This window comes from Phyllobates terribilis, unplaced genomic scaffold, assembly GCF_046119375.1.
Source record: "Phyllobates terribilis strain yellow unplaced genomic scaffold, ASM4611937v1 Scaffold_13__5_contigs__length_258822181, whole genome shotgun sequence".
NCBI classification, from domain to species: Eukaryota; Metazoa; Chordata; class Amphibia; order Anura; family Dendrobatidae; genus Phyllobates; species Phyllobates terribilis.
The window spans coordinates 228,218,085-228,362,263 of record NW_027362773.1 but is presented as its reverse complement, the minus strand read 5'-3'; the positions used below and the strand labels follow the sequence as shown (position 1 = coordinate 228,362,263).

General features: G+C 45.2%; 2 protein-coding genes across 4 annotated transcripts; one reads left to right on the top strand and one right to left on the bottom strand.

The window, feature by feature from the left end:
• The first annotated feature begins 61,571 nt into the window (after positions 1-61,571).
• LOC141174419 (C-signal-like) lies at positions 61,572-126,838 on the top strand. Of its 3 annotated transcripts, none has more exons than XM_073659334.1 (7): positions 61,572-61,623; positions 113,448-113,646; positions 114,375-114,426; positions 116,272-116,459; positions 120,213-120,350; positions 123,838-123,948; positions 126,647-126,838. In XM_073659334.1, the coding sequence occupies exons 1-7, from the start codon at positions 61,577-61,579 to the stop codon at positions 126,758-126,760; spliced, it is 849 nt and encodes a 282-aa protein (XP_073515435.1). In that variant the 5' UTR covers positions 61,572-61,576; the 3' UTR covers positions 126,761-126,838. The 3 variants fall into 3 exon arrangements, with proteins under 3 accessions (XP_073515435.1, XP_073515436.1, XP_073515434.1); XM_073659335.1 differs by lacking the exon at positions 61,572-61,623 and adding an exon at positions 62,160-62,292; XM_073659333.1 differs by lacking the exon at positions 61,572-61,623 and adding an exon at positions 103,910-103,986.
• A 5,827-nt stretch (positions 126,839-132,665) lies between these two features.
• TMEM170A (transmembrane protein 170A) lies at positions 132,666-138,861 on the bottom strand. Its single transcript, XM_073659332.1, has 3 exons — positions 138,591-138,861; positions 136,385-136,555; positions 132,666-134,661 (listed from the first exon to the last, which is right to left on the bottom strand). Exons 1-3 carry the CDS (start codon positions 138,715-138,717, stop codon positions 134,531-134,533), a joined length of 429 nt encoding a protein of 142 aa, XP_073515433.1. The 5' UTR covers positions 138,718-138,861; the 3' UTR covers positions 132,666-134,530.
• Positions 138,862-144,179: the final 5,318 nt, after the last annotated feature.

The following is a 144,179-nucleotide window of genomic DNA, read 5'->3' as shown; positions in this document are numbered from 1 at the left end:
ATGGCGCTGTCACTTATTACGTAGCATCCCCTCTATCTATGTATGGCGCTGTCACTTATTACGTAGCATCATCTCTAGCTATGTATGGCGCTGTCACTTATTACGTAGCATCCTCTCTAGCTATGTATTGTGCTGTCCCTTATTATGTAGCATCCTCTCTAGCTATATATGGCGCTGTCCCTTATTATGTAGCATCCTTTCTAGGTATGTATGGCGCTGTCCCTTATTAAGTAGCATCCTCTCTAGTTATGTATAGTGCTGTCCCTTATTATGTAGCATCCTCTCTAGCTATGTATGGTGTTGTCCCTTATTACATAGCATCCTCTCTAGCTATGTATGGCGCCATTCCTTATTACATACCATCCTCTCTAGCTATGTATGGCACTGTCACTTATTACGTAGCATCCTCTCTAGCTATGTATGGCGCTGTCACTTATTATGTAGCATCCTCTCTAGCTATGTATGGCACTGTCCCTTATTAAGTAGCATCCTCTCTAGCTATGTATGGTGCTGTCCCTTATAATGTACCATCCTCTCTAGCTATGTATGGCTCTGTCCCTTATTATGATGTTTGAGTGGTGACAATAAATGGCCGCTGTCTGTGCAGTCGAGTATATAAGATGCGTGAGTGGTGACAATAAATGGCCGCTGTATGTGCAGTCAGGTATATAAGATGCGTGAGTGGTGACAATAAATGGCCTCTGTCTGTGCAGTCAGGCATATAAGATGTATGAGTGGTGACAATAAATGGCCGCTGTCTGTGCAGTCAGGTATATAAGATGTGTGAGTGGTGACAATAAATGGCCGCTGTCTGTGCAGTCAGGCATATAAGATGTTTGAGTGGTGACAATAAATGGCCGCTGTCTGTGTAGTCAGGTATATAAGATGCCTGAGTGGTGACAATAAATGGCCGCTGTCTGTGCAGTCAGGTATATAAGATGCCTGAGTGGTGACAATAAAAATAAATGTCCGCTGTCTGTGCAGTCAGGTATATAAGATGCGTGAGTGGTGACAATAAATGGCCGCTGTCTGTGCAGTCACGCATATAAGATGCGTGAGTGGTGACAATAAATGGCCGCTGTCTGTGCAGTCAGGTATATAAGATGCCTGAGTGGTGACAATAAAAATAAATGGCCGCTGTCTGTGCAGTCAGGTATATAAGAAGCGTGAGTGGTGACAATAAATGGCTGCTGTCTGTGCTGTCAGGTATATATGATGTGTGAGTGGTGACAATAAATGGCTGCTGTCTGTGCTGTCAGGTATATATGATGTGTGAGTGGTGACAATAAATGGCCGCTGTCTGTGCAGTCAGGTATATAAGATGTGTGAGTGGTGACAATAAATGGCCACTGTCTGTGCAGTCAGGCATATAAGATGCCTGAGTGGTAACAATAAATGGCCGCTGTCTGTGCAGTCAGGTATATAAGATGCCTGAGTGGTGACAATAAATGGCCACTGTCTGTGCAGTCAGGTATATAGGATGTGTGAGTGGTGACAATAAATGGCCGCTGTCTGTGCAGTCAGGTATATAAGATGTGTGAGTGGTGACAATAAATGGCCGCTGTCTGTGCAGTCAGGTATATAAGATGTGTGAGTGGTGACAATAAATGGCCGCTGTCTGTGCAGTCAGGTATATAAGATGTGTGATTGGTGACAATAAATGGCCGCTGTCTGTGCAGTCAGGTATATAAGATGTGTGAGTGGTGACAATAAATGGCCGCTGTCTGTGCAGTCAGGCATATAAGATGTGTGAGTGGTGACAATAAATGGCCGCTGTCTGTGTAGTCAGTTATATAAGATGCGTGACTGGTGAAAATAAATGGCCGCTGTCTGTGCAGTCAGGTATATAAGATGCGTGAGAGGTGACAATAAATGGCCGCTGTCAATTCAGTCAGGTATATAAGATGCGTGAGTGGTGACAATAAATGGCCGCTGTCTGTTCAGTCAGGTATATAAGATGCGTGAGTGGTGACAATAAATGGCCGCTGTCTGTACAGTCAGGTATATAAGATGCCTGAGTGGTGACAATAAATGGCCGCTGTCTGTGCTGTCAGGTATATAAGATGTGTGAGTGGTGACAATAAATGGCCGCTGTCTGTGCAGTCAGGTATATAAGATGCCTGAGTGGTGACAATAAAAATAAATGGCCGCTGTCTGTGCAGTCAGGTATATAAGAAGCGTGAGTGGTGACAATAAATGGCTGCTGTCTGTGCTGTCAGGTATATATGATGTGTGAGTGGTGACAATAACTGGCCACTGTCTGTGCAGTCAGGCATATAAGATGCCTGAGTGGTAACAATAAATGGCCGCTGTCTGTGCAGTCAGGTATATAAGATGTGTGAGTGGTGACAATAAATGGCCGCTGTCTGTGCTGTCAGGTATATAAGATGTGTGAGTGGTGACAATAAATTGCCGCTGTCTGTGCAGTCAGGTATATAAGATGTGTGAGCGGTGATAATAAATGGCCGCTGTCTGTGCAGTCAGGTATATAAGATGTGTGAGTGGTGACAATAAATAGCCGCTGTCTGTGCAGTCAGGTATATAGGATGTGTAAGTGGTGACAATAAAGGGTCGCTGTCTGTGCAGTCAGGTATATAAGATGTGTCAGTGGTGACAATAAATGGCCGCTGTCTGTGCAGTCATGCATATAAGATGTGTGAGTGGTGACAATAAATGGCCGCTGTCTGTGCAGTCAGGTATATAAGATGCCTGAGTGGTGACAATAAATGGCCGCTGTCTGTGCAGTCAGGTATATAAGATGCCTGAGTGGTGACAATAAATGGCCGCTGTCTGTGCAGTCAGGTATATAGGATGTGTGAGTGGTGACAATAAATGGCCGCTGTCTGTGCTGTCAGGTATATAATATGCCTGAGTGGTGACAATAAATGGCCGCTGTCTGTGCAGTCAGGTATATAAGATGTGTGAGTGGTGACAATAAATGGCCGCTGTCTGTGTAGTCAGTTATATAAGATGCGTGACTGGTGAAAATAAATGGCCGCTGTCTGTGCAGTCAGGTATATAGGATGCGTGAGTGGTGACAATAAATGGCCGCTGTCTATTCAGTCAGGTATATAAGATGCGTGAGTGGTGACAATAAATGGCCGCTGTCTGTTCAGTCAGGCATATAAGATGTGTGAGTGGTGACAATAAATGGCCGCTGTCTGTGTAGTCAGTTATATAAGATGCGTGAGTGGTGACAATAAATGGCCGCTGTCTGTGCAGTCAGGTATATAAGATGCCTGAGTGGTGACAATAAATGGCCGCTGTCTGTGCAGTCAGGTATATAAGATGCGTGAGTGGTGACAATAAATGGCCGCTGTCTGTGCTGTCAGGTATATAAGATGTGTGAGTGGTGACAATAAATGTCCGCTGTCTGTGCAGTCAGGTATATAAGATGCGTGAGTGGTGACAATAAATGGCCGCTGTCTGTGCAGTCAGATATATAAGATGTGTGAGTGGTGACAATAAATGTCCGCTGTCTGTGCAGTCAGGTATATAAGATGTGTGAGCGGTGATAATAAATGGCCGCTGTCTGTGCAGTCAGGTATATAAGATGTGTGAGTGGTGACAATAAATAGCCGCTGTCTGTGCAGTCAGGTATATAGGATGTGTAAGTGGTGACAATAAAGGGTCGCTGTCTGTGCAGTCAGGTATATAAGATGTGTCAGTGGTGACAATAAATGGCCGCTGTCTGTGCAGTCATGCATATAAGATGTGTGAGTGGTGACAATAAATGGCCGCTGTCTGTGCAGTCAGGTATATAAGATGCCTGAGTGGTGACAATAAATGGCCGCTGTCTGTGCAGTCAGGTATATAGGATGCGTGAGTGGTGACAATAAATGGCCGCTGTCTATTCAGTCAGGTATATAAGATGCGTGAGTGGTGACAATAAATGGCCGCTGTCTGTTCAGTCAGGCATATAAGATGTGTGAGTGGTGACAATAAATGGCCGCTGTCTGTGTAGTCAGGTATATAAGATGCGTGAGTGGTGACAATAAATGGCCGCTGTCTGTGCAGTCAGGTATATAAGATGCCTGAGTGGTGACAATAAATGGCCGCTGTCTGTGCAGTCAGGTATATAAGATGCGTGAGTGGTGACAATAAATGGCCGCTGTCTGTGCAGTCAGGTATATAAGATGTGTGAGTGGTGACAATAAATGGCCGCTGTCTGTGCAGTCAGGTATATAAGATGTGTGAGTGGTGACAATAAATGGCCACTGTCTGTGCAGTCAGGTATATAAGATGTGTGAGTGGTGACAATAAATGGCCGCTGTCTGTGCAGTCAGGTATATAAGATGTGTGAGTGGTGACAATAAATGGCCGCTGTCTGTGCAGTCAGGTATATAAGATGCCTGAGTGGTGACAATAAATGGCCGCTGTCTGTGCAGTCAGGTATATAAGATGTGTGAGTGGTGACAATAAATGTCCGCTGTCTGTGCAGTCAGGCATATAAGATGTGTGAGTGGTGACAATAAATGGCCGCTGTCTGTGCAGTCAGGTATATAAGATTTGTGAGTGGTGACAATAAATGGCCACTGTCTGTGCAGTCAGGCATATAAGATGCCTGAGTGGTAACAATAAATGGCCGCTGTCTGTGCAGTCAGGTATATAAGATGCCTGAGTGGTGACAATAAATGGCCGCTGCCTGTGCAGTCAGGTATATAAGATGTGTGAGTGGTGACAATAAATGGCCACTGTCTGTGAAGTCAGGTATATAAGATGTGTGAGTGGTGACAATAAATGGCCGCTGTCTGTGCAGTCAGGTATATAAGATGTGTGAGTGGTGACAATAAATAGCCGCTGTCTGTGCAGTCAGGTATATTAGATGTGTGAGTGGTGACAATAAATGGCCGCTGTCTGTGCAGTCAGGTATATAAGATGTGTGAGTGGTGACAATAAATGGCCGCTGTCTGTGCACTCAGGTATATGAGATGTGTGAGTGGTAACAATAAATGGCCGCTGTCTGTGCAGTCAGGTATATAAAATGTGTGAGTGGTGACAATAAATGGCCGCTGTCTGTGCAGTCAGGTATATAAGATGTGTGAGTGGTAACAATAAATGGCCGCTGTCTGTGCAGTCAGATATATAAGATGTTTGAGTGGTGACAATAAATGGCCGCTGTATGTGCAGTCAGGTATATAAGATGCGTGAGTGGTGACAATAAATGGCCTCTGTCTGTGCAGTCAGGCATATAAGATGTATGAGTGGTGACAATAAATGGCCGCTGTCTGTGCAGTCAGGTATATAAGATGTGTGAGTGGTGACAATAAATGGCCGCTGTCTGTGCAGTCAGGTATATAAGATGCGTGAGTGGTGACAATAAATGGCCGCTGTCTGTGCAGTCACGCATATAAGATGCGTGAGTGGTGACAATAAATGGCCGCTGTCTGTGCAGTCAGGTATATAAGAAGCGTGAGTGGTGACAATAAATGGCTGCTGTCTGTGCTGTCAGGTATATATGATGTGTGAGTGGTGACAATAACTGGCCGCTGTCTGTGCAGTCAGGTATATAAGATGTGTGAGTGGTAACAATAAATGGCCGTTGTCTGTGCATTCAGGGATATAAGATGTGTGAGTGGTGACAATAAATGGCCGCTGTCTGTGCAGTCAGGTATATAAGATTTGTGAGTGGTGACAATAAATGGCCACTGTCTGTGCAGTCAGGCATATAAGATGCCTGAGTGGTAACAATAAATGGCCGCTGTCTGTGCAGTCAGGTATATAAGATGCCTGAGTGGTGACAATAAATGGCCACTGTCTGTGCAGTCAGGTATATAGGATGTGTGAGTGGTGACAATAAATGGCCGCTGTCTGTGCAGTCAGGTATATAAGATGTGTGAGTGGTGACAATAAATGGCCGCTGTCTGTGCAGTCAGGTATATAAGATGTGTGAGTGGTGACAATAAATGGCCGCTGTCTGTGCAGTCAGGTATATAAGGTGTGTGATTGGTGACAATAAATGGCCGCTGTCTGTGCAGTCAGGTATATAAGATGTGTGAGTGGTGACAATAAATGTCCGCTGTCTGTGCAGTCAGGCATATAAGATGTGTGAGTGGTGACAATAAATGGCCGCTGTCTGTGTAGTCAGTTATATAAGATGCGTGACTGGTGAAAATAAATGGCCGCTGTCTGTGCAGTCAAGTATATAAGATGCGTGACTGGTGACAATAAATGGCCGCTGTCTATTCAGTCAGGTATATAAGATGCGTGAGTGGTGACAATAAATGGCCGCTGTCTGTTCAGTCAGGTATATAAGATGCGTGAGTGGTGACAATAAATGGCCGCTGTCTGTGCAGTCAGGTATATAAGATGCCTGAGTGGTGACAATAAATGGCCGCTGTCTGTGCAGTCAGATATATAAGATGCGTGAGTGGTGACAATAAATGGTCGCTGCCTGTGCAGTCAGGTATATAAGATGTGTGAGTGGTGACAATAAATGGCCACTGTCTGTGCAGTCAGGTATATAAGATGTGTGAGTGGTGACAATTAATGGCCGCTGTCTGTGCAGTCAGGTTTATAAGATGTGTGAGTGGTGACAATCAATGGCCGCTGTCTGTGCTGTCAGGTATATAAGATGTGTGAGTGGTGACAATAAATGGCCGCTGTCTGTGCAGTCAGGTTTATAAGATGTGTGAGTGGTGACAATTAATGGCCGCTGTCTGTGCAGTCAGGTTTATAAGATGTGTGAGTGGTGACAATAAATGGCCGCTGTCTGTGCTGTCAGGTATATAAGATGTGTGAGTGGTGACAATAAATGGCCGCTGTCTGTGCAGTCAGGTATATAAGATGCGTGAGTGGTGACAATAAATGGCCGCTGTCTGTGCAGTCAGGTATATAAGATGCGTGACTGGTGACAATAAATGGCCGCTGTCTGTGCAGTCAGGTATATAAGATGTGTGAGTGGTGACAATAAATGGCCGCTGTCTGTGCAGTCAGGTATATAAGATGCGTGAGTGGTGACAATAAATGGCCGCTGTCTGTGCAGTCAGGTATATAAGATGTGTGAGTGGTGACAATAAATGGCCACTGTCTGTGCAGTCAGGTATATAAGATGTGTGAGTGGTGACAATAAATGGCCGCTGTCTGTGCAGTCAGGTATATAAGATGTGTGAGTGGTGACAATAAATGGCCGCTGTCTGTGCAGTCAGGTATATAAGATGTGTGAGTGGTGACAATAAATAGCCGCTGTCTGTGCAGTCAGGTATATTAGATGTGTGAGTGGTGACAATAAATGGCCGCTGTCTGTGCAGTCAGGTATATAAGATGTGTGAGTGGTGACAATAAAAGGTCGCTGTCTGTGCAGTCAGGTATATAAGATGCGTAAGTGGTGACAATAAATGGCCGCTGTCTGTGCAGTCAGGCATATAAGATGCGTGAGTGGTGACAATAAGTGGCCGCCGTCTGTGCAGTCAGGTATATAAGATGCCTGAGTGGTGACAATAAATGGCCGCTGTCTGTGCAGTCAGGCATATAAGATGCCTGAGTGGTGACAATAAATGGCCGCTGTCTGTGCAGTAAGGCATATAAGATGTGTGAGTGGTGACAATAAATGGCCGCTATCTGTGCTGTCAGGTATATAAGATGCCTGAGTGGTGACAATAAATGGCCGCTGTCTGTGCAGTCAGGTATATAATATGTGTGAGTGGTGACAATAAATGGCCGCCGTCTGTGCAGTCAGGTATATAAGATGCCTGAGTGGTGACAATAAATGGCCGCTGTCTGTGCTGTCAGGTATATAAGATGTGTGAGTGGTGACAATAAATGGCCGCTGTCTGTACAGTCAGGTATATAAGATGTGTGAGTGGTGACCATAAATGGCCGCTGTCTGTGCAGTCAGGTATCTAAAATGTGTGAGTGGTGACAATAAATGGCCGCTGTCTGTGCAGTCAGGTATATAAGATGTGTGAGTGGTGACAATAAATGGCCGCTGTCTGTGCAGTCAGGTATATAGGATGTGTGAGTGGTGACAATAAATGGCCGCTGTCTGTGCAGTCAGGTATATAAGATGTGTGAGTGGTGACAATAAATAGCCGCTTTCTGTGCAGTCAGGTACATAAGATGCGTGAGTGGTGACAATAAATGGCCGCTGTCTGTGCAGTCAGGTATATGAGATGTGTGAGTGGTGACAATAAATGGCCGCTGTCTGTGCAGTCAGGTATATAAGATGCCTGAGTGGTGACAATAAATGGCCGCTGTCTGTGCAGTCAGATATATAAGATGCGTGAGTGGTGACAATAAATGGTCGCTGCCTGTGCAGTCAGGTATATAAGATGTGTGAGTGGTGACAATAAATGGCCACTGTCTGTGCAGTCAGGTATATAAGATGTGTGAGTGGTGACAATTAATGGCCGCTGTCTGTGCAGTCAGGTTTATAAGATGTGTGAGTGGTGACAATCAATGGCCGCTGTCTGTGCTGTCAGGTATATAAGATGTGTGAGTGGTGACAATAAATGGCCGCTGTCTGTGCAGTCAGGTTTATAAGATGTGTGAGTGGTGACAATTAATGGCCGCTGTCTGTGCAGTCAGGTTTATAAGATGTGTGAGTGGTGACAATAAATGGCCGCTGTCTGTGCTGTCAGGTATATAAGATGTGTGAGTGGTGACAATAAATGGCCGCTGTCTGTGCAGTCAGGTATATAAGATGCGTGAGTGGTGACAATAAATGGCCGCTGTCTGTGCAGTCAGGTATATAAGATGCGTGACTGGTGACAATAAATGGCCGCTGTCTGTGCAGTCAGGTATATAAGATGTGTGAGTGGTGACAATAAATGGCCGCTGTCTGTGCAGTCAGGTATATAAGATGCGTGAGTGGTGACAATAAATGGCCGCTGTCTGTGCAGTCAGGTATATAAGATGTGTGAGTGGTGACAATAAATGGCCACTGTCTGTGCAGTCAGGTATATAAGATGTGTGAGTGGTGACAATAAATGGCCGCTGTCTGTGCAGTCAGGTATATAAGATGTGTGAGTGGTGACAATAAATGGCCGCTGTCTGTGCAGTCAGGTATATAAGATGTGTGAGTGGTGACAATAAATAGCCGCTGTCTGTGCAGTCAGGTATATTAGATGTGTGAGTGGTGACAATAAATGGCCGCTGTCTGTGCAGTCAGGTATATAAGATGTGTGAGTGGTGACAATAAAAGGTCGCTGTCTGTGCAGTCAGGTATATAAGATGCGTAAGTGGTGACAATAAATGGCCGCTGTCTGTGCAGTCAGGCATATAAGATGCGTGAGTGGTGACAATAAGTGGCCGCCGTCTGTGCAGTCAGGTATATAAGATGCCTGAGTGGTGACAATAAATGGCCGCTGTCTGTGCAGTCAGGCATATAAGATGCCTGAGTGGTGACAATAAATGGCCGCTGTCTGTGCAGTAAGGCATATAAGATGTGTGAGTGGTGACAATAAATGGCCGCTATCTGTGCTGTCAGGTATATAAGATGCCTGAGTGGTGACAATAAATGGCCGCTGTCTGTGCAGTCAGGTATATAATATGTGTGAGTGGTGACAATAAATGGCCGCCGTCTGTGCAGTCAGGTATATAAGATGCCTGAGTGGTGACAATAAATGGCCGCTGTCTGTGCTGTCAGGTATATAAGATGTGTGAGTGGTGACAATAAATGGCCGCTGTCTGTACAGTCAGGTATATAAGATGTGTGAGTGGTGACCATAAATGGCCGCTGTCTGTGCAGTCAGGTATCTAAAATGTGTGAGTGGTGACAATAAATGGCCGCTGTCTGTGCAGTCAGGTATATAAGATGTGTGAGTGGTGACAATAAATGGCCGCTGTCTGTGCAGTCAGGTATATAGGATGTGTGAGTGGTGACAATAAATGGCCGCTGTCTGTGCAGTCAGGTATATAAGATGTGTGAGTGGTGACAATAAATAGCCGCTTTCTGTGCAGTCAGGTACATAAGATGCGTGAGTGGTGACAATAAATGGCCGCTGTCTGTGCAGTCAGGTATATGAGATGTGTGAGTGGTGACAATAAATGGCCGCTGTCTGTGCAGTCAGGTATATGAGATGTGTGAGTGGTGACAATAAATGGCCGCTGTCTGTGCAGTCAGGTATATGAGATGTGTGAGTGGTGACAATAAATGGCCGCTGTCTGTGCAGTCAGGTATATCAGATGTGTGAGTGGTGACAATAAATGGCCGCTGTCTGTGCAGTCAGGTATATAAGATGAGTGAGTGGTGACAATAAATGACCGCTGTTTGTGCAGTCAGGCATATAAGATGTGTGAGTGGTGACAATAAATGGCCGCTGTCTGTGCAGTCAGGTATATAAGATGCGTGAGTGGTGACAATAAATGGCCGCTGTCTGTGCAGTCAGGTATATAAGATGTGTGAGTGGTGACAATAAATGTCCGCTGTCTGTGTAGTCAGGTATATAAGATGCGTGAGTGGTGACAATAAATGGCCGCTGTCTGTGCAGTCAGGTACATAAGATGCGTGAGTGGTGACAATAAAGGGCCGCTGTCTGTGAAGTCAGGTATATAATTTGCGTGAGTGGTGACAATAAATGGCCGCTGTCTGTGCAGTCAGGTATATAAGATGCGTGAGTGGTGACAATAAATGGCCGCTGTCTGTGCAGTCAGGTATATAAGATGCGTGACTGGTGACAATAAATGGCCGCTGTCTGTGCAGTCAGGTATATAAGATGTGTGAGTGGTGACAATAAATGGCCTCTGTCTGTGCAGTCAGGTATATAAGATGTGTGAGTGGTGACAATAAATGGCCGCTGTCTGTGCAGTCAGGTATATAAGATGTGTGAGTGGTGACAATAAATGGCCGCTGTCTGTGCAGTCAGGTATATAAGATGCGTGAGTGGTGACAATAAATGGCCGCTGTCTGTGCAGTCAGGTATATAAGATGCGTGACTGGTGACAATAAATGGCCGCTGTCTGTGCAGTCAGGTATATAAGATGTGTGAGTGGTGACAATAAATGGCCTCTGTCTGTGCAGTCAGGTATATAAGATGTGTGAGTGGTGACAATAAATGGCCGCTGTCTGTGCAGTCAGGCATATCAGATGTGTGAGTGGTGACAATAAATGGCCGCTGTCTGTGCAGTCAGGTATATAAGATGTGTGAGTGGTGACAATAAATGGCCTCTGTCAGTGCAGTCAGGTATATAAGATGTGTGAGTGGTGACAATAAATGGCCTCTGTCTGTGCAGTCAGGTATATAAGTTGCGTGAGTGGTGACAATAAATGGCCGCTGTCTGTGCAGTCAGGTATATAAGATGTGTGAGTGGTGACAATAAATGGCCGCTGTCTGTGCTGTCAGGTATATAAGATGCGTGAGTGGTGACAATAAATGGCCACTGTCTGTGCAGTCAGGTATATAAGATGTGTGAGTGGTGAAAATAAATGGCCGCTGTCTGTGCAGCCAGGTATATAAGATGCGTGAGTGGTGAGAATAAATGGCCGCTGTCTGTGCAGTCAGGTATATAAGATGCGTGAGTGGTGACAATAAATGTGCAGTCAGGTATATAACATGCGTGAGTGGTGAGAATAAATGGCCGCTGTCTGTGCAGTCAGGTATATAAGATGCGTGAGTGGTGACAATAAATGGCCGCTGTCTGTGCAGTCAGGTATATAAGATGCGTGAGTGGTGACAATAAATGGCCGCTGTCTGTGCAGTCAGGTATATAAGATGTTTGAGTGGTGACAATAAATGGCCGCTGTCTGTGCAGTCAGGTATATAAGATGCGTGAGTGGTGACAATAAATGGCCGCTGTATGTGCAGTCAGGTATATAAGATGCGTGAGTGGTGACAATAAATGGCCGCTGTCTGTGCAGTCAGGTATATAAGATGTGTGAGTGGTGACAATAAATGGCCGCTGTCTGTGCAGTCAGGCATATAAGATGCCTGAGTGGTATCAATAAATGGCCGCTGTCTGTGCAGTCAGGTACATAAGATGCCTGAGTGGTGACAATAAATGGCTGCTATCTGTGCAGTCAGGTATATAAGATGTGTGAGTGGTGACAATAAATGGCCGCTGTCTGTGCAGTCAGGTATATAAGATTTGTGAGTGGTGACAATAAATGGCCGCTGTCTGTGCAGTCATGCATATAAGATGTGTGAGTGGTGACAATAAATGGCCGCTGTCTGTGCAGTCAGGTATATAAGATGTCTGAGTGGTGACAATAAATGGCCGCTGTCTGTGCAGTCAAGTATATAAGATGTTTGAGTGGTAACAATAAATGGCCGCTGTCTGTGCAGTCAGGTATATAAGATGTGTGATTGGTGATAATAAATGGCCGCTGTCTGTGCACTCAGGTATATAAGATGTGTGAGTGGTAACAATAAATGGCCGCTGTCTGTGCAGTCAGGTATATAAGATGTCTGAGTGGTGACAATAAATGGCCGCTGTCTGTGCAGTCAGGTATATAAGATGCCTGAGTGGTGACAATAAATGGCCGCTGTCTGTGCAGTCAGGTATATAGGATGTGTGAGTGGTGACAATAAATGGCCGCTGTCTGTGCAGTCAGGTATATAAGATGTTTGAGTGGTGACAATAAATGGCCGCTGTCTGTGCAGTCAGGTATATAGGATGTGTGAGTGGTGACAATAAATGGCCGCTGTCTGTGCAGTCAGGTATATAAGATGTGTGAGTGGTGACAATAAATGGCCGCTGTCTGTGCAGTCAGGTATATAAGATGCGTGAGTGGTGACAATAAATGGCCGCTGTCTGTGCAGTCAGGAATATAAGATGTGTGAGTGGTGACAATAAATGGCCGCTGTCTGTGCAGTCAGGTATATAAGATGTGTGAGTGGTGACAATAAATAGCCGCTGTCTGTGCAGTCAGGCATATAAGATGTGTGAGTGGTGACAATAAATGGCCGCTGTCTGTGTAATCAGGTATATAAGATGCCTGAGTGGTGACAATAAATGGCCGCTGTCTGTGTAGTCAGGTATATAAGATGCCTGAGTGGTGATAATAAAAATAAATGGCCGCTGTCTGTGCAGTCAGGTATATAAGATGCGTGAGTGGTGACAATAAATGGCCGCTGTCTGTGCAGTCAGGTATATAAAATATGTGAGTGGTGACAATAAATGGCCGCTGTCTGTGCAGTCAGGTATATAAGATGTGTGAGTGGTGACAATTAATGGCCGCTGTCTGTGCAGTCAGGTATATAAGATGTGTGAGTGGTAACAATAAATGGCTGCTGTCTGTGCAGTCAGGCATATAAGATGCGTGAGTGGTGACAATAAAGGGCCGCTGTCTGTGCAGTCAGGTATATAAGATGTGTGATTGGTGACAATAAATGGCCGCTGTCTGTGCAGTCAGGTATATAAGATGCCTGAGTGCTGACAATAAATGGCCGCCGTCTGTGCAGTCAGGTATATAAGATGCCTGAGTGGTGACAATAAATGACCGCTGTCTGTGCTGTCAGGTATATAAGATGTGTGAGTGGTGACAATAAATGGCCGCTGTCTGTGCAGTCAGGTATATAAGATGTGTGAGTGGTGTCCATAAATGGCCGCTGTCTGTGCAGTCAGGTATCTAAAATGTGTGAGTGGTGACAATAAATGGCCGCTGTCTGTGCAGTCAGGTATATAAGATGTGTGAGTGGTGACAATAAATGGCCGCTGACTGTGCAGTCAGGTATATAAGATGCGTGAGTGGTGACAATAAATGGCTGCTGTCTGTGCAGTCAGGTATATAAGATGTGTGAGGGGTGGCAATTAATGGCCGCTGTCTGTGCAGTCAGGTATATAGGATGTGTGAGTGGTGACAATAAATGGCCGCTGTCTGTGCAGTCAGGTATATAAGATGTGTGAGTGGTGACAATAAATAGCCGCTTTCTGTGCAGTCAGGTACATAAGATGCGTGAGTGGTGACAATAAATGGCCGCTGTCTGTGCAGTCAGGTATATAAGATGTGTGAGTGGTGACAATAAATGGCCGCTGTCTGTGCAGTCAGGTATATAAGATGAGTGAGTGCTGACAATAAATGGCCGCTGTCTGTGCAGTCAGGTACATAAGATGCGTGAGTGGTGACAATAAATGGCCGCTGTCTGTGCAGTCAGGTATATAAGATGTGTGAGTGGTGACAATAAATGGCCGCTGTCTGTGCAGTCAGGTATATAAGATGTGTGAGTGGTGACAATAAATAGCCGCTTTCTGTGCAGTCAGGTACATAAGATGCGTGAGTGGTGACAATAAATGGCCGCTGTCTGTGCAGTCAGGTATATAAGATGCGTGAGTGGTGACAATAAATGGCCGCTGTCTGTGCAGTCAGGTATATAAGATGTGTGAGTGGTGACAATAAATGTCCGCTGTCTGTGTAGTCAGGTATATAAGATGCGTGAGTGGTGACAATAAATGGCCGCTGTCTGTGCAGTCAGGTACATAAGATGCGTGAGTGGTGACAATAAAGGGCCGCTGTCTGTGAAGTCAGGTATATAATTTGCGTGAGTGGTGACAATAAATGGCCGCTGTCTGTGCAGTCAGGTATATAAGATGCGTGAGTGGTGACAATAAATGGCCGCTGTCTGTGCAGTCAGGTATATAAGATGCGTGAGTGGTGACAATAAATGGCCTCTGTCTGTGCAGTCAGGTATATAAGATGTGTGAGTGGTGACAATAAATGGCCGCTGTCTGTGCAGTCAGGTATATAAGATGTGTGAGTGGTGACAATAAATGGCCTCTGTCAGTGCAGTCAGGTATATAAGATGTGTGAGTGGTGACAATAAATGGCCTCTGTCTGTGCAGTCAGGTATATAAGTTGCGTGAGTGGTGACAATAAATGGCCGCTGTCTGTGCAGTCAGGTATATAAGATGTGTGAGTGGTGACAATAAATGGCCGCTGTCTGTGCTGTCAGGTATATAAGATGCGTGAGTGGTGACAATAAATGGCCACTGTCTGTGCAGTCAGGTATATAAGATATGTGAGTGGTGAGAATAAATGGCCGCTGTCTGTGCAGTCAGGTATATAAGATGCGTGAGTGGTGAGAATAAATGGCCGCTGTCTGTGCAGTCAGGTATATAAGATGCGTGAGTGGTGACAATAAATGGCCACTGTCTGTGCAGTCAGGTATATAAGATGCGTGAGTGGTGACAATAAATGGCCGCTGTCTGTGCAGTCAGGTATATAAGATGTGTGAGTGGTAACAATAAATGGCGTTGTCTGTGCAGTCAGGCATATAAGATGTGTGAGTGGTGACAATAAATGGCCGCTGTCTGTGCAGTCAGGTATATAAGATGTGTGAGTGGTGACAATAAATGGCCGCTGTCTGTGCAGTCAGGCATATAAGATGTGTGAGTGGTGACAATAAATGGCTGCTGTCTGTGCAGTCAGGTATATAAGATGTGTGAGTGGTGACAATAAATGGCCGCTGTCTGTGCAGTCATGTATATAAGATGTGTGAGTGGTGACAATAAATGGCCGCTGTCTGTGCAGTCAGGCATATAAGATGCCTGAGTGGTAACAATAAATGGCTGCTGTCTGTGCAGTCAGGTACATAAGATGCCTGAGTGGTGACAATAAATGGCTGCTGTCTGTGCAGTCAGGTATATAAGATGTGTGAGTGGTGACAATAAATGGCCGCTGTCTGTGCAGTCAGGTATATAAGATTTGTGAGTGGTGACAATAAATGGCCGCTGTCTGTGTAATCAGGTATATAAGATGCCTGAGTGGTGACAATAAATGGCCGCTGTCTGTGTAGTCAGGTATATAAGATGCCTGAGTGGTGATAATAAAAATAAATGGCCGCTGTCTGTGCAGTCAGGTATATAAGATGCGTGAGTGGTGACAATAAATGGCCGCTGTCTGTGCAGTCAGGTATATAAAATATGAGAGTGGTGACAAAAAATGGCCGCTGTCTGTGCAGTCAGGTATATAAGATGTGTGAGTGGTGACAATTAATGGCCGCTGTCTGTGCAGTCAGGTATATAAGATGTGTGAGTGGTGACAATAAATGGCCGCTGTCTGTGCAGTCAGGTATATAAGATGTGTGAGTGGTGACAATAAATGGCCTCTGTCAGTGCAGTCAGGTATATAAGATGTGTGAGTGGTGACAATAAATGGCCTCTGTCTGTGCAGTCAGGTATATAAGTTGCGTGAGTGGTGACAATAAATGGCCTCTGTCAGTGCAGTCAGGTATATAAGATGTGTGAGTGGTGACAATAAATGGCCTCTGTCTGTGCTGTCAGGTATATAAGATGTGTGAGTGGTGAAAATAAATGGCCGCTGTCTGTGCAGTCAGGTATATAAGATGCGTGAGTGGTGAGAATAAATGGCCGCTGTCTGTGCAGTCAGGTATATAAGATGCGTGAGTGGTGACAATAAATGTGCAGTCAGGTATATAAGATGCGTGAGTGGTGAGAATAAATGGCCGCTGTCTGTGCAGTCAGGTATATAAGATGCGTGAGTGGTGACAATAAATGGCCGCTGTCTGTGCAGTCAGGTATATAAGATGTGTGAGTGGTGACAATAAATGGCCGCTGTCTGTGCACTCAGGTATATGAGATGTGTGAGTGGTAACAATAAAGGGCCGCTGTCTGTGCAGTCAGGTATATAAGATGTTTGAGTGGTGACAATAAATGGCCGCTGTCTGTGCAGTCAGGTATATAAGATGCGTGAGTGGTGACAATAAATGGCCGCTGTATGTGCAGTCAGGTATATAAGATGCGTGAGTGGTGACAATAAATGGCCGCTGTCTGTGCAGTCAGGCATATAAGATGTGTGAGTGGTGACAATAAATGGCCGCTGTCTGTGCAGTCAGGTATATAAGATGTGTGAGTGGTGACAATAAATGGCCGCTGTCTGTGCAGTCAGGCATATAAGATGCCTGAGTGGTAACAATAAATGGCCACTGTCTGTGCAGTCAGGTACATAAGATGCCTGAGTGGTGACAATAAATGGCTGCTGTCTGTGCAGTCAGGTATATAAGATTTGTGAGTGGTGACAATAAATGGCCGCTGTCTGTGCAGTCATGCATATAAGATGTGTGAGTGGTGACAATAAATGGCCGCTGTCTGTGCAGTCAGGTATATAAGATGTCTGAGTGGTGACAATAAATGGCCGCTGTCTGTGCAGTCAGGTATATAAGATGCCTGAGTGGTGACAATAAATGGCCGCTGTCTGTGCAGTCAGGTATATAGGATGTGTGAGTGGTGACAATAAATGGCCGCTGTCTGTGCAGTCAGGTATATAAGATGTTTGATTGGTGACAATAAATGGCCGCTGTCTGTGCAGTCAGGTATATAAGATGTGTGATTGGTGATAATAAATGGCCGCTGTCTGTGCACTCAGGTATATAAGATGTGTGAGTGGTAACAATAAATGGCCGCTGTCTGTGCAGTCAGGTATATAAGATGTTTGAGTGGTAACAATAAATGGCCGCTGTCTGTGCAGTCAGGTATATAAGATGTGTGATTGGTGATAATAAATGGCCGCTGTCTGTGCACTCAGGTATATAAGGTGTGTGAGTGGTAACAATAAATGGCCGCTGTCTGTGCAGTCAGGTATATAAGATGTCTGAGTGGTGACAATAAATGGCCGCTGTCTGTGCAGTCAGGTATGTAAGATGCCTGAGTGGTGACAATAAATGGCCGCTGTCTGTGCAGTCAGGTATATAGGATGTGTGAGTGGTGACAATAAATGGCCGCTGTCTGTGCAGTCAGGTATATAAGATGTGTGATTGGTGATAATAAATGGCCGCTGTCTGTGCACTCAGGTATATAAGATGAGTGAGTGGTGACAATAAATGACCGCTGTCTGTGCAGTCAGGCATATAAGATGCGTGAGTGGTGACAATAAAGGGAAGCTGTCTGTGCAGTCAGGTATATAAGATGTTTGAGTGGTGACAATAAATGGCCGCTGTCTGTGCAGTCAGGTATATAGGATGTGTGAGTGGTGACAATAAATGGCCGCTGTCTGTGCAGTCAGGTATATAAGATGCGTGAGTGGTGACAATAAATGGCCGCTGTCTGTGCAGTCAGGTATATAAGATGCGTGAGTGGTGACAATAAATGGCCGCTGTCTGTGCAGTCAGGTATATAAAATATGTGAGTGGTGACAATAAATGGCCGCTGTCTGTGCAGTCAGGTATATAAGATGTGTGAGTGGTGACAATTAATGGCCGCTGTCTGTGCAGTCAGGTATATAAGATGTGTGAGTGGTAACAATAAATGGCTGCTGTCTGTGCAGTCAGGCATATAAGATGCGTGAGTGGTGACAATAAAGGGAAGCTGTCTGTGCAGTCAGGTATATAAGATGTGTGATTGGTGACAATAAATGGCCGCTGTCTGTGCAGTCAGGTATATAAGATGCCTGAGTGCTGACAATAAATGGCCGCCGTCTGTGCAGTCAGGTATATAAGATGCCTGAGTGGTGACAATAAATGGCCGCTGTCTGTGCTGTCAGGTATATAAGATGTGTGAGTGGTGACAATAAATGGCCGCTGTCTGTGCAGTCAGGTATATAAGATGTGTGAGTGGTGACCATAAATGGCCGCTGTCTGTGCAGTCAGGTATCTAAAATGTGTGAGTGGTGACAATAAAAGGCCGCTGTCTGTGCAGTCAGGTATATAAGATGTGTGAGTGGTGACAATAAATGGCCGCTGACTGTGCAGTCAGGTATATAAGATGCGTGAGTGGTGACAATAAATGGCTGCTGTCTGTGCAGTCAGGCATATAAGATGTGTGAGGGGTGGCAATTAATGGCCGCTGTCTGTGCAGTCAGGTATATAGGATGTGTGAGTGGTGACAATAAATGGCCGCTGTCTGTGCAGTCAAGTATATAAGATGTGTGAGTGGTGACAATAAATAGCCGCTTTCTGTGCAGTCAGGTACATAAGATGTGTGAGTGGTGACAATAAATGGCCGCTGTCTGTGCAGTCAGGTATATAAGATGTGTGAGTGGTGACAATAAATGGCCGCTGTCTGTGCAGTCAGGTATATAAGATGAGTGAGTGGTGACAATAAATGACCGCTGTTTGTGCAGTCAGGCATATAAGATGTGTGAGTGGTGACAATAAATGGCCGCTGTCTGTGCAGTCAGGTATATAAGATGCGTGAGTGGTGACAATAAATGGCCGCTGTCTGTGCAGTCAGGTATATAAGATGTGTGAGTGGTGACAATAAATGTCCGCTGTCTGTGCAGTCAGGTATATAAGATGCGTGAGTGGTGACAATAAATGGCCGCTGTCTGTGCAGTCAGGTATATAAGATGCGTGAGTGGTGACAATAAATGGCCTCTGTCTGTGCAGTCAGGAATATAAGATGTGTGAGTGGTGACAATAAATGGCCGCTGTCTGTGCAGTCAGGTATATAAGATGTGTGAGTGGTGACAATAAATGGCCGCTGTCTGTGCAGTCAGGTATATAAGGTGCGTGAGTGGTGACAATAAATGGCCGCTGTCTGTGCAGTCAGGTATATAAGATGTGTGAGTGGTGACAATAAATGGCCTCTGTCAGTGCAGTCAGGTATATAAGATGTGTGAGTGGTGACAATAAATGGCCTCTGTCTGTGCAGTCAGGTATATAAGTTGCGTGAGTGGTGACAATAAATGGCCGCTGTCTGTGCAGTCAGGTATATAAGATGTGTGAGTGGTGACAATAAATGGCCGCTGTCTGTGCTGTCAGGTATATAAGATGCGTGAGTGGTGACAATAAATGGCCACTGTCTGTGCAGTCAGGTATATAAGATGCGTGAGTGGTGAGAATAAATGGCCGCTGTCTGTGCAGTCAGGTATATAAGATGCGTGAGTGGTGACAATAAATGTGCAGTCAGGTATATAAGATGCGTGAGTGGTGACAATAAATGGCCGCTGTCTGTGCAGTCAGGTATATAAGATGCGTGAGTGGTGACAATAAATGGCCGCTGTCTGTGCAGTCAGGTATATAAGATGTGTGAGTGGTGACAATAAATGGCCTCTGTCTGTGCAGTCAGGTATATAAGTTGCGTGAGTGGTGACAATAAATGGCCGCTGTCTGTGCAGTCAGGTATATAAGATGTGTGAGTGGTGACAATAAATGGCCGCTGTCTGTGCTGTCAGGTATATAAGATGCGTGAGTGGTGACAATAAATGGCCACTGTCTGTGCAGTCAGGTATATAAGATGTGTGAGTGGTGAGAATAAATGGCCGCTGTCTGTGCAGTCAGGTATATAAGATGCGTGAGTGGTGAGAATAAATGGCCGCTGTCTGTGCAGTCATGTATATAAGATGTGTGAGTGGTGACAATAAATGGCCGCTGTCTGTGCAGTCAGGCATATAAGATGCCTGAGTGGTAACAATAAATGGCTGCTGTCTGTGCAGTCAGGTACATAAGATGCCTGAGTGGTGACAATAAATGGCTGCTGTCTGTGCAGTCAGGTATATAAGATGTGTGAGTGGTGACAATAAATGGCCGCTGTCTGTGCAGTCAGGTATATAAGATTTGTGAGTGGTGACAATAAATGGCCGCTGTCTGTGCAGTCATGCATATAAGATGTGTGAGTGGTGACAATAAATGGCCGCTGTCTGTGCAGTCAGGTATATAAGATGTCTGAGTGGTGACAATAAATGGCCGCTGTCTGTGCAGTCAGGTATATAAGATGCCTGAGTGGTGACAATAAATGGCCGCTGTCTGTGCAGTCAGGTATATAGGATGTGTGAGTGGTGACAATAAATGGCCGCTGTCTGTGCAGTCAGGTATATAAGATGTTTGATTGGTGACAATAAATGGCCGCTGTCTGTGCAGTCAGGTATATAAGATGTGTGATTGGTGATAATAAATGGCCGCTGTCTGTGCACTCAGGTATATAAGATGTGTGAGTGGTAACAATAAATGGCCGCTGTCTGTGCAGTCAGGTATATAAGATGTTTGAGTGGTAACAATAAATGGCCGCTGTCTGTGCAGTCAGGTATATAAGATGCGTGAGTGGTGACAATAAATGGCCGCTGTATGTGCAGTCAGGTATATAAGATGCGTGAGTGGTGACAATAAATGGCCGCTGTCTGTGCAGTCAGGTATATAAGATGTGTGAGTGGTGACAATAAATGGCCGCTGTCTGTGCAGTCAGGCATATAAGATGTGTGAGTGGTGACAATAAATGGCCGCTGTCTGTGTAATCAGGTATATAAGATGCCTGAGTGGTGACAATAAATGGCCGCTGTCTGTGTAGTCAGGTATATAAGATGCCTGAGTGGTGATAATAAAAATAAATGGCCGCTGTCTGTGCAGTCAGGTATATAAGATGCGTGAGTGGTGATTATAAATGGCCGCTGTCTGTGCAGTCAGGTATATAAAATATGAGAGTGGTGACAATAAATGGCCGCTGTCTGTGCAGTCAGGTATATAAGATGTGTGAGTGGTGACAATTAATGGCCGCTGTCTGTGCAGTCAGGTATATAAGATGTGTGAGTGGTAACAATAAATGGCTGCTGTCTGTGCAGTCAGGTATATAAGATGTGTGAGTGGTGACAATAAATGTCCGCTGTCTGTGCAGTCAGGTATATAAGATTTGTGAGTGGTGACAATAAATGGCCGCTGTCTGTGCAGTCAGGTATATAAGATGACTGAGTGGTGACAATAAATGGCCGTTGTCTGTGCAGTCAGGTATATAAGATGCCTGAGTGGTGACAATAAATGGCCGCTGTCTGTGCAGTCAGGTATATAGGATGTGTGAGTGGTGACAATAAATGGCCGCTGTCTGTGCAGTCAGGTGTATAAGATGTGTGATTGGTGACAATAAATGGCCGCTGTCTGTGCAGTCAGGTATAAAAGATGCCTGAGTGCTGACAATAAATGGCCGCTGTCTGTGTAATCAGGTATATAAGATGCCTGAGTGGTGACAATAAATGGCCGCTGTCTGTGTAATCAGGTATATAAGATGCCTGAGTGGTGACAATAAATGGCCGCTGTCTGTGTAGTCAGGCATATAAGATGTGTGAGTGGTGACAATAAAAATAAATGGCCGCTGTCTGTGCAGTCAGGCATATAAGATGTGTGAGTGGTGACAATAAATCGCCGCTGTCTGTGCAGTCAGGTATATAAGATGTGTGAGTGGTGACAATAAATGGCCGCTGTCTGTGCAGTCAGGTATATAAGATGCGTGAGTGGTGACAATAAATGGCCGCTGTCTGTGCAGTCAGGTATATAAGATGTTTGAGTGGTGACAATAAATGGCCGCTGTCTGTGCAGTCAGGTATATAAGATGCGTGAGTGGTGACAATAAATGGCCGCTGTCTGTGCTGTCAGGTATATAAGATGCGTGAGTGGTGACATTAAATGGCCACTGTCTGTGCAGTCAGGTATATAAGATGTGTGAGTGGTGGCAATAAATGGCCGCTGTCTGTGCAGTCAGGCATATAAGATGTATGAGTGGTGACAATAAATGGCCGCTGTCTGTGCAGTCAGGTAGATAAGATGTGTGAGTGGTGACAATAAATGGCCGCTATCTGTGCAGTCAGGCATATAAGATGTGTGAGTGGTGACAATAAATGGCCGCTGTCTGTGTAGTCAGGTATATAAGATGCCTGAGTGGTGACAATAAATGGCCGCTGTCTGTGCAGTCAGGTAGATAAGATGTGTGAGTGGTGACAATAAATGGCCGCTGTCTGTGCAGTCAGGCATATAAGATGTGTGAGTGGTGACAATAAATGGCCGCTGTCTGTGTAGTCAGGTATATAAGATGCCTGAGTGGTGACAATAAATGGCCGCTGTCTGTGCAGTCAGGTATATAAGATGCCTGAGTGGTGACAATAAATGGCCGCTGTCTGTGCAGTCAGGTATATAAGATGCGTGAGTGGTGACAATAAATGGCCGCTGTCTGTGCAGTCACGCATATAAGATGCGTGAGTGGTGACAATAAAAATAAATGGCCGCTGTCTGTGTAGTCAGGTATATAAGATGCCTGAGTGGTGACAATAAATGGCCGCTGTCTGTGCAGTCAGGTATATAAGATGCCTGAATGTTGACAATAAAAATAAATGGCCGCTGTCTGTGCAGTCAGGTATATAAGATGTGTGAGTGGTGACAATAAATGGCCGCTGTCTGTGCATTCAGGTATATAAGATGCCTGAGTGGTGACAATAAAAATAAATGGCCGCTGTCTGTGCAGTCAGGTATATAAGAAGCGTGAGTGGTGACAATAAATGGCTGCTGTCTGTGCTGTCAGGTATATATGATGTGTGAGTGGTAACAATAAATGGCCGTTGTCTGTGCAGTCAGGTATATAAGATGTGTGAGTGGTGACAACAAATGGCCGCTGTCTGTGCAGTCAGGTATATAAGATGTGTGAGTGGTGACAATAAATGGCCGCTGTCTGTGCAGTCATGCATATAAGATGTGTGAGTGGTGACAATAAATGGCCGCTGTCTGAGCAGTCAGGTATATAAGATGCCTGAGTGGTGACAATAAATGGCCGCTGTCTGTGCAGTCAGGTATATAGGATGTGTGAGTGGTGACAATAAATGGCCGCTGTCTGTGCAGTAAGGTATATAAGATGTGTGAGTGGTGACAATAAATGGCCGCTGTCTGTGCAGTCAGGTATATAAGATGCCTGAGTGGTGACAATAAATGGCCGCTGTCTGTGCAGTCAGGTATATAAGATGCCTGAGTGGTGACAATAAATGGCCGCTGTCTGTGTAGTCAGGCATATAAGATGCCTGAGTGGTGACAATAAAAATAAATGGCCGCTGTCTGTGCAGTCACGCATATAAGATGCGTGAGTGGTGACAATAAATGGCCGCTGTCTGTGCAGTCAGGTATATAAGATGTGTGAGTGGTGACAATAAATGGCCGCTGTCTGTGCAGTCAGGTATATAAGATGTTTGAGTGGTGACAATAAATGGCCGCTGTCTGTGCTGTCAGGTATATAAGATGTGTGAGTGGTGACAATAAATGGCCGCTGTCTGTGCAGTCAGGTGTATAGGATGTGTGAGTGGTGACAATAAATGGCCGCTGTCTGTGTAGTAAGGTATATAAGATGTGTGAGTGGTGACAATAAATGGCCACTGTCTGTGCAGTCAGGTATATAAGATGCGTGAGTGGTGACAATAAATGGCCGCTGTCTGTGCTGTCAGGTATATAAGATGCGTGAGTGGTGACAATAAATGGCCACTGTCTGTGCAGTCAGGTATATAAGATGTGTGAGTGGTGGCAATAAATGGCCGCTGTCTGTGCAGTCAGGCATATAAGATGTATGAGTGGTGACAATAAATGGCCGCTGTCTGTGCAGTCAGGTAGATAAGATGTGTGAGTGGTGACAATAAATGGCCGCTGTCTGTGCAGTCAGGCATATAAGATGTGTGAGTGGTGACAATAAATGGCCGCTGTCTGTGTAGTCAGGTATATAAGATGCCTGAGTGGTGACAATAAATGGCCGCTGTCTGTGCAGTCAGGTATATAAGATGCCTGAGTGGTGACAATAAATGGCCGCTGTCTGTGCAGTCAGGTATATAAGATGCGTGAGTGGTGACAATAAATGGCCGCTGTCTGTGCAGTCAGGTATATAAGATGTGTGAGTGGTGACAATAAATGGCCGCTGTCTGTGCAGTCAGGTATATAAGATGCCTGAGTGGTGACAATAAAAATAAATGGCCGCTGTCTGTGTAGTCAGGTATATAAGATGCCTGAGTGGTGACAATAAATGGCCGCTGTCTGTGCAGTCAGGTATATAAGATGCCTGAATGTTGACAATAAAAATAAATGGCCGCTGTCTGTGCAGTCAGGTATATAAGATGCGTGAGTGGTGACAATAAATGGCCGCTGTCTGTGCAGTCAGGTATATAAGATGCCTGAGTGGTGACAATAAAAATAAATGGCCGCTGTCTGTGCAGTCAGGTATATAAGAAGCGTGAGTGGTGACAATAAATGGCTGCTGTCTGTGCTGTCAGGTATATATGATGTGTGAGTGGTGACAATAACTGGCCGCTGTCTGTGCAGTCAGGTATATAAGATGTGTGAGTGGTGACAATAAATGGCCGCTGTCTGTGCAGTCAGGTATATAAGATGCCTGAGTGGTAACAATAAATGGCCGCTGTCTGTGCAGTCAGGTACATAAGATGCCTGAGTGGTGACAATAAATGGCCGCTGTCTGTGCAGTCAGGTATATAAGATGTGTGAGTGGTGACAATAAATGGCCGCTGTCTGTGCAGTCATGCATATAAGATGTGTGAGTGGTGACAATAAATGGCCGCTGTCTGTGCAGTCAGGTATATAAGATGCCTGAGTGGTGACAATAAATGGCCGCTGTCTGTGCAGTCAGGTATATAAGTTGTGTGAGTGGTGACAATAAATGGCCGCTGTCTGTGCAGTCAGGTATATAAGATGCCTGAGTGGTGACAATAAATGGCCGCTGTCTGTGCAGTCAGGTATATAGGATGTGTGAGTGGTGACAATAAATGGCCGCTGTCTGTGCAGTCAGGTATATAAGATGCCTGAGTGGTGACAATAAATGGCCGCTGTCTGTGCAGTCAGGTATATAAGATGTTTGAGTGGTAACAATAAATGGCCGCTGTCTGTGCAGTCAGGTATATAAGATGCGTGAGTGGTGACAATAAATGGCCGCTGTATGTGCAGTCAGGTATATAAGATGCGTGAGTGGTGACAATAAATGGCCGCTGTCTGTGCAGTCAGGAATATAAGATGTGTGAGTGGTGACAATAAATGGCCGCTGTCTGTGCAGTCAGGTATATAAGATGTCTGAGTGGTGACAATAAATGGCCGCTGTCTGTGCAGTCAGGTATATAAGATGCCTGAGTGGTGACAATAAATGGCCGCTGTCTGTGCAGTCAGGTATATAGGATGTGTGAGTGGTGACAATAAATGGCCGCTGTCTGTGCAGTCAGGTATATAAGATGTTTGATTGGTGACAATAAATGGCCGCTGTCTGTGCAGTCAGGTATATAAGATGTGTGAGTGGTAACAATAAATGGCCGCTGTCTGTGCAGTCAGGTATATAAGATGTTTGATTGGTGACAATAAATGGCCGCTGTCTGTGCAGTCAGGTATATAAGATGTGTGATTGGTGATAATAAATGGCCGCTGTCTGTGCACTCAGGTATATAAGATGTGTGAGTGGTAACAATAAATGGCCGCTGTCTGTGCAGTCAGGTATATAAGATGTTTGATTGGTGACAATAAATGGCCGCTGTCTGTGCAGTCAGGTATATAAGATGTGTGATTGGTGATAATAAATGGCCGCTGTCTGTGCACTCAGGTATATAAGATGTGTGAGTGGTAACAATAAATGGCCGCTGTCTGTGCAGTCAGGTATATAAGATGTTTGATTGGTGACAATAAATGGCCGCTGTCTGTGCAGTCAGGTATATAGGATGTGTGATTGGTGATAATAAATGGCCGCTGTCTGTGCACTCAGGTATATAAGATGTGTGAGTGGTAACAATAAATGGCCGCTGTCTGTGCAGTCAGGTATATAAGATGTTTGATTGGTGACAATAAATGGCCGCTGTCTGTGCAGTCAGGTATATAAGATGTGTGATTGGTGATAATAAATGGCCGCTGTCTGTGCACTCAGGTATATAAGATGTGTGAGTGGTGACAATAAATGGCCGCTGTATGTGCAGTCAGGTATATAAGATGCGTGAGTGGTGACAATAAATGGCCGCTGTCTGTGCAGTCAGGAATATAAGATGTGTGAGTGGTGACAATAAATGGCCGCTGTCTGTGCAGTCAGGTATATAAGATGTGTGAGTGGTGACAATAAATGGCCGCTGTCTGTGCAGTCAGGCATATAAGATGTGTGAGTGGTGACAATAAATGGCCGCTGTCTGTGTAATCAGGTATATAAGATGCCTGAGTGGTGACAATAAATGGCCGCTGTCTGTGTAGTCAGGTATATAAGATGCCTGAGTGGTGATAATAAAAATAAATGGCCGCTGTCTGTGCAGTCAGGTATATAAGATGCGTGAGTGGTGATTATAAATGGCCGCTGTCTGTGCAGTCAGGTATATAAAATATGAGAGTGGTGACAATAAATGGCCGCTGTCTGTGCAGTCAGGTATATAAGATGTGTGAGTGGTGACAATTAATGGCCGCTGTCTGTGCAGTCAGGTATATAAGATGTGTGAGTGGTAACAATAAATGGCTGCTGTCTGTGCAGTCAGGCATATAAGATGCGTGAGTGGTGACAATAAAGGGCCGCTGTCTGTGCAGTCAGGTATATAAGATGTGTGAGTGGTGACAATAAATGTCCGCTGTCTGTGCAGTCAGGTATATAAGATGTGTGAGTGGTGACAATAAATGGCCGTTGTCTGTGCAGTCAGGTATATAAGATGCCTGAGTAGTGACAATAAATGGCCGCTGTCTGTGCAGTCAGGTATATAGGATGTGTGAGTGGTGACAATAAATGGCCGCTGTGTGTGCAGTCAGGTATATAAGATGTGTGATTGGTGACAATAAATGGCCGCTGTCTGTGCAGTCAGGTATATAAGATGCCTGAGTGCTGACAATAAATGGCCGCTGTCTGTGTAATCAGGTATATAAGATGCCTGAGTGGTGACAATAAATGGCCGCTGTCTGTGTAATCAGGTATATAAGATGCCTGAGTGGTGACAATAAATGGCCGCTGTCTGTGTAGTCAGGCATATAAGATGTGTGAGTGGTGACAATAAAAATAAATGGCCGCTGTCTGTGCAGTCAGGCATATAAGATGTGTGAGTGGTGACAATAAATCGCCGCTGTCTGTGCAGTCAGGTATATAAGATGTGTGAGTGGTGACAATAAATGGCCGCTGTCTGTGCAGTCAGGTATATAAGATGTTTGAGTGGTGACAATAAATGGCCGCTGTCTGTGCAGTCATGCATATAAGATGTGTGAGTGGTGACAATAAATGGCCGCTGTCTGTGCAGTCAGGTATATAAGATGACTGAGTGGTGACAATAAATGGCCGTTGTCTGTGCAGTCAGGTATATAAGATGCCTGAGTGGTGACAATAAATGGCCGCTGTCTGAGCAGTCAGGTATATAAGATGCCTGAGTGGTGACAATAAATGGCCGCTGTCTGTGCAGTCAGGTATATAGGATGTGTGAGTGGTGACAATAAATGGCCACTGTCTGTGCAGTAAGGTATATAAGATGTGTGAGTGGTGACAATAAATGGCCGCTGTCTGTGCAGTCAGGTATATAAGATGCCTGAGTGGTGACAATAAATGGCCGCTGTCTGTGCAGTCAGGTATATAAGATGCCTGAGTGGTGACAATAAATGGCCGCTGTCTGTGTAATCAGGTATATAAGATGCCTGAGTGGTGACAATAAAAATAAATGGCCGCTGTCTGTGCAGTCACGCATATAAGATGCGTGAGTGGTGACAATAAATGGCCGCTGTCTTTGCAGTCAGGTATATAAGATGTGTGAGTGGTGACAATAAATGGCCGCTGTCTGTGCAGTCAGGTATATAAGATGTTTGAGTGGTGACAATAAATGGCCGCTGTCTGTGCTGTCAGGTATATAAGATGTGTGAGTGGTGACAATAAATGGCCGCTGTCTGTGCTGTCAGGTATATAAGATGTGTGAGTGGTGACAATAAATGGCCGCTGTCTGTGCAGTAAGGTATATAAGATGTGTGAGTGGTGACAATAAATGGCCACTGTCTGTGCAGTCAGGTATATAAGATGCGTGAGTGGTGACAATAAATGGCCGCTGTCAGGTATATAAGATGCGTGAGTGGTGACAATAAATGGCCACTGTCTGTGCAGTCAGGTATATAAGATGTGTGAGTGGTGGCAATAAATGGCCGCTGTCTGTGCAGTCAGGCATATAAGATGTGTGAGTGGTGACAATAAATGGCCGCTGTCTGTGTAGTCAGGTATATAAGATGCCTGAGTGGTGACAATAAATGGCCGCTGTCTGTGCAGTCAGGTATATAAGATGCCTGAGTGGTGACAATAAATGGCCGCTGTCTGTGCAGTCAGGTATATAAGATGCGTGAGTGGTGACAATAAATGGCCGCTGTCTGTGCAGTCACGCATATAAGATGCGTGAGTGGTGACAATAAAAATAAATGGCCGCTGTCTGTGTAGTCAGGTATATAAGATGCCTGAGTGGTGACAATAAATGGCCGCTGTCTGTGCAGTCAGGTATATAAGATGCCTGAATGTTGACAATAAAAATAAATGGCCGCTGTCTGTGCAGTCAGGTATATAAGATGCGTGAGTGGTGACAATAAATGGCCGCTGTCTGTGCAGTCAGGTATATAAGATGCCTGAGTGGTGACAATAAAAATAAATGGCCGCTGTCTGTGCAGTCAGGTATATAAGAAGCGTGAGTGGTGACAATAAATGGCCGCTGTCTGTGCAGTCAGGTATATAAGATGTGTGAGTGGTAACAATAAATGGCCGTTGTCTGTGCAGTCAGGTATATAAGATGTGTGAGTGGTGACAATAAAAGGCCGCTGTCTGTGCAGTCAGGTATATAAGATGCCTGAGTGGTAACAATAAATGGCCGCTGTCTGTGCAGTCAGGTACATAAGATGCCTGAGTGGTGACAATAAATGGCCGCTGTCTGTGCAGTCAGGTATATAAGATGTGTGAGTGGTGACAATAAATGGCCGCTGTCTGTGCAGTCATGCATATAAGATGTGTGAGTGGTGACAATAAATGGCCGCTGTCTGTGCAGTCAGGTATATAAGATGCCTGAGTGGTGACAATAAATGGCCGCTGTCTGTGCAGTCAGGTATATAAGTTGTGTGAGTGGTGACAATAAATGGCCGCTGTCTGTGCAGTCAGGTATATAAGATGCCTGAGTGGTGACAATAAATGGCCGCTGTCTGTGCAGTCAGGTATATAGGATGTGTGAGTGGTGACAATAAATGGCCGCTGTCTGTGCAGTCAGGTATATAAGATGCATAAGTGGTGACAATAAATGGCCGCTGTCTGTGCAGTCAGGTATATAAGATGCATAAGTGGTGACAATAAATGGCCGCTGTCTGTGCAGTCAGGTATATAAGATGCCTGAGTGGTGACAATAAATGACCGCTGTCTGTGTAGTCAGGTATATAAGATGCCTGAGTGGTGACAATAAAAATAAATGGCCGCTGTCTGTGCAGTCAGGTATATAAGATGCGTGAGTGGTGACAATAAATGGCCGCTGTCTGTGCAGTCAGGTATATAAGATGTGTGAGTGGTGACAATAAATGGCCGCTGTCTGTGCAGTCAGGCATATAAGATGTGTGAGTGGTGACAATAAATGGCCGCTGTCTGTGCAGTCAGGCATATAAGATGCGTGAGTGGTGACAATAAATGGCCGCTGTCTGTGCAGTCAGGTATATAAGATGTGTGAGTGGTGACAATAAATGGTCGCTGTCTGTGCAGTCAGGTATGTAAGATGTGTGAGTGGTGACAATAAATGGCCGCTGTCTGTGCAGTCAGTTATATAAGATGCCTGACTGGTGACAATAAATGGCCGCTGTCTGTGCAGTCATGCATTTAAGATGTGTGAGTGGTGACAATAAATGGCCGCTGTCTGTGCAGTCAGGTATATAAGATGCCTGAGTGGTGACAATAAATGGCCGCTGTCTGTGCAGTCAGGTATATAAGATGCCTGAGTGGTGACAATAAATGGCCGCTGTCTGTGCAGTCAGGTATATAAGATGCATAAGTGGTGACAATAAATGGCCGCTGTCTGTGCAGTCAGGTATATAAGATGCATAAGTGGTGACAATAAATGGCCGCTGTCTGTGCAGTCAGGTATATAAGATGCCTGAGTGGTGACAATAAATGGCCGCTGTCTGTGCAGTCAGGTATATAGGATGTGTGAGTGGTGACAATAAAAGGCCGCTGTCTGTGCAATCAGGTATATAAGATGTGTGATTGGTGACAATAAATGGCCGCCGTCTGTGCAGTCAGGTATATAAGATGCCTGAGTGGTGACAATAAATGGCCGCTGTTTGTGCAGTCAGGCATATAAGATGCGTGAGTGGTGACAATAAATGGCCGCTGTCTCTGCAGTCAGGTATATAAGATGTGTGAGATGTGACAATAAATGGCCGCTGTCTGTGCAGTCAGGTATATAAGATGCCTGAGTGGTGACAATAAATGGCCGCTGTCTGTGCAGTCAGGTATATAAGATGCGTGAGTGGTGACAATAAATGGCCGCTGCCTGTGCAGTCAGGTATAAAAGATGCGTGAGTGGTGACAATAAATGGCCGCTGTCTGTGCAGTCAGGTATATAAGATGCGTGAGTGGTGACAATAAATGGCCGCTGCCTGTGCAGTCAGGTATATAAGATGCGTGAGTGGTGACAATAAATGGCCGCTGTCTGTGCAGTCAGGTATATAAGATGCATAAGTGGTGACAATAAATGGCCGCTGTCTGTGCAGTCAGGTATATAAGATGTGTGAGTGGTGACAATAAATGGCCGCTGTCTGTTCAGTCAGGTATATAAGATGCGTGACTGGTCACAATAAATGGCCGCCATCTGTGCAGTCAGGTATATAAGATGCGTGAGTGGTAACAATAAATGGCCGCTGTCTGTGCAATCAGGTATATAAGATGTGTGAGTGGTGACAATAAATGGCCGCTGTCTGTGCAGTCAGGTATATAAAATGCGTGAGTGGTGACAATAAATGGCCGCTGTCTGTGCTGTCAGGTATATAAGATGTGTGAGTGGTGACAATAAATGGCCGCTGTCTGTGCAGTCAGGTATATAAAATGCGTGAGTGGTGACAATAAATGGCCGCTGTCTGTGTAGTCAGGTATAAAAGATGCGTGAGTGGTGACAATAAATGGCCGCTGTCTGTGCAGTCAGGTATATAAGATGCGTGAGTGGTGACAATAAATGGCCGCTGTCTGTGCAGTCAGGTATATAAGATGCGTGAGTGGTGACAATAAATGGCCTCTGTCTGTGCAGTCAGGTATATAAGATGCGTGATTGGTGACAATAAATGGCCGCTGTCTGTGCAGTCAGGTATATAAGATGTGTGAGTGGTGACAATAAATGTGCAGTCAGGTATATAAGATGCGTGAGTGGTGACAATAAATGGCCGCTGTATGTGCAGTCAGGTATATAAGATGCGTGAGTGGTGACAATAAATGGCCGCTGTCTGTGCAGTCAGGTATATAAGATGTGTGAGTGGTGACAATAAATGGCCGCTGTCTGTGCTGTCAGGTATATCAGATGTGTGAGTGGTGACAATAAATGGCCGCTGTCTGTGCAGTCAGGTATATAAGATGTGTGAGTTGTGACAATAAATGGTCGCTGTCTGTGCTGTCAGGTATATAAGATGCCTGAGTGGTAACAATAAATGGCCGCTGTTTGTGCAGTCAGGTATATAAGATCTGTGAGTGGTGACAATAAATGGCCGCTGTCTGTGCAGTCAGGTATATAATATGCCTGAGTGGTGACAATAAATGGCCGCTGTCTGTGCAGTCATGCATATAAGATGTGTGAGTGGTGACAATAAATGGGCGCTGTCTGTGCAGTCAGGTATATAATATGCCTGAGTGGTAACAATAAATGGCTGCTGTCTGTGCAGTCATGCATATAAGATGTGTGAGTGGTGACAATAAATGGGCGCTGTCTGTGCAGTCAGGTATATAAGATGCCTGGGTCGTGACAATAAATGGCCGCTGTCTGTGCAGTCAGGTATATAAGATGCATAAGTGGTGACAATAAATGGCCGCTGTCTGTGCAGTCAGGTATATAAGATGCATAAGTGGTGACAATAAAGGGCCGTGTCTGTGCAGTCAGGTATATAAGATGTGTGAGTGGTGACAATAAATGGCCGCTGTCTCTGCAGTCAGGTATATAAGATGTGTGATTGGTGACAATAAATGGCCGCCGTCTGTGCAGTCAGGTATATAAGATGCCTGAGTGGTGACAATAAATGGCCGCTGTCTGTGCAGTCAGACATATAAGATGCGTGAGTGGTGACAATAAATGGTCGCTGTCTGTGCAGTCAGGTATATAAGATGTGTGAGTGGTGACAATAAATGGCCACTGTCTGTGCAGTCAGGTATATAAGATGCATGAGTGGTGACAATAAATGGCCGCTGTCTGTGCAGTCAGGCATATAAGATGTGTGAGTGGTGACAATAAATGGCCGCTGTCTGTGCAGTCAGGTATATAAGATGTGTGATTGGTGACAATAAATGGCAGCCGTCTGTGCAGTCAGGTATATAAGATGCCTGAGTGGTGACAATAAATGGCCGCTGTCTGTGCAGTCAGGCATATAAGATGCGTGAGTGGTGACAATAAATGGCCGCTGTCTGTGCAGTCAGGTATATAAGATGCCTGAGTGGTGACAATAAATGGCCGCTGTCTGTGCAGTCAGGTATATAGGATGTGTGAGTGGTGACAATAAATGGCCGCTGTCTGTGCAGTCAGGTATATAAGATGTGTGATTGGTGATAATAAATGGCCGCTGTCTGTGCACTCAGGTATATAAGATGTGTGAGTGGTAACAATAAATGGCCGCTGTCTGTGCAGTCAGGTATATAAGATGTTTGAGTGGTAACAATAAATGGCCGCTGTCTGTGCAGTCAGGTATATAAGATGCGTGAGTGGTGACAATAAATGGCCGCTGTATGTGCAGTCAGGTATATAAGATGCGTGAGTGGTGACAATAAATGGCCGCTGTCTGTGCAGTCAGGAATATAAGATGTGTGAGTGGTGACAATAAATGGCCGCTGTCTGTGCAGTCAGGAATATAAGATGTGTGAGTGGTGACAATAAATGGTCGCTGCCTGTGCAGTCAGGAATATAAGATGTGTGAGTGGTGACAATAAATGGCCGCTGTCTGTGCAGTCAGGTATATAAGATGTGTGAGTGATGACAATAAATGGCCGCTGTCTGTGCAGTCAGGCATATAAGATGTGTGAGTGGTGACAATAAATGGCCGCTGTCTGTGTAATCAGGTATATAAGATGCCTGAGTGGTGACAATAAATGGCCGCTGTCTGTGTAGTCAGGTATATAAGATGCCTGAGTGGTGATAATAAAAATAAATGGCCGCTGTCTGTGCAGTCAAGTATATAAGATGCGTGATTGGTGACAATAAATGGCCGCTGTCTGTGCAGTCAGGTATATAAGATGTGTGAGTGGTGACAATAAATGTGCAGTCAGGTATATAAGATGCGTGAGTGGTGACAATAAATGGCCGCTGTATGTGCAGTCAGGTATATAAGATGCGTGAGTGGTGACAATAAATGGCCGCTGTCTGTGCAGTCAGGTATATAAGATGTGTGAGTGGTGACAATAAATGGCCGCTGTCTGTGCTGTCAGGCATATCAGATGTGTGAGTGGTGACAATAAATGGCCGCTGTCTGTGCAGTCAGGTATATAAGATGTGTGAGTTGTGACAATAAATGGTCGCTGTCTGTGCTGTCAGGTATATAAGATGCCTGAGTGGTAGCAATAAATGGCCGCTGTTTGTGCAGTCAGGTATATAAGATCTGTGAGTGGTGACAATAAATGGCCGCTGTCTGTGCAGTCAGGTATATAATATGCCTGAGTGGTGACAATAAATGGCCGCTGTCTGTGCAGTCATGCATATAAGATGTGTGAGTGGTGACAATAAATGGCCGCTGTCTGTGCAGTCAGGTATATAATATGCCTGAGTGGTAACAATAAATGGCTGCTGTCTGTGCAGTCATGCATATAAGATGTGTGAGTGGTGACAATAAATGGGCGCTGTCTGTGCAGTCAGGTATATAAGATGCCTGGGTCGTGACAATAAATGGCCGCTGTCTGTGCAGTCAGGTATATAAGATGCATAAGTGGTGACAATAAATGGCCGCTGTCTGTGCAGTCAGGTATATAAGATGCATAAGTGGTGACAATAAAGGGCCGTGTCTGTGCAGTCAGGTATATAAGATGTGTGAGTGGTGACAATAAATGGCCGCTGTCTCTGCAGTCAGGTATATAAGATGCCTGAGTGGTGACAATAAATGGCCGCTGTCTGTGCAGTCAGACATATAAGATGCGTGAGTGGTGACAATAAATGGTCGCTGTCTGTGCAGTCAGGTATATAAGATGTGTGAGTGGTGACAATAAATGGCCACTGTCTGTGCAGTCAGGTATATAAGATGCATGAGTGGTGACAATAAATGGCCGCTGTCTGTGCAGTCAGGCATATAAGATGTGTGAGTGGTGACAATAAATGGCCGCTGTCTGTGCAGTCAGGTATATAAGATGTGTGATTGGTGACAATAAATGGCAGCCGTCTGTGCAGTCAGGTATATAAGATGCCTGAGTGGTGACAATAAATGGCCGCTGTCTGTGCAGTCAGGCATATAAGATGCGTGAGTGGTGACAATAAATGGCCGCTGTCTGTGCAGTCAGGTATATAAGATGCCTGAGTGGTGACAATAAATGGCCGCTGTCTGTGCAGTCAGGTATATAGGATGTGTGAGTGGTGACAATAAATGGCCGCTGTCTGTGCAGTCAGGTATATAAGATGTTTGATTGGTGACAATAAATGGCCGCTGTCTGTGCAGTCAGGTATATAAGATGTGTGATTGGTGATAATAAATGGCCGCTGTCTGTGCACTCAGGTATATAAGATGTGTGAGTGGTAACAATAAATGGCCGATGTCTGTGCAGTCAGGTATATAAGATGTTTGAGTGGTAACAATAAATGGCCGCTGTCTGTGCAGTCAGGTATATAAGATGCGTGAGTGGTGACAATAAATGGCCGCTGTATGTGCAGTCAGGTATATAAGATGCGTGAGTGGTGACAATAAATGGCCGCTGTCTGTGCAGTCAGGAATATAAGATGTGTGAGTGGTGACAATAAATGGCCGCTGTCTGTGCAGTCAGGTATATAAGATGTGTGAGTGGTGACAATAAATGGCCGCTGTCTGTGCAGTCAGGCATATAAGATGTGTGAGTGGTGACAATAAATGGCCGCTGTCTGTGTAATCAGGTATATAAGATGCCTGAGTGGTGACAATAAATGGCCGCTGTCTGTGTAGTCAGGTATATAAGATGCCTGAGTGGTGATAATAAAAATAAATGGCCGCTGTCTGTGCAGTCAGGTATATAAGATGCGTGATTGGTGACAATAAATGGCCGCTGTCTGTGCAGTCAGGTATATAAGATGTGTGAGTGGTGACAATAAATGTGCAGTCAGGTATATAAGATGCGTGAGTGGTGACAATAAATGGCCGCTGTATGTGCAGTCAGGTATATAAGATGCGTGAGTGGTGACAATAAATGGCCGCTGTCTGTGCAGTCAGGTATATAAGATGTGTGAGTGGTGACAATAAATGGCCGCTGTCTGTGCTGTCAGGTATATCAGATGTGTGAGTGGTGACAATAAATGGCCGCTGTCTGTGCAGTCAGGTATATAAGATGTGTGAGTTGTGACAATAAATGGTCGCTGTCTGTGCTGTCAGGTATATAAGATGCCTGAGTGGTAACAATAAATGGCCGCTGTTTGTGCAGTCAGGTATATAAGATCTGTGAGTGGTGACAATAAATGGCCGCTGTCTGTGCAGTCAGGTATATAATATGCCTGAGTGGTGACAATAAATGGCCGCTGTCTGTGCAGTCATGCATATAAGATGTGTGAGTGGTGACAATAAATGGGCGCTGTCTGTGCAGTCAGGTATATAATATGCCTGAGTGGTAACAATAAATGGCTGCTGTCTGTGCAGTCATGCATATAAGATGTGTGAGTGGTGACAATAAATGGGCGCTGTCTGTGCAGTCAGGTATATAAGATGCCTGGGTCGTGACAATAAATGGCCGCTGTCTGTGCAGTCAGGTATATAAGATGCATAAGTGGTGACAATAAAGGGCCGTGTCTGTGCAGTCAGGTATATAAGATGTGTGAGTGGTGACAATAAATGGCCGCTGTCTCTGCAGTCAGGTATATAAGATGTGTGATTGGTGACAATAAATGGCCGCCGTCTGTGCAGTCAGGTATATAAGATGCCTGAGTGGTGACAATAAATGGCCGCTGTCTGTGCAGTCAGACATATAAGATGCGTGAGTGGTGACAATAAATGGTCGCTGTCTGTGCAGTCAGGTATATAAGATGTGTGAGTGGTGACAATAAATGGCCACTGTCTGTGCAGTCAGGTATATAAGATGCATGAGTGGTGACAATAAATGGCCGCTGTCTGTGCAGTCAGGCATATAAGATGTGTGAGTGGTGACAATAAATGGCCGCTGTCTGTGCAGTCAGGTATATAAGATGTGTGATTGGTGACAATAAATGGCAGCCGTCTGTGCAGTCAGGTATATAAGATGCCTGAGTGGTGACAATAAATGGCCGCTGTCTGTGCAGTCAGGCATATAAGATGCGTGAGTGGTGACAATAAATGGCCGCTGTCTGTGCAGTCAGGTATATAAGATGCCTGAGTGGTGACAATAAATGGCCGCTGTCTGTGCAGTCAGGTATATAGGATGTGTGAGTGGTGACAATAAATGGCCGCTGTCTGTGCAGTCAGGTATATAAGATGTTTGATTGGTGACAATAAATGGCCGCTGTCTGTGCAGTCAGGTATATAAGATGTGTGATTGGTGATAATAAATGGCCGCTGTCTGTGCACTCAGGTATATAAGATGTGTGAGTGGTAACAATAAATGGCCGCTGTCTGTGCAGTCAGGTATATAAGATGTTTGAGTGGTAACAATAAATGGCCGCTGTCTGTGCAGTCAGGTATATAAGATGCGTGAGTGGTGACAATAAATGGCCGCTGTATGTGCAGTCAGGTATATAAGATGCGTGAGTGGTGACAATAAATGGCCGCTGTCTGTGCAGTCAGGAATATAAGATGTGTGAGTGGTGACAATAAATGGCCGCTGTCTGTGCAGTCAGGCATATAAGATGTGTGAGTGGTGACAATAAATGGCCGCTGTCTGTGTAATCAGGTATATAAGATGCCTGAGTGGTGACAATAAATGGCCGCTGTCTGTGTAGTCAGGTATATAAGATGCCTGAGTGGTGATAATAAAAATAAATGGCCGCTGTCTGTGCAGTCAGGTATATAAGATGCGTGAGTGGTGATTATAAATGGCCGCTGTCTGTGCAGTCAGGTATATAAAATATGAGAGTGGTGACAATAAATGGCCGCTGTCTGTGCAGTCAGGTATATAAGATGTGTGAGTGGTGACAATTAATGGCCGCTGTCTGTGCAGTCAGGTATATAAGATGTGTGAGTGGTAACAATAAATGGCTGCTGTCTGTGCAGTCAGGCATATAAGATGCGTGAGTGGTGACAATAAAGGGCCGCTGTCTGTGCAGTCAGGTATATAAGATGTGTGAGTGGTGACAATAAATGTCCGCTGTCTGTGCAGTCAGGTATATAAGATTTGTGAGTGGTGACAATAAATGGCCGCTGTCTGTGCAGTCAGGTATATAAGATGACTGAGTGGTGACAATAAATGGCCGTTGTCTGTGCAGTCAGGTATATAAGATGCCTGAGTGGTGACAATAAATGGCCGCTGTCTGTGCAGTCAGGTATATAGGATGTGTGAGTGGTGACAATAAATGGCCGCTGTCTGTGCAGTCAGGTATATAAGATGTGTGATTGGTGACAATAAATGGCCGCTGTCTGTGCAGTCAGGTATATAAGATGCCTGAGTGCTGACAATAAATGGCCGCTGTCTGTGTAATCAGGTATATAAGATGCCTGAGTGGTGACAATAAATGGCCGCTGTCTGTGCAGTCAGGTATATAAGATGTGTGAGTGGTGACAATAAATGGCCGCTGTCTGAGCAGTCAGGTATATAAGATGCCTGAGTGGTGACAATAAATGGCCGCTGTCTGTGTAGTCAGGCATATAAGATGTGTGAGTGGTGACAATAAAAATAAATGGCCGCTGTCTGTGCAGTCAGGCATATAAGATGTGTGAGTGGTGACAATAAATCGCCGCTGTCTGTGCAGTCAGGTATATAAGATGTGTGAGTGGTGACAATAAATGGCCGCTGTCTGTGCAGTCAGGTATATAAGATGCGTGAGTGGTGACAATAAATGGCCGCTGTCTGTGCAGTCAGGTATATAAGATGTTTGAGTGGTGACAATAAATGGCCGCTGTCTGTGCAGTCAGGTATATAAGATGCGTGAGTGGTGACAATAAATGGCCGCTGTCTGTGCTGTCAGGTATATAAGATGCGTGAGTGGTGACAATAAATGGCCACTGTCTGTGCAGTCAGGTATATAAGATGTGTGAGTGGTGGCAATAAATGGCCGCTGTCTGTGCAGTCAGGCATATAAGATGTATGAGTGGTGACAATAAATGGCCGCTGTCTGTGCAGTCAGGTAGATAAGATGTGTGAGTGGTGACAATAAATGGCCGCTGTCTGTGCAGTCAGGCATATAAGATGTGTGAGTGGTGACAATAAATGGCCGGTGTCTGTGTAGTCAGGTATATAAGATGCCTGAGTGGTGACAATAAATGGCCGCTGTCTGTGCAGTCAGGTATATAAGATGCCTGAGTGGTGACAATAAATGGCCGCTGTCTGTGCAGTCAGGTATATAAGATGTGTGAGTGGTGGCAATAAATGGCCGCTGTCTGTGCAGTCAGGCATATAAGATGTATGAGTGGTGACAATAAATGGCCGCTGTCTGTGCAGTCAGGTAGATAAGATGTGTGAGTGGTGACAATAAATGGCCGCTGTCTGTGCAGTCAGGCATATAAGATGTGTGAGTGGTGACAATAAATGGCCGGTGTCTGTGTAGTCAGGTATATAAGATGCCTGAGTGGTGACAATAAATGGCCGCTGTCTGTGCAGTCAGGTATATAAGATGCCTGAGTGGTGACAATAAATGGCCGCTGTCTGTGCAGTCAGGTATATAAGATGCGTGAGTGGTGACAATAAATGGCCGCTGTCTGTGCAGTCACGCATATAAGATGCGTGAGTGGTGACAATAAAAATAAATGGCCGCTGTCTGTGTAGTCAGGTATATAAGATGCCTGAGTGGTGACAATAAATGGCCGCTGTCTGTGCAGTCAGGTATATAAGATGCCTGAATGTTGACAATAAAAATAAATGGCCGCTGTCTGTGCAGTCAGGTATATAAGAAGCGTGAGTGGTGACAATAAATGGCTGCTGTCTGTGCTGTCAGGTATATATGATGTGTGAGTGGTAACAATAAATGGCCGTTGTCTGTGCAGTCAGGTATATAAGATGTGTGAGTGGTGACAATAAATGGCCGCTGTCTGTGCAGTCATGCATATAAGATGTGTGAGTGGTGACAATAAATGGCCGCTGTCTGTGCAGTCAGGTATATAAGATGCCTGAGTGGTGACAATAAATGGCCGCTGTCTGTGCAGTCAGGTATATAAGTTGTGTGAGTGGTGACAATAAATGGCCGCTGTCTGAGCAGTCAGGTATATAAGATGCCTGAGTGGTGACAATAAATGGCCGCTGTCTGTGCAGTCAGGTATATAGGATGTGTGAGTGGTGACAATAAATGGCCGCTGTCTGTGCAGTAAGGTATATAAGATGTGTGAGTGGTGACAATAAATGGCCGCTGTCTGTGCAGTCAGGTATATAAGATGCCTGAGTGGTGATAATAAATGGCCGCTGTCTGTGCAGTCAGGTATATAAGATGCCTGAGTGGTGACAATAAATGGCCGCTGTCTGTGTAATCAGGTATATAAGATGCCTGAGTGGTGACAATAAATGGCCGCTGTCTGTGTAGTCAGGCATATAAGATGCCTGAGTGGTGACAATAAAAATAAATGGCCGCTGTCTGTGCAGTCACGCATATAAGATGCGTGAGTGGTGACAATAAATGGCCGCTGTCTGTGCAGTCAGGTAGATAAGATGTGTGAGTGGTGACAATAAATGGCCGCTGTCTGTGCAGTCAGGTATATAAGATGTTTGAGTGGTGACAATAAATGGCCGCTGTCTGTGCTGTCAGGTATATAAGATGTGTGAGTGGTGACAATAAATGGCCGCTGTCTGTGCAGTCAGGTATATAGGATGTGTGAGTGGTGACAATAAATGGCCGCTGTCTGTGCAGTAAGGTATATAAGATGTGTGAGTGGTGACAATAAATGGCCACTGTCTGTGCAGTCAGGTATATAAGATGCGTGAGTGGTGGCAATAAATGGCCGCTGTCTGTGCAGTCAGGTATATAAGTTGTGTGAGTGGTGACAATAAATGGCCGCTGTCTGAGCAGTCAGGTATATAAGATGCCTGAGTGGTGACAATAAATGGCCGCTGTCTGTGCAGTCAGGTATATAGGATGTGTGAGTGGTGACAATAAATGGCCGCTGTCTGTGCAGTCAGGTATATAAGATGTGTGAGTGGTGACAATAAATGGCCGCTGTCTGTGCAGTCAGGTATATAAGATGCCTGAGTGGTGACAATAAATGGCCGCTGTCTGTGCAGTCAGGTATATAAGATGCCTGAATGTTGACAATAAAAATAAATGGCCGCTGTCTGTGCAGTCAGGTATATAAGATGCGTGAGTGGTGACAATAAATGGCCGCTGTCTGTGCAGTCAGGTATATAAGATGCCTGAGTGGTGACAATAAAAATAAATGGCCGCTGTCTGTGCAGTCAGGTATATAAGAAGCGTGAGTGGTGACAATAAATGGCTGCTGTCTGTGCTGTCAGGTATATATGATGTGTGAGTGGTGACAATAACTGGCCGCTGTCTGTGCAGTCAGGTATATAAGATGTGTGAGTGGTAACAATAAATGGCCGTTGTCTGTGCAGTCAGGTATATAAGATGTGTGAGTGGTGACAATAAATGGCCGCTGTCTGTGCAGTCAGGTATATAAGATGCCTGAGTGGTAACAATAAATGGCCGCTGTCTGTGCAGTCAGGTATATAAGATGCCTGAGTGGTGACAATAAATGGCCGCTGTCTGTGCAGTCAGGTATATAAGATGTGTGAGTGGTGACAATAAATGGCCGCTGTCTGTGCAGTCATGCATATAAGATGTGTGAGTGGTGACAATAAATGGCCGCTGTCTGTGCAGTCAGGTATATAAGATGCCTGAGTGGTGACAATAAATGGCCGCTGTCTGTGCAGTCAGGTATATAAGATGTTTGAGTGGTAACAATAAATGGCCGCTGTCTGTGCAGTCAGGTATATAAGATGCGTGAGTGGTGACAATAAATGGCCGCTGTATGTGCAGTCAGGTATATAAGATGCGTGAGTGGTGACAATAAATGGCCGCTGTCTGTGCAGTCAGGAATATAAGATGTGTGAGTGGTGACAATAAATGGCCGCTGTCTGTGCAGTCAGGTATATCAGATGTGTGAGTGGTGACAATAAATGGCCGCTGTCTGTGCAGTCAGGCATATAAGATGTATGAGTGGTGACAATAAATTGCCGCTGTCTGTGCAGTCAGGTATATAAGATGCCTGAGTGGTGACAATAAATGACCGCTGTCTGTGTAGTCAGGTATATAAGATGCCTGAGTGGTGACAATAAAAATAAATGGCCGCTGTCTGTGCAGTCAGGTATATAAGATGCGTGAGTGGTGACAATAAATGGCCGCTGTCTGTGCAGTCAGGTATATAAGATGTGTGAGTGGTGACAATAAATGGCCGCTGTCTGTGCAGTCAGGCATATAAGATGTGTGAGTGGTGACAATAAATGGCCGCTGTCTGTGCTGTCAGGTATATAAGATGCCTGAGTGGTGACAATAAATGGCCGCTGTCTGTGCAGTCATGCATTTAAGATGTGTGAGTGGTGACAATAAATGGCCGCTGTCTGTGCAGTCAGGTATATAAGATGCCTGAGTGGTGACAATAAATGGCCGCTGTCTGTGCAGTCAGGTATATAAGATGCCTGAGTGGTGACAATAAATGGCCGCTGTCTGTGCAGTCAGGTATATAAGATGCATAAGTGGTGACAATAAATGGCCGCTGTCTGTGCAGTCAGGTATATAAGATGCATAAGTGGTGACAATAAATGGCCGCTGTCTGTGCAGTCAGGTATATAAGATGCCTGAGTGGTGACAATAAATGGCCGCTGTCTGTGCAGTCAGGTATATAGGATGTGTGAGTGGTGACAATAAAAGGCCGCTGTCTGTGCAATCAGGTATATAAGATGTGTGATTGGTGACAATAAATGGCCGCCGTCTGTGCAGTCAGGTATATAAGATGCCTGAGTGGTGACAATAAATGGCCGCTGTTTGTGCAGTCAGGCATATAAGATGCGTGAGTGGTGACAATAAATGGCCGCTGTCTCTGCAGTCAGGTATATAAGATGTGTGAGATGTGACAATAAATGGCCGCTGTCTGTGCAGTCAGGTATATAAGATGCCTGAGTGGTGACAATAAATGGCCGCTGTCTGTGCAGTCAGGTATATAAGATGCGTGAGTGGTGACAATAAATGGCCGCTGCCTGTGCAGTCAGGTATATAAGATGCGTGAGTGGTGACAATAAATGGCCGCTGTCTGTGCAGTCAGGTATATAAGATGCGTGAGTGGTGACAATAAATGGCCGCTGCCTGTGCAGTCAGGTATATAAGATGCGTGAGTGGTGACAATAAATGGCCGCTGTCTGTGAAGTCAGGTATATAAGATGTGTGAGTGGTGACAATAAATGGCCGCTGTCTGTGCAGTCAGGTATATAAAATGCGTGAGTGGTGACAATAAATGGCCGCTGTCTGTGCTGTCAGGTATATAAGATGTGTGAGTGGTGACAATAAATGGCCGCTGTCTGTGCAGTCAGGTATATAAAATGCGTGAGTGGTGACAATAAATGGCCGCTGTCTGTGTAGTCAGGTATAAAAGATGCGTGAGTGGTGACAATAAATGGCCGCTGTCTGTGCAGTCAGGTATATAAGATGCGTGAGTGGTGACAATAAATGGCCGCTGTCTGTGCAGTCAGGTATATAAGATGCGTGAGTGGTGACAATAAATGGCCTCTGTCTGTGCAGTCAGGTATATAAGATGCGTGATTGGTGACAATAAATGGCCGCTGTCTGTGCAGTCAGGTATATAAGATGTGTGAGTGGTGACAATAAATGTGCAGTCAGGTATATAAGATGCGTGAGTGGTGACAATAAATGGCCGCTGTATGTGCAGTCAGGTATATAAGATGCGTGAGTGGTGACAATAAATGGCCGCTGTCTGTGCAGTCAGGTATATAAGATGTGTGAGTGGTGACAATAAATGGCCGCTGTCTGTGCTGTCAGGTATATCAGATGTGTGAGTGGTGACAATAAATGGCCGCTGTCTGTGCAGTCAGGTATATAAGATGTGTGAGTTGTGACAATAAATGGTCGCTGTCTGTGCTGTCAGGTATATAAGATGCCTGAGTGGTAACAATAAATGGCCGCTGTTTGTGCAGTCAGGTATATAAGATCTGTGAGTGGTGACAATAAATGGCCGCTGTCTGTGCAGTCAGGTATATAATATGCCTGAGTGGTGACAATAAATGGCCGCTGTCTGTGCAGTCATGCATATAAGATGTGTGAGTGGTGACAATAAATGGGCGCTGTCTGTGCAGTCAGGTATATAAGATGCTTGGGTCGTGACAATAATTGGCCGCTGTCTGTGCAGTCAGGTATATAAGATGCATAAGTGGTGACAACAAATGGCCGCTGTCTGTGCAGTCAGGTATATAAGATGCATAAGTGGTGACAATAAAGGGCCGTGTCTGTGCAGTCAGGTATATAAGATGTGTGAGTGGTGACAATAAATGGCCGCTGTCTCTGCAGTCAGGTATATAAGATGTGTGATTGGTGACAATAAATGGCCGCCGTCTGTGCAGTCAGGTATATAAGATGCCTGAGTGGTGACAATAAATGGCCGCTGTCTGTGCAGTCAGACATATAAGATGCGTGAGTGGTGACAATAAATGGTCGCTGTCTGTGCAGTCAGGTATATAAGATGTGTGAGTGGTGACAATAAATGGCCACTGTCTGTGCAGTCAGGTATATAAGATGCATGAGTGGTGACAATAAATGGCCGCTGTCTGTGCAGTCAGGCATATAAGATGTGTGAGTGGTGACAATAAATGGCCGCTGTCTGTGCAGTCAGGTATATAAGATGTGTGATTGGTGACAATAAATGGCAGCCGTCTGTGCAGTCAGGTATATAAGATGCCTGAGTGGTGACAATAAATGGCCGCTGTCTGTGCAGTCAGGCATATAAGATGCGTGAGTGGTGACAATAAATGGCCGCAGTCTGTGCAGTCAGGTATATAAGATGTGTGACTGGTGACAATAAATGGCCGCTGTCTGTTCACTCAGGTATGTAAGATGTGTGAGTGGTGACAATAAATGGTCGCTGTCTGTGCAGTCATGCATATAAGATGTGTGAGTGGTGACAATAAATGGCCGCTGTCTGTGCAGTCAGGTATATAAGATGCATAAGTGGTGACAATAAATGGCCGCTGTCTGTGCAGTCAGGTATATAAGATGCATAAGTGGTGACAATAAATGGCCGCTGTCTGTGCAGTCAGGTATATAAGATGCCTGAGTGGTGACAATAAATGGCCGCTGTCTGTGCAGTCAGGTATATAGGATGTGTGAGTGGTGACAATAAATGGCCGCTGTCTGTGCAATCAGGTATATAAGATGTGTGATTGGTGACAATAAATGGCCGCCGTCTGTGCAGTCAGGTATATAAGATGTCTGAGTGGTGACAATAAATGGCAGCTGTTTGTGCAGTCAGGCATATAAGATGCGTGAGTGGTGACAATAAATGGCCGCTGTCTCTGCAGTCAGGTATATAAGATGTGTGAGATGTGACAATAAATGGCCGCTGTCTGTGCAGTCAGGTATATAAGATGCCTGAGTGGTGACAATAAATGGCCGCTGTCTGTGCAGTCAGGTATATAAGATGCGTGAGTGGTGACAATAAAGGGCCGTGTCTGTGCAGTCAGGTATATAAGATGTGTGAGTGGTGACAATAAATGGCCGCTGTCTCTGCAGTCAGGTATATAAGATGTGTGATTGGTGACAATAAATGGCCGCCGTCTGTGCAGTCAGGTATATAAGATGCCTGAGTGGTGACAATAAATGGCCGCTGTCTGTGCAGTCAGACATATAAGATGCGTGAGTGGTGACAATAAATGGTCGCTGTCTGTGCAGTCAGGTATATAAGATGTGTGAGTGGTGACAATAAATGGCCACTGTCTGTGCAGTCAGGTATATAAGATGCATGAGTGGTGACAATAAATGGCCGCTGTCTGTGCAGTCAGGCATATAAGATGTGTGAGTGGTGACAATAAATGGCCGCTGTCTGTGCAGTCAGGTATATAAGATGTGTGATTGGTGACAATAAATGGCAGCCGTCTGTGCAGTCAGGTATATAAGATGCCTGAGTGGTGACAATAAATGGCCGCTGTCTGTGCAGTCAGGCATATAAGATGCGTGAGTGGTGACAATAAATGGCCGCAGTCTGTGCAGTCAGGTATATAAGATGTGTGACTGGTGACAATAAATGGCCGCTGTCTGTTCACTCAGGTATGTAAGATGTGTGAGTGGTGACAATAAATGGTCGCTGTCTGTGCAGTCAGGTATGTAAGATGTGTGAGTGGTGACAATAAATGGCCGCTGTCTGTGCAGTCAGTTATATAAGATGCCTGAGTGGTGACAATAAATGGCCGCTGTCTGTGCAGTCATGCATATAAGATGTGTGAGTGGTGACAATAAATGGCCGCTGTCTTTGCAGTCAGGTATATAAGATGCCTGAGTGGTGACAATAAATGGCCGCTGTCTGTGCAGTCAGGTATATAAGATGCCTGAGTGGTGACAATAAATGGCCGCTGTCTGTGCAGTCAGGTATATAAGATGCATAAGTGGTGACAATAAATGGCCGCTGTCTGTGCAGTCAGGTATATAAGATGCATAAGTGGTGACAATAAATGGCCGCTGTCTGTGCAGTCAGGTATATAAGATGCCTGAGTGGTGACAATAAATGGCCGCTGTCTGTGCAGTCAGGTATATAGGATGTGTGAGTGGTGACAATAAATGGCCGCTGTCTGTGCAATCAGGTATATAAGATGTGTGATTGGTGACAATAAATGGCCGCCGTCTGTGCAGTCAGGTATATAAGATGCCTGAGTGGTGACAATAAATGGCCGCTGTTTGTGCAGTCAGGCATATAAGATGCGTGAGTGGTGACAATAAATGGCCGCTGTCTCTGCAGTCAGGTATATAAGATGTGTGAGATGTGACAATAAATGGCCGCTGTCTGTGCAGTCAGGTATATAAGATGCCTGAGTGGTGACAATAAATGGCCGCTGTCTGTGCAGTCAGGTATATAAGATGCGTGAGTGGTGACAATAAATGGCCGCTGCCTGTGCAGTCAGGTATATAAGATGCGTGAGTGGTGACAATAAATGGCCGCCGTCTGTGCAGTCAGGTATATAAGATGAGTGAGTGGTGACAATAAATGGCCGCTGTCTGTGCAGTCAGGTATATAAGATGCGTGAGTGGTGACAATAAATGGCCGCTGCCTGTGCAGTCAGGTATATAAGATGCGTGAGTGGTGACAATAAATGGCCGCTGTCTGTACAGTCAGGTATATAAGATGTGTGAGTGGTGACAATAAATGGCCGCTGTCTGTGCAGTCAGGTATATAAGATGCGTGACTGGTCACAATAAATGGCCGCCGTCTGTGCAGTCAGGTATATAAGATGCGTGAGTGGTGACAATAAATGGTCGCTGTCTGTGCAGTCAGGTATATAAGATTCGTGACTGGTGCCAATAAATGGCCGCTGTCTGTGCAATCAGGTATATAAGATGTGTGAGTGGTGACAATAAATGGCCGCTGTCTGTGCAGTCAGGTATATAAAATGCGTGAGTGGTGACAATAAATGGCCGCTGTCTGTGCTGTCAGGTATATAAGATGCGTGAGTGGTGACAATAAATGGCCACTGTCTGTGCAGTCAGGTATATAAGATGTGTGAGTGGTGGCAATAAATGGCCGCTGTCTGTGCAGTCAGGCATATAAGATGTATGAGTGGTGACAATAAATGGCCGCTGTCTGTGTAGTCAGGTATATAAGATGCCTGAGTGGTGACAATAAATGGCCGCTGTCTGTGCAGTCAGGTATATAAGATGCCTGAGTGGTGACAATAAATGGCCGCTGTCTGTGCAGTCAGGTATATAAGATGCGTGAGTGGTGACAATAAATGGCCGCTGTCTGTGCAGTCAGGTATATAAGATGCCTGAGTGGTGACAATAAAAATAAATGGCCGCTGTCTGTGCAGTCAGGTATATAAGAAGCGTGAGTGGTGACAATAAATGGCTGCTGTCTGTGCTGTCAGGGATATATGATGTGTGAGTGGTGACAATAACTGGCCGCTGTCTGTGCAGTCAGGTATATAAGATGTGTGAGTGGTAACAATAAATGGCCGTTGTCTGTGCAGTCAGGTATATAAGATGTGTGAGTGGTGACAATAAATGGTCGCTGTCTGTGCAGTCAGGTATATAAGATGCCTGAGTGGTAACAATAAATGGCCGCTGTCTGTGCAGTCAGGTATATAAGATGCGTGAGTGGTGACAATAAATGGCCGCTGTCTGTGCAGTTAGGTACATAAGATGCCTGAGTGGTGACAATAAATGGCTGCTGTCTGTGCAGTCAGGTATATAAGATGTGTGAGTGGTGACAATAAATGGCCGCTGTCTGTGCAGTCAGGTATATAAGATGCCTGAGTGGTGACAATAAATGGCCGCTGTCTGTGCAGTCAGGTATATAAGTTGTGTGAGTGGTGACAATAAATGGCCGCTGTCTGTGCAGTCAGGTATATAAGATGCCTGAGTGGTGACAATAAATGGCCGCTGTCTCTGCAGTCAGGTATATAGGATGTGTGAGTGGTGACAATAAATGGCCGCTGTCTGTGCAGTCAGGTATATAAGATGTGTGAGTGGTGACAATAAATGGCCGCTGTCTGTGCAGTCAGGTATATAAGATGTTTGAGTGGTAACAATAAATGGCCGCTGTCTGTGCAGTCAGGTATATAAGATGCGTGAGTGGTGACAATAAATGGCCGCTGTATGTGCAGTCAGGTATATAAGATGCGTGAGTGGTGACAATAAATGGCCGCTGTCTGTGCAGTCAGGAATATAAGATGTGTGAGTGGTGACAATAAATGGCCGCTGTCTGTGCAGTCAGGTATATAAGATGTGTGAGTGGTGACAATAAATGGCCGCTGTCTGTGCAGTCAGGCATATAAGATGTATGAGTGGTGACAATAAATTGCCGCTGTCTGTGCAGTCAGGTATATAAGATGTGTGAGTGGTGACAATAAATGACCGCTGTCTGTGCAGTCAGGCATATAAGATGTGTGAGTGGTGACAATAAATGGCCGCTGTCTGTGTAGTCAGGTATATAAGATGCCTGAGTGGTGACAATAAATGGCCGCTGTTTGTGTAGTCAGGTATATAAGATGCCTGAGTGGTGACAATAAAAATAAATGGCCGCTGTCTGTGCAGTCAGGTATATAAGATGCGTGAGTGGTGACAATAAATGGCCGCTGTCTGTGCAGTCAGGTATATAAGATGTGTGAGTGGTAACAATAAATGGCCGTTGTCTGTGCAGTCAGGCATATAAGATGTGTGAGTGGTGACAATAAATGGCCGCTGCCTGTGCAGTCAGGTATATAAGATGTGTGAGTGGTGACAATAAATGGCCGCTGTCTGTGCAGTCAGGCATATAAGATGTGTGAGTGGTGACAATAAATGGCCGCTGTCTGTGCTGTCAGGTATATAAGATGCCTGAGTGGTGACAATAAATGGCCGCTGTCTGTGCAGTCAGGCATATAAGATGCGTGAGTGGTGACAATAAATGGCCGCTGTCTGTGCAGTCAGGTATATAAGATGTGTGAGTGATGACAATAAATGGTCGCTGTCTGTGAAGTCAGGTATGTAAGATGTGTGAGTGGTGACAATAAATGGCCGCTGTCTGTGCAGTCATGCATTTAAGATGTGTGAGTGGTGACAATAAATGGCCGCTGTCTGTGCAGTCAGGTATATAAGATGCCTGAGTGGTGACAATAAATGGCCGCTGTCTGTGCAGTCAGGTATATAAGATGCCTGAGTGGTGACAATAAATGGCCGCTGTCTGTGCAGTCAGGTATATAAGATGCATAAGTGGTGACAATAAATGGTCGCTGTCTGTGCAGTCAGGTATATAAGATGCATAAGTGGTGACAATAAATGGCCGCCGTCTGTGCAGTCAGGTATATAAGAAGCCTGAGTGGTGACAATAAATGGCCGCTGTTTGTGCAGTCAGGCATATAAGATGCGTGAGTGGTGATAATAAATGGCCGCTGTCTCTGCAGTCAGGTATATAAGATGTGTGAGATGTGACAATAAATGGCCGCTGTCTGTGCAGTCAGGTATATAAGATGCCTGAGTGGTGACAATAAATAGCGGCTGTCTGTGCAGTCAGGTATATAAGATGCGTGAGTGGTGACAATAAATGGCCGCTGTCTGTGCAGTCAGGTATATAAGATGCGTGAGTGGTGACAATAAATGGCCGCTGCCTGTGCAGTCAGGTATATAAGATGCGTGAGTGGTGACAATAAATGGCCGCTGTCTGTGCAGTCAGGTATATAAGATGTGTGAGTGGTGACAATAAATGGCCGCTGTCTGTGCAGTCAGGTATATAAGATGCGTGACTGGTCACAATAAATGGCCGCCGTCTGTGCAGTCAGGTATATAAGATGCTTGAGTGGTAACAATAAATGGCCGCTGTCTGTGCAATCAGGTATATAAGATGTGTGAGTGGTGACAATAAATCGCCGCTGTCTGTGCAGTCAGGTATATAAAATGCGTGAGTGGTGACAATAAATGGCCGCTGTCTGTGCTGTCAGGTATATAAGATATGTGAGTGGTGACAATAAATGGCCGCTCTCTGTGCAGTCAGGTATATAAAATGCGTGAGTGGTGACAATAAATGGCCGCTGTCTGTGTAGTCAGGTATAAAAGATGCGTGAGTGGTGACAATAAATGGCCGCTGTTTGTGCAGTCAGGTATATAAGATGTGTGAGTGGTGACAATAAATGGCCACTGTCTGTGCAGTCAGGTATATAAGATCTGTGAGTGGTGACAATAAATGGCCGCTGTCTGTGCAGTCAGGTATATAAGATGCCTGGGTGGTGACAATAAATGGCCGCTGTCTGTGCAGTCAGGTATATAAGATGCATAAGTGGTGACAATAAATGGCCGCTGTCTGTGCAATCAGGTATATAAGATGCATAAGTGGTGACAATAAAGGGCCGCTGTCTGTGCAGTCAGGTATATAAGATGTGTGAGTGGTGACAATAAATGGCCGCTGTCTGTGCAGTCACGTATATAAGATGTGTGATTGGTGACAATAAATGGCCGCCGTCTGTGCAGTCAGGTATATAAGATGCCTGAGTGGTGACAATAAATGGCCGCTGTCTGTGCAGTCAGACATATAAGATGCGTGAGTGGTGACAATAAATGGTCGCTGTCTGTGCAGTCAGGTATATAAGATGTGTGATTGGTGACAATAAATGGCCGCCGTCTGTGCAGTCAGGTATATAAGATGCCTGAGTGGTGACAATAAATGGCCGCTGTCTGTGCAGTCAGACATATAAGATGTGTGAGTGGTGACAATAAATGGCCGCTGTCTGTGCAGTCAGGCATATAAGATGTGTGAGTGGTGACAATAAATGGCCGCTGTCTGTGCAGTCAGGTATATAAGATGTGTGATTGGTGACAATAAATGGCAGCCGTCTGTGCAGTCAGGTATATAAGATGCGTGAGTGGTGACAATAAATGGCCGCTGCCTGTGCAGTCAGGTATATAAGATGCGTGAGTGGTGACAATAAATGGCCGCCGTCTGTGCAGTCAGGTATATAAGATGCGTGAGTGGTGACAATAAATGGTCGCTGTCTGTGCAGTCAGGTATATAAGATGCGTGACTGGTGACAATAAATGGCCGCTGTCTGTGCAATCAGGTATATAAGATGTGTGAGTGGTGACAATAAATGGCCGCTGTCTGTGCAGTCAGGTACATAAGATGTGTGAGTGGTGACAATAAATGGCCGCTGTCTGTGCAGTCAGGTACATAAGATGTGTGAGTGGTGACAATAAATGGCCGCTGTCTGTGCAGTCAGGTATATAAGATGTGTGAGTGGTGACAATAAATAGCCGCTGTCTGTGCAGTCAGGTATATAAGATGCGTGAGTGGTGACAATAAATGGCCGCTGTCTGTTAAGTCAGGTATATACAGTAGTCAGGAATCATCTCTATCATTGTCATCTAGAAGGTTTGCTCAGTAATCTCTGCTCTTACCTGCTCCTGATGGTCTTCTTCTTCTTCTCTATAATTTTGATGTTCTCGTCCCTACAGTACATGAAACATATATCATCTCATGGAAATGTGGAGTAAGTAGGGGGGATTAGGATCTGTAAGAGGTTCGTTCTCAGGAGCGGAACAGACAGTCAATTCCCCAGTTTCTCACTCCAACCCAAATACTTTCTTAGCACCATTTGTCCATTTCCTCCATCACACAGATAAAGGGGTCTCCCAGGATTAGAATACTGATGACCAATCGTTAGGATCTGCCCCCAATAAAAGGGAAGCAGATATCTGGATCCCGATGGAGACCCCACTGATTAGCTGACACTGACTGTTACCTAGAAGCGGCCGTGCAGATCGGGGGCTGCAGAGTCTACAATTTATTAGAATACATTAATGCCAAGGTTCAGATGTCTGTGAAGCACGGCATGAGTACAGACATCGATTACTGACCGGCCCAAACCTGACAGCCCCATAAGCCAACACAAGACTATGAGAAAGCGACATTTTCAGATTTTTGTATACTTGGACCAAAACGCAGAAAATGGTGTAAAATAATAAAAGAGCCATAGTCACATGATAAATCCTGTAGAGCAGCAATGAAGTTAGTGACTACCCATGTGACCGCTGCAGCTAATCACTGGCTTTGTGCCATTTCCTATATTTCAGACTAAAATCCAGCGATTGAAGAGACTCCAGCGATGTGGTGTAATTAAAATTTCCATTTATTTAAAGGATGATGTTTCCATAAAAAATGCATTTACAAAGAGAGCCAATTTACACCATATGGGCAAGCAGAGTAAAAAAAAAAAAACCGCTACGCGTTTCGGTTTAGAAAAGCCTTAATCGTGGTATATATGTGGCACCCCAGGGGTCTGGTTACCACAGTAATAGAAATATTACGTCTGAGAGCAAGTGGGAGGTTTCTCTGGTCAGGAGCCCTAAGCATGCAACACTGCCCGCCCAGACCTGGGAGGGGAGGAATCTGCCCTTATAAACTGGGTCTGGGGCGGATTAGGACAGTCAGAGCCTGGAGACAGTTCCAGACACAGGGAAAGTGTCAGCAAGGAGCTCTGTAGGAGCAGGAGCGAGTGCCAGGGGCTGGAAGCTAGATAGCTCGCCCTGGCTGAAGACATTAAGACAGGACACGGAGTCCGAGGCTGTGGGGACATCCAGGTCCAGCAGCAGAATCCAACCGGCAGGGGATTCCATGTCCTCTGGCCAGAGGAGCCCGGAGGCACGGTCACAAGCAAGGGACCAGCACCGCCATCATGGAGCGGAGGCTAACAGAAGGCCCCAAGTCACCGGCCATACGGGGGAGCACCACACGGTATACTCAGGGACGTGGGCTACTTCTACCCGCATACAGCAAGGTAGCCAGGAAGAGTGCAGATAGAAGGGGAGGCCTACAACTCCACCTGGTAAGGGGAGATCCTGCTTGCTCAAAGACTGACCAGGCCTCTACTGCTAACCAGTACTCCCGGGAGGGTCTGCTTTATAACACCAGTAAAGACCCTGAACTGCACGGCATGGACTCTGAGTTATTCCTGCTGCACTCGTGCACCATCACGCCCATCATCCACACTAACTGCCCTGAGGCCATACTCCTCCCGTGGGGAGTCATCCCGTTCTTAGCTGCACACACAACACCGGCCTCAGCGGTCTGCCTTGCAGCGGCGGTCCCCACTGACCGCAATCCACGGGTGGCGTAGTCGGACTATTATCTCACTAATAAGACTGCCACTGAATTGACCACCCTGGGCACGGACCGGGTCAGCGAAACGGAGACTACAACCCCCAGTGATCCGGCTCCGGGTATTCCCTGCACAACACAGGCCCAGGGGGCGCGTCAACTTTGGCGTAGTCGGCAGGATTCAGACCAACCCGCCCCAACGGGTATTGCGTGCCTGAAAAAAGACTTTTGCACTTACCTGAGAGAAGTTTCCCGCCGTCCGAAGTCGTTTCCCGCCATCGGACGCCATCTTGGGTCGTTTCCCGCCATCTTCTGCTGTCTTCCCGCCATCCGCAGCCGCTTCCCGCCATCGGACGCCATCTTCGGGATGCCGCGCGGGAAGAAGAGGGGCATGGACGCCGAAAGCGTGCGAGATCCGAAGATCCGTCCCAAGCGCTGACGCTGCGCAAGGTCCTGGAAGGGAGAGGGAGCGACGCTGACGTCACAGGAGCGCGACGCAAGGTCCTCGACCCCGACGATCGACTGCGGAGCCGCGGCCTACGGAAGAAGAGCATCGCAAGGTAGGCCACGGTCCACTAGGGGGGAAGGAGGATGTCGGATACCAAGGAGAGCTCCACCGCCACACCGGCCGCCAGCGCAACCGCTGCTGCGGTCATGCCATTCACCATGCCCTATATCCCGGGGGCAACCTGGCTACCCCAGTACTCAGGGGAGTCACATACCCTAAGTGACTTTAGGGAAAGACTGGATAGCCTCTTCCAGGTATACCCCCTCACGGAAGAGCAAAAAGTGAGCATCCTGGTGGCCCAGTTAATCGGGGCAGCCCAAAGGGAGGTAAAGTCCTGGCCACCTAGGAAGAAGAGGACTGTCAGAGAAATACTAGCCCGGCTGAAAGACACATTTGATACCCGCATCTCAGCCGAAATAAAGCTCAGATTTTACGGGTGCAAACAACGGGCACATGAAAGTATAAGAGACTATGCTCTAAACCTACAAGAGGCCCTGAGAGCCATTAAGCAGGCAGACCCTGACAGCGTGGGGAATGAAGACAAGCTGATGACCGAACAATTTATTGAGGGTCTGCTGTGCAATGCCCACCGAACCCAGTTGCGGGCAATGGCCTTACAGGACCCTGACCTGGACTTTGCACAGTTCAAGGACAGAGCCATCCGGGTGCTCCGAGAACCGGCACCAGGTGGCGCTGTGACCCACAGGCGCCCTGCTATCACTTATCACCAGGACGCGGCGCCCTTGTCTGCAGGGCCTGTGGGAGCTGATGCGCAGGCTTTGAACAATAACCCGGCTACAGACCTGCACCATCAGGTCCAAGAGCTGACTAAGAGCGTTGCCGCGCTAACCAGAACTGTGCAGTCTTTACAGGTCTCTTCTCCAGGAAAGATCCAGCTGGCATCTGGACCGGAGGACGTCCCGTGGTGCCGACTGAGGAGGACCCCACCGTCCAGAGGAAGACCCAGCGACAGATACAACGAGGACGGACGACCCATCTGCCGCTGCTGCAATCAACCTGGACACATGGCAAGGTACTGTCATTTAAACGGGCACAACCTGGGGTAGAGGGCCAACCCCCAGGCCTAAGATCATCAGGCCCATCGAACTGGCGTGACAAATACGTAGGGGGACGTCCGGTCTTGCCTGTGGTACTGGATGGTATTCCTATGAGCGTCCTACTGGACACTGGGTCGCAGGTCACCACCATCCCGTACGTGCTCTTCAAGAGGTACTGGAATGACTCGGACATAACCCGCTACCCAGATGACGACCTGAGCATTATCGCCAGCAATGGTCAGCCCGTGCCACAGATAGGATTTAAAGAGGTGACCATCAAGGTCGGTAAAGTTGAACTGCCGGCACAAGGACTGATCATTGTGGACATTGACTGTCGCGAGAGTCACCCAAAAATAACCCTAGGTACTAACGTAATCGAAAACTGTCTTGCAGAGGTGATTCTTATTTTGCAACAGGTTGCCAAGAATGCCAGTTCCAGCCAGCAGCGTGTCCTCCAAAAAGAGATCCGGGCACTGATGAAACGGCAACAGGTGGAACTATCTGGTGGTGAGATTGGTAGCATGAGAATGTGTGACCCGTTCCCTATTGCCATGCCCCCGAAAAGTGAGATGATGATTTGGTGCCGGGCACCTATTGGTCTAAGAGGTAGAGACTACCAAGCAATGGTAGAACCCGTCTACTCAGACAGTAGGCCCACCATTTTGACAGCACGGGGGGTGGTCGATGTACGCCATGGGAGGGTGCCCGTCCGCATCATAAATATCGGGGAGAGAGAAGTATACCTGCCCCGGTATGCCACGCTAGCCAAATTGTTCACCATCAACCAGAACTCTGTACAGGCCGTGGAACCCTTGCCTCCATCTCAACCAGAGGAAGGTAACGGCTCTAAGAAACCAATGGAGGACTGGTGTCAGCAACTGCATTTGGGTACTGACTCCACTCCCTCACACCAAAAACAGGGAGTCTATCGGGTGGTTCAAGAGTACGAGAGAGTGTTTAGTAAACACCCGCTGGACTTCGGGCGAGTAAAGGGGGTAGAACATCACATCCCCACGGGAGACCATCCTCCCATAAAGGAGAGATACCGACCCGTACCCCCTGCACACTATCAACACGCCAAGGGGATGCTAAAAGACATGAAGGAGGCTGGGGTAATTAGGGACAGCTGTAGCCCCTGGGCAGCTCCACTAGTCCTAGTGAAAAAGAAAGACAACACCATGAGAATGTGTGTAGACTACAGGAAGGTCAACCGTATCACACACAAAGATGCGTACCCATTACCAAGGATAGAAGAGTCCTTAGCTGCATTAAAATCTGCTAACTTCTTCTCTACTTTGGATCTCACTAGCGGGTACTGGCAGGTTCCTGTAGCAGAGGTGGACCGGGAGAAGACCGCATTCACCACCCCGATGGGACTCAGCGAATTTAACTGTATGCCGTTCGGGCTCTGCAACGCACCAGGAACCTTCCAACGGTTGATGGAATGCTGTCTGGGACACCGGAACTTCGAGACGGTCCTATTATACCTGGACGATGTCATCGTCTATTCCAAGACCTATGAGGACCATCTGGAACACCTGGCAGAAGTGTTTGAAGCCCTGGCAAACTATGGCCTAAAGGTAAAACCCTCAAAGTGTCATGTACTGAAGCCAAAGGTACAGTACCTGGGACACGTGGTGAGTGCTGACGGAGTGGCCCCCGACCTTGACAAGATCACCGTGATTAAGGACTGGCCAAGACCATCCAGCATAAAGGAAGTGCGGCAGTTCCTCGGGTTGGTAGGCTACTACCGAAGATTCATTCCCGGTTTTACCAAGAAGGCAGCTCCTATGCAGGACCTCCTGATAGGCCAGTCCAGGAAGGCCAAAAACCAGAAGCCACACTTCAGATGCGAAAAGCTGGAAGAGGAGTCATTCCGCCAGCTGAAGATGGCCCTCACGGGGGATGAAATCCTGGCGTACCCTGATTACAGCCAGCCCTTTATCCTCCACACAGACGCAAGCAACATCGGGCTAGGAGCCGTACTGTCCCAGATCCAGCAGGGGAGAGAACGGGTAATTGCTTACGCCAGCCGAAAACTGCGACCCACGGAAAGAAACCCTGAGAATTACAGCTCGTTCAAGCTAGAGTTCCTGGCAGTGGTGTGGGCGGTAACCGAACGTTTTAAGCATTACCTTGCCTCTTCCAGGTTCACCGGGTACACGGACAACAACCCATTGACACACCTGGACACTGCAAGACTGGGTGCCCTGGAGCAGAGATGGATGGCCCGCCTGTCCAATTATGAGTTCACGATCAAATACCGGGCAGGATGCTCCAATACCAACGCGGACGCCCTGTCCAGGATGCCAAACCTACCGGACGGAGGGGAAGATCCAGAAGAACTGGAAGAGGTCGAACTCCCTGCGTTCCACCGTCATGGGATTACCCAGTATTCCCACCGTGTGAGGGGCCAGCGATCCGCTACGTTCAACCCCTTACTCCATTACAACTGGGCGGAGACGCAAGACAGTGACCCCGCAGTCCGTCTGGTGAAGGAGATGCTGACCCAGGATGACGCCCGCCTGGACCCAGACGCTCCGGAAGAGACCAAGCAACTGTGGACGGAAAAAAGCAGACTGTTTCTCTACAAGGAGAAGTTGTGCCGCAGAATGGTCAATTCCCAGACACATGAACTGATCTGGCAGGTTGTGGTACCGAGACGGGACGCAGCTATGGTGCTGGAGGCCTACCACAATGGGGCAGGGCACTTCGGATGGAAGAAGCTGGAGTTCCTGCTGCGCGAACGGTTCTACTGGATAGGCATGAGAGGAGCCATTGAGAGATGGTGTAGAGACTGTGGCCCGTGCAATCTAAGAAGAAGGGACCGTGCCAGCCAGAGGACTCCCCTGCAGTCCATCATCACCAGGCAGCCGCTGGAACTGGTCGCTCTGGACCATGTTAAACTGGCCCCAAGCAGAAGCGGGTATGTCTACGCCCTAACCATCGTGGATCACTACTCCCGGTTCCTGGTGGTGGTCCCTGTCAAAGACTTGACGGCTCAGACAGCAGCCAGAGCCTTCCAGCTGCACTTCTGCCGCCCGCACGGGTACCCGGACCAAGTGCTGACGGACCAAGGACCAGCCTTCGAAGCGGAGGTCTTCCAGGAGTTCTGCAACCTGTATGGCTGCAAGAAGATAAGAACAACGCCCTATCACCCCCAAACCAATGGACTCTGCGAGAAGATGAACCAGGTGGTGATAGATCTGCTAAAAACATTGCCCCTGGAAGAAAGCAGTCTGTGACCTGAGAAACTGCCCGATCTGGTGGACCTGTATAACCACATCCCGGTAGGTTCCACCAACTGTACCCCGGCTTACCTAATGAGAGCAAGACCTGGTAAGCTGCCTGTTGACCTGGATATGGGAGTCCTGACACCTGAGGACACCTCGCCAGAGGCAGACTGGGATACAGAACGGCAGCAGCAGTATCGGAAAGTACAGGAGAGCGTCGAGCGAAGTCTCTGTCAATCAAGAGAAAGGCAGGAGAGGACTTATAACCAACATGCTCCCGCTGTTCCCCTGGTACCTGGAGAGCAGGTCTTGAAAAGAAAGAGACGGCTTCACAAGTTGGACGACCTGTGGGAGAAGGACCCATACACCATACTGCCCTCAAGCCATGAGAACCCTAAGGTCTGTGTCATCAGTAAGGATGGAGGAGAGACCACAGTCATTGTCTCCAGAGACCACCTGAAAAGTGTCCCGAGAAGTTGCAAAGCACGGATGAAGATCAGGAAAACCCTCAACCCATAGAGGAAAAGGAGGAAATGATCAGCACCGTACTCGGAGACTTTCCCCGGTCCTGGACACAAGTAAACAACGCTATCGTGGTGCCCGTCCTCACCTTTCTCCAGCCAGCCCCTCAAGTGCCTACAGAGGACCAGGTAGAGCGGGAAGAGCAGCCGGCCCAGGAGGCAGAAGATTCCATACCAGCAGACCAGGAGAATCAACCCTCTGCTAGCAGTGAGCCTGCCATGCCCCTAGTGAGCCAAAGAGTGCGCAGACAGCTGCCCAGCCTACCCATAACATCCCCTACACCCTGTAGTGCAGACCCAGTTAGTGAGCTCCGTAGGTCCACTAGAGTCACTAGAGGTCAGATGCTCGCTCGCTGGAGAATATAAAGTAATGCACTGTAAATTTACCTGTTTCTTAAAAATGTTTACGGTTTTTGTTGTTGCCTGTTATTAATTATGTTTCTCAGTTACCCTGCAGGGTTCTTTGGACTAACAGGTTATGGATAACCGGAACAACTTTGTAGATAGTTGCACATTGTGCCTCTTGCGAAGACGGCCGCGGAAGAGAAAATCTGTCTGGCGTGGCCTCCTTGCGGCCTAAAGTAGCTAGCTCCAGCCTTGCAGCCACGCCCAAGGCCAACGCAAGGGGTTTTCTTTGGACAGGTCCCCTACCTCGCTTAAGACTTCACCTTGGGTGACATGGACGCCCTCTTGTTTCACAAACTTCACCTTGGGTGATATGGACACCCGGTTACGGAAACGCCGTGACCACAAAATGTACTTTTTCATGTTGACTTGTTATTGTTATACCCTGCATTTATGTTTCTTTAAAAATATGTTTAGTCCCGGAGTACTAAATTTTACTAGGGGGGAATGTGGCACCCCAGGGGTCTGGTTACCACAGTAATAGAAATATTACGTCTGAGAGCAAGTGGGAGGTTTCTCTGGTCAGGAGCCCTAAGCATGCAACACTGCCCGCCCAGACCTGGGAGGGGAGGAATCTGCCCTTATAAACTGGGTCTGGGGTGGGATTAGGACAGTCAGAGCCTGGAGACAGTTCCAGACACAGGGAAAGTGTCAGCAAGGAGCTCTGTAGGAGCAGGAGCGAGTGCCAGGGGCTGGAAGCTAGATAACTCGCCCTGACTGAAGACACTAAGACCGGACACGGAGTCCGAGGCTGTGGGGACATCCAGGTCCAGCAGCAGAATCCAACCGGCAGGGGATTCCATGTCCTCTGGCCAGAGGAGCCCGGAGGCATGGTCACAAGCAAGGGACCAGCACCGCCATCGTGGAGCGGAGGCTAACAGAAGGCCCCAAGTCACCGGCCATACGGATGAGCACCACACGGTATACTCAGGGACGTGGGCTACTTCTACCCGCATACAGCAAGGTAGCCAGGAAGAGTGCAGATTAACGGGGAGGCCTACAACTCCACCTGGTCAGGGGAGATCCTGCTAGCTCTCAGACTGACCAGGCCTCTACTGCTAGCCAGTACTCCCGGGAGGGTCTGCTTTATAACACCAGTAAAGACCCTGAACTGCACGGCACGGACTCTGAGTTATTCCTGCTGCGCTCGTGCACCATCACTCCCATCATCCACACTAACTGCCCTGAGGCCATACTCCTCCTGTGGGGAGTCATCCCGTTCTTAGCTGCACACACAACACCGGCCTCAGCGGTCTGCCTTGCAGCGGCGGTCCCCACTGACCGCAATCCACGGGTGGCGTAGTCGGACTATTATCTCACTAATAAGACTGCCACTGAATTGACCACCCTGGGCACGGACCGGGTCAGCGCCACGGAGACTACAACCCCCAGTGATCCGGCTCCGGGTATTCCCTGCACAACACAGGCCCAGGGGGCGCGTCATATACTTTGGAATACAAGCAGGGTATAAATACAAAAGAACAGCAAACTGACAAAGGAAGTCCAATCAGTTAAGTAATTAATTCTTGTGACGTTCGGGTGTTACATCTTCGTTTCCCAGTTGGAGACAGGCTTTTTTCTTTTTGTGGTTATTTAATGCTACAGACGTTATAATAAAAGTTTCTGGCAAGAGAATTGAAACAAATTAGCTGAACAGTATAGATTCTGCATGTTGGAAACAGTAACAAGTCTACGAAACACAATGTATACCAGCGAAATATATGTATGTATGGCTGAATAAAAAATCTCCCACAGCAGGAGGTGACCAGTTTAGTTCGTCCGGTTTATTCCAGCTTTCATCTAGATATCCATATATATCGTACTACCGTATATAATAAAACTATTATTTTCAATTATCCATTGCTGTATACAAAAGATATGTTGGCATTATTTATTAGTATATATGGAACGAAAAATTACTTACAGTTTGCTGTCAAAAAGGAAAGAAATTGATAACTTTTTGTTCACAATGACCTGTTATTAATGTGTTATTAATCTCTTCACATCACATGGGTAGTCACTAACTTCATTGCTGCTCTACAGGATTTATCATGTGACTATGGCTCTTATGGCAGCAAGGAGGAAACACCGGGAAGGAGTTTATAGGTGAGCGGACTTTATCATTTTCTTTGTGTGTTTCCTATATTTGGCCACATTTTTTACATTGGAAAATCACAGAAATTTGACTGGTGATAGTTATGGAAGGGATGAGAAAAAATGATGTTGGCAGCTAGGTTCAATTTCTTATATAGGAGCACATGTATATCTTCTTATATTAACAGCAAATATCTGCACTTACAGAACTGCGATGTTATCAATCATTTTTTCTTCCTCGTCCTTTATCTCCTCGGGCGTCTCCTCTCTATAGTGCATGAAACAGAGATCACTCTATATGTTAGACGAGAACTTCACTGAGACTTGATGTAATACTAATGCTTGATTTTAACTATATACTGTACCATACACACTATATACTTTATACATACACACACTATATACATATACACACTATATACTACATACACACAATATAGGCTACACATACTGTATGTGTGTGTATACACACACACACCTTTATTATATCTGCCGCTCATTACTTCCAAGGTCATTCTGTATATACCCTCATCCCAGGACAGTAGTGGAGGGGGTGCCATCATGAAGAGGAGGGGACGCAGTACAGATAGGACTGAAGGCTGTTTCCTGTCCTGTCTGCACTCCGCTGTGTTGGATCCTTTCCCCTCCGCACACTTTTAGCTTCTGATGCTGTGATAAACTGTAAGTAATGCTGTGCATCCTCTGTTTTTGACACCCTTAACGCTGACCTTTAATAAGTGGAATCATTTTCAGCCTATTGGTTTAACCCTCCACCATAGTCAAGGGTCGATCATGTGGCCCCTTGGAAAATGTAATTGTCTACCCCTGGGATAAAGAAATCAAAACGATTGATATAGAAGAGTATATATTCCATAGGAATGATATATCCCAATCATCTCTATTCACAGTTGGAAGTGTTTTTTACAAAGCAGGCCCTTTAATATAAATTCCTAAGAATCCAGGTATGCTATTATCAAGCTGCGCCACTAGAGATAACCAGGTGGATCACTTGTGGTGGTGAAACTACTGGATAACTAGGGCTTAATAGAAAGCAGTGGACCAGCGGGTGTAAGCAATACATAGCAGGGTCACTACAAATACTGTCCTCCACCAGTGGGTCCAGCTAAAACACAACCTTGTATAATATATCAGGCTGGTCACATAGTGTTATATTTCCAGAAATAACATACGTACTGGCTAGTCTCCTGGGATGGACGCCAGATATTCTTCTTATATAGGTTTGGGATGAAAGCTGGTGGGGAAGTCAGGATGTCGAAAATCCATCTTTTGGAGAAGTGAAGAAAAGAAAAGTAATGACAAAGATTACACAACAGCGAATGTATCACAGCGACCTCAGACCCACAATGATCCGACAAAGGTGACATATTGGAGAGATCGCACCACTCAGGGTGTATTGTGACTGCAGGGGGCGCCACTATCTAATAGCAGCTTCCTCTCCCTGCAGCTTCTTTCTCAGCTCAGGATGATGGAGGGGTAAAGCGATCCTGTCAGCAGGATTTAGCCCTGTAAACTAAAGGCATGGCTATAATGGTGGTGTGATGCTGATCAATCTGATACCTGACGTGAAGGGATCCGCTCAGTGGCTGCTGAATACTCACGTTATGAGGTTTCCAGAAAATGACCTCTTCTGTGCTTCAGTGTGCTTTGGGGGGGGGGGACGTGGGGGCAGGGTCTTCTCATCTCCCCTACCCCACCAGCCTCCGTTGTTTCTTATGCAGTCACTGAACTGAGCCGAGATCTCGATCTGCTCATGCGCCACCTCCAGTGCCATTTTATTGAAATCCTATACACGGGACGCTGGCTACTACTGCGCATGCACCGCCCACACAATGATGGCGGCGTGGAATTTTAAAAAGGAGGCAGGTCGCTGAATAATCAGTAACAAATAAAGTAGCACCCTGCTGTAATGCAATTCAGATTTCATATATTGCATGTTTGCATACTTGGCGTTGCAGAGTGCTACTTTATTTCTTAGCTATACATGGAGATGGCTACTCTTAGTAAGCTCCTGTACACACCAGTTTTCTGTTTTGGAAGTGACTGTCAGTCTTTTGATAACTGAACAATCAGTGACCCAGCCCCCACGTCACACACTGAAGCACAGACGTCATTTTATGAAAACTTCATAAAGTGAGTATTCAGCTGCCACTGATCGGATCCCTTCACATCAGGTATCGGATTAATCAGCATCACAGCGCCATTATAGCCAGTCTTTTAGTTTGTAGGGCTAAATCCTGCCGGCAGGTTCACTTTAAGTAATGTGTTTTTTTACTGGATTTTTCATTTTTTATACAGTCTAAGGCCCAAATTTATCAAAGTATTTTAACCAGAATTCTGGCATAAATTGCTTTGAAAAGTTGCAAAATTTTGGCATAACCTGGAGTTGCACCAAAATTTTGCAACGTTTGGCGATTTCACATCAGTTTCTCTCAGCTCTGCCAAAATGGGCATAACAGTGACAGGACATGGGTGCAGTGGCGGCGTCACACCACAGCTCATCTAATGCATGACATGCAGTGGAATTTCCTACTCCAGAAATCTTACTTCAGTCTGAGACTGGAGTATGATTTCCGGTATGGCGCACAGAGGTGCATGCCACTTGTCAGATGCTGATTCATGACGAGGCATACACCCCTTCATCGATCAGGAGAGTCTGACGCCACCACATCCCCTCATCAAGACCAGTTTGATATATCAGGGCCTTAGTTTTTCTTTTTTAATATATCTCCAATACAGTTTTTTGTTCTATTAACAAAAGTTTCTGTTTTTTTTTTATTAAAATTAGTTACGACATAAAGGGGTTAAAATGGACCTAAGGCCCCTGAGTAATGAGACCACTGTGTTTTATTGGTGTATAAATTTGAAATCTACAATAAAAAGTGACATTTTGGATTTTCTTTAACTTTCATAATATTTGAATTAAAGATGGGATGAGAATGGTTTTAGGCAATTACTTTCTATGTCATATGCACACATGATTACATGTTGGGTCGTGTGCTCTTTTAGTATCACATTCCTATATCGTACCCCCAACTTTGAAAGACAGAAAAGAAGATGATGTTTTGTGAGTGCACTTGGTGCTCTATCACAGTAGAATACCCCTGTATGTGCCCCACCCCCACAGTATAAAACCTCCCCAGTATGGACATGTGCTGACCCCCTGAAACAGCTCAGAGATCACAGGCTGTGTGGTGGTGCAGGGATCTGACGGCTCTCTGCTCCACTACTCAACCATATCTATGAGGATTGGACATGTACTGACCTCCTGAGACAGTGCAGAGAGCACAGGCTGTGTGGTGGTGCAGGGAGCTGACGGCTCTCTGCTCCACTACTCAACCATATCTATGAGGATTGGACATGTACTGACCTCCTGAGACAGTGCAGAGAGCACAACCTGTGTGGTGGTGCAGGGAGCTGACGGCTCTCTGCTCCACTATTCAACCATATCTATGAGGATTGGACATGTGCTGACCTCCTCAGACAGCGCAGAGAGCACAGGCTGTGTGGTGGTGCAGGGAGCTGACAGCTCTCTGCTGCACTATTCAACCATATCTATGAGGATTGGACATGTGCTGACCTCCTGAGACAGCGCAGAGAGCACAGGCTGTGTGGTGGTGCAGGGAGCTGACGGCTCTCTGCTGCACTATTCAACCATATCTATGAGGATTGGACATGTGCTGACCTCCTGAGACAGCGCAGAGAGCACAGGCTGTGTGGTGGTGCAGGGAGCTGACGGCTCTCTGCACCACTACTCAACCATATCTATGAGGATACAGATTGGACATGTGCTGACCTCCTGAGTCAGCTTCCTAAATCCAGGATCCTGGACAGGAGCTATGGTATAGAAAGTATACCTATTTATAATTATAACTTGTGTCTTTCTGAAGGAGCCATATAAAATGCTGGGTCATGTTTCATTTTTCCTGGCACCCATATTAAATAGTCAAATAAATAAAATGAATCTAAACCATGTGTCCTATAAACCTCCTACACTGAGAAATGACTTTCGCACACTAAGTGACAACTATCAGCGTAGAGAGATATATAGAATGTGCAGACAGGTTTTATATTTCTACGTTAAAAAATAAGCACTTACGAAGTTTCCTCCATCAGGTTTATTTGTTTCTCTTCCATTTCTATTTTCTCCTCTATCAGTTTTTTGATATCCCATCTGTTGTACATGGAACATGTATCATTATCTCATATGTAAATTTATAAATATCAGAAATTTGAAGATCATTAGTAAACAAATTCTGCCCCTTCGCCTCCATCCAAAATACTTTGCCAACATTTTCTATCTACATCACACAAATGATACAATTGTGTCTATGTGGAGCTACCACTAGAGGGCGCTCATTGTATATAGACAAAAGAAATCTAGAAGGCTGGCGGCATAAATAGACCTCATGGTCCATCAGCCCAAATTATTTACTTGTCTTATACGTCTATCCCACACTTATTTAATGATATAATGACTGGCAAATTTACAATTTTTGAGCCTTCATTTTTTACTCCCCACCTTCCAAGAGCCGTATCCTTATACTTTTTGGTCTACAAAGTCATTTGAGGACTTGATTTTTTGCGGATCGAGTTGTAGTTTTGAATCACTTTACCATATAATGTTCTGAAAAATGTGAAAAAATCCAAAAGTGGTAAAATGATGAAAAAAAAATGCAATTCATTACAGCATTCATTATTTGGTAAAATGGCCTGGCGGTATTATTCTTTAGGGCGGTAATATTCTTTAGGGCGGCATTATTCTGTACGTCAGTTAGAATACAGTGATAATAAACTTATAAGGATTTTTTTTAGAATGTAAGTGGTTAAAAATAATTTAAAACTTTGCAAATAAAAAATGTGATTTGTGACACCATTTTCTGAGACCTGTAACTGTATTTTTTATGGATACCATTTTGTCGCTCATACGACATTTCAATTTATTTTTACTGCATTTCTTATGGGTGGTACAACAGCCGAAAAAATGATATTCTTGTGTTTTGACTCTTTTCTTTTTGGTGTTTTATGTCTGGTTAAAATTATTTTAATTTCTTGATAGATCGGACTTTTACGGACGCAGTGATATCAAATTTTTTTTTAATTATTTTTTCTTTAAATATGAAAAGGGGAATGATTGAAACTTTTTATTTTTTTATACGTGTATATTTTTAAAATCAACTCTCAGAAAATGGCTACAAGGGGAATTTTTTTCCCAAATTTGTGAAATTTCACCACTGAAATAAAAAAGAAACTCTGCATGTTTTGTTTTATCCATAATCATAATGACCTGGAGAATCATACACTAAGTAAAAAAATTCCCAAAATAATTGCAGGATTGCAATTTTTTTGTAATTTTGGTGCACTTTGATTTTTTTTCCCTGCTTTCTAGTACATCACATGATAAACTAAATAGATTCATTCAAAAATACAACCCGCACCACAAGTAACTGGAGCGTTACTTGTGGTGCGGGATCGGGCATTCTTACATTCCTGATGGGTAAGTTCAATAAACTTAAACCGGTCCTCCTATTTGGGAGGGCATCAACTTATAACTCTTTTGCATAGACTCATATTATTTCAGGAGTTGTATTAGTATATTTAACAGCAAGGTTTATATCAAGCTGAGCCCTATGTAGGGACGTTTTTTGCATATTTACACCCTATGTTGTTCACTGGGTAGAGAAGTGGGGCCTATATTGGAAAGAAAACCCCTCCTATGACTACTAATTTATATGTATGAGATCTCAACATCGGAGATGTTTCCTGGTCCACACGTGCCCACATTCTTTTGATTCATCCTTTCCTCTTGAATTTTTTTAATCATTTGTGGTTTAGTAATAAGAATTTAAAAAAAAAAAAAATTTCAATAAAGATTGTTATATTAATTGCAGGTGGTATTTGGATTTATTCCAAGTTTAGGTTGTACCATTAGGGATCCACTGCATAGTTTTGTCCATATTTACTAAATGGGGAGGTATGTGTGGCACCCTGCTGTTCACAGGTACCACAGGACCCAAAAGGGTGCATGGACGGACTTCTCCACAAGAGGCCCTCACTACAAACAAACACCTCCACCCTTCCACCTCATACCACCAGAGGGAGCCCTGTTAGGGATATATATATGGAGGGTGGAGTCAGGCAGTTGAGTTTAGTCAGAGAGTTCAGAGAGTGTGCGGCCACTGAGAGCAGTGAAGACGCAGCACGTCTGCTGCTGGATTGAGGGCCCCGAGTGTGGCCGGAGGCAGTAAGGAGAGGAGAGAGGAGTTGAGGGGGCAGAGGAGCATCATAGGCTCACCCCAAGACACAAACCGGACACCGGGTCCGGTCCTACAGGGTCCTCTATACCCAGTAGGGACTACCGGCTTACCAGGAGGCTTCCAGACCCATGGTCATCCTGAAGCTACCAGCAATAACCGGACTAGGAACCACGAAGGCCCCGGCGTCCAGGGATAGTGGTTGCCAAAGAAAGGTCCTACTACCAAGCGGTCAGGTGAGAGAGCAACACAACACAGAAGCTACGCCAAGCTTCAGGCTGGCTAGAAGCTTAGAGAGAGGGAGACACGGATCAGGAGGCCTTATACCTGGTCACTGGGGAGAAGTCCTGAAGTGCACCCTTCCTAGCAAGTACCCTGGACCATACCTGCCGTTACTCCAGTAAAGGCACTGAAGCGAACCCCCCTGTGTGCGTGTCCGTCATTCCTCTCGACCTGGCCATCTTTCACCTGCATCCTTACATCAACTATGCCCCGGGGGTCTGCTCTGCCTGTGGGGAGCAGAAACATCCCAGCTGCCATTTCATCACCCAGCGCGGGTAACCATTACCGGAAACCACAGGTGGCGTCACGAAACAAACTATACACTAAAAACCCCTTTTTCAAGAGAGACCCCAGAGTACGGGCCCGGGAGCCGACTGCCGTGACCTCCTAAGCAAGGTAAAAGGCCCGGTTAGCGAGTCCCCTATATTCCCCTGGGCGACACATATGACCAAGTTGATCTCCAGCCAATATGCATCATATACAGTACAGACCAAAAGTTTGGACACACCTTCTCATTTAAAGATTTTTCTGTATTTTCATGACTATGAAAATTGTACATTCACACTGAAGGCATCAAAACTATGAATTAACACATGTGGAATTATATACTTAACAAAAAAAGTGTGAAACAACTGAAAATATGTCTTATATTCTAGGTTCTTCAAAGTAGCCACCTTTTGCTTTGATGACTGCTTTGCACACTCTTGGCATTCTCTTGATGAGCTTCAAGAGGTAGTCACCGGAAATGGTCTTCCAACAATCTTGAAGGAGTTCCCAGAGATGCTTAGCACTTGTTGGCCCTTTTGCCTTCACTCTGCGGTCCAGCTCACCCCAAACCATCTCGATTGGGTTCAGGTCTAGTGGCTGTGGAGGCCAGGTCATCTGGCGTAGCACCCCCTCATTCCCCTTCTTGGTCAAATAGCCCTTACACAGCCTGGAGGTGTGTTTGGGGTCATTGTCCTGTTGAAAAATAAATGATGGTCCAACTAAACGCAAACCGGATGGAATAGCATGCCGCTGCAAGATGCTGTGGTAGCCATGCTGGTTCAGTATGCCTTCAATTTTGAATAAATCCCCAGCAGTGTCACCAGCAAAGCACCTCCACACCATCACACCTCCTCCTCCATGCTTCACGGTGGGAACCAGGCATGTAGAGTCCATCCGTTCACTTTTTCTGCGTCGCACAAAGACACGGTGGTTGGAACCAAAGATCTCAAATTTGGACTCATCAGACCAAAGCACAGATTTCCACTAATCTAAAGTCTATTCCTTGTGTTCTTTAGCCCAAACAAGTCTCTTCTGCTTGTTGCCTGTCCTTAGCAGTGGTTTCCTAGCAGCTATTTTATCATGAAGGCCTGCTGCACAATGTCTCCTCTTAACAGTTGTTGTAGAGATGTGTCTGCTGCTAGAAATCTGTGTGGCATTGACCTTGTCTCTAATCTGAGCTGCTGTTAACCTGCGATTTCTGAGGCTGGTGACTCGGATAAACTTATCCTCAGAAGCAGAGGTGACTCTTGGTCTTCCTTTCCTGGGGTGGTCCTCATGTGAGCCAGTTTCTTGGTAGCACTTGATGGTTTTTGCAACTGCACTTGGGAACACTTTCAAAGTTTTCCCAAATTTTCAGACTGACTGACCTTCATTTCTTAAAGTAATGATGGCCACTCGTTTTTCTTTACTTAGCTGCTTTTTTCTTGCCATAACACAAATTCTAACAGTCTATTCAGTAGGACTATCAGCTGTGTATCCACCAGACTTCTGCACAACACAACTGATGGTCCCAACCCCATTTATAAGGCAAGAAATCCCACTTATTAAACCTGACAGGGCACACCTGTGAAGTGAAAACCATTTCCGGTGACTACCTCTTGAAGCTCATCAAGAGAATGCCAAGAGTGTGCAAAGCAGTCATCAAAGCAAAAGGTGGCTACTTTGAAGAACCTAGAATATAAGACATATTTTCAGTTGTTTCACACTTTTTTGTTAAGTATATAATTCCACATGTGTTAATTCATAGTTTTGATGCCTTCAGTGTGAATGTACAATTTTCATAGTCATGAAAATACAGAAAAATCTTTAAATGAGAAGGTGTGTCCAAACTTTTGGTCTGTACTGTATGTCTTTGGAATAGTGTTTTGCATTTCCTCTGATTTCTAGACCTACTCTTCATGTATGATTGCCAGGATTTTCAATGCACCATGTGCTGGGAGTCTGAGACATGCCCCCTGCTCTGGGCTGCTCCATCTACCAGTGAGGGGGGGATTCTCTCAGTCTACCATAGATCAGTGTGCATAGTCCAGCCTGAGACACGCCCCCTGCTCTGGGCTGCTCCATCTACCAGCAGGGGGGGCATTCTCTCAGTCTACCATAGATCAGTGTGTGCATAGTCCAGCCTGAGACACGCCTCCTGCTCTGGGCTGCTCCATCTACCAGCAGGGGGGGATTCTCTCAGTCTCCCATAGATCAGTGTGTGCATAGTCCAGCCGGAGACACGCCCCCTGCTCTGGGCTGCTCCATCTACCAGCAGGGGGGGATTCTCTCAGTCTACATAGATCAGTGTGTGCATAGTCCAGTCTGAGACACGCCCCCTGCTCTGGGCTGCTCCATCTACCAGCAGGGGGGGATTCTCTCAGTCTACCATAGATCAGTGTGTGCATAGTCCAGCCTGAGACAAGCCCCCTGCTCTGGGCTGCTCCATCTACCAGCAGGGGGGGATTCTCTCAGTCTACCATAGATCAGTGTGTGCGTAGTCCAGCCTGAGACACGCCCCCTGCTCTGGGCTGCTCCATCTACCAGCAGGGGGGGATTCTCTCAGTCTACCATAGATCAGTGTGTGCATAGTCCAGCCTGAGACACGCCCCCTGCTCTGGGCTGCTCCATCGACCAGCGGGGGGGGGATTCTCTCATTCTACCATAGATCAGTGTGTGCATAGTCCAGCCTGAGACACGCCCCCTGCTCTGGGCTGCTCCATCTACCAGCAGGGGGGGCATTCTCTCAGTCTACGATAGATCAGTGTGTGCATAGTCCAGCCTGAGACACGCCCCCTGCTCTGGGCTGCTCCATCTACCAGCAGCGGGGGGGGGGGGGGATTCTCTCATTCTACCATAGATCAGTGTGCATAGTCCAGCCTGAGACACGCCCCCTGCTCTGGGCTGCTCCATCTACCAGCAGGGGGGGATTCTCTCAGTCTACAGTAGATCAGTGTGCATAGTCCAGCCTGATACATCCCCTCCTGCTCTTAGATGGACCCGCCCACAGCAGGGGGAGTGTCTCAGACTCCCAAGCACACAATGTAGAGAGGAGGCTGCCAGTCATGTTACATACATGTAGAGAGGTCTGGGGAGCAGAAGAACAGCAACAGAATAGCGATTTAACCTGTCAGGCATGTATTTCTGATGTTTTTATTGTGAGGTAGAGGCTGCTGTAACTTCATTTACTGTTGATTTTCTAACCACATATCGCACACTAAATGTCCTAAAAATAAATTGCAAGAATTTTTTTTTTAACTTTTTTTATATGCGCCCTAACATGGTTCCTATAGAAAATAACACTTGTCCAGTATAATACAATGCTGCATACAGCTATGTCGTCTCAGGAAGAAGCGAGGCGAAACGCGCGTCTGGGTGGAAGGACACCCTACCTGGGTTCCATAGGCAGCAATACTACTTATTACAGAAGCACTCCCATCAAAATGTTTATCCTATTAATATATATCAATCATCATATTATACAGCACTGTGTACTTACAATTGCTCATTTTGCCTTTCTACCCAGCGAATTCGTCTCTTTTCCATTAGATCACATCACGTGATTAAAAACTGACTAGCTGAATCCTTCTAAGCTCTAGGTAGAAACAGGAGGTCAATTTTCCCTGTATCACTGCAAAAGATCCTGGCAGGGGGGAAGAGGGAGCTGTGGGGGTGGGGGTGATTTCTGCAGGGAAAAGAGACTTCCTGTTTCTACAAAGAGCAGAGAAAAGAGAAGAATTAACTGGGTAGAAAGGCAAAATGAGCAATTGTAAGTACACAGTGCTATATACTATGATGTCTGCAATATAGTAAGAAGATAAAAACCTTGATGGGAGCAGGAGGTGGAGGAGGAGGAGGAGGATGGAGAGGAGAAGAGGAGCTTCTGTAAGGTAACGTCACCTAGTCGCACTGTCTTGTATACTCGCTGCTATTGGGGGTTTGGACTCATTGGTGATCAGATTCGCTCAGTACTGAGGGTGGAGATGTGTCCTCTATTATCAGCACTTGTGGTGTTTACTTGCCTTCTACCTCGGGCTTTGCTGATTGACCCTTATGCCATATTTGATTCCTCCAGGTAATTTATCTGTCCCGTTTATGAGGCAATCCATGTTATTTAATATCTTTTAACATCTGTCTTTAATAAAATATGACTTTAAATATTGCACTTCTCTTATTATCCTGGGATTATATACTTACACTTGGGTTGTGACTTATTGCATATTTAGTGACGTGTCATGCAATTACTGTGGTCTTTAGGGTTATTTGTATGATTTGGTCCTTAAAGGGGTTGTCCATCTCTGGGGACATTTTTTTTCTACTTGGGGAAAAATAATTTTTCTAATTGTGTTTCATTAGATGTTTGCACTGTTTGCCTTCTATAGGTTCTGTGTTGCAATATGAATTAGTGGCTGCATAATGAGTTAACTGAAAATCTGTCAGTGAACTTCTAATGGTCCAATGGGAGAATTTGTAACTTTATGATCTGTCTTTTTTCACCTCCTATCAGTCAATTTACGATCACAGACCACATGAAAGTTGAATGTACAAGGAAAGAAATCATGTAAAAGCCAAATGGTGCAAAATTTGTAATGAAACCAAAGTACAAAAATGGTGTTTAGCAACTAAATATATACATGTAAAAAAATAAATAAATTGTTTCCACGGGTGGAAAATGTATATTTTTATTTATTTTCAAATATATTGTATAGCTGTGTAAACATGCTGTACATCAGTGAGGGTCCGGGGTATTGAGATGTCATCCACTATCCTCTGGAAAAACCATTTATCTCCTGGATGTTTATCATTATTGTATTTTATCCATGGTGGAATAAATATTACGTTTTATGGGATTATCTTTGCTTTGCTGGACTGAAATCTTGGATTGAACAGTCTGTGGGTCCTGGCAGATGTCCATGCAATCTGAGAGTCCTCCACACACCAGCGGTGAGATGACTTTTTGTATATGCTTAATAAGTATATATATTTCTACAGAAGCCACATTAAAGGGAACCTCTCACCTGAAAAAACACTATTAACTTGCAGATATTGGGTTAATATTGTTCTAAACCTGTCCGGCACCGGCACTTAGAGCCCCACTGCCGAGAGGAAATTAACTTTATTACCCCGGCAGCTTCCAGTGATGGGCGGCACCGGCGGGGGATCTGTCACCGCTCTGTGTACAGAGAGTGGCGGCTGTAACCGTGCCCTCCTGCACGGACTGACAGCAGCTCAGGATTGGGACCGGCTGTCAGTCAGGGCCGGGAGCGCAGTTACAGCCGCCGATCTCTCTAAACAAAGCGGTGACTTAAACCGCCCCGGCACCGCCCCTATGACTGGAAGCCAAATGTTGCAGGGGGGAATAAAGTTAATTTCTTCCCAGCAGCGAGGCTCCAAGTGTGGGCACCAGGCAGGTTCATAACGCTATTAATCTGCAGATTAACTCCATATCTGCAGGTTAATAGTATTTTTTCAGGTGACAGGTTCCCTTTAAGATATTGCCTCATTTTTCTTTTATTCTCACTTGTATTTAACAAGTCAAATAACAATTCCTCTAATGTTTGTAACCCATAAAAAACACTTTGGCATCTTTGTAAATAAAATATGATCCATGAGCGGCCCCCAGTAATGGCAGCTATCAGTGTATAAATATATACAGGTGCTTCTCACAAAATTATAATATCCTCAAAAAGTTAATTTATTTCAGTTCTTCAATACAAAAGTGAAACTGATATATTATATAGAGTCATTACTAACAGAGTGATCTATTTCAAGTGTTTATTTCTGTTAATGTTGATGATTATGGCTTACAGCCAATGAAAACACAAAAGTCATTATCTCACTAAATTAGAATACTTTATAACAACAGCTTGAAAAATCTTTTTAAATTCTGAAATGTTGGCCTACTGAAATGTATGTTCAGTGAATGCAATCACTGTCAAGTCAGCAGTTTTCCCCATGATTGTGGAGCCTACTGAAACAGACTAAGGGACCTTTTTAGACACTTAGGAAGCCTTTGCAGGTGTTTTTTGTTAATTATTCTAATTTACTGAGATAATGACTTTTGTGTTTTCATTGGCTGTAAGCCATAATCATCAACATTAACAGAAATAAACACTTGAAATAGATCACTCTGTGTGTAATGACTTTATATAATATATGAGTTTCACTTTTTGTATTGAAGAACTGAACTAAATTACATTTTTGATGATATTATTATTTTATGAGAAGCATCTGTATATTATCTGTCCTGAATCCAGAGAATCACACATTGGAGAGAAGGAAACGTCTATATCATGATGACATCTATAAGGTTTACTTCTATTAGATCAGTAATTCTCTGCACTTACATAGTCACGATGTTACTCTGCATCAGTTCTGTCATCAGTTCTTCATGCGACACAAATTCTGTGTCCTCAGTGTCATCACTATCATACAAGGAAGGTACATCAACTTGTGATAAATGGTCAGAAACTCAATAGTACAAGCAAATATAAGAAGCTTTGTCATCTATTTTATCAGAGAAATCTGCTTCCTTCTCCACTTATGAGCCACTTCTACAATCCCCCACCACATCCTAAACTCACTGTCCACTGTTCACTAGATTTTTCTGACATAATATAAAGATGCATCATTTGATGTGAACTATTAATTTCTGAAATAAAAATCAATACGACGTTTAGTCTTTAAAGGTAACGTTCTGTCTGCCTGCAGCCGCCACTAGAGGGAGCTCATTATCGGGGGATAGGAGAAACCTAGAAGATTGGTGTTCGGAGAAGACCCCAGGGCCCATCTTGTCTGCCCTTATATTCATTTCTAGTTATTTTTATCTTCTTTATATTCACTTTTGATTTTTCAACCACATCTGCTGGAAGTTTGTTTCAAGCATCTATTTACCTTGAGTAGAATAATATTTTCTACCATTTCTTCTCCTCTTCCCCCAAATACTCAAAATAAATGGGAGGTACAGAAGATAAACGAAAACATGAAACATAAAGGGTTAAAGGGTATTGATATTTTTAGGATATTCCGTGACTTTATCATTGGTGGGGAGTGAACTCTGGGACCCTCGCCAATACTGAGAATGCAGAGTACAGACTGCTGATTCTGGGTGCAGAGGAGTACAGACTGATGATTCTGGGGTGCAGGGGAGTACAGACTGCTGATTCTGGGTGCAGAGGAGTACAGACTAATGATTCTGGGGTGCAGGGGAGTACAGACTGCTGATTCTGGGGTGCAGGGGAGTACACACTGCTGATTCTGGCGTGCAGGGGAGTACAGACTGCTGATTCTAGGGTGCAGGGGAGTACAGACTGCTGATTCTGGGGTGCAGGGGAGTACACACTGCTGATTCTGGGGTGCAGCGGAGTACAGACTGCTGATTCTGGGGTGCAGGGGAGTACAGACTGCTGATTCTGGGTGCAGAGGAGTACAGACTGCTGATTCTGGGGTGCAGGGGAGTAGACACTGCTGATTCTGGGGTACAGGGGAACTGCTCACAGCTCCATCACCTCAATGGGATTCACCAGAAATAGCCAAGATGGGAATTCTGCTCCAAATGCCGTCACACAGAGTTTTTAAGAAAAAATTTGATTTTTGTAAATCAATAGTTCACATCAAAATAAGCAACTTTCTATTGTGTCCTATCAGAGAAATCTGCTCCTTTCTCCTGGATCTCTCTCTTCAGATTTCCCTGATAATATTACAAAGTTTCTTATTTTCACATGAACTATTGATTCATGAGAAAAAAACAAGACAAACGGTTATTCCTTCCATTCTGTGATGTGTAACATGTAAGATGTCGGCTTAGTATAAGATAGATGGGAAGGCAGCAATGATCCTCATAAATCCTACAACCACATTCACACATGGAGAATTCTTACATTTTGGGTAAATAGGGAAATGAGTCGATAAGTAAATATTAATCTCCTCCAGATAATGCATCTTTACTTTACCTTGCAAGGGTATTTTTTTTGGGGGGGGGGGGCGGGGGGGCTGGTGACAGATTCCCTTTGCTTTGTTTCCATCTCGACATTCACCAGTCCTGTGTGTCTTATAACCACCGTATAACTGAGTAATATTAATATTCATTGTTGTATACAGACGCTATGAGCCAGACCTGAGGACGTCTCCACTTTTATATACAGACTCTATGAGCCAGACCTGAGGACGTCTCCGCTTTTATATGCAGATTCTATGAACCAGACCTGAGGACGTCTCCACTTTTATATACAGACGCTATGAGCCAGACCTGAGGACGTCTCCGCTTTTATATACAGACGCTATGAGCCAGACCTGAGGAAGTCTCCGCTTTTCTATACAGACGCTATGAGCCAGACCTGAGGACGTCTCCGCTTTTATATACAGAAACTATGAGCCAGACCTGAGGAAGTCTCCGCTTTTCTATACAGACGCTATGAGCCAGACCTGAGGACGTCTCCGCTTTTATATACAGACGCTATGAGCCAGACCTGAGGACGTCTCCGCTTTTCTATACAGACGCTATGAGCCAGACCTGAGGACGTCTCCACTTTTATATACAGACGCTATGAGCCAGACCTGAGGAAGTCTCCGCTTTTCTATACAGACGCTATGAGCCAGACCTGAGGACGTCTCCGCTTTTATATACAGATGCTATGAGCCAGACCTGAGGACGTCTCCGCTTTTATATACAGACGCTATGAGCCAGACCTGAGGAAGTCTCCGCTTTTCTATACAGACGCTATGAGCCAGACCTGAGGACGTCTCCGCTTTTATATGCAGACTCTATGAACCAGACCTGAGGACGTCTCCACTTTTATATGCAGACTCTATGAACCAGACCTGAGGACGTCTCCACTTTTATATACAGACTCTATGAGCCAGACCTGAGGACGTCTCCGCTTTTATATGCAGACTCTATGAACCAGACCTGAGGACGTCTCCACTTTTATATACAGACGCTATGAGCCAGACCTGAGGACGTCTCCGCTTTTATATACAGACGCTATGAGCCAGACCTGAGGACGTCTCCGCTTTTATATACAGACGCTATGAGCCAGACCTGAGGACGTCTCCGCTTTTATATACAGACGCTATGAGCCAGACCTGAGGACGTCTCCGCTTTTATATACAGACGCTATGAGCCAGACCTGAGGAAGTCTCCGCTTTTCTATACAGATGCTATGAGCCAGACCTGAGGACGTCTCCGCTTTTATATACAGACGCTATGAGCCAGACCTGAGGACGTCTCCGCTTTTATATACAGACGCTATGAGCCAGACCTGAGGACGTCTCCGCTTTTCTATACAGACGCTATGAGCCAGACCTGAGGACGTCTGTGCTTTTACCAGCAGGTATCACTAGAATACTCGTTGTCTCATGTTATGGGGTCTCCTGCTCACCCTCACCACTAATTAGCAGATTTCTGCACAATGTATGGTCGTGGGGGTCCGACTACCAGTACTCCCCCCACAAATCCTAAGAGTGGAGGGTCCGCAGTGCTTGTTTAGTGCCGCAGCCCCTCTATTATTCCAGGTCCCACTGTGGTCTCAGCCATGTCTGTATGGGGGGCTGCACTGCCTCAGTCACCTACATGGAGCGGTGTTGTAGCCCCCTGTACAGTAGGGGGGTTTCATTGAATCTTGCAGGTAACTCTTGTTCTACTCAGTCAGATTCTCCTGGTTTCCCTGTAACTCGGGGTAAAGTGTAATAAGCCCCACAGTCAGTGACCGTCCACAGTGGGGGGAGTGGAGAAACTGTAAGAATATAGATCATTTACCATCTAGAACGTTTGCTTTACTTAGTGCAATAAATCTCAGCACTTACAAAGTCGCTTCTATTTTCTCAAGAGCGTTTTTCTTCTCTTGAATCTCTTTTTTCATGAAGTTCATGTACTTCTCCCTATTGTACATGGAAAATATATCTCATATTGAAATCTACAAATGGCAGAAATTATTAATATGTTCAGCAGTATTAGTGACCCTGACAAAGGTGGTAAATTCCGCCCTTCTCCCTCCATTCTAGGTACCTACTTTGCCAACAGCTTTACATTTACTTTATTCCACTGTTAAAGGGAATCTGTCAGCAGGTTGTTTGCTATTTAATATGAGAACAGCATGATATAGGGACAGAGACCCTGATTCCAAAGATGTCACTAAGGCTAAGTGCCCACGTTGCTGAAATGCTGCATATTTTTTCCGCTTCTCCCTGGCAGGAAAAGCACATGCGGATTGTACATGCGGATTGTACATGCGGATTGTACATGCGGATTGTACATGCGGATTGTACTTGCGTTTTTCCTGCCAGGGACATGCTGATGTGAAGCGTTCTTCACATGCATTTCTGCATGCGAGTTATCAAGCGCTTTTCCAAGCGATTTTAGCATCACTTAGAAAAGTGCTTGGCAACTTGTTCACACTATATAAATCCATGTAACCGGCATGGATTTATATAGTGTGACCAAGTAATAGTTAAAAAAAAGAATAAGAATGGTAAAAAATTAAAAATAAAGATTATACTTACCTTCCGATGGCCCGCGCTCTCCTTCTCCGATGCGTCCGGTGTCTCGCGGTTGTGTAAAAAGACCTGCCATGACGTCATTGAGTCATGTGACGTCAGCGGTTGCATGACCTGTCACATGACTAAATTACGTCATGGCAGGTCCTCACACCACCGCGAGCCGCCCAACACACAGGACGCATCGCTGAGGAGACCGGGGACCATCGGAAGGTAAGTATAATCTTTATTTTTTATTTTAAATTCTTTTTTTAACAGGTACTATGGTACCCGGGTCTGGATGAGAGTCTCCTCTTCTCCAGACCTGGGTACCATCCGCACATTGAATCGCTTAATATCCACATGTGCACATGTAGTCATGCGGATATTAAGCGATTCAATGCAAGTAAATGGCGGCAATTACGCCGTGTTTCCGCAAAATTAATGGACATGCTGTGGAGTTTTCCGCAATGATAATCTACAGCGGAAATTTCCACATCATGTGCACAGCACATGCGGATTATCATTGGGGAACATGGGGCACGTATTACCAAGCGTTTTTGAAGCGTTTTCGCTGCGGAAATTCCTCGGCAAAAACGCTTGAAAAACGCATAGAAAATCAGTGCTTTATCAGTAGGAGATCATCACTAGAGGACTAGTAAACCTCCTGCCATGTAGTCCTCCACACTTATGAGCTCTGTGTAACTCTGCACCCACCCGTTTAGCAGCTTTCTGCCTATGCACAGTGCTCGCGGAAAGCTGTGAATCAGTGGTGTGAGTTGGTTATACAGGACTCAGCATTCAGAGAACTGACAGATCTACAGCAGAGAAAACAGTGATTTTATTACAATTTTAGCAAGCAGCCCAGTAAGTGACACATCGCTCGAATCGTTGCTTTTAGATTGGGTAGCAAAAACCTGGTGACAGATTCTCTTTAATGTCGGGTCACACGACTGTAGATTCTCTCATCCGAGAGAATCCGGCTGATTATGCTAATGACTCTGATTACACTCTGATCCGAATGTCAGCATAGTGTGATCCCACGCTCTCATGAGAGAATAGGAGCACACTGTGAGCAGAAGATGGAGAACACAATTTCTACATCATTTCTATTGTGTGAAATCAGCCTGCACTCAGCTGTCATCCGAGTGCAGTCCGGTATTTCCCACGCAGCAATAGACTTGAATGGGTGAGTGGCATCGGATTTCAGCATGACATCGCAGCCTGCTGTGATTTTTTTCACTTACCGATTCTGCCTGTGAAAAAAAATAAGTCACCACTCACCAGCACTGCCCCTTTGAATAACAACGGAGTGCTATCCGATAAAAATCAGATAGCACTTGTCCGATGTATATGGCGGTGCGAACGAGCTCTAAATGCTAAAGTTCTGTCAGCAGCTGCCAATAGAAGGCATTTCTGCATGGGGATACCTAGGGATCTACAAGATTATTAACAGAAAAAGACCACATGCTCCATCTTGTCTATATTATTTCCCTTTTTTAAATTTACAATAGATTGTTTGTTCCAGACATAATTAATTTCATTTAGTGGTGATTTCCTAACTATGTACCAGAAAGTGACTACTGTAAACATTGATCGCAAAAAATAGCAATATTGCAGTTATTTGGGATTTTGTCTTCTGCAGCCTCCATACATTCTAATACACTGCAGGCTGCTCAGTCCTGTTCACTGGGAAACCTGTCAGATGAGCTCTGTATACACAGCCCTAAAGGAATCACATGTTATTTCTTTCTAAAGAATTAGTACTACAATAGTGGTGTGTGTTTTCTCCTGGTACCCATTTAGCAAGTTAAATAATAATTCTTGTACTGTTTGTATCCCATAAAATCTACTATGGCATCTTTGTACTGTAAAATATGATACATGACTGGTACCCAATAAATGGCGGCTATGTGTGTAGACTGATATTTGTGTGTGCAGACAGGTTTACAGTGTCTCATCTCTACCTGAATAATGTGAATCAGTCGTCAGAGATAAGGAAACATCTATATCATTATGTAATCCGTAAGGTTTGCTTATATTAGATCATTACATTACTTCACTTACATAGTTGTGATCTTCTCAATAATATTATAGTTCTGAATTATAAATCCAGTGTCTTCCCTATAGTAGAAGGAAAACATATCAATGTATATATTAGGTAAGGGTTAAACTAGGACTTTTGGTAGCACTAGTAATTGACTTGAACTATTAAAACAGATGTCCCAACTTAGGTCTCCCCTATCCAAAGTATAGGGAATAAGCTACTGATTGCGGGGATCCATCCCCTATCCACAGTATATGGAATAAGTACTGATTGCTGGGGATCTATCCATTATCCACAGTATAGGGAATAAGCTACTGATTGCTGGGGATCCATCCCCTATCCACAGTATATGGAATAAGTACTGATTGCTGGGGATCTATCCATTATCCACAGTACAGGGAATAAGCTACTGATTGCTGGGGATCCATCCCCTATCCACAGTACAGGGAATAAGTACTGATTGCTGGGGATCTATCCATCATCCACAGTATAGGGAATAAGTACTGATTGCGGGGGATCTATCCATCATCCACAGTATAGGGAATAAGTACTGATTCTGGGGATCCATCCCCTATCCACAGTATAGGGAATAAGTACTGATTGCTGGGGATCTATCCATCATCCACAGTATAGGGAATAAGTACTGATTCTGGGGATCCATCCCCTATCCACAGTATAGGGAATAAGCTACTGATTGCGGGGATCCATCCCCTATCCACAGTATATGGAATAAGTACTGATTGCTGGGGATCTATCCATTATCCACAGTACAGGGAATAAGCTACTGATTGCTGGGGATCCATCCCCTATCCACAGTACAGGGAATAAGTACTGATTGCTGGGGATCTATCCATCATCCACAGTATAGGGAATAAGTACTGATTGCGGGGGATCTATCCATCATCCACAGTATAGGGAATAAGTACTGATTCTGGGGATCCATCCCCTATCCACAGTATAGGGAATAAGTACTGATTGCTGGGGATCTATCCATCATCCACAGTATAGGGAATAAGCTACTGATTGCGGGGGATCCATCCCTTATCCACAGTACAGGGAATAAGTACTGATTGCTGAGGATCTATCCATTATCCACAGTACAGGGAATAAGTACTGATTGCTGGGGATCCATCCGCTATCCACAGTATAGAGAATAAGTACTGATTGTGGGGGATCCATCCCTTATCCACAGTATAGAGAATAAGTACTGATTGCTGGGGATCTATCCATTATCCACAGTATAGGGAATAAGTACTGATTGCTGGGGATCCATCCCCTATCCACAGTATAGAGAATAAGTACTGATTGCTGAGGATCTATCCATTATCCACAGTACAGGGAATAAGTACTGATTGCTGGGGATCCATCCCCTATCCACAGTATAGAGAATAAGTACTTATTGCTGGGGATCTATCCATTATCCACAGTACAGGGAATAAGTACTGATTGCTGGGGATCCATCCGCTATCCACAGTACAGGGAATAAGTACTGATTGCTGGGGATCCATCCCCTATCCACAGTATAGAGAATAAGTACTTATTGCTGGGGATCTATCCATTATCCACAGTACAGGGAATAAGTACTGATTGCTGGGGATCCATCCCCTATCCACAGTACAGGGAATAAGGTACTGATTCTGGGGATCCATCCCCTATCCACAGTATAGGAAATAAGGTACTGATTGCTGGGGATCCGTCCCCTATCCACAGTATAGGGAATAAGCTACTGATTGCTGGGGATCCATCCCCTATCCACAGTATAGGAAATAAGGTACTGATTGCTGGGGATCTGTCCCCTATCCACAGTACAGGGAATAAGTACTGATTGCTGGGGATCCATCCCCTATCCACAGTACAGGGAATAAGTACTGATTGCTGGGGATCTATCCATCATCCACAGTATAGGGAATAAGATACTGATTCTGGGGATCCATACCCTATCCACAGTACAGGGAATAAGGTACTGATTCTGGGGATCCATCCCCTATCCACAGTATAGGAAATAAGGTACTGATTGCTGGGGATCCATCCCCTATCCACAGTATAGGGAATAAGCTACTGATTGCTGGGGATCCATCCCCTATCCACAGTATAGGGAATAAGTACTGATTGCTGGGGATCCATCCCCTATCCACAGTACAGGGAATAAGATACTGATTGCTGGGGATCCATCCCCTATCCAAAGTTTAGGGAATAAGTACTGATTCTGGGGATCCGTCTGCTATCCACAGTATATGGAATAAGGTGCTGATTTACTGGGAATTCGTCCGCCGGACCCTCCAGCTCTGAAATGCCCCTGTAGGATGGAATCGAGGTGGTGCATGCACACACAGGGCTGGTGTTAGGGGCAGGAAAACTAGGGGTTTGCCTAGGGCCCCCACTCCTCCAGGAGCCCCCAGTCAATGGCGTGCTGCTAATAGCCTGTGAGTCAGTGTGGCCTGATGCCTGCACCACCCCCCCCACACACACACATATCGCACATGCAACTGTATCGGTATCATTGGTGCCGATACAGTTGAAAATAATGATGGAGGAGAGTGTCAGGCGATGCTCCCTCTCCCATCATTCCCCCTTTGGATCTGACGTCACTTCATTGTGCGCCACGCTGCTGAGGAGATGCGCTGCAGAGACCAGATTTTTTTTAATTCAGTAATTACATTGTGCCGGCCATAATACTAGAGGACTATGGGGCTCCATTATACGGTATGGGGGCTGCATTGTACTCTATGGGGCTGCATTGTACTCTATGGGAGCGGCATTATACTCTATGGGAGCGGCATTATACTCTATGCGAGCGGCATTACACTCTATGAGACGACATTATACTCTATGGGATAGCTGCATTATACTCTATAGGGCGGCATTATACTCTATGGGGCAGCATTATACTCTATGGAGGATACATTATACTCTATGGTGGCAGTATTATACTCTATGGGGGCGGTATTATACTCTATGGAGGTGGTATTATACTCTATGGGGGCTGCATTATACTCTATGGGAGGACATTATACTCTATGGGATGGCTGCATTATACTCTATGGGATAGCTGCATTATACTCTATGGAGGATACATTATACTCAATGGGGGCGGTATTATACTCTATAAGGGCGGTATTATACTCTATGGGGGCTGCATTGTGCTCTATGGGATGACATTATACTCTATGAGGGGGCATTATACTCTATGGGATGGCTGCATTATATTCTATGGGGGCGGCATTATACTCTATGGGGGCGGCATTATACTCTATGGGGGCTGCATTATACTCTATGGGGGCTGCATTATACTCTATGTGGGCTGCATTATACTCTATAGGGGCTGCATTATACTCTATGGGGCGGTATTATACTCTATGGGGGCGGTATTATACTCTATGGGATGACATTATACTCTATGGGATGGCTGCATTATATTCTATGGGAGCAGTATTGTACTCTATGGGGCGGCATTACACTCTATGGGGGCGGCATTATACTCTATGGGGGCTGCATTATACTCTATGGGGGCTGCATTATACTCTGTGGGGCAACATTGTACTCTGTGGGGCAACATTGTACTCTGCGGGGCAACATTGTACTCTGTGGGGCAACATTGTACTCTGCGGGGCAACATTGTACTCTGCGGGGCAACATTGTACTCTGCGGGGCAACATTGTACTCTGCGGGGCAACATTGTACTCATATGGAGGCCTATGAGGAGCGCATTATACTGTATGGAGGCCTATGGGGTGTATTATACTATGTGGAGGACTATGGGGTGTGCATTATACTGTATGGAGGTCTATGGGGTGTATCATACTATGTGGAGGACTATGGGGTGTGCATTATACGGTATGGAGGTTTATGGGGTGTATTATACTATGTGGAGGACTATGGGGTGTGCATTATACGGTATGGAGGTCTATGGGGTGTATTATACTATCTGGAGGACTATGGGGTGTGCATTATACTGTATGGAGGTCTATGGGGTGTATTATACTATGTGGAGGACTATGGGGTGTGCATTATACTGTATGGAGGTCTATGGGGTGTATTATACTATGTGGAGGACTATGGGTGTGCATTATACTGTATGGAGGTCTATGGGATGTATTATACTATGTGGAGGACTATGGAGTGTGCATTATACTGTATGGAGGTCTATGGAGTGTATTATACTATGTGGAGGACTATTGGTGTGCATTATACTGTATGGAGGTCTATGGGGTGTATTATACTATGTGGAGGACTATGGGGTGTGTATTATACTGTATGGAGGTCTATGGAGTGTATTATACTATGTGGAGTACTATGGGGTGTGCATTATACTGTATGGAGGTCTATGGGGTGTATTACACTATGTGGAGGACTATGGAGTGTGCATTATACTTTATGGAGGTCTATGGAGTGTATTATACTATGTGGAGGACTATGAGGTGTGCATTATATTGTATGGAGGTCTATGGAGTGTATTATACTATGTGGAGGACTATGGGGTGTGCATTATACTGTATGGAGGTCTATGGGGTGTATTACACTATGTGGAGGACTATGGGGTGTGCATTATACGGTATGGAGGTCTATGGGGTGTATTATACTATATGGAGGACTATGGGGTGTGCATTATACTGTATAGAGGTCTATGGTGTGTATTATACTATGTGGAGAACTATGGGGTGTGCATTATACTGTATGGAGGTCTATGTGGTGTATTATACTATGTGGAGGACTATGGGGTGTGCATTATACTGTATGGAGGTCTATGGGATGTATTATACTATGTGGAGGACTATGGAGTGTGCATTATACTGTATGGAGGTCTATGGAGTGTATTATACTATGTGGAGGACTATGGGGTGTGCATTATACTGTATGGAGGTCTATGGGGTGTATTATACTATGTGGAGGACTATGGGGTGTGCATTATACTGTATGGAGGTCTAAGGAGTGTATTATACTATGTGGAGTACTATGGGGTGTGCATTATACTGTATGGAGGTCTATGGGGTGTATTACACTATGTGGAGGACTATGGGGTGTGCATTATACGGTATGGAGGTCTATGGGGTGTATTATACTATATGGAGGACTATGGGGTGTGCATTATACTGTATAGAGGTCTATGGGGTGTATTATACTATGTGGAGGACTATGGGGTGTGCATTATACTGTATGGAGGTCTATGGGGTGTATTATACTATGTGGAGGACTATGGTGTGTGCATTATACTGTATGGAGGTCTATGGGGTGTATTATACTATGTGGAGCACTATGGGGTGTTCATTATACTGTATGGAGGTCTATGGAGTGTATTATACTATGTGGAGGACTATGGGGTGTGCATTATACTGTATGGAGGTCTATGGTGTGTATTACACTATGTGGAGGACTATGGAGTGTGCATTATACTTTATGGAGGTCTATGGAGTGTATTATACTGTGTGGAGGACTATGAGGTGTGCATTATACTGTATGGAGGTCTATGGAGTGTATTATACTATGTGGAGGACTATGGGGTGTGCATTATACTGTATGGAGGTCTATGGAGTGTATTACACTATGTGGAGGACTATGGGGTGTGCATTATACGGTATGGAGGTCTATGGGGTGTATTATACTATATGGAGGACTATGGGGTGTGCATTATACTGTATAGAGGTCTATGGTGTGTATTATACTATGTGGAGGACTATGGGGTGTGCATTATACTGTATGGAGGTCTATGGGGTGTATTATACTATGTGGAGGACTATGGGGTGTACATTATACGGTATGGAGGTCTATGTGGTGTATTATACTATGTGGAGGACTATGGGGTGTGCATTATACTGCATGGAGGTCTATGGGGTGTATTATACTATGTGGAGGACTATGGTGTGTGCATTATACTGTATGGAGGTCTATGGGGTGTATTATACTATGTGGAGGACTATGGGGTGTGCATTATACTGTATGGAGGTCTATGGGGTGTATTATACTATGTGGAGGACTATGGGATGTGCATTATACTGTATGGAGGTCTATGGAGTGTATTATACTATGTGGAGGACTATGGGGTGTGCATTATACTGTATGGAGGTCTATGGGGTGTATTATACTATGTGGAGCACTATGGGGTGTGCATTATACTGTATGGAGGTCTATGGAGTGTATTATACTATGTGGAGGACTATGGGGTGTGCATTATACTGTATGGAGGTCTATGGTGTGTATTACACTATGTGGAGGACTATGGAGTGTGCATTATACTTTATGGAGGTCTATGGAGTGTATTATACTGTGTGGAGGACTATGAGGTGTGCATTATACTGTATGGAGGTCTATGGAGTGTATTATACTATGTGGAGGACTATGGGGTGTGCATTATACTGTATGGAGGTCTATGGAGTGTATTACACTATGTGGAGGACTATGGGGTGTGCATTATACGGTATGGAGGTCTATGGGGTGTATTATACTATATGGAGGACTATGGGGTGTGCATTATACTGTATAGAGGTCTATGGTGTGTATTATACTATGTGGAGGACTATGGGGTGTGCATTATACTGTATGGAGGTCTATGGGGTGTATTATACTATGTGGAGGACTATGGGGTGTACATTATACTGTATGGAGGTCTATGGGGTGTATTATACTATGTGGAGGACTATGGGGTGTGCATTATACTGCATGGAGGTCTATGGGGTGTATTATACTATGTGGAGGACTATGGGGTGTGCATTATACTGTATGGAGGTCTATGGGGTGTATTATACTATGTGGAGGACTATGGGGTGTGCATTATACTGTATGGAGGTCTATGGAGTGTATTACACTATGTGGAGGACTATGGGGTGTGCATTATACGGTATGGAGGTCTATGGGGTGTATTATACTATATGGAGGACTATGGGGTGTGCATTATACTGTATAGAGGTCTATGGGTGTATTATACTATGTGGAGGACTATGGGGTGTGCATTATACTGTATGGAGGTCTATGGGGTGTATTATACTATGTGGAGGACTATGGGGTGTGCATTATACTGTATGGAGGTCTATGGGGTGTATTATACTATGTGGAGGACTATGGGGTGTGCATTATACTGCATGGAGGTCTATGGGGTGTATTATACTATGTGGAGGACTATGGGGTGTGCATTATACTGTATGGAGGTCTATGGGGTGTATTATACTATGTGGAGGACTATGGGGTGTGCATTATACTGTATGGAGGTCTATGGGGTGTATTATACTATGTGGAGGACTATGGGGTGTGCATTATACAGTATGGAGGTCTATGGAGTGTATTATACTATGTGGAGGACTATGGGGTGTGCATTATACTGTATGGAGGTCTATGGGGTGTATTATAATATGTGGAGGACTATGGTGTGTGCATTATACGGTATGGAGGTCTATGGATTGTATTATACTATGTGGAGGACTATGGGGTGTGCATTATGCTGTATTGAGGTCTATGGTGTGTATTATACTATATGGAGGACTATGGGGTGTGCATTATACTGTATAGAGGTCTATGGGGTGTATTATACTATGTGGAGGACTATAGGGTGTGCATTATACGGTATAGAGGTCTATGGGGTGTATTATACTATGTGGAGGACTATGGGGTGTGCATTATACGGTATAGAGGTCTATGGAGTGTATTATACTATGTGGAGGACTATGGGGTGTGCATTATACGGTATAGAGGTCTATGGGGTGTATTATACTATGTGGAGGACTATAGGGTGTGCATTATACGGTATAGAGGTCTATGGGGTGTATTATACTATGTGGAGGACTATAGGGTGTGCATTATACGGTATAGAGGTCTATGGGGTGTATTATACTATGTGGAGGACTATGGGGTGTGCATTATACTGTATGGAGGTCTATGGGGTGTATTATACTATGTGGAGGACTATAGGGTGTGCATTATACGGTATAGAGGTCTATGGGGTGTATTATACTATGTGGAGGACTATAGGGTGTGCATTATACGGTATAGAGGTCTATGGGGTGTATTATACTATGTGGAGGACTATGGGATGTGCATTATACTGTATAGAGGTCTATGGGGTGTATTATACTATGTGGAGGACTATAGGGTGTGCATTATACGGTATAGAGGTCTATGGGGTGTATTATACTATGTGGAGGACTATGGGGTGTGCATTATACGGTATAGAGGTCTATGGGGTGTATTATACTATGTGGAGGACTATGGGGTGTGCATTATACGGTATAGAGGTCTATGGGGTGTATTATACTATATGGAGGACTATGGGGTGTGCATTATACTGTATAGAGGTCTATGGGGTGTATTATACTATGTGGAGGACTATAGGGTGTGCATTATACGGTATAGAGGTCTATGGGGTGTATTATACTATGTGGAGGACTATGGGGTGTGCATTATACGGTATAGAGGTCTATGGGGTGTATTATACTATGTGGAGGACTATGGGGTGTGCATTATACGGTATGGAGGTCTATGGGATGTATTATACTAAACAATCAAAATGCTGCCTATTCATTGAGTGATTGGATTGTTTAAGCCGGTACAAAAATTATTGTTCTCTGCAGCACATTCCCCTGAGAAAACTGCAAAAGTGCTGCTGATAACATGATACTGTATAGGGACAGATTGATCTACCAGTGATTGTACTGTGCCCATCATTCTTCCTCGGCCGGTGTAAAGAGGTCGGGAAACAATCGTTGAACGACTTCAGTATTGTAGATCGCGCTCCTTTAACGGCCTGAACTCAGTGCATGTAAATACAACTGAAATGTTTCTGTGGATGGGGCAATATATTATTAGCATTTGGGGCCCCACTTTAAACTTTTGCCCAGGGACCCACTTTGTCTAAAACTGGCCTGTGCTCACCACACCACTATACAATGAGAGGAAAGACTTTTACCTGTGATTTACACTTGCAGCTGAAAAAACAAACAGTTTAGAATTAGATTTACTGAAGTATTTAATAAAAGTCACTCAGTTGCATTGGACGACTTATTTTTAGGCCAAATTCACACGTGATTTTTTTTTTCTCATCTGCACAAAACCAAACCAACTAATTTTGCGGCTTCCGATTTTCTTTTTTTTTTCTTTTGGTCCGTGTGTCCATTTTTGCCATCAGTATGTCATCCATTTCTCTTTGTATGAAAAAAAAAAAAAAAAGCTGATGGAAAATGGAAATTTTCCCAGTTTTTCCTAGTAGTCAGTCAATGGGTGAGTTTGATCCACAATTCGCCCCAAACCTGACATGTTACTAGCTTCTTAGAATATAAGGGCCATTGAAAAAACCATATCTCTCCTGTGACGTTCTGCCTGTGGTTGGGCATCATAGAAGACAGTGATTTTTACTATATACCGCAATGCTGCTGTAGGCGCCATAAGATATCAGACAATCACAGATTCAAGTCCCCTAAGGGGACTAACAAATAGAGAAAGAAGTGAAGAAAAAAGTTTTTAAAAAAGTAAAAAAATTCAAATCACACCCCCTCTTCTCCAGCTGGCATAAAAGAAAAAAAAAAGAAAAAAAATACACATATTTGGCATCAATGTGATCAGAAAAGTCCAATCTATGAAAATGTAAAATTAATTGACTCAATCTGTAAAACTGTAAAGCAAAAAATAAATCAAAATGGCAAAATTGCAGGTTTTTGATTGCTACATCTCCACAAAAAATGCATTATGAAGAGATCAAAGCATTGAAACTACCCCAAAATAGTACCAATAAAACATCAGGTCACCATGCAAAGCACAAGCCCTCACACAGCTCCATCGAGAAAAAATAAAAATGTTACAGGTATTAAAAAATGCAGACTCAAGCTAATTTTGTTTTTTTTTGCAAATTTTTTTTCACTTATTTTCTTTGTTGTAATCACACTGACCTGGTTGGTCCGGGCATTTGCCTATGCGTAAAGAACGGACATCAGACAGCAGAAATTCATTATTATATACAGGGTGGTCCAAAAGTAGGTGGACAGAAAATAATAACATTTATTTTGATTTATATATAAAATTATATTTACTAAGACAAACATAACATTGACAATTAAATTTTATTCTGAACAATAATACAAAAGCCCTTAAATTTTATCAACGCAGGTGCTCAAACTGTTTTCCATTACAATTTGCACAGCTTTGAAGTCGCCTCTTACGCTTCAACAAACTTTTTTGCACAAGTCTCTTTGGGTATTAATTTCTTGAAATTCATCTCTTATGTAATTTTTCAAATCACTGACACTTTTTGGTTTTCGACTATAAACTTTGTCCTTGAGTACTCCCCAAAAGAAAAAATCCATTGGGGTCAAGTCTGGTGAACGTGCCGGCCAATCAAGTGGGCCTCTTCGGCCAATCCATTTATTAGGAAATGTTTCATCAAGATACCCGGGAACTACTCTTGAATAATGTGGAGGGGCCCCATCTTGTTGGAAATAAAGGTTATTTGAATTAGGCTGTTCCTGTAACTGGGGAAGAACTTGATTCATTAGAATTTCGAGATATTTATCTCCTGTGACTGTTCCATCAAAAAATATTGGTCCTAAAACACCAAAACTTGAAATACCACCCCAAACATTGACACCAGGCTCATTTAGTTGTTGCTCTAATGTTAAATGCATGTTCTCATTATACCAGTAAATACAATTATGTCTGTTAATATGGCCGGATAATTTGAAAGAAGCTTCATCACTCCACATAATGTTACCTAAAATTACTGGATTTTCTTCAATTTAGTTAAGCATAACCTTATTACACTTTCTGTCCACCTACTTTTGGACCACCCTGTATATGTATAGAGACCGCATTACAGTCACTATCCTGAATTACATGACTTCTCTTATTTAGGACTTACATAAATTGGTCTTCAATTTTCTCTCGATATTTTGTGAATACAAATAACTGCCAAATCCTAAATTTAACAAATAGAGAGGTTTCCTTATAAATGGCCTGATCTTAAATGCCAGTTGTATCAATAGTAAATATTGCCATAATGCGCTAATTAATAAATATAAAGTTTTCTACATTAAAAATGTATGCGGCATGAGAATTAAGAAGTAGAGGACACTTGTCATAAGGAATCAGAAATGTATATAGATAGGAAATGGGAAATAATACGGACAGACCAGGAGTATAAGACACGCATACTCACTCTGAACGCCTACTATAACCCTCAAAGGATTTCCGGGTGAGCAGTTGCTTATATATTCCTCATGATGTCATAATGTCCAGGCAGAGGTCACCATGGTGCCGATCTTGTGATGTCACAGCATTCTAGAATGTGCTTAGGGCAAGCCCTGCAGCCAATGAGATCCAATATAATCCTGTATAATAAATGGAGGGTTTATAATTGATTTTGCTAAATATTAATATCAACATATTAATTACAATTAATATTAATATAAAATAATTAGAACACTTAACATTGAGCAGAATTAAGTTTGCTTACTTCCCCCTATATACCACTTGAGCCAGCACAACAACCCCTTCAATATATCATATGAGCCCTCTATATACCGTAAGAGCCCACACACAGCCTCTATATACCGTAAGAGCCTCCCTATATATAGCATCAGCCCCAGATAGCCTTTCTATATACAGCATGAGCCCCACATAGCCTCCCTATATACAGCATGAGCCCCACATAGCTTCCCTATATACAGCATGAGCCCCACATAGCCTCCCTATATACAGCATGAGCCCCACATGGCCTCCCTATATACAGAATGAGCCCCCACATAGCTTCCCTATATACAGCATGAGCCCCCACATAGCCTCCCTATATATAGCATGAGCACCACACAGGCTCCCTATATACAGCATGAGCCCCACATAGCCTCCCTATATACAGCATGAGCCCCACATAGCCTCCCTATATACAGCATGAGCCCCACATAGCCTCCCTATATACAGATTGAGCCCCACATAGTCTCCCTATATACAGCATGAGCCCCACATAGCCTCCCTATATACAGCATGAGCCCCACATAGCCTCCCTATATATAGCATGAGCCCCACATAGCCTACCTATATACAGCACGAGCCCCACATAGCCTCCCTATATACAGCATGAGTCCCACATAGCCTCCCTATATACAGCATGAGCCCCACATAGCCTCCCTATATACAGCATGAGCCCCACATAGCCTCCCTATATACAGCATGAGCCCCACATAGCCTCCCTATATACAGCATGAGCCCCACATAGCCCCCCTATATATAGCATGAGCCCCACATAGCCTCCCTATATACAGCATGAGCCCCACATAGCCTCCCTATATACAGCATGAGCCCCACATTGCTTCAAAATACTCACAATAAGCCCCACATAACCTCTTCATATACAGCCTGAGTCCCACATAGCCTCCTATTTACAGCATAATAATGTTTTTATTTATATAGCGCCAACGTATTCCGCAGCGCTTTACAATTCAGACAATTTACAGGCATTATCAGCACTGTCACCATTGGGGCTCACAATCTACATTCCCTATCAGTATGTGTTTGGAGTGTGGGAGGAAACCGGAGAACCCGGAGGAAATCCACGTAAACACAGGGAGAACATACAAACTCCTTGCAGATGTTGTCCTTGGTGGGGTTTGTATCCAGGACCCCAGTGCTGCAAGACTGCAGTGCTAACCACTGAGCCACCGTGCCAGCAGAGAGGCCCACATAGCCTCTCTATATACAGTATAAACCCCTACATGTCCAGAATGAAAAATTGTTGTCTATTTCTTGTGACTGAAAATATAGGCTTTTTATTACGGTAGGGACATATTGTTGTCTTCTCCTTGCCCCGAATTATCAGCACTACTGCACTTTATTTGTGTAGAACGTCTTCTTGAGGTCATACTTTTACATCCTATCAACGTACTCACTTATTGGTACATTTGACTTAGTTGTCCATATCGTTACACTATATTTATTTTTGCATTTCTCTTGTTTTTGCTTGACTGATATATTATATACTGCTTTTTTCAACATTTAGAATGCTGGCAGTAACACGACGTAATCTTTGATGACTTTTTTATGTATGTGTATGTCTGTTTAGGGGTAAAAAGTGTTATTAAGGAAGAGCCGACGTGGAGAGGGGTCACCGCATCTATTCGCTAGGGTGTCAAACTCTGCTGGTAGGCAGGCCATGACCCCGATAGGGAATTCTAGGGCTAGTCTGCATGTTAATTGCTCCTTATTTGTCCCTTTACCCTTACCCCAATACACATGTACTAATTTTTAATGGGTTGTGTCTTTATTTCTATTGATAAGGGTACTTTTAGATTTATCTATTAAAGTTATTTTTAAGGGTTTTTTATTTGTTTTGCTTTGGTTACTGGTTGATGAGTATACCCCACCTTCTTTAGCTTTCCTTTTGGCATATAGTTTTGTCCAGCATGAAACCCCCATAGGCTCCCCATGTCCAGCATGAGACCCCCATAGCCTTCCCATGTCCAGTATGAGAGCCCACAATCTCCCCATGTACAGCACGACACCCCCATAGCCTCCCCATGTTCAGCATGAGACCCCCATAGGCTTCCCATGTCCAGTATGAGAGCCCACAACCTCCCCATGTACAGCACGACACCCCCATAGCCTCCCCATGTTCAGCATGAGAGCCCCATAGCCTCCCCATGTTCAGCATGAGAGTCCCATAGCCTCCCCATGTTCAGCAGGAGAGCCCCATAGCCTCTCCATGTCCAGCAGGAGAGCCCCATAGCCTCCCCATCTCCAGCCAAACATCCCATACACACAGTTGTGTACCGCCAATGGCGGCGGGCCATGCCATTGCTAGGGAGCCCATGAGTCAGGGGGCCCGCACCGCACCGGGCCCTCCCCGCACCAGGCCCCGCCTCTGCCCATCAGCACCGACACTGTCCGGCCGACCGACCGCTTATGCTCCCTCCTCCATCATCATTGCTTGCGCTGACGGCCAGAGTGGGGGCCCGGTGCGAGCAATGATGATGGAGGAGGGAGCGTCAGCAGACACTTCCACCCCCATAATTCTTCCTCATCGTCTTACGTCTCAGAGCAGCAGTCACAATGACGTCATTACAGAGTGCCCGCTGCTCTGAGATGCCTGGCTCTTCACACTGGAGCAACAGATGGAATCAGGAGAGGCGAGTACTGTATTTATTTTTTTTAAATCAGTGACCGGTGGCCATAATACAGTATGGAGGGTGCATTATATTGTGGGGAGGACCATGGGGAGGTGCATTATTTTGTGTGGAGGACATAGGGGGTGCATTATATTGTGTGGAAGACCTTGGGGGTGCATTATATTGTGTGGAGGACTAAGGGGGGTGCATTATATTGTGTGGAGGACCAAGGGGGTGCATTATATTGTGTGGAGGACCATGGGGGTGCATTTGTGACATGCAGATGTTGCTTCCAAAGCATCCAGCAACTATTAGAAATAACACAAGCACAGGAGACAGGAAGTATTGTGCTTCAGAAACATCCAGCAACTAGACGGGTTAACACAGTCACAGGAGACAGGGAGTGTTTTAGCAGAGCGCCAGGGGGATTCTGAGGAACTTGTTACTGTAGTCTGGCTGAAGCCAAAGAGAAAAGTGGTGTGTTATATGGATCTAGTAAATAACCTCGGCACTCAAGGTATATTAAATGTGAAAGTTTATTACAATCATGGTCCAATCCCAAAAAACAGTAGACGTTTCGGCCAGTCAGTGGCCTTCATCAATACAATCTATAAGCATAAATGGACACCATAGATTATAATATGAAATTACAAAAATAAAGGAACAGATCAAAATTGCATAGTGATCATGCGCCGGCATTGAGAACATGCATAAAACATAGCATAATAACAGTGAGGAAGCTTCAAAAGTGACACATACCAGGTGTGGATTGGAGTGAATCCAGAGAAACAGGCAAGTGTCACTGGGAGTACAGGTAAGTCCTGTGGGAGGATGTTGAAATAGTGCATGGGTATAGACGACATCTTGTTCAAAAGCGGACATATAACAATTTGCATATGGGGGGGCCACATTTGACCCCATTGCGGTCCCCCTGACTTGGAGGTAATATGTATCTTGGAATAAAAAGAAATTCTGTGTAAGAACTATGTGTAGGAGGTCAATGCAAAGGTTGGAAACCCTGGAGTCGATATGAGAAGATTCTAGTAAGCGTTGGGCCGTAACGATTCCATGTTCATGTGATATGGAGGTATACAGGTCTTTTACATCCAGAGATACTAGTATTGCTTTGAATGGAACCTGTCCAATGTCGCGTAGGCTCTGTAGAAAAGCCCCTGTGTCAAGGAGGTAAGACGGACTGCGTTGGGTTAACGGTGTCAGGACCTTCTCTAAAAAGATTGAGAGGGGGGAGAGTAATGAGTCCGTTGAGGCTACTATAGGCCTGCCCGGAGGATGTTGAAGATTCTTGTGTATTTTTGGCAGGATATAAAAAACGGGGATGATGGGGAATTTTTTAATCAAAAATGTACTCGTCTTGGAGTCAATTACTCCCGCCCTCTGATAATTCTCTACGGTTGTTCGAATAAGTGTCGTTAAACGTGATGTGGGGTCACATGGTAGGGGACGGTAAGTAGTGGTGTCACCCAATTGTCGTTCTACCTCACTAACATAGTCGATTTTATTCATGATGACAATAGCACCGCCCTTATGGGCAGGTTTGATAATTAAGGATTTATTATCTTGGAGATCCCTCAAAGCTTGCTGATCTAATGGTGTAAGATTATGTAGGAAATGGAGTCTACCCCTTTCGCAATCGGAGTTGTGTAAAAGACCTATCAATGAAACCAATAAAGGTTTCAAGAGCATGGGTGCCGTGTGGTGGTCTATAGTTACTTTTATTACGCAAGCCAAAATCGCTTCTCAAGCTCCCCTCCTCTTCCTTTTTCCTGGTGGAACGCAAGTCCTTATACGTGGAACGCACTTGACTTCCGGTTTTTGCGTATCCGGTGACGTCACTTCCGGAAACGTCACTTCCGGTTCTCCGTGGAACGCACACACATACAGCAACGTTGCTGGGTGCGTTCCACTCACCTCACTGGCGACGTCAATCACGCCCTCCCCAACCTCAGGGCTTATAAATAGCGGCAATTTCGAAACCATGAGGTCACTCCTCCCACAACTAGCGGTGGACTCCGCGTTGGAATCGTAGGACCACTTCCAGGATGCACAGGTACACCCCAATAGGACAGTATGCGGCACCCCCTATTAGTATTGTGAGCTCTGGTTACTCACTCTGACTTACATCCTCCCACAGGACTTACCTGTACTCCCAGTGACACTTGCCTGTTTCTCTGGATTCACTCCAATCCACACCTGGTATGTGTCACTTTTGAAGCTTCCTCATTGTTATTATGCTATGTTTTATGCATGTTCTCAATGCCGGCGCATGATCACTATGCAATTTTGATCTGTTCCTTTATTTTTGTAATTTCATATTATAATCTATGGTGTCCATTTATGCTTATAGATTGTATTGATGAAGGCCACTGACTGGCCGAAACGTCTACTGTTTTTTGGGATTGGACCATGATTGTAATAAACTTTCACATTTAATATACCTTGAGTGCCGAGGTTATTTACTACATTACGGGTTAGGCCCCTACTCGAGCACCTGTCCCCATCGGTGGTGCGGTAATATACTCCTATTTGTTATATGGATCTGACATAAGGCAACTGAACAGGATTCAGATCAGGAGAGAAACTAAACACAGGTCAGATAAACTACTTGAACTAACAGTGCAAAGTATTATTGGACAGGAAGATAAGGACTGGAAGGAATTGTGTCAAAGGGATCATCTCCTTCATCAAACCCTCCCCCCCTCCATCTCCATGCAGGATAAAGAATGCTGTGCACTACTGTGTCCTTGTGAAGGAAAAGCCTGTGGTTGTGTATGCATAGAAGTGTGCTGCTAAGAGATCTAATCTATGCTGAATTATGCTACTGAAGAGACTGCAATACTGTGCCTTGTGAAGAAACTACTGTATTGTTACTGGAGCTTGTTGCTCAAGAAACTCAGACTGTACTCTAATGAAGATTGTTGCTGTAATATCCCTGAATTGCACTGGCCGTGCTTCAGATTAAATTCCACTGTTAAACTGTTGAAAAAGACTCTTGTCAGATGTGTCTGGTCAGCAATTGAATCTATTGTGTGCCTGAGAGAAGGTGCAGCCTATGGTCGCCCTGAGTAACTGTTCCCCCAGGATTCCAAAGAATTCGTGAAACCCGTGTCTCCCTATCTGAACCTAGCAGCCTGCGTGTAACATTGGTGGCCCATACGGGGAATCCTGAGCGGGAATTAGCATGTAGAGAGAGAAGAGAAAAAGTGTCTGGAAAAACACAGCCGCACAGCACCTCAATTCAACTCTGCTACACCAGTTAAAGGGGGCCATCTCTAAAGAAAACTCACTAGCAGCAATGGATGTGGAAATACAAATGTACAGAATTAGTGAGCTGCTTCTTCAGTTAACCTGTGAAGAATTGAGAACAGTAGCAGAACATATAAAGATGTCAGAAGAATAGATTTCTAAAGCACACAACCAGAGGCTACTGTTAACTGCCATTAATGCAAACATGGATGAGCTGGGGGAGAAAGAAGCTGAAGACGTCATAGGGACGTTCCTCCACTAGCTAACACAAGTTTCTAACCAGGTTGACTTGGGGGATGGAGGGGCAGCATCAATTACCAAAAGCGGGAATCTCCGTCCACAGAACAGAACTATAGGAATTGAAAGAACAATTCAAAGCCCTAACAGCCCTACAGGAATTGACCAAAACCTCTGAACGGGTGACAAACTCAGACAGAACCTTTACCCTGCTCGGGTTAGATAGAGAGGACTGTCTTCCTGATTTAACACCACAAATCACCGTAAGGAAAGAATTCAAGATCCTGGGACAGATTGGAGAGTGTGAACAGAAAGAGAAACTGTCTTATATGAACTTGTTGCACCAGATCGATGCAGGCTTACAGAAAGGCTACCAGCCAGATGAGATCGTCGAGAGGGTGGTGAAAGCGATCAGCCCAGGACTGAACCTCCGTAGTATGCTAGAAATGAAGAGTCAATTGACCTTGCAACAGCTGAAGATGATTTTAAAAGGGAACTATAAAGAAGAGAGTACTTCAGAATTGTTCCACCGACTCATTAACCTCTCACAGAAAAATAATGAATCACCCCAAAGTTTCTTGCTCAGAGCAATTGAACTGAAGGATAGACTGTTGTTTGCATCCAGAGATGTAGAAGTGGAGGAGAAGTTTGATGCTGGACTAGTCCAGAAGAAGTTCTTGAGATCATTGGGAATGGGGTTAATCCGCAAAGACATCAAATTACAGCTGAAACAGTACCTAGAAGATCCTGGCATTCTGGACAAAGTCCTAATTGAAAAAATGAATGAGACAGCTAGTTTGGAGTGCGAACAGAAGTTAAAGAAAGGCTCTGCTCCTAAAATCACCAAAATTAGTCAGCTGAAGTTGGAGACCTCCGGTGGCCAGTCCGAAGATCATCATGGAGACCCTCCAGTGCCACCACCGAGAGGGAACCTTAAATCGCCAACAAAAGAGAGGACCACCAGCGCTCACTGTGAGGAAATAGTAGGAGAACTGCGAACCGAGTTGGTTGAGGTGAAAAAGTTGATTAATTCCAGGCCAGAACCTGTATTCCTCAGACCCAGGACTGGGTTCCAAAACAGAAGATACACGGCTTGTGAAGCGTGCCGTTCATCAAATCAGAGTATGGTGTGTGTCCACTGTCTAATATGTGGTGAGGAAGGACATTATGCCAAGGAATGCCAATGGTCCCAGTCGTTTGGGTTAAAAGATAGGAGGTTGCCAGTGCAGGGCGACAGGTAACCGCGACACGGAGGAGGTCCCAGAAGCAAATCCAAATCTCACCAAACCCAAGAACGGCGCATGAGGTAAAATGGCTGCGGCAGTACTATCCCCAAGTGTATTCACATCTACAACAGCTGCAAGAGACAGGGGCATCAGTTACTTAATGCCTAGTGTGGAGGTCAAACGATGTACTCCTGGGAGGAGGATTCCTCGGTCAGTAAAGATAGCCTAATTGGTGAAAGGTGCTTTATAAGGGTGCCAGCTAGATGGACTCCTGGCAAAAGCACTGTAGGACACAGGAGCCCAAGCGAGCCTTTTAAATGAAGAATGGAGAAGGCGCTACCTGCCACATACCAGCCTTCGGTCGCTAAAAGAACGCTTAGGACCAGTGGAACTCCACGGCAAAGTTGTCAACAAGACCAAAATCCCTTTTATAGGCTGGGTGGAAGTGACTTTCCAACTGAGGGCCATGAAGATCAGCAACACCATTGAGCTTTTGGTACCTTTTCTCGTGATCAGTGATCAGAACGTGGCAGAGGATCCTATCCTGTGAGGTCATCACGAAGCACAAGTCAGGGACACTGGTGGTGGATGCAATTGCCACATCACTTGCCATATGGAATGCCATGGCGGAAAATGTGATTCATAGAGTAAAGAAAGCACAGTATACAATGGACCTAAAAGAAATCAAGGTAGGCTGGCACCCAACCATCATCCCTGCAAACCAAATGGTAGGGGTGAGGTGTGGAGTTCGGGTAGAACCAGGAAGAAAAGTCCAGAAAAGACTGTTCGTGCCAAAAGACTCATCAGAACTTAAGGAAGGCCTAGTTCAAGGTGAGACTGTGTGTTATGCACACGCCCGGGCTGACAGGCGTGTGCGTGATTTAGTGATTTCACTGTGCCATGAACCAGAGAGTGCCTGGAGGAGCGTAACTAAGTATCTACCCGATCCGACCAAGGTCGCACGACGGCTAACGACGCCGTGCACCAGGGAGGAACCGAGCAGAGGGACCAGGTGCTACTGCAGGCCAGACCCCGGACACGGCTGTTGACCCACACCGGGGAATACAGGAACAGGCAGGTTAGGCTGGCACACAGACAGGTCGGTATTGGCAGGCACGGCTGGCATGCAGACAGGTGGGCACTGGCAGGCACGGCTGGAGTGCAGACAGGAGGATACTGGCAGGCACGGCTGGTATGCAGACAGGAGGATACTGACAAGTACGGCTGGCGTGCAGACGGAGAGGTACTAGCAGGTTGGAGCACAGGCTGGATAGGGTCCAGTACAGACTGGGATTCAGGAACAGAACCGCAGATGCGGTAGACAAGCAGAGCAGAGAGGAACCGCCAAAGCGGTGGGCAAGGCGGAGCAGAGAGGTACCGCCGGAGCGGTGAGCAAGGCAGAGCAGGCAGGAACCGCCGGAGCGGTGAGCAAGGCAGAGCAGGCAGGAATCGCCGGAGCGGTGAGCAAGGCAGAGCAGGCAGGAACCGCAGGAGCGGTGAGAAAGGCAGAGCAGGCAGGAACCGCCGGAGTGGTGAGCAAGGCAGAGCAAGCAAGAACCGCCGGAGGGGAGAGCAAGGCAGAGCAGGCAGGAACTTCCGGCGTGGTGAGCAAGGCAGAGCAGAGAGAAACCATCGGAGTGGTGAGCAAGGCAGAGCAGGCAGGAACCGCTGGAGTGGTGAGCAAGGCAGAGCAGAGAGAAACCGCCTGAGCGGTGAGGAAGGCAGAGCGGGCAGAAACCGCCGGAGCGGTGAGCAAGGCAGAGCGGGCAGAAACCTCCAGAGCGGTGAGCAAGGCAGAGCAGAGAGAAACTGCCAGAGCGGTGAGCAAGGCAGAGGGGGCTGAAACCTCCGGAGCGGTGAGCAAGGCAGAGCGGGCAGAAACCGCCGGAGCGGTGAGCAAGGCAGAGCGGGCAGAAACGGCCAGAGCGGTGAGTAAGGAGAGAGCAGAGATAAACCGCCGGAGCGGTGAGCAAGGCAGAGCGGGCAGAAACCACCAGAGCGGTGAGCAAGGCAGAGCAGAAGGGACAGGGCTCTGTTCACACAGAACAGACTGGAAGGGAAAGGCAGAACCAGATACACACAAGATACTTGCAATGAAGTAGCGAGTGGACTCTAAACTCACAAACGGAAGTACAGCGACAACAAGTAGGAGTTAGGTGCAGGTTCAGACTCTGCAGAAAAAGGGAAGGTACGGACATAGAGAAAAACAGGTAACAAACTAGGAGAGTGTTCAAACAGGAACTGAGTGTTCAGACAGGAACTGACACTGCAGCGAGATACAGGAGCGGGTCTGGGTATGCGGCCCCCAGAAGGCGGGACGAACAGGCTAGGAGCGTGTTCAGACTGGCCTGGAAATACAGCCTTCAGGAAGGCGGACAGACAACAGGCTAGGAGATAGTTCAGACAGGCCTGGGAATACAGCCCCCAGGTTGGCGGACAGGCAAGAACAGAACAGGACCTGGCACATTCAGAGTCAAGGAGCACACTGAATGTTAGAGTTGCTCAGGCACCAGCTTCCAGGTGGAGCTGGTTTAAATATCCAGTGACAGACAGCAGTAGGCTGAGGACGCATTAGGGGTGTGCCCACAGCAGCTACAAAAAACAGGAAGTAACCGGGCCGCCGCCCTAAGCAGTCAGAACAGAGACAAACAGACAGCATGAATAGAAGCCAGGCTACCAGACTGGACTGAAGAGCAAGTTTGCGATCTTGCATAGTGAGAGATGATGCACCATGCAAGCCTGCCACCAGGTATGTTACACTGTGCTTATGATTCTTACTGCTGGGTTTGCTCGAGTGACAGTCCTGGTGATGAATACTACGAAACATGAAATTAGACTGGATCCAAAGACTGTTAGGTCACATCAAAACCATTAAAACTGTATATCCATCCAGTGTGAGACCCGCCCAGGTGTCTACCGTGAATTCAGTCTCCCCACCAAGGAACACGAGTTGCCCAGGGGAGGAAATTGCATGACCCACCTGAGGGTCCTGGGATCCCTCAGTATCCCTGGAACACTTGTGTGCTGAAGATATAGCGATAGCAAAACAGATGCTGAGAGAAGAGTGTCAGGCATTCTCTAAAGATAACTCTGATATAGGCTGTATCCTGTTGTTGCAATTGAAAATAAATTTGAAAGACACGACCCCAGTAACCAGAAGTTACATGTCTGTGCCGAAACCATTACACCGTGAAGTGAAAGAGTATTTACAAGATCTAATCAACAGAGGTTGGGTCCAAAAGTCGAAGTCGTCTTATTCCTCTCCTATTGTTTGTGTTAGGAAGGACAGTACGTTGAGACTCTGCTGTGATTACTGGGAACTAAACCGAAAGTCAGTACCTGATCGGCACCCGATACCAAGGATTCAAGATATGCTGGATATCCTATCAGGAAGTACCTGGTTCTCTGTCCTTGATCAGGGTAAAGCATTCCATCAAAGGTTTGTTGAAGAGTCCAGTAGTCCCTTGACAGCATTCATCACACCGTGGGGGTTATATGAGTGGATCCGCATACCGTTTGCGCTCAGTTCAGCTCCAGCAGAATTTCAGAGGAGCATGGAAACCTGTTTGGAAGGATTGAGGACGATATCTGCCAGCCGTACTTGGATGACAATGTGGTACACAGCAAAACCTTCCGGGAGCATGTTGAACACGTGAGGACCCTATTACAGCGGTATCAACAACACAGAGTTAAGTTGACCCCAAAGAAGTGTGAACTGTTCAAAAGGCAAGTGCAATTTCTAGAGAAAATTGTGTCGACTAAGGGACCACCACAGACTGAAGCTCCGGAGGTGGATAGTGACCTTGAAAGTTCCGATGGAGAAGAACACACCGTTGTATTTCTTGGACCGGCAAGGAGAGGGATGTACCATCCTCAGGAGAGTGAACTAAGTCCTGAGGCTCCAGAGTTCGTACCAAGGAGTACAGATGAAGTTCAATTCAGATCTGATGATCGAACACTGGCCCCTGAAGAGACCGATCAACACTCAGGAGGAGCGGAATTACCAGACCGTGCGGAAACAAGCTACTCAGGAGAAGTACAGGAACTTACAGAGGCAGCTCCAAGAGCATCTGAGGAAGCACGGGAAATGAGTGTGGTGGAAGAAACTTCTGTGACCGAAAAACCCGTGGTCTCTGAGGAATAACCCACCAGGAGGATGTCGACTCAAGAAGTGAGGAGAACCCGTGATGCTGACGTATGAGACACTTGGTGAACCGAGTCAAGTGCCAAGGACTGTCAAAACTCTGCCTGCAGACCAGGTAAGCCCACTTGAGTGGTATTCACCACCGAGAGGCAGTATGGAAGATGTTGCCTGGTGGAAACACTTGTTTTCATGCTTTGATTTTCCTTAAAAGACTTTGTAGAAACAAAGAGCTGTTAAAGCACAGAGAGAAAGAGCTGGTTGAAGACGTACGAAAAGCTCCAGCTGAAGAGATGCTGATTGTTTTAATTGTGTTAATTGTTTATTTCTTACAGGCATCCTACAAGAAAAAAGTCGTAAGATTAGGTTGTTATCAATGTGTATGAACGTTATACCAATTTCACAATGCCAATTTGTATATAAAGTTATCCAACTTTCACAACTGTCTCAGAATTGGTCAGATTGACCAATTAAGATAAATGTAGAGGACAACATTCAAAAAGGAGGGAAGAGTGTGACATGCAGAAGTAGTGCTGTTGCACAGTGTGACATGCAGAAGTAGTGCTGTTGCAGAGTGTGACATGCAGAAGTAGTGGTGTTGCAAACTGTGACATGCAGAAGTAGTGCTGTTTCTTTAACAGCATGAAAGCAACTATTAGAAGTAAAACAAGCACAGGAGACAGGAAGTGTTGTGCTTCAGAAGCATCCAGCAACTAGAAGGGTTAACACAGTCACAGAAGAAGGGGAGTGTTTTAGCAGAGCCCCAGGGGGATTGTGGGGAAGTTGTTTACTGTCTGGCTGGAGCCAAAGAGAACGGTGGTGTGTGTGTTCTGTATCTCACAGAAGCGCCCCTGCAAGTGAAAAGGATTCAAGTCAGGAGTGAAGCTAAGCACAGGTCAGGTAGAGTTCCTGAACTAGCAGTGCAGAGTATTGTCAAGCAGAAAGATAAGGACTGTAGGAAATGGTGTCACAGGGATCATCTCCCTCAGCAAACCCTCCCCCCTCCTCCATCTCACTGTGATGTAAAGAATGCTGTGTTCATTAATGTGCCTTTGCATTAGAACTTTGCTGTCCTGTACTGCTGGGAATACTGTGAACTGCTGTGCTGCAAAGGAAACTGTACTGTTTGTCACTGGAGCCTGTTGCTCATAAGACTTAACTTGCACTGACTGTGCGGCTTCTTATTAAATGCTACTGTTCTACCATTTATGAGGACTCTTGTAAAGTGTGTCTGGTCAGCAAGTGAAACAACCTACGTGTCTGTGCCTGAGATCAATACCCCTGTGTGCCTGAGAGAAGCAGCATCACATAGTCTATAGTCGCCCTGAGTAACGGTTCCCCCAGGATTCCAAAGAATTCATGTAACCTGTCTCGCCCCTATCTGAACCTAGTGGCATGCATGTAACATAGGCTCTGATACTAAGTCCTTGTCAGAGCTAGCATTTGCTGCATGGCTAAGGAGAGTGAGGAGTTCTATGAGAACGAGTTTGGGAGGAATAACTTGTGACTGTTGCCTGGTTTGTATGCGTGGTTATTCCATATCCTTCTCCATTTTGGTTTATTCTCCCTACCTACACACTCTGCTTCCCTCTATTATATGTGAGAGTATATTTTGTGTGCCTGGAGTTTTCTGTTTATCCCTGTTTGTGTTGCCTTGCTTGTCGGGTGGGTGTATTTCAGTGCACAGTAGCGCCCTTCTTCCCCGGGTGGGGGGGGGGTACAAGCGGAGGGCTAGCTCAGGAGGGCGTAGGCCTCAGCATCCTCACCTTCAGAGGTATCCTGGAGAATAGGGCAAGCTAGGGCGCTCCCTAGTGTTAGGGTCAGGGTAGGAGCCCCTGATCCCTGGTCACCCGACAGCTGTGTCGTGACATTAGCTCTGACCGCAACTGTTACTTCTGATCTATTATGGATCCTATTCCTGTTCTGATGGGGCAATTGCAGCAGCACAGTCTGGAGGTGGCGGAGTTACACACAGTGGTCTTGCAGTCTCCTAATAAATATGGTGTGGGTGTCTCGTCTCTCAAACAAACCGTAGTGGATCCCAAGGTTTCATTGCCTGACAGGTTCTCTGGGGGGGCGGGACAAGTTTGTGGTCTTCAGAGAGGCCTGTAAACTGTACTTCAGGCTACGTCCCATTTCCTTAGGTTCAGAGGAGCAATATGTGGGCATAATAATCTCGCTCCTTCAGGGGGATCCCCAAGTGTGGGCATTTTCTCTCCCATCTGACTCACTGTCGCTCCAGATGGTGGAGTTTTTTTTTCGTGTTCTGAGCCTTATATATGATGACCCCGATCGCGTCTTCTTAGCCGAGTCCACATTGCGCCAACTTCGCAGGGAGACAGGCCGGCGGAGGAATTTTGCTACGAATGCAGGAGGTGGGCCACGGATACCAAGTGGAATGACCCCACACTCCGTAGTTTGTTTTGTGAGGGGCTTACAGTAAGGGTAAGGACGTCTTGGCCCTGTATAAGACTCCTGACTCCCTTGAGACAGACATGTCTCTGGCAATTTGAGTTGATTGCCGACTTAGCCAGGGACATAGGGTGTCACCCCTGTGTGTAGGGGTCAGGGGCCCAGGGAAGTCAGCGTGGGAGCACCTGATGAACCCATACAGGTGGGTGCGACATCTTCCGCTGGGAAATTGTCGGTAGTCTGGCATAAGGGGGAGTGTGTTTTTTTTTGTGGGAAAAAGGGCCACTTCATGGGCACGTGCCCTTCCCATCCTCATAGTAAGCAACTAGAAGGCCCGGGTTGCAGGGAGTTTAGTGACCCGAGTGTACTTATCACCTCCGTGGGTAGGACACAGTTCTTTCTTCCCGCTGTAGTACTTGTGGGGGGAGTTAAGGATGAGGTGTCGGCCTTTCTGGACAGTGGGGCGGGATTTAATTTGATTGACTCCAGAGGCCCAAGGACTCTGTTCACATACACTGTCCAGACCAATACCTATAATTGCCATCGACTCTACCCCTTTGAGATGTGACGCCTCTACTTCAGGAAAGCCCTTTAGTTTACCCTGGGTGTTGGGGGACTCGGTGTCGGGTCCTGTGATGGAGAGATGGGATGCAGCTCAGGGCCGTCAGATTAAAAGGAGATGGTGTGAGCTTACCCGGGTTGAGTGGTTGGTTAACGACTATGCCACCTGTGGTGCCTGGTGAAGGGTCACCAGCGCCGTTGCAGTCCGCTGAGGCATGATGTTACGGCGGCCAGAGTTCTTACTACTCCCCACAGGCGGAGCAAGGAATCAGGGCAGAGGGACAGGATGGAGGGGGTAGTAGTTGAGGAGAAGGCATCCCGCATCCTGCGGTGTGGCGCAGAAATAAGAGTCCGGAGGCCATAGGGGTGAACTTCCAAGGCTTTACTCACTTAGATGGCAAAGGAAGGCGACTCCCTGTTCCCCGCGGAGTCCTGCGCTCACCAGAGACGGGGGTCCGACAACCTCCGCGTAAGTCCAGCATTCAGTCGTGACCCCACAGCAGAGTGTTCCTGAATTACAGACCAATTCCCTTCCTGTCCGTGTGTGTGCAAATAGGCCGGGTCTCCCTCTGAACTCCTCTAAGAACAAGGGCATGGGGGCAGCTCTGCTCCGTCCGATACCCGGTGGGATCCTCTGGGCCTAACCGGGCTTTCCCGTCCAAGACGTAGAGTAGCAAGGTCGGGTGCCGGGGGCCTGTAGCCCTCTTGCAGCCGGAGTCCCTCTGAATATATCAGCATGGCGAGGACAGGTGGCGTACTCCGCTCCGTCTGCATCCTGCCTGGGATCCATTTGCTGTGGAGCCACACTCTTAAGCTCCGGGCCTTCTTGATCCTGGTCATTGGCCGGGTTGAGACATACCTGGTCTACAACCTGCCTCTCGTCCCAAGGCCAGGGTACGAGGGCCGCATCTCCCTCCCCTGCAGATCCACACAGGATCCATGCTCAGGGTGGGAGGCCACATTAACACACAGTAATTTGGCAGCACGAAAGACAGCACAAAAACCAAGATCAAAGATGGCTTTCTATTAAATATGAAATCTTAAATGTAACTAACTTGTAAGTCCTCCACACTCACCCACTAACTGGTTCCTACCACTTTGTGTTCCCCAGTCTCCCTGTAACCAGGGGAGCAGCACCTAGTGCATACTAGCTGCCTCTGGTGGAGAAATGTGGTGTTGGATGCAAGGGCTGGGTCACGACTATTACACTGGCCTTACTTCAGAGGAGGAACACCACATTCCATTAGAGAAGTGTAGCATTCCTGTGGCGGTTGAACCCTCAGGGGCGCCAGAGAGACGGGTATTTTATGTACATCGTCCGTGACTTTCAGCTCCAGGTGGGGGCCATACACATAGAGGTGTTAGACGGTTATGTGCTACAGGGTATGCCTTAATCTGTGGTACTGGGACACCCGTGGCTCGCTCTGCACAATCCAGTGATAGATTGGCAGTCTCAGGAGGTAGTAAAATGAAGTGGGTATTGCCAAGAACACTGTATGGATTCCGGGTTGGCTAGGGTGGATACCCGATCTGTGCCTAGTTACATGTCGGATTTTGGGGATGTGTTCTTGGAACAGGGGTGCCAAGAACTTCCTCCCCATCATCCCTATGATTGCGCCATCAATCTCGTGCCTGGGGCCAAGGTGCCCAAGAGCAGGCTCTACAATATATCTGGTCCTGAGAGACAGGCCATGGGGGATTACATCACGGAAATCCTGGCTAACAGTCATATCAGACCATCCTCTTCCCCAGTTGCCACTGGGTTTTTCTTTGTCAAAAAAAGGATGGGGGGCACCGCCCCTGCCTGGATTTCCATGAACTCAATGCGATCACTGCTCGTGATCCCTATCCTCTTCCGCTCATTCCTGACCTCTTTAATCAAATTGTCAGGGCTAAATGGTTCTCTAAGATGGACCTTAGGGGGGCCTATAATCTCATACGCATTAAAGAGGGAGATGAGTGGAAGATGGCGTTCAAAACGCCAGAGGGACACTATGAGAATTTTGTGATGCCTTTTGGGTTGACGAACGCGCCCGCCGTATTTCAACACTTTATAAATGACATCTTTAGCCACCTTATAGGCAGGTTTGTGGTTATCTACCTTTATGACATACTAATTTATTCTCCTGACTTGGAGTCACACCAGGTACACGTCAGGCAGGTATTACGTATACTTCAAGATAATAAATTATATGTCAAACCCGAGAAGTGTGTGTTTTCTGTTGAGGAGATCCCTTTCCTTGGATACGTATTGTCTTCCACTGGTTTTCGCATGGATCCAGCGAAAGTCCGGGCGGTATTGGATTGGGATCGTCTGGAGAATTTGAAGGCATTACAAAGGTTTTTAGGTTTCGCCAACTACTACCGCAAGTTCATAAAAAATTTTTGGTAGTAGCCAAACCTCTTACTGATATGACCAGGAAGGGGAAGAACTTCTCCAGGTGGTCCAGCCTTGCCAGTGAGGTGTTTGATAAGTTGAAAAGGTGTTTTTCTTCTGCGCCGATTCTTATACAGCCTGACGTCTCTCAACCTTTTATAGTGGAGGTCGATGCGTCTGAGGTGGGGGTGGGGCTGTGTTGTTGCAGGGTGCGTCTCCTGGTAAATGGCAACCTTGTGCGTATTGCTCTAAAAAACTGTCACCTGCAGAGAGAAATTATGACATTGGGAATAGGGAACTCTTAGCTATCAAGTGGGCTTTTGAGGAGTGGCGTTGTTTTTTGGAGGGGGCGGTCCACCCTGTGATGGTAGTCACGGAATATGGTATACCTGGAATTGGCGAAGCATCTAACACCTCGTCAAGCTAGGTGGGCATTGTTGTTTACCAGGTTTAACGTCTTTATCATCATCTTTGGCAGATGCCTTATCCCGTTGTTTTCCTGGGGGAGGAGAGAAGGGTGAACTGGTACCTATTCTTCAAAAGGGGGTAGTTATGGCGTCTGTATGCTCTGATCTGGAAAGAGAGGTTGTTGACGCTCAGGGGAACGCCCCTGCTGCCTGTCCACTTGGTAAACTGTTTGTTCCTGTAAATCTCTGTCTTAGAGTTCTCAGCGAACATCACAATTCGGTGTTGGCTGGACATCCTGGTAATAAAGCCACTGCGGATCTGCTTACTCAGCGGTTCTGGTGGCCAGGTGCTCATAAGGATGTCCGAGAGTATGTAACCGCCTGCAGTGTCTGTGCGCATTCAAAGACCCCTCATACTCGTCCGTTGGGGGCTCTTCAACCTTTGGAGATTCCCAGTAGACCTTGGACTCACTTATCGGTCGATTTTATTACGGATCTACCCGTTTCAGCAGGGAATACTGTAATCCTTGTTGTGGTTGATAGATTCAGTAAAATGTCTCATTTTGTTGCTTTACCGGCATTAGCGAATGCCAAAACTTTGGCACAAGCCTTCATCAGGGAAATAATTAGATTACATGGGATCCTGACCAACATTGTTTCTGATCGGGGGTGCAGTTTGTCTCCAAGTTTTGGAGGGCATTTTGCACCCGTTTGGGGATCCATTTGTCGTTTTCTTCCGCTTTTCACCCGCAGTCTAATGGGCAGACGGAGCGGGTTAACCAGAATCTGGAGACGTATCTCAGGTGTTTTCTGTATAAAAATCAGAAGGACTGGGTTACTTATTTACCGTTACCTGTAAATAATCGGTGTCAGGAATCAACTGGTAAGTCCTCATTTTTCTGGGCATATGAGTTCCATCCTCAGTTTAGTTCCTTTAATGGTAATCAATTTTCTGAATTACCAGAGGAGGAACGGTTTTCGTCTGCTATTTCCACCATATGGCAGGGGGTTTCTAATAATTTGAGGAAGATGGGATCAAAATATAAAAGTGTGGCTGATCGGAGACGTTTGGTGGGTCTGGACCTGGGTGTGAGTGACTTTGTGTGGCTGTCCTCTAGGAACATTAAGTTGAAAGTTCCGTCTTGGAAACTGGGTCCCAGGTTTATCGGTCCTTATAAAATCATAGCCGTCGTTAATCCCATAGCGTTTCGCCTTGCTCTACCATCCACCTTTAGCATCCATAATGTTTTTCATCGTTCTCTCCTCCAAAAATACGTTGCATCTTCTGTACCGTCACCTCTACCTCCATCACCTGTCATAGTCAACGGGAATTTGGAGTTTCAGATTGCTAAGATCTTGAATTCTCGTTTTGTTCGTCGGTCGCTTCAGTATCTGGTACATTGGAGGGGGTATGGTCCTGAGGACAGTATGTGGGTACCAGCATCTGAGGTTCATGCGGCCAGACTGGTCCAGGCTTTTCATGCGGCTCACTCCGATAGGCCTGGTCCTGAGGTTCCGGAAGTCCCTTGTAGAATAGGTTGGAGCCAGGAGACCTCAGCGCCGGAGGGTGAACAGGGGTGAAACGGTCATGTTGTATTTCCCTGTGCTCACAGCTGAGCTCGGTTAGCCACTCCATTTCCCTTTATAACCTGGGCTCTGATACTAAGTCCTTGTCAGAGCTAGCATTTGCTGCATGGCTAAGGAGGGTGAGGAGTTCTACGAGAAGGAGTTTGGGAGGAATAACTTGCGACTGTTGCCTGGTTTGTATGCGTGGTTATTCCTTATCCTTCTCCAGTTTGGTTTATTCCCCCTACCTACACACCCCGGTGCTTCCCTCTGTTATATGTGAGAGAATATTTTGTGTGCCTGGAGTTTTCTGTTTATCCCTGTCCGTGTTGCCTTGTTTGTCGGGTGGGTGTACTTCGGTGCACAGTAGCGCCCCTCTTCCCCGGGTGGGGGAGAACAAGCGGAGGGGCGGAGAGCTAACTCAGAAGTTAGGGCGAGGGTGGAGACCTCAGCATCCTCACTTTCAAAGGTATCCTGGGGGATAGGGCAAGCTAGGGCGCCCCCTAGTGTTAGGGTCAGGGTAGGAGCCCCTTATCCCTGGTCACCTGACAGCTGTGTCGTGACAACCACCGCCTTGACCTTGAAACAAAGAAAATCCAGAGACTTCAAGGAAAAAAACTGAATCTTTCTCTGCAAACTCAAAGGGAAGCTGTGAGTTGATTCATGCTGCCCAAACTGCTGGCTACATGAATTAAAACCTGGCTTCACGAACACAGCTAGATATTTCTATCTGGCTGGGAGAAGCCACTGACAGCACTGGAGTAGTCACTACTCTGACTATGGTCTGGATCTTCCAACTATATTATTTTCTGAAGCACTAGAGAGGTTCAGTGAAAAAAATACCTTTAATAGTCTCTTTAATGGTTGAAGCTCTTTAAAGTTTTTTTTTCCCAGAAATGATAAGATAGCCAGAACTGTTTATCTCTTTCATAATAACTCTGCTTTTCATCACCTGTCTTACCTATTGCATTTTTTGTGTGTCCTAATGTATATAAATATGTGACTCTTCAGATTTTGTGGTATACTATGCCTGATGAAGAGACCTGATTAGTCTCGAAAGCTTGCAATTTGTTACCATCTTTTCAGTTAGCCATTAAAAGGTATCAACCACTGAGTACTCTCAAATCTAAATATTTTTCCCAGAAACAAAAGTTGATTTTAATCAATAGATCTTGGAATAATAACTTTCACATTTGGATGTGTTTAAATAGGATGTCCCTGTGCTGAGATAATCTTATACTGTAAATGTAGTAGGGAATTTATCAGATTATCTCAGCACAGGAACATTTAATTTAAACAGATCCAATTGTGGAAGTTATTATTATTCCAAAATCTATTGAATAAAATCAACTTTTTTTGTGGGAAAACCCCTTCAATAGTTTTAAAAGTTGAAGGTTGACATAAGTCCATCGAGTTCAACCCTATAACCTAACATGCTGATCCAGAGGAAGGCAAACCCCCCAATGAAGCAGATGGTAATAGCTCCATATTAGGGGGAAAATTCCTCCCCTACTTCACATGCGGAAATCAGACTAGTCCCCTGGATCAACATCCTGTGACAGCTTTTGTACTTTTGTAGTAAATCAACCAATGCAACATCATGTGGCACAGTCCCATAGTCTCACTGCTCTTACAGTAAAGAATCTGCATCTGTGATTATGATTAACCCTTCTTTCGTCTAGAGGTAAAGGATGCCACTTTGTCATCATTGCAGGACTAGGGATGAAAAGATCATAAAAAGATCTCTGTACTGTTCTCTCATATATTTGTAAAATCCTGTAGCCCCTAGTTTGGTCAGCAAGAATGGCTGACAGGTTCTCTTTAAATATCCATCTGCTCAGCTCCTCTTACTATATAACATGATTCCTGCAGATCAGACTGCGCGTTCAATGTGACAGCTTCCCTTATAAGACAAGTTTACAAAGAAATAACAGTTTAAGTAAATCAAATGTGAATAAAGGTAAGAAATAATAAAAAAACATAAATGATATGTAATTGTTATGTTAGTTTTCTAAACATCAACGTGCACCCTATCTTTTCGATATTGAACTGAAGCCAATGAGATAAATCTTTCTGATTTTAGCAGAATTTTTTGAAACCTCAAGTAAGAGATCAGAAAAAAAAAACAACATAGCGAGTTATTACCAATCTGGGATTGTGGGAGAGACACAAATCAAATCACTGTAATAATCTCCAGAAAGGTGTTAACTCCGATTAGACTTCTCTTTATGGTCACGTTACATTTACTTCCTGCAGAAAAGCAGCCAAGAAGACTGCAGCTTCTGCTCCTGAGGATTTCACAGCAGCCATGCCGGAGTTTAAGGTCCAATCTGTCCTGATAACCGGCTCTAACAGAGGGATCGGGTTGGAATTTGTTCAACAGTTTCTGAAATGTCAAAATCCTCCAGAAAAGATTTTTGCTACCTGCAGAGATCCGGAATCTCCTGGAAGCCAGGTAACAGCTCAGCTCCTGCTCTTACCCAGTCTGTACATGTTATTAGTGAGCAATAGATGCCTGTTCGAAGTATTGATCATGGGGTGCTGATATATTGGTACAAATATATAGTCTAATGGCTGATCACTGCTTGTATCTGGAGTCATTCATGTCATCTATCGAGTTTTTGTGACTCATTTTAATCTGAGCATATCAGTTTCCTAAAGTTAAAAAGGGTGTACTACAATATCTGGGATCATTAAGGGGATCCTTGGAGCTTTACATGTTGTTACAGTTCTTCCCTGGACTGGATCTCATATTCTAGATGTGGCCTCACCATTGATTTATAAAGGACATAGTCTTCTCAAAGAAGAGGCCTTTAGATTGAAAGCCCGAGAGGGCCGGGTCCTCTCCCCCTCTGTACCGCTCTGTCAATGTTAGGTTGTAGACTCTATTTTATTAATGTATTTTCTATGTAAACTCTCTTCTTATGTACAACACTTTGGAATAAATGGTGCTTTACAAATTATTATTAATAATAATAAAAATAATAGTGAGGTCAACATACACAGAAAAAAAAATTTCATCAGAAAAAAGGTCATTGAAAATCTATGACAGATAAATCTTAACTGGATAGTCGGTGGACTTCTCAAAGAGGTGCACTTTTAGAGAGGTGTTACTATATAAGTGAAGGTCTCCATTAGTCCTGTAGGTTTGGAATGCAGACAAATATGTGTTTTCTTTTCCAGGAATTAAAGAATTTGTCCTCGAAGAACCCAAGTGTGAAAGTGATTCAACTGGGTGAGTTGTGTAACTGGGAGTGTCCATTTATGTAGCTGAGCAGTATTGTACGTGACAAGGCAAAGGGTGAACACTGACTACATTCTTTACTTAGAAAACTTGGAAAGATTCCAAACTGCCTTGCCCAACAAAAATAAGTCACGTTGTGTATATGAACTTTATCCTTACCATAGATTAGTTTTTACTGCGTAGAAAAAGTAACCAACAAAAGATAATTACGGTATATTGTTTTTTTAAACAACTGTTCTATCACATAAACAAAATAATAACTTCACTTCCAACTTTATGGTAACAGTTTGGGGAAGGCCCTTTGACCAAGTAAATATTATAGCCTCTTACGCTCACTAGCCATGATTACATGTTGTGCCATTTCTCTTGGACCTAATGGCTAATGTCAATAATAAAAACCATCGACATTTAAATGAAATGAAATGCTATCGCAGGAGACCCAGGAGGAACCCACTGCTGACACAGAGACATAGAAAAGCTAGACTGCAGTTTGTCAAAATGTACATGAGTAAGCCAAAGTCCTTCTGGGAAAGCATCTTGTGGACAGATGAGACTAGAGCTTTTTGGTAAAGCACATCACTCTACTGTTTACTAAAAATGGAATGAGGCCTACAAAGACTGTGTGCAAGGCATCATGAAATCTAAAGGTTACCAAAGGATTTTTGGGTCGCAATGTAGTGCCCAGTATCAGAAATCTGGGTTTGCGTCCTAGATCATGGTTCTTCTAGAAAGGCAATGACCCCAAACATACTTCAAGAAGCACCCAGAAAAGGATGGAATCAAAGCGCTGGAGAGTTCTGAAGTGGTCAGCAATGAGTTTGTATCTAAATCCCATTGAACACCTGAGGAGAGATCTTGAAATTGCTGTTGGGAGAAGGTGTCTTCAAATATGAGAGACCTGGAGCAGTTTGCAAAAGAAGTGTTGTCCAATGTTCCAGAGATGTAAGAAGCTTGTTGATGGTCATAGAAAGTCATTGATTGCAGTTATTTATTCCAAAGGGTGTGCAGCCAAATATTAACTAAAGGTGCCAACTATTTTGTCAGGCCTATTTTTGGCGTTTTGTGTGAAATTATGATCAATTTGCCTTTTTTTTCTGTTTTTTTTTTTTTTGTAAATACACACAAAATAAATAAATATGTGTAATTGCAATAATTTTCTGGGACAAATACTTAATTTTCTGGAACAGTTTCAAGGATGCCAACACTTTGGGCCATAACTGTATATGATACAATGAAAAAAACGGTGTCACATACACAGTGAAGGTGGTTCCAAAATGACTATGAGGAAGGACAAAAAGACACCAGTATATGGGCACAAAAAAATGTATAGCAACAACCTTATCTGCAAGCAGTTGATATAATAGCAATTAATGGAGGGATATATGCATAATAAGCAGGTATGCATACATGAATAAGGCACACAAGTACCCAAACAGTATACTGCAAGCAATATGTGTTATCAATAAAGATCCGGAATATTTACCCATCAGTAATAGTAAAAGGATAAAACTTTAAGTATGAGAGGATTGGTATTCCTAACAGATCAGCAAAGTAGTAAGGATAGGTAAATGCATTTACCCATAATAAACGTGTCAAGATGAGTACCTCCTGCACCACAACGCGCGTTTTGCGTAAGATAAGGGGGTTCAATGGATTATGTGTAGAAATTAATGTGGGATACCTTCTGTGTTCCCTGCTACCTTCTTGGGCTCAAAGACAAATCTTTACCAGGAAGCTGGACTTTTCCCATATGGTAAGATATTATTTTCGGTGTTGCAATACTTTCTCTTTTGTAATGGATTTCCTAACCCCACTTCTGCCTATGTTGTTCTATAGACACCATTAACCCTGCAAGTGTCAATGCCGCAGTAAAAGAAGTAGAGAAACATTTGCCTGGAGAACGCCTCGATCTGTTGATCAACAATGCCGGGGTTCTAACAAACAACCACCTGGAGTCACAGACCCCTGAAGACATGTTACGCACCTACACCATAAATGTGGTGGGCCCTATGCTGGTCACCCAGGTATAGTCCATGTCTGTAATATATAGTAGGATACACTATTATCTAAAATGTATTCAGAAGTATAGCCATAGGAGCACAGAAGTAGTATCTGAACCCCAGCTTTGGTGTCTAAGGGATCCTGAAATCCCCCCAGTTATAAGGCTAAGTTATTGTATTCCTTCACAACATCCGTCCCAGGTGCAGCAGTGGCAGCTGGGGGTCTAATAAAGACTCCTAGATCTTCCATTTTAGTATTCCTGTTAAACCGTCCTACAGGCCAAATCAATGCAAAATTTCACGAGTACCATCTATTAAAGGGGTTGTCCAGTCAGGCTTGGGACAAAAGTTTTTGTTTTGTAAAAGTAGTGAATCATAAAAAACTAAAGCGGTGTACAAAAGTTTTAGACAGGTGTGGAGAAAATTATACCAAGTAAGAATTATTTACAAAAAAATTGAAGTGTTAATCATTTATTTTTATCAATTAACAAAGTGCAAAGCAAAAGAAATTAAATCATAATAATATTTGCTGTGACCATCCATTGTCTTCAAAACAGCATTAGTTCTTCTAGGTACACTTGCACAAAGTCAGAGATTTTATAGCATTATATAGTCAGATGCATGAGTAATCAGTTTTACCAAACAGGTGATACTGATCATCATTTTTATGTGTAGGTTGACACATATTAAAGAAGCACTCTTCCCATCAACGTTTATCCTATTAGTATATTGCAGTCATTATACAGCACTGTGTACTTACAATTGCTCATTTTGCCTTTCTACCCAGCTAATTCTTCTTTTTTCTCTGCTGTATATAGAAACAGAAAGTCTCTTGTCCCTACATTTCTCATCATCCTCTTCAATTCCTGACCCAGCTGCTCCCTCCTCCCCCTACCAAGGACTTTTTGCAGTGACTTATCACTGGGAAAATTGACTTCCTGTTTCTACATAGAGCTTAGAAGGATTCAGCTAGTCAGTTTTTAATCACATTATGTCATGAACCTAATGGAAAAGAGAAGAAGTAACTGGGTAGAAAGGCAAAACGAGCAATGGTAAGTACACAGTGCTGTATAATATGATGATTGCAATATAGTAACAAGGTAAAAATTTGGATGGGAGGATGAGAGCTTCTTTAATTAACAGAAACAGCTCTGTAGGAGGTTTCAAACTGGGAGAGGAACAGCCAAACTCTTCCTACAAAAGTGAGGTTGTGGAAGATAGCTACATGTCATATGTAAATACTATGACATTAATTTCCTTTGAAATTGGAAGATGAGGTATAGTAATTAACAAAATGCAAAGTGAATGTCATCGCCACTTAACATGGGACGTTCTGAGACGTTGTGCCTGTTCCAAATTAAATTGTAAAATCCAAATACGTGCACAGAAGAGCCACACTGATAAATTGAGCATCAAAGCAGATCTCTCTTTATTATATAATTTGGTCAGGGTTTTATGGGTTTTTAATAGTGATACATGGTAACAATATAATTAGCTCAGCTTATCTCTACATATGTGCTGACATTAGCATCCATACATCTCATTGGCTAAAGGTAATATTGTCTACACCCAGATGAAGGGTCTAGGTGTGGTTCTACTCCTTAGTTTTGTTTCTTCATTATGTCTAAGTCTTTAGACAAAGAAATTCCTGAAACTCTCCTTTATATAAAGTAAGTATAAATCCTGCTCTTACAGTGAATGAACAAAAGAAGGATCTAAATTGAGTGCACCTAGAAAAACTGATTCTATTTTGAAAGCAAAAGGATTTAACCGCAAATATTGATTTGATTTACATTTCTCTTCCGTTCATTCACATTGCTTTTTGCTGATTGATAAAAATAAACTATTTCCACATCTATTTTTTTAAGCTTTCTTACTTTGCAACATTTTTTCCACACCTGTTTAAAACTTTTGCCTGCAGAGCTGCCTCTGCACAGATCATGGAGTATGCTCAGTACAGCTTCCCATAGAAGTATACACGTCATTATCCAACAACAATTTCTTATGAGCCATGTGGCCGCTGTACAACAAGTTACTGAACTCCTGTTAGCAGTGAAGAGCACCACCTTGAAGTGGTTGAACAAGATTTGAAAAATACCGCCATCAATATGCAGAAAGAGTGCAGGGAAACAGCGCAGAATTACTTATGACTTACAGTGACTTTACACTGTGCGCAGAATTATTGGCCAATGTCTGTTTTGACCTTATGATATTTATGCAGATTTTCCAACTCTGCGCTGTATAAATGTGAATACTTCTTATTGGATGAAGCAGATCAGGTGATGTGTATTCATGTAATGAGGGAGTCTGTGGCCTAAGGATACAACACCATTTACCAATGTGTGTCGAATTATTAGGCAGCTTGTATTACCCAAAAATGGGCAAAAAAATGCAAAATGGGCAATTTTCCTGACTCTGAAAAGACAAAAATTGCTACAAATCTTACAGAGGGAAGCAGCACTCCTGAAATTGCTAAGATATTGGGGCGCAATCACAGAAAAATCAAAAGTTTTGTTACAAGTTGTCAGCAGGGTCACAAAAAAAGGTGTTGAGAATAATAGACACAAATAAACTGACATTTTTTTGAGAAGAATCAAAAATGAAAAGACCAGGAATCCATTATCGTCCAGTGATGTCCTATTCTAGACCTGCAACCTCCCTGGAGGGCCCAGAAGTACAAGGTGCTCAGTGCTCAGAGACAAGGCCGAGGTAAGGAAAGCTGAAACCTGACCACCACTGAGCAAGACACAGAAGGGGACACGTCAAGACTGGGCCAAGAAATATCTGAAAACAGATTTTTCAAAGGTTTTATGGACTGATGAGATGAGTGACTCTTGACAGACCAGGTGAATGGACCCATGCCTGGATCAGTAACAGGCACAGACCTCCACTTCCACTCAGACGCCTGCAAGGTGCAGGAGGGGTACTGTTATGGGCTAGTATTATTAAAGATGAGCTAGTTGGACCTTTTCGGATTAAAGATAGACTCGAAATCAAATCCAAAGCTTAATGCCAGTTTTTAGAAGACACTTTCTTCAAGCAGTGGTACAGAATAAAGAAATCCATGATTTTTCTGCAGGACACTGTTCCATCGCAGCCTCAATTCTCCACTGCTTGGTGCCAGTAAAGGCCTTCAAGATGTAAGAATAGTGGCATGGCCCCTTCCTCATCTGACCTAAACCCTATTGAGGACTTGAGGGCCCTATTTAAACAGGAGATTTATGATGAAGGAAAACGGTCGCCTTTCTGATCAGTGTATGGGAGGCTGCGGTTGGTGCTACCCAAAAAGTTATACTCAACAGATTAAGAAATTGACAGACTCCATGGATGGAAGACGTGCACATTTTGAGTGCTTGGTTATTATTCTCATTTTAAGAGGTGAAAATAAACAATTGAGATGGGAGAATACATGTTTTTCATTTACTTACATAATAATTCTGTGCACATCGATTATTTCCTATGAAAGATAAATCCTCACTTTTACTTTCTTAAATATTCAGGTTTATTAACCTTTTGAATTGATTGACAGCACTGTAGTGGATCAATAATAAAATGAATAATCAAAAATACAAATTACCTAATAATTGTGCACACAGTGTATGTCTGCTGTACAGAGTTTGTAATAATGCCATCAATATCAGGCAATATGCCGAGTATTGCAGAGGGTCGCTTAAGAATAATTTTCAGGCTTGATGATAATAATCTACTTTTGCAACATTTTCTTTTGTTGTCCTTTCATCTTCTTATTACTAATTCTATATTATTCTATCCATTTAGGCTTTCTATCCCTTTCTGAAAAGAGCAGAAGGCACAGGAAAATCTGCAGTTGTCCATATCTCGGCTCTGCTTGGATCCTTGGAAGATGTCCCCCACATCTTCTCTCTTTATCCAGCTATTTCTTATCGCTGTAGTAAGGTAGGTCTCCCTATGGTAAATGCTGCTGAGCTGTGCAGTAGGGCAATCTGGTTGAAGCAATAGTGGCAAATGTGGTAGGACTAAAACGATGGGAACAGGATGAGCCGAACTAAACCAAAGAAGCATTGTTGAAGCAGCAGCAACAACGAAGAAGAGTAGACATAACAACGAGGGATCGGTGTAGTACAGCTGTATTTGCAATGGAAGAATTAATTCAGAGCTAGTTCAACGATGTAGAAGAGTTACCTAGCGAGCAGAAGCCAGTGTAGTAGGCCTGGTTTGCAATAGAGTTCAAAAGCACAGCTGGCACCCACCAGCAGAAGATGAAGGTCGCATTGCCTGATGCGAAAGTTAAGAGAGGTGGGTAACAGAGGGGCTGGGAATTGAGCCGGGCAATTATGGGCCAGGAGGTTGAAGTCACAGCACAGTCACAGCAACCCAACACATACAAGAGCAGAGGGAACTCGCTGCAGACGACGGAGGTAGCAGTGAAAATATTGGATCCCGGAAAGTTGAGTAACAGCAACTGTAATAGTTGATATTTTTAGAAAATATGATTCCAAGCAATTGTATGTGAGAAACATGTTTATTGGCTGAACAGTGCCATAATGAAAAGTTAGTTGATCCTTCTAATTTCAGCCCCAGGTGAATGGTGGCCTCCCATCTTTCTCCTAAAAGATGATCCGAGGGGATTGTGGGGTGGAAGATGGGACAAGTTTAACCTCACAACCAAGCTTTATCCATCCTGAAGATAAGCTACCGTCAGACACATTTGGCATCGATTTGCTCCACTCCCCCCATTGAAAACATGGATGCATGCATGTCTTCTGTGTGGTGGGGAAGCGGTCAGTAGAGATAGTTGTCAGGAAAAATAGTTTCAGCTGATAGTTATCAGCCACTTTGTATGGCCACTTTAAAGGGGTTTTCCGATTTTAGAAAAGTGGACCCCAAACATTTGCTGGTTGAATCCTTGCCGCTGCTCTGATCTCTGTATTTTGGTTTGGCTACAGTGGTGATGTCGCGACTACAGTGCGCATCATGTATTCTAAAAGTGGAAAACCCCTTTAAGTCTCACTCTAACTAAGGCCAGATTCACACATACGTATTTCGAGGTGTAAGTATGGACCGTGATGCACGGACCAGCCACGAGTCTCTTATCCTGAACTCGTCCACCTTATAGGAATATATAAAATTGTAGAGTTTGTGTCAGAAGACCTGCAGTCAGTCCGTGTATCGCGATCCCTACTCAGACTGTGAAACACAGATGTGAGTCCAGCCTAAGGTCACCAGTGATGGTTCCCCCAAAAAAGGCACCAAAACCAGTTTTTTAAAGAGTACATCACCAAAATTCAGCAGTTGTCGGAGGCTGTAGTGCTGATCCATCACTACTGATTTCCTATACAACACCACAACCTGTTGTGCAGAGAACTGCAGCAAAACTCTGTTCAAATGAATGAGGTCGGCTGCAGCCACATGCTCAGTTGGGTGGCCAGAAATGTAGTTGTAGAGGGAAACCTTGGAGGATGGTGCAGTGCTTAGAATTGCACCTAAAGCCATTGTGCTTATTTTTTTTCCTAAAATATAGGAGGGTATGTTAAATATGTTTTTTTTTCTCTGGATTTCAGAGTATACACTCTTGAACATTGAGATTGCATCACTAAAAAAAAAGAATTGTGGAAATCACAGGATATGCAAATGATAAAAAAGTCGGAAACAAATTTTTCAAAATCTCTTGATTCATTGCCGACCAATGACGTCTCAGATGTGCTTGATGGGAGGCAACTCCAAAGACGCAGCAGGACCTGGTAGCACATTTAAACCACGCAGGCTGCACACAGTAATACGAGCTACATACAGCCTGGTGTTGTCATGTTGAACAATAGCTCCTGGGACACTTTGGAGAAATGGCAGCACCACTGGTTCCACAATTGATCCATTCTGTGTTGCAAGTGAAATTGGGTGTCACATACATTGGTGTGAAAAAGTGTTTGCCCCCTTTCTGATTTCTTATTCTTTTGCATGCTTGTCACACTTTAAATGTTTCAGATCACAAAACAAATTTAAATATTAGACAAAGATAACACAAGTAAACACAAAATGCAGTTTTTAAACGAAAGTCTTTATTATTAAGGGAAAAAGAAATCCAAACCTACAAGGCACTGTGTGAAAAAGTGATTACTGGTTGGGCCACTCATAGCAGCAACAACTGCAATCAAGTGTTTGAGATAACTGGTAATGAGTCTTTTACAACGCTCTGGAGGAATTTTGGCCACTCGTCTTTGCAAAATTGTTGTAATTCTGCCACATGGGACTTGGATCTCATTGAGCACATCTGAGATATCATTGGTTGACAAAGGGAGCTGCGAGCAGTGGATCTTGATTATTTAATCAAGTGCATTCAGTGAGGCAGAATATTCTTCAGACAACCATTAATAACCTCACTGATAGCAGCCAAGACATGTAAGTGCAGGGATTTCTGCGTGAGGGACTCATATTCGATACGGAATAAATCGAGATATATTGAAAATGTTGTTTCCACTTTTTCATCATTTACCTTTCTATCTATATCCTGTGATTTCCATAATTCCAGGAAAATTCCTTTTTGATGTTGCAATTTCAATGTCCAGAAGTGTATGTTCCAATTTGGGGGTCATCTATAAAAAGTACATGACGTGACAAAGTCACTGGCAAAGTGCTGAAGGGGAGGTATGTTTCACTGAGGCTATTCGCTTCAGTGACTTGAAACCCAGAAGTTTTGCTCCAGCACGCTAAGTGTTGCAAGGTGTTAAACAGTCATTTTAAAAGGGCTGGATTTTTGTGAAGGACCATAGAGTGGGTAGGAGGTCGTTCACCATATCTCCACGCCAGGATGTGGTTTGGGGTTTAAATAGATGGCCTGCTGAGGCACTCAGTGTTCAGTGGGTCTGCAGAGGCTAGCTATTGAGCTAACCTAAACCATGTGGAGTTGCTAAACTCTTGAGCAGACAGATACCCGCTACCACAATGACTGTACTTTGTGTGACCACTTTGTTTTTATTCTTGTTTTGCCCAAAGGGCCATGTTTATTTTTACTTCACAATGGTTTATGACGCCTGTATAACAAACCAGGGAAGAATTTAAAGAGACAGTGTTCCCATGTCTTCCTCTGTGTACCGCTGAGTGAACCAATCTACCACGATGACTACAGAATATTTTTTTTACATAATAATATAATTTATTTGCATGGCATTACCAAGGTATATATGAACACGACATGTTCATAGAGTTTATAGAGTGGATAGTGTACTACCATCACATAAGATGGACACTGGATAACTGAGAGTTGCTGGTAAAGTGACCGCACCGGGCCCCAGAATTTCAAGTTTCCCTTCAGTGTTGAGAGAATAGATATTAAAAAAAAATATTAAACTCATTCTTTTTTTTTCTGTAGAAAGTGGTTAGTGTTACTTTTAAATGACATAAAACACATTTATAATGTGTTTTGCAGGCGGCACTTAACATGCTGTCGAGATGCCATGCAGAGGGATACAAGCACAATGGCATCATAATCATAGCCATTCATCCTGGCTGGGTTAAAACAGACATGGGAGGTGATCAGGTAAGACATGTTGAAGATTATTTGTAAAAATAAAAGTAGTAAAAGTTTGTGTCTGTTTCCACACAATGCAGTTTTACTTAAGTCCATTTTGAAGGAGAAAAGGTGGGCGGACATTCCTTCTGTAGAAGCTGCTTTGAAAGTAACCCCATCCAGGTTTATAGACCGTGGCGTAACTAGAGTCCGATGGGCCCCGATGCAGAATTTGGACCTGGGCCCCCAACTGAATGTTGGTCAGATGTATGAACCCTTGTAGCATTCTAGAATCTATATTTGTCCCCCGTCCGATCTCCTTCCTGTAATAATGTCCCCCGTCCTGGCCCCTTCCTGTAATAATGTCTTCCTCGTTGCCCCTTCCGGAATTAATGTCCCCTGTCTTGGGCCCCTTTTTGTAATAATGCCCCCTTCCCCATACCGGAACAATGTCCCCCATCCTGGGCCCCTTCCAGTAATACACTGCTCAAAAAAATAAAGGGAACACTCAAATAACACGTCCTAGATCTGAATGAATGAAATGAAATATTCTCATTGAATACTTTGTTCTGTACAAAGTTGAATGTCCTGACAACAACATCACACAAAAATCATCAATGGAAATCAAATTTATTAACCAATGGAGACCTGGATTTGGAGTCACCCCCAAAAGTGGAAAAACACACTACAGGCTGATCCAACTTTGATGTAATGTCCTTAAAACAAGTCAAAATGAGGCTCAGTATTGTGTGTGGCCTCCACGTGCCTGTATGACCTCCCTACAACGCCTGGGCATGCTCCTGATGAGGTTGCAGTTGGTCTCCTGTGGGATCTCCTCTCAGACCTGGACTAAAGCATCCGCCAACTCCTGGACAGTCTGTGGTGCAACGTGACGTTGGTGGATGGAGCGAGACATGATGTCCCAGATGTGCTCAATCGGATTCAGGACAGGGGAACGGGCGGGCCAGTCCATAGCTTCAATGCCTTCATCTTGCAGGAACTGCTGACACACTCCAGCCACATGAGGTCTGGCATTGTCCTGCATTAGAAGGAACCCATGGCCAACTGCACCAGCATATGGTCTCACAAGGGGTCTGAGGATCTCATCTCGGTACCTAATGGCAGTAATGGCTACCTCTGGCGAGCACATGGAGGGCTGTGCGGCCCTCCAAAGAAATGCCACCCCACACCATTATTGACCCACTGCCAAACCGATCATGCTGAAGGATGTTGCAGGCAGCAGATCGCTCTCCACGGTGTCTCCAGACTCTGTCACATGTGCTCAGTGTGAACCTGCTTTCATCTGTGAAGAGCACAGGGCGCCAGTGGCGACTTTGCCAATCCTGGTGTTCTGTGGCAAATGCCAAGCGTCCTGCATGGTGTTGGGCTGTGAGCACAACCCCCATCTGTGGACGTCGGGCCCTCATACCACCCTCATGGAGTCAGTTTCTAACCGTTTGTGCAGACACATGCACATTTGTGGCCTGCTGGAGGTAATTTTGCAGGGCTCTGGCAGTGCTCCTCCTGTTCCTCCACAAAGGTGGAGGTAGCGGTCCTGTTGCTGGGTAGTTGCCCTCCTATGGCTCCCTCCACGTCTCCTGGTATACTGGCCTGTGTCCTGGTAGCGCCTCCAGCCTCTGGACACTACGCTGACAGACACAGCAAACCTTCTTGCCACAGCTCGCATTGATGTGCCATCCTGGATGACCTGCACTACCTGAGCAACTTCTGTGGGTTGTAGAGTCCGTCTCATGCTACCACGAGTGTGAAAGCACAACCAATATTCAAAAGTGACCAAAACATCAGCCAGAAAGCATTGGTACTGAGATGTGGTCTGCGGTCCCCACCTGCAGAACCACTCCTCTATTGAGGGTGTCTTGATAATTACCAATAATTTCCATCTATTGTCTATTCCATTTTCACAACAGCATTGTTAATCAGTGTTGCTTCCTAAGTGGACAGTTTGATTTCACAGAAGTTTGATTTACTTGGAGTTATATTCTGTTGTTTTAGTGTTCCCTTTATTTTTTGAGCAGTGTATATATCTCCTGGCCCTCCTCCAATCCACAAATGATTATTTTTACCTTCCTTCACTCCCACGACATGAGACATCCTCTTCTATAGCTGGCAGCTGACTTCAGCCTGCCGGCACGGGCAGAGTGTAACTAAGTTGTAAGCTGCCGGCCTCTGACTGGCCGGCGGTGTGTATTGCACTGCAGGTAACTGGCGGGTCTCTGAGCTGTAAGACATTTCAGATGAATATGCGTCTGAAGACGCACATCCAGGTGACGTAGGCGCTGACGTCGTTGGGCACACTCTCGTACAGGCCTTCTCGCACCTTCTGTGACTGTGATCGTTACGCCCCTATTTATAGAGGGCGGCGCAGTGGTTAGCACTGCAGTCTTGCAGCGCTGGGGTCCTGGGTTCAAATCCCACCAAGGACAACATCTGCAAGGAGTTTGTATGTTCTCCCCGTGTTTGCGTGGGCTTCCTCCGGGTTCCCTGGTTTACTCCCACACTCCAAAGACATACTGATAGGGAATGTACATTGTGCACCTGAATGGGGACAGTGCTGATAATGTCTGGAAATTGTCTGAATTGTAAAGCGCCGCGGAATATGTTGGCGCTATATAAATAAAAAGATTATTATGATCAAAGTAATATGTAGCCAACAAAAACAAAGTTGTACCTTTTCCTACAGATAAAAGTATTTCATGCATCTTTTTAGGCACCTCTAACAAAAGAAGAGAGTGTCGGCAGCATGATGAAGATTATCACAACCCTCAGTGAAAAACATAATGGCACTTTTGTGGATTGGGAAGGAAAAACCATTCCTTGGTGAACTCTTAAAACAAGAAGTTGTACTAACTGTGATCCATTCCATTTGAGCAATAAAAACAGATTTTATTACACATTTTAACCATATACTGTATTTATTTGAATACAGGGAGTGCCACTCTTACCTATTGCCATCGTCTGGTACTGGGCCCACGGACAAAAGTGATGCTGTATTATTTAAAGCATAAAGGATATCTTTAAAGGGTACCTATTGTTTTTTTTATATTTAATAATTAGTCCCTTCTTAATCCCTACCAATCACTGAAGAAAACATTCTGTAGTGTGCAGAGTTCCTCAACATCACATCAGCCAGGCTTTTTTTAAACTTTTGTAGTGAATCAACCATTACAAAATCACATGGTCATAATGTCACTGCTCTTACAGTAAAGAATTGCCTCCTGTGATGCTTAGTAAACCTGCTTTCCTCTAGACTACACATGTCAAACTCTGGCCCGTGGGCCAAATCTGGCCCTAAGGGTGAGTTATATTTGGCCCTCAATGACGGGGACTATGTGGGGCCCATTATTCTGTACGGAGGACTGTGTGGGGCCCATCATTCTGTACGGAGGCCTATGTGGGCCCCATTATTCTGTACGAGGGACTATGTGAGGCCCATTATTCTGTACGGAGGACTATGTGAGGCCCATTATTCTGTACGGAGGACTATGTGAGGCCCATTATTCTGTACGGAGGACTATGTGAGGCCCATTATTCTGTACGGAGGACTAGGTCTTTCATTTTGGCCCCTTGGGAGTGAGTTTGACATTCCTGATATAGACAATGACAAATTGAACAGAACAGTTTTTGGGTCGGTTCCCTTATCGTGAATAAGTACGCTGGTCTGCACATTGAATGCAGTGAGTCCTGTGTCCTAATGGATGCAATAGTGCCAATACTAGAGCCGGTGACCTGCGGAGTTTGTGTTGGGAGGTCACTCGCTCTATAGTACTACTGCTAACAAAGCTATTAAAACACAGAGCATAGTAGTCGGCGCTTATAGCAAGTGAGCAAATCTGCTACACAGAGGCGATCTGTTCATCACCTGGATGTAGCAGAGCCGATCAGGCAGGTGCAGCTTCTAGTTCCCATGGGTACTATAGAAGCAAGCAGAAAGTAAAAAAAAAAAAAAAAAAAAAAAATGTTTTTAAAATTATTAAAAAAATATAGAAGTTTAAATCACCCCCCTTTCGCCCCATTCAAAATAAAAAAACAAAAAACCCACATATTTGGTATCGCAGCGTTCAGAACCACCTGATCTATCAATATAAAAAAAAGAATTAATCCGATCGGCAAACGGCATAACGAGAAAAAAAAATTCTAAATGCCAGAATTAAGATTTTTTTTGTCGCGGCAACATTGCAATAACGGGCAATCAAAACATCGGATCTACCCCAAAATGGTATCAACAAAAATGTCAGCTCGCTGCGCAAAAAATAAGCCCTCACCCGGCCCCAGATCCCGAAAAATGGAGACGCTAAGGTTCTTGGAAAATGGCACTTTTTTAAGCAAACTTTGGATTTTTTTTCACCACTTAAATAAAAAATAACCTATACATATTTGGTGTCTACGAACTTGTAATGACCTGGAGACTAATAATAGCAGATAAGTTTTAGCATTCAGTGAATGTGGTAAAATAAAAAAAAAAACCTGTGGAATTGCACTTTTTTGCAATTTCACCGCACTTGGATTTTTTTTCCCGTTTTTCAGTATACAATATGGTAAAAAACAGTGATGGCGTTTAAAAGTACAACTTGTCCCGCAAAAAATAAGCCCTCACACGGCCATATTGACCGAAAAATCAAAAAAAGTTATGGCTCTGGGAACAAGGGGAGCAAAAAACGAAAATGCAAAAACGGAAAATGCTCCGGTCCTAAAGGGGTTAATGGGAGAGTCAGATGGCCATATAACTCAGATGAGGATGGCAACACAATGCTCGGACTGACCATTGGCTCTACCAACAGAAGCTTGACAGCTAGTATTTCTATGCAGCGGTCACTCTCGGGTCGGGAAAGCCACCAGCCAGTCCGAGCGTTGTGCTGCGATCCTCATCTGAGTTATACGGCCGTCTGGCTCTTCCCATAAAAGATGTATTTCAGCAGTGCTAACTTCTGCACAAAGCACATTACAACCTCAAGTTTCTGCAAATTACACACTCCTCTTTGGCCAAAAATACCCCTCAAAATTGCTAAGAGGAGTATCTTTTTGCCCCGATGTAAAATATGAGGTGGGACCTCTGGGCACCAGTGAGATTTCAAGTGATCACATCCAATATCGCAAGCAATTCGGGTGGAAGAAGCAGAACACGCATATATTAGTCAAAACATTTTAATCATTATATAAACACAGTAACACCAATATTAGAAATATTAGTAGAAAAATAAAACTTTTACCTTTTGAAACAACCCCTCTAAGTTTAAAGGAACAATTGGTCAAAGGATGACATAAAGGTGACGTAAAGGTGCGCATAGTGGCGACATAAATGCTGGAGCCATTTACATAGTTTTCTAATTAAATTAACACTATGCTTTGTATATGTGACCTTCAATTATATCCAATAATAGACATCAGATTCAGAGCAGGCCTAAACATCAGCCTTAAAGGTAATACAACTTACGGGAAAATAAAGTGTGTGCCTCTATGGCTAGGTAGCCCCTGCATCCAAAACATTACTGCTTCTGGACTTTTAAAGAGGACCTGTCACTTGCTTAAAATATATATTATATATAGTTAAATACCTTGTAAAGATCCCTGCGCACCTCTGATCCTGTTGCTCTTTTCTGTTTTGAGCTGCGTTGCTCCGTTGCAGAGATATTCACATTTGTTTCTTCTGGGAGCAGTATGTGAAATCTCCACTTGTGGTGCATCTGGGCATTCCTATAGCATCTTTTCCGGGGGTGTGCACTTTCACCCCTCCCTCCCAGATGCTGCCAATCACAGCTTAACAGTTGATCCAGCAGTTTAAATAGTTGATACTGCTGAGCTATGATTAGTGTCTGGGAGACAGGGGTGAAAGTACACCCCCCCAGAGAAGACTGCAAAGAAACCCCTAGTTGGTCTGCAAGCAGAGATTTCACATGGTGTGATCCAAAAGCAACAAATCTGAATATCTCTGCAATGAAGTGACTCAGTGCAAAAAGGAAAAAAGTGACAGCATCAGGAGAGCTTAGGGTTTTTTTTTTTTTTTTTTTACAAGGTATTTAACTACATCTTTTAAGCAAATGACAGATCCTTTCGGTGGGCTACATGCAAAGTGCAACTTCAAAATCACCATTTGCATGAGTCACGCACGGGTTTGGGCACAGACTTTACCGTGGGCATTATCGGTGTCAGATTCTGAATATTAATAAAACAAAAACATTAAATATCGACATTAAAATCCTCAGCTCATGCTCTCAAATTCTGCTGTACATGGGAGAAGATTTAATAACCCCATTCATAAGCATTATGCTGCGATCGGTTGCTGAATTAGGACCAAACAGCACCAAAAATCTGCCGTAGCCCAATAGCCCGACATGCTTAACGGTGTCATCACGTAGATGCCTGCTGGTGCAATAGAGATCGGTGTCAAACCAAGTACAAAAAATAATTATATAAAGACCTTGATCAAATGTGGGACGACGAGTCAAGGAAGGGGAAGCTGAGGTCACATTTATAAAAAACCTGTAAAGGGTGTTCTGTATGTTTAAAACTAATCGCTGCCGCACCAAGAACAAGATAATATCACATCTTATAGAGGCGCTTTCCTAATCTCATAAGACCCCATGCAGAATGATGGCAGTCAGACAATGATGGTTCGTTCAGACAGCATCTTCCTCTCCTGACTCCTCCATACACAGTAGCGCTCACTTTGTCGAGCGTTCCCATGTTCGTTATGAGGGAGTCGCTTCTAGACTCCTCTGGCGGAGGCTTATCTCACCATGCGCAAGAAGATCAGAAGTCCGAAATCGGATCCTAATCTTCCCCGAAATAATCTGTCCGGGGTCTTAGTGCTGCATTTAGATGGGTAAATAATTATTGAACAGGCGTTACTGGGAATTAGCATTTAAGTGATCCGAGGCCGGCAAATGTCAAATGCTCGTTCGCTGGGTGCTCTATTAGGCCAAGTGCCCACGTAGCGTTTTTGCGGCGTTATTACGGCAGCGAAAAAGCTTGTAAAACAGTCTGCCATGCAAAGCAATGTGAATTCGGATGTGCTGTGCACATGATGCGCTGATTTGCGCGCCGAATTCGCATTGCGTTGCAAAACGCAGCATGACCATTTCTACCGCGATTACGCTGCAAATTCGCGGCCATTGAGGAACATTGAAACACAGCAAACCCGCAAGTATATGTGGATTTGCTGCGTTTCAATTAAGGCTATGTGCACACGATGCAGAAATGAAGCAGAAATTTTCCTGAGCATTTCTGCATCTCCTTGACAGAAAAACGCATGTGTTTTTTACGTGCTTTTGCATGCGTATTTGATGGGTATTTGCCATGCGTTTTTCCAATGCATTGTATAGGCAAATACGCACGCAGAAACGCACAAGAATTGGTCATGTCCGTATTTTTTCTGCAAGTAAAATCTGCGCATAAAAAATCCTGACCATGTGCATAGAACTTGCAGAATGTCATAGGAAGTCATGGGATAAGGTATGCAATGCGTTTCACTAGCGTTTACGCGCTGCAAATATGCACCAAAAACGCATCATGGGCACACAGCCTTAATTCAATGGTCGTGAATTTGCAGCGTAATCGCGGTGCGTGTGGTGGAAAAAATAAAAAAGTTAAAAATAAACAAAACCTGTATATTCACCTCTCCGGTGGCCCCCGGCCACGTCCTCTCTCCTTGGCGTCCCGCAGTGTACTGTCAACACCTGCGGTGACGTCATTTAGTCACCTGATGGTCACGCGACCGCTGACGTCGGCGGTCAGGTGATGGTCGTGTGACCATCAGCTGACTAAATGAAGTCACCGCAGGTCCTGACAGTACACCGCGGGACGCCGAAGAGACAGGACGCCGCCGGGAGCAGACTGGAGGAGACCGGAGAGGTGAGTATACAGGGTTTTTTTTTTTATTTTTAACGTTTTAATTCTCTTTTTTTCACTATAGATGCTGCATTTAAAGCATCAGTTGTTCACACATTATAAATCCATGAAGGTTGCATGGATTTATATTGTGTGACCAACTTGTCAAGCACTTTTCCAAGTGATGCTCAAAATTGCTTGGAAAACTGCTTGAGAAAACGCATGCAAAAACGCTGAAAAAAAGCTTCTCTCTGGCAGAAAAAACACATGTAAATCTGCATGCGTTTTTTTCTGCCAGAGAGGCAAAAAAGCTCTGCATCAAATCTGCTACGTGGGCACATAGCCTTAAGCCGTAAAAATTCCCTGAAGGCAAAGCAGGATTTTTGGGGTCTTGTCTGATTATTTTATAGGACCTACAGGCATCATCTGCCAGAGAGAGAAGGATCGGTACACTCAATTCACATGCTTGATCCTGAGAAGATCGGATCACAGTCTGATTATAGTGTGATCAGCATAATCGGACCGATTTGCTTGTATGAGAGAAACGCTGGTGGGACCCGAGCCTAGGAGTAGGCACCAGCTACAGGTCTGCTGACATGAACCCGACAGCCCAATAAGAGGTCGGGCCGGGAGCGTGATCCAATGCCAAACACAAGGCTCTGTACAGGTCTTATTAGTGACTAGGATGAATTTTAGAACAAATCTGTTCCTGCAGCAGGGAAATACAGAGCACAAGATGGTCTGGTCTAGATCTACAGCCCCAGATGACCTCTACCCACATCTGCTGTGCAGGAGGAATACTCTCACCTCTTCCTAAATACATATTAGAATAAAGCCCGGGCAGAATCCACATCCGATACCTCCGCTGGGCACAAATGGATAAGGACTATGAAAGATTCAGCTGTGGTTGGAATTAGTTTTAACATTAGGAATTGCATATATAATAGTCAAATATTACAATTTATAAAGGATATAAAAATCAATATAATTACATGCATTTACAGAGAGAATATCCCAAATCTGAAATCCTCAAAAAGTGTCTCCAGAAAAAGCCATCTGATCGTAAAGTGCAAGTTATAATATTCAGGAGGATCTGCTTAAACATTCACAATGCTATATTCTGTACACACGTCATGCCGTAGGCTACATGGAAATGCTATGCAGAGCATTTATCCCCGACACGGCTCTGTAATGCCGGCCATACACATAACATGGCTGTCAGCTGAGCACTCCTGTGTCCTCTAGGCGAAAGCCGCGGCTCATCTCTGGGAGAACAAAGTGATCAATTGTCCGAAATTGGATACGCCCGATCCAACGATTAGTTGGTTGTCGGCCGAACCAGTCTATCGGTGGATTTAGCCAACATTGGTCTAATGTGTATGGATGCACCTTAGATCCAGTGGCCCTTTAATGTCGCTGACAATTTCAAATAATACAGAAAACAACGCTATTACTAGTGATGAGCGAGCGTGCTTGTTTAACCCTTTTCACTGAGCACGCTCGGGTGCTTACCAAGTATCTTTGGCATGCTCATATATTATGTTCGAGTCCCTGCAACTGCATGATTTACAGCTGTAAGACAGCCTGAACACATGCAGGGATTGCCTGTTTGTTAGGGAATACTCACATGTGTTCAGGCTGTCTTACAGCTGTAAATCATGCAGACGCAGGGACTCGAACATAATATACGAGCACGCCAAAGATACTTGGTAAGCACCCGAGCGTGCTCGGGGAAGAGGGTTAAACGAGCACAATCGCTCATCACTAGTTACTTATCCAGCTCTAAGGTTATCCTCTTAGTTTTTGAAACAGTTAAAAAATAAATTATAAAGGTTCTTTTTTTGAGGAACCAGAAAGAATACATGTTAAAATTAATCGGCCATCAATGAACACTCGGAGAGAGATTCTGTGCAAAACGCACTCCCCGTCTCTTTACAATCCCAGAAAAAAACAATTCAGGTTCAGCCACATTAAGACTTAAAATCAACTGAATAAAAAGTTAAAATTGCTTTAAAATGACAGGTCCGACAAATGGAAAGGGACAGAATGGTGGTTAGAGAGGGTTAATTGTACAAAATAAGAAAAGCTCCCTAGCAAATAAAAAAAATAGGGAGGCACAGATATTTTTTTAAAACGTCCACACCAGCTAGAGATTTTCCACAGCAGAAATATTTGCTCCGAATTGTGTGGATTTTGCAGCATAAAACAGACATTCTGTGGATTTATGTAAAATCTCTTCTTCAATGCAAATGTAATATTCGGCAAATTTACCCCAAGACCCCAGCTACATGGTAAATTGCTGTCCCAGTAACGGCGACTCTGCCCTGCAGCAGAAGCTCCCGTCTACTGCTTCAGGTTACACCAGCCGTGATACTTGGGGTTCAACATTCGAGGATCCTCACACAATGACTTTCCCCAGGACATAAGTCTTTGGGGCTCATGCACAATGTATGGACCCCACAGTGTATCCGGGCATTATCCCCTAGAAGCCCCTCATCTGTACCACCAGCACAACCCAGGTACAGAACCATCAGGACTAGAACTCCTAACTGCAGTCTGAACTTGCTGGTATCGGCTCATCCTGGGCCACCGCCGTCACCGGCTTTCTAGGACTCATGTAAAGGCAACGTGACGATCATAAACTCCATAGTAATATAGACATGGCTGCGGGTCTGATGTGGAGCTTTCATCATTCAGTGCCAAGTTCAGCCACGATGTGCATCCTCGGAGGTCGGAAGGGATTGATGGACAACATTGGTGGATTGGGTTACAAAGTCGCTAAAATCCTTAAGAAGGAAATTACAAGCACGCAGAAGGTCTGTCCCACGCCGTAGACCAAAGCAACGAGTGGAACCATTTCCTTGGCGGCGGCTCTGTAAACCCCAGCAATGGCGGCACCTACAAAAGAAAAGGAAATGACCGTGGCAGATTGAAGTTCCAAGTGTCCATGGCTGAAATGTCATACAATTAACTGTTTATGATAAGAATATGCCCTTTATATACACACCAATATGAGGGTGCCATCACATGCTCTGATAGAGAGTAGCAGTCAGGTATTTATAGCTGCAGCCAATCACTCTACTCCGTGGCTTGTGCCGCCTGCAGCAGAAGAGAAGCTAACCTCAGGGATTGACTGCAGTCGTGATGTCACAGCTGTGCCCTATAGATCAGGGGTCACCAACCTGCCTTACCTTCAGAGCCACATTCAGCTCAGAGAGTGTCACAAGTCACATTCTAGGCAAGGAAATCTTAGAAGCCCCACGTGTGCCCCCCTCCCCTCATCAGGCAGGCAGTGCCGCCCCAAGTGTGCCCCCCTCCCCTCATCAGGCAGGCAGTGCCGCCCCAAGTGTGCCCCCCTCCCCTCATCAGGCAGGGCCGCCCCAAGTGTGCCCCCCTCCCCTCATCAGGCAGGCAGTGCAGCCCCAAGTGTGCCCCCCTCCCCTCCCCTCATCAGGCAGGCAGTGCCGCCCCAAGTGTGCCCCCCTCCCCTCATCAGGCAGGCAGTGCCGCCCCAAGTGTGCCCCCCTCCCCTCATCAGGCAGGCAGTGCCGCCCCAAGTGTGCCCCCCTCCCCTCATCAGGCAGGCAGTGCAGCTTCAAGTGTGCCCCCCTCCCCTCATCAGGCAGGCAGTGCAGCCCCAAGTGTGCCACCCTCCCCTCATCAGGCAGGCAGTGCCGCCCCAAGTGTGCCCCCCCTCCCCTCATCAGGCAGGCAGTGCCGCCCCAAGTGTGCCCCCCCTCCCCTCATCAGGCAGGCAGTGCCGCCCCAAGTGTGCCCCCCTCCCATCATCAGGCAGGCAGTGCCGCCCCAAGTGTGCTCCCCCTCCCTCAAGTAGGTAATGCCGCCACAAGTGTGCTCCCCTCTCATCAAGTAGTAATGCACAAAGTGCCTACTTATAAAAGTAATAATCTCCCAAATGCCCCTTTTAAAGTAGTAGTGGCCTGAGTGCCCCTTATAAGGTAACTGAAGCAAATTATCTGATGGACAGCAGACATGGAGTATACAGAGTAAGTAATAGGTAGTTGCCAATGTTGGATAATTATTTTGCGCCAGCATGTTTCCATGTATGCCTCCACTGGCACATAGGTATTAAACGCTGGGGCGTCACTGCTTTCACAACTGGCCTGGAGTAACCTCTAAAGTAGTATCACGCACAGCATTTGTATGAAAACTGCACTGTTTTTGCAAAACAAAAATCCACCTTAATTTATTAAGGATACATTAAGCGCACAGTGCATTTATTCTTGCACAAGATCAATCTTCTTGCAGATCGCTCATCCTTCAAGGCGCCAAAGCTCAAGACTGGGCCGAAGGCAGTCAGAAAAATATTGGGGGGGTGGGGGTACATATTTTTACCAGAAAATGGCATTCGTATGTGCCCCCATAAACTTCAATAAGGTAGAGTATAAAGGGTAAACTTTGGGCTCCTTTTACCTCCTTCACGTCGGTGTCCCGCAAAATAGAAGAAACAAGGAGATTAAACGTTCGTTCTTTGGATTCTGCATCGTCCCGGACCCCCAGCGGCTCCCGAACTATTAGCTATCCTGGGAGTAAGGGAGATGTTCCACCCTCCACATGTGCAAATTCACATTTTCAATAAGCAACTGGGGGGTGCACTTACTTGTTAGTATCCCTGCAGATATTGGTCCCAGAATCCCCATGAGCAAGATTCCCACCGACATGAACCGTCCGTATTTGTGATGACGAAGGGTGAAGAGAGCCAGCAGGCCCGCGGGGATGTGAAAGAAAAGCGAAGACACCAGTGCCCACAGGAACACTCCATACCACATCTCTGCAAGAACAGAAACGGAGTCAGTGTATGTTCACACTAGCCGTTTTTTTTCTGCAGCAAAATCTGATCTCTTGGCAGGAAAGAAGCTGCGGAAAAAACGCAGGTTTTGGTGTGTTTTTTCAGGATCTCAAAGTTCAGCTTTGCTTTTTCCACAGAAGCATGAACACAGGTCACCAATGGCAGTGCATTTACTTACTGTCACACTTTGGTCTGCCATTGAGTAGATCAGGCATTGTTTCACACCTTTGTCAGCCACAGTTTGGATTAGTACAGTTTAATTAAATTAGTGATGCATAAAAACATTGGCCGCCCAAGGTGTGAGATTGAACAATACGTGGTCAGCCAATGTTTCCTTTTACAAATTCACTAATTTTATTAAACTGTACTAATCCTAACTGCCATCTCAGGTGACCAAGACAAGGTGGTAAACTTAGGAAAATCACAAAAATAGATGAGTTTCACATACTGCTGTACTTGCTTTTTTTCACTAAAAATGCAGCAAAAGCTGATGGCTTTATTCACACTAGGCATTTTTTCACCACCCATTACTTTCAATGGGTGAAAAACACTGAAAGAAGTGACATGCTCTATTGAGCAAAAAAAACATGCAAAGCCCAAAATACTGACATTACAAAAATCAAGATGTGTGCATGAGATTTCTGGAATCTCAGACTTTGCTGGTACTGTAAGGCGCAGCTGAAAATTTGCATTAAAAAAACACTGAAAAAAAATCCTAGTGTGAACATACCCCAAGAGAACACAAATACCTGACACAGGGACACAAGAACAGGAGGAGCTCCAGCCCTATAATAAAGGCTTACAAGGAGGATCACCATCATCACCGTCCCAGCGGTCATCATCCTCCTGCGAGCACCTCGGCTGCAGTGCTGGCGAGAACAGAAGTACCAGCGGCGTCTGCTGCCAATCACAGACACTAATACACGTGGTACCTGTTCACACAGGACAGATACGCTGACAGTTTTATGCCGTGGAAAATCTGCTGTGTATGACTGAGAAAGACTGCGGGGAAAATCCACAGATCACTGGATTTTATGGTTTCACAAAAGTTCTGTCATTCAGGAGCAGTTTGTTGTAAAAACACATCACAGCGCTACAGCCGATCACTGAGCTCAGCGATTGTCCGCAGCACTATCCAGGTGATGTCTGCGCCGCAGTCAGACAATCAGAGGTCGGTGGCGCGGTAAAAACTTCACACTGAGAGGAAAAGCTGTTTTTTTGGGAAAAAAAAAATAAATTTGCCTGAAGGCCACAAAACCTCGAAAGAGAATCAGTCACCAGGGTTTTACTACCACATCTGGTATGATGTAGGGGCAGAGATCCTGATTCCCAAGATGTGTCACTTACTGGGCTGCTTGCGTGATAAATTCTCTAGTACAACGCACGATTTAATCCCGCCCACACCACTGATTGGCTGCTTTCTGTGTATACTGTGCATAGGCAGAAAGCTGTGAATCGGTTGTTGGATGCAGGGTAACACAGAGCTTATGAATATGGAGGACGACATGGCAGCAGGTTCCTGACCAGTCCTCTAGTGATAATCTGCTGGTAAAAGTGATTTTTTTTTTCAAAACTACAGCAAGTAGCCCAGTAAGTCACATCGCTGGAATCAGGGTCTGACGAAACCAAGCAGGTTTGGAGTTCTGCCGTATCGCAGTAAGGCCACGTTCACACCTTCAGTATTCGATCAGTATTTTCTAGCAGTATCTGTAAGCTGAAAGCAGGAGTGGCACAAATACTGAGGTCACATCAAGGCTCGTGATCAGCGCGTTATTTCAGCACGCCGCCTATACAGCCTGCATTACACCTGCCGACAGGAGGAGCACGTGACCACCACACAGCCGCCTGTATGGCTGCACACAAGCAGTCCTGCTACAGCGCCCCCTCCAGTGCACAGACGGCACCGCGGTACGTGCGGGCGGAGGGCAGTGATAAGTAGCGGCCGGGACCACTGACACGTGATCGATGCCGTCCCGCTGACCCCGCGGCCGCACTCTATGACCGGCTCTCCGCTCACCCGGGAAGGAGCACAGAGTCTTTGAACACACAGTGGAGTTTCCAACTCGCGGGACAAGACTGAGGCTCAGGATCTGTTGCAGCAGCCCGGTCTCGCCACCCGGCCCTCCTCCGCCGCTACTGTCCATACTGCCGCCATCCAGTGTCACAGGCCGCAGCGCCGCCCCGGGATTTCCCAACTCAACTTGCCCGGGCCTCTCATCCCTCCATCCCGGGACTGGCTGCACAGACAACTTGGAAGCTCTTAGCCAATCAGCGACAGGGGAGAGTCTCTGTATAAAAATATACCTGGCCCTGAATGGATAGAAATAATGTCAATCATCCGGTCAGCCAATGGAAGGCTTGTTATCGCTGTGTAACGTGGTGATGACGTGTTATTTGGGTTAGTGACGTCCTTGGTACGTGCGGGCACGCAGGAAGCGCTGGGGCGCCATGTTTATGTAGGGCAGCGGATGCCCACACTGTGCCACTCACCAGTAAGGCATAGCAGCGGCCAGTTATGAAGAGTGCTGTCAGGACTAAGTATGGGAGATAACCAGCGATTAGAGCCGCCCAGATACAGCCAGTAAATTGTGTTTCCATACAATGCAGGGCCACCTGTCACTGCTGGTCAGAGACTGCCATAAGTTGGGGCGGGGTCCCTCATATTGGAGTGTGTCTGAGTCTAATCACACTCAGTGGCCACGGCACGGTATCGGCTCTTCTCAGTCCAGGAGAGATGGCAAATCTGCTTTTCTAAATGACAGACATATTTTCAGTTGTTTCACACTTTTTTTGTTAAGTATATAATTCCACATGTGTTAATTCATAGTTTTGATGCCTTCAGTGTGAATGTACAATTTTCATAGTCATGAAAATACAGAAAAATCTTTAAATGAGGTGTGTCCAAACTTTTGGTCTGTATTGTAAGTGTGTTTCTTTGCTGATCAAGAACAGTGACGCCGGGTGAAACAATGATGTTTGTTACTATGCTAATTGCATATTGTACTAAAGTCAGCTAGATGTTGATTTAAAGAGTCCCCCTGCTATACCAACTATGTAAATTGATTAAATGCACAAACAATGAGACCTGAGCACTGTGGAATGGTATCATCCCTAACCCTTGACCTGTGGATGTGTACTTGAATGGACACTTGTAACTATTTAAGGGACATATGCCTCTGTAGCAGTCAGAATTGAAAGACCATCAGAGAACCCATGGATTCATTTGGGGAGACCAGGTTAGGACTAGGAAGTCACCTGGCCCCATGGATATGTTGTTTGGGGTTGCCAGGTGGGACCCTCCGGTCGCCTGGAACCCATAGAGATATTTGGAGAAGCCAGATCAAGACCAGCCGGTCATCTGGTCCCATGGAAACTCTCAGAGAGGTCAGGGTGGGACCCTCGGGTCTCCTGGCCTTGCACTTCGATGGACTGTCAGCTTCCTAAGCTTGTCGCTACCTCCTCTCTGTGGGGGCCGCTAAAAGGGGGGGGCACTGGGTGAGGTAGTTGGCCCTGGAAGTCCCAAAGTCGCAGTTAATCTATCCCAGTCGGGCCAGCGGAAGGGTGAGACTGTGTAATGTTGTACCATCTTGGGTATTTGCTGGGACTGTTCTGTTTATTGTCCATTTGGTGGTTCAATAAAGTATTGCCACACTTTTACCCTCACCCTGTGTTGTCTGAGTAGTATTACGCCCACGGAAGACCCCGGGTCTTCACACGCCCCATAAAATGTAGTGAACAGCAATGTCAAAACAACATTGCTGTGCACATGTTCCATCTTACATCTCTTAACCGCTTCAGGGTCTGCATATTTTTCAGGTGGTTTGTGCTGGGAAGCTGCTTGCACTCTATACAGAGAGCATAGAGCAAAAAATTGCGACGGTGGAACTGCTGCAAGAGCGTGAGAAGCAGGTGACAAAGCTACGCCAGAAAAACGACCGCTGACATTCCTCCGGAGCGGCTTTTTCTTAGGAAAACTCAGCTCCGTTGAAGTCTAATAGACGCCATGTGCAGCATCCCCAAAACTGCTTCAAAACCTCTTGGAAACTTCCAATTCATTTCTATACGAAATCCACTTTAAGGAGTTTTTGAAGCTTTTTTTTCCTGAAGAGGTTTTGAAAAGCGCCTGGTGGGGAAAAAGAACATGAATGTTACTTCTATGAAGCAGTTCCTGTAGAAAACAGCCTCCCAAAACTGTTTCAGGAAATGAAAACCTCCAATACCTGAACAAAACACCAAGGTTACTTACCGGTAGCCAGTTTTTCCTGAATCCATGACAGATGACAGTACACCTTGAGAGAGGGATCCGCCCCATCAAGGACAGGAAACCGTCTGAAATAAAAGGGCGGTACCTCTCCCTCGCTTCAGTTGTTTACAGAGCATTGAGAGGACCTCCCAAAAAGGTTAGACATATAACCAACACCTACAATATATATAACGCCCCAAACAGTGCACACCAGGGTGTGAGAAATAGAAAAACAGGAGGGGGGAACTACGGGTGCTGTCATGGGTGCAGGAAAAACTGGCTACCGGTAAGTAACCTTGGTGTTTTCCCCTCACCGATGACAGCACACCTTGAGAGAATTTTGGAGAGCACCCTAGGGAGGGACCACTGCCTGAAGTACCCTTCTCCCAAAGGTAAGGTCAGAGGAGGACAGATCCAACCGATAGTGTTTATAGAAGGTGGATGGTGTAGACCAAGTAGCAGCTCTACATATCTGATCGATTGAGACGTCTGCCCTCTCCGCCCAGGAGGTTGCAACGGCTCTGGTGGAATGAGCCTTGACATTGTCCGGGGCCGGAACTCCTGTGGACGTACATGCTAAACAAATGGCCTCCCTAAGCCACCTAGAAATGGTACCCTTGGACACCCCGTGACCTTTCCTTACTCCCCTGATAGGCCAGGAACAAAGAATGGTCCTTCCTCCATTCATGTTAGAACCCTCCTGTTAGTTTTTTCTATTTTGCTGGTCACATGACTTTTTGCCTATTTAATCCAGCTCCGCCCTCCTGGCCTTGCTGGACTTCAGTGTTACATTTACTCCTTAGCTAGCCAGGTGCCTTGTACCTTACTCTGTAGTTTGCTTGGTCTTTTCACCACTAGTACTTCTGTTTGTTTGTCTTTGCTCTGCTACTATTTCGGCTAGGAGGTGTCCAACTATATCCCAGTCCTTAGTTCTTGTAGGGACCCCTCCCTTATATCTATAGGTCTGCGTTCAGACTAGCTGAGGACTTAGGCGGGTCTGTTCACAAGGAACAGGTCCCCCGCTGCATCGTACGGAATCAGCTTAGTCCTATTGTAGGGACAGTTTTCCTATCTTTCCTTAGTGTTTGTAGCAGTTCATAACAATACACTAGTCATGTTAATGTACTGTAGTAGGGATCTTCTAACATCTAGGTTATGGAATCTAACTTCCCCTGGGGTTTTTGGATTGCTGCAAAACGAGGGTAGTACAATCTCCTGGTTACAGTGGAATCTAGATACCACTTTGGGAAGATATGCTGGATCTGGTCGCCACGTGACCCTATAATCATAAATTTGCATGTACGGAAGATCAACCGAAAGGGCCTGCAGGTCACCCACCCTACGAGCTGACGTTAAGGCCCCTAAAAGGATGGTCTTAAGGGTGAGGATCTTTGGAGAGACGTCCTGTAGGGACTCGAACGGGTCACTGGTAACTGCGTTAAAGACCAAATTCAGATCCCAGGAAGGAACTCTAAGGGACCGAACCGGTCTGGCTCTGGCACAGGACTTGATAAATCTAGAGACCCACCTGTTCCCAGCCAAGTTACAATTATAGAACGCCCCCAAGGCCAACACCTGAGTCCTCGTGGCTAGACCCAGGTCATGCCCCTTTTGCAGAAACTCCAGGATTCCCTTGATTGGAGCCTTGTCTGATAACGGGGCATCTATAAAATCTAGGAATTTCCCCCAAACTCGGTTATAAATTGTAGTCATTATTGGTTTCCTACTACCCAGCAGGGTGGAGACTAACCCTGGTGAAAACCTCTTGTTACTTAGTAGTGACCTCTCAAATTCCACGCCGCAAGATGGAATCCCCTGGCTTGGGTGTGGAATACTGGTCCCTGAGTGAGAAGGTCCGGCCTCTCTGGTAGAACCCAGGGATCTGAAACCAACATTAGTCGAAGCAGGGAGAACCAAGGCCTCTTGGGCCAAAAAGGGGCTATAAGAATTATCCTTGCGCCATCCTCCCGAATCTTCCTCACCACTACTGGAACCATTACTAACGGGGGAAAGGCATAGGCCTTCCTGAACTTCCAAGGAATCTGGAGGGCATCTACAGCATGGGGATTTTCTGCTGGGTTTAAGAAACAGAATCTGTCTACCTTCCGGTTTGCTCTTGTGGACCTGAATCCTTGAGGGGGTTAATTTTGACTTTTGGGTATTTACCAACCACCCTAGCTGTTGCAACACCGCCTTGACTTCTAGAAGTTGACTGGAGCAGTGGACATCTGATTTCCCTATTACCAAAAAGTCGTCTAAGAAGGGAACGATCACTACGTTTTTGATTCGTAGAAAGGCTGTTACTTCAGCTATTAATTTTGTGAATATTCTCGGGGGTTTGGAGAGGCCGAAGGGTAGGGCAGTAAACTAAAAATGTCTCAGCTCTTTCTGAATGAACAGGGCTACTCTCAGATATTTCTGGTAGTCTGGATGAATCGGGACGTGATAATATGAGTCCTTCAGGTCTATTACTGCCATAAAGCAATTGTGGTGCAAGAGCTTCACTGCCGAGCTCACTGACTCCATCTTGAAAGTCTGGTTCTCTATCAACTGGTTTAAACTCCTGAGGTTGACGATGGTCCTTAAGGACCCATTGTTTTTTTTTTTTATCATGAACAGAGGGGAATAGAATCCCTTCCTCCTTTTTGGTATCGGAACTTCGAGAAGGACCCGTTTCTCTACTAGCCCTAATATTTCTGACTCCAGGGCTATCTGTTCTTCCTGGACCTTCCTCTTGGGGGTAATCATAAAGGTGCGGCGAGGAATCTGGCTGAACCATATCTTCAGGCCACCACTCACAATATTCAGAATCCAGGGGGTTGATGCAATGGCTTCCCAAGCTGGAATAAAGTGGGAAAGCCTCCCCCTACCTCCGGCCTGGCATCATTGGGAAGACTTTTTTGTATTGGAGGACGGTCCTCCAAACATATAGCCTGACTCCTTCTTGGATTTGGACTTCCATCTTCTCCTGTCTCCCGGAGGGCGACCCCGATTAAATTTTCTCCTCCGAAAACTAAACCTTTTTAAGTCCCCTGAAAATCCTGGGAACCCTTTGTTCCTATCGCCAGCCTTCTCTAAGAGGTCATCCAGCTTCTGACCAAACAGGAGTCTGCCGTCACACGGGAGGGAACATAATTTATGTTTGGATTGTAGGTCGCCTGGACAACCCTTGAGCCACAGGGCCCGTCTGGCAGCATTAGATAGACTTGCTGATCTAGCCGAGAGTCTAACAGAGTCCGCTGAAGAGTCTGCCAGGAAGGCCGACGCTGCCTGCATTAGGGGTAGATTTGAAAGGATTCTATCCCTAGGGATCTTTTTATCCCTAAGTTGGTCTTCCAATTGTTGAAGCCACACCATGAGAGA

Bases quoted from the DNA above. Each gene is read 5' to 3' on its own strand.
- LOC141174419 (XM_073659333.1), top strand. From the start codon at position 103,925: ATGAGACACTTGGTGAACCGAGTCAAGTGCCAAGGACTGTCAAAACTC. The intron at 116,460-120,212 runs GTATAGTCCATG...CTATCCATTTAG, and splicing joins GCCCTATGCTGGTCACCCAG to GCTTTCTATCCCTTTCTGAA. The intron at 123,949-126,646 runs GTAAGACATGTT...GCATCTTTTTAG, and splicing joins CAGACATGGGAGGTGATCAG to GCACCTCTAACAAAAGAAGA.
- TMEM170A (XM_073659332.1), bottom strand. From the start codon at position 138,717: ATGGACAGTAGCGGCGGAGGAGGGCCGGGTGGCGAGACCGGGCTGCTG. The intron at 136,556-138,590 runs GTGAGCGGAGAG...CTGTTCTTGCAG, and splicing joins GACTCTGTGCTCCTTCCCGG to AGATGTGGTATGGAGTGTTC. The intron at 134,662-136,384 runs GTAAGTGCACCC...TTTCTTTTGTAG, and splicing joins ATCTGCAGGGATACTAACAA to GTGCCGCCATTGCTGGGGTT.